The following is a 133,222-nucleotide window of genomic DNA, read 5'->3' as shown; positions in this document are numbered from 1 at the left end:
TATACATTTTTAATATATATGCACATTTACACAAACAAACACACAACTACTTATATTTACATGTTCATATATACATGTACATACACATACACATACACATACATACACACACGCACGCACACACTCACATATTTATACATGCATACATACATACATAGATATAGATATATACATATATATATACATATATATATATATATATATATATATATATATATATATATATACAGTGGACTCTGTCTAAACCGGATTCTGTGTAATCCGGATCTCTGCGTAAACCGGTCCATTTCTGAAGTCTGAAGTCTGAAGTCTGTAGTGTATTACAAGGTGTGTGATTGCTGTTAATTAGACTTGTTATACACAAAGAGTTTGCGGTAGTCTTCCACGATGTTGGTTCACCGGCCTCGGTGGTGTCGTGGTTAAGCCATGGGGCATAAGGCTGATAGGTACAGGGTTCGCAGCCCAGTACCGGCTCCCACCTAGAGCGGGTTTTAACGACGGTCACTCAATGGGTAAGACCACTACACCCTCTTCTGTGTCACTAACAACTAACCCACTGTCCTGGACAGACAGCCCAGATAGCTGAGGTGTGTGCCCAGGACAGCGTGCTTGAACCTTAATTGGATATAATAAAAAAAAACACAATTAAATTAAATTAAAATAAATAAATAAATATATATATATATATATATATATATATATATATATATATATATATATATATTTATATATATATCTGAAAAAGTTAACATCTCCACTTGTCTTAAAGATACATATATATTGAAGTTCCTTATTACTTGGTCTGGCCTTTTGAATGTTCACTGTAAATATATAGAGGCTATTTCATAGGGGTATGCGAATACGATTTTTATGTCAACGAGTGATGTGTGAAAATCATATTTTTTGCAAATCGTATTCGAAAACCCCTACCATGAAATGTTCTATTTATTATATACATCTTTCACTTTTTGTTAATATCTTTCGCTTATCCTATCGAAAACACGCCATGATATATTTCCTCAGATGGAACGTTTCCAGAAACATTACTTGACCATAGACTTTTTAAAAGAAATTTGAATAAAAATTATCTTTATTTAATTATTAAATTAACATTTATTTAATAATACTGCTGTGCAAACATACCTGACAAAGCGATCCTAAAACAACAACAACAACAACAACACAAAAACAAAACGAATCGAACGCCGTTAAATTTTAACTAATACTCAATGACAGGACATTGTGTCATCATTATTTAGCTTCATATTCAATTCGGTTTAGATATATTATTGTAATTGCACTTCATATCCCTTTTTTTTTTATAGGTACAGTTGTTTACATTACATTTTTTTCAAATACGATCAGATGCATTTATAATCATCAAACTTAAATACGAAGACACGACACAAAGGGAGATAATTTAATCATGAACTTTTACAAAAAGTAAATACGATTTCTATATTTTCACTGTAGCTAAAATATATAGAAAATACGACTTTAAACCGGATATCACTTTTATGGTTTCTATAGATTTATATATTTCATTGCTATGTATATAATAAAGCATTTTACTATATGATTAGCCAATTATTAAATCTATATTTATTATTTGTAACTCCAAATATTTTATCTAAATGAAATATGTTTACCTTTGGCTTGTATCCAATGTTCAATCGTTTTCCAGACTTCAGCAACTTTTTTGCAATTATTAATCAAATGTTTCATTGTGTCTGGTTGGAAATAACAGAAAGTTACAAATATCAGAATCGATGTCTTTTATTTTGTGTAAAAATGCACATTCGTTTTTAGAATTATGAAAAATGCATTTTAAGACGAGTATCCAGTCTTCCATTGTATGTAATCAGACGCATCAATAATAAACATGGTATCAGAAGTAATGGAAGTTATCCTGGGTATTGTAGACAATAATGATGCCATGCAACGTAACAAACTAAACAATAAGTGAACATTTCGCAACAAACATTGTACAACAAGCGCATCAATATTAAAATGCCTTGCAAAATGTTATGGGGAAAAGGTGGGAGGTTTTCAAAGTTAGTTACGTTTTCAAGACCATAATATTATGTCATTTGCATTTGTACCCTTGGACACAAACAGAAATGTTTCTAATACTACAGATTTTTTGGAGTATTTTAATACTCCAAGATACAAACAAAAGATAAACAGAAGTCGAATGATCAATTACAACATGATGAGGTCTGAAAATGTTTCTGGGAACCCGACCTTACCTTAAAAACAAGGACCGACCGTAAAATTTTTAAATGTATTTTTATTATTAATATATAGGTGAAAAGATACGTATTATCTGGACCCATAGCGGTGAACGTAGTAAAATAAATAAATAATATATAAATAAGTAAATAATTACAATAAATAAATACACATCCTCGTCATTTGCCTGAGACCCTGTTTCCTAGGCAAGTATACAAACACTATCGTAAACGGTTCACGAGATGAACAAACAAGCCAGGACTATTTTCACCCGTAACCTTTTTATCCACCTGACCTTCTCGGTGTTTCAAACACCCACTCTGTAACCAGTGAGACAAACATTACACAGCTCAATCTGTGGTTCTGAGAAAGTTTGAAAATAATTTTAGATATTGATACAAAGGCGCGCTGTGTGATATCATATAATACCAGACAGAAGACAGAACAGCCTGTGACCGCCCGAAAACGGAACGGTCTCGTATAAAACTGAATAAATGACCAGTATTGACAACACATCGTCTGTTAAATATTGTACATGAAGTACAGTTCAAATACTATTCAGCTGTTATGTTTCTACTCATATTTACGGGAGTACATGTATTTGTTTCTCTCCAAAAGTCGTTTCTCAAACTATATGCTCGTCTGCGACTGTTTTCACATGGCCATTGGTAGCCGCTTCTGACGACGGTGCGGCTTCTGTAGCAGCACTTGTTGTTTCAGTACCTGCTGTGCTTACTGGTTTATTTGCTGAAACATAAATATAGTAAAATATACTGAACAACAACAACAAAATCCGCGAATATTAATTTAGTGGGGTTTTTTAATTTATTTTAAATTATTTAGTTTGAATTATATTAATTTTTGTGTCTATTAAAATCATCAATGTTTTGGTTTTGAGTTTCCTTTGTTTTTCTATATATAGCCATCACCAGTTTGTTAGCTTAACGCAACTTAAAATTAATATTTATCAGAACCTCATAAATACATATACTTACATTGTTTTTAAATGGTGACTTAATATCAAATGCTTTTTCTTATTCCTACCCGTGCACCACATCTAGTCAAAGGTCGTGGTATGTACTATCCTGTCTGTGGGAAAGTACATACAAAAGATCCCTCGCTGCATTGGGAAAAAATGTAGCGGGTTATCTCTGATGACTACGTGTCAGAATCACCAAATGTTTGACATCCAATAGCTGATGATTAATTAATCAATGTGCCTTAGTGGTGTCATTCAACAGAAAACAAAACAAACTTTTAGCACAAACTATTTTAAAAAGGAAAATAATAAATATGAGAATAAATTATATGAATCAAAACTATAATAGTGGGATATACGTTAATTTGTAGACCTATATGAGATAATGTACACCAAAAATAATTGTTAGAAAATACAAATATTATTCTTCCTAAAATATATATACAAAGTAATTGCAGTTAAATAATATTTAGTTTCCTATATGAATTGTTGAACAACGGGTTCTTCAAATGTCACCTTTTGTTGTCTGTAAATGGGCTATGGCCTAAAAACGGAATAAAGAAATGAATTTAATTTAATTTTAAAAAGTATGCCCTGAATCCGAGAACGAACAAATGTTCAAAACATTAGCTGTTTGCAGACACGAAAGAAGACTTGCAATCCCAACTGCAATATCAGCCTCTACCGTAATCGACTAATCCAATAAGTGCTGCAAATTCAATGTCGCCTCAACAGCTATTGTTATCGTCTTAAGCACATATACGATACGGTGCACAAGTACCTTGTAACAGCCCAATATGTGCCAGCGCCATAACAAAGGCCACTCACTAGCAGCAAATTCCCATATACAGCATAGCTCATGCTATAGCCTTCAATGTGGCAGTTTTGTAGCACTGGTTGAAATAGAAAAACTCAGTGATCCATCCAGGTATTTGAACCTACGACATATCGCACCTCATGCGAATGCTCTACTATCTTACGTCATGTTTAGCAGGGGCGAGACATAGCCCAGCGGAAAAGCGCTCTCCTGATGCGCGGTCGGTTTAGGATCGATCAGTGTCTGTGGACAATTTCTCGTTCCATCCAGTGCTCCACAACTGGTGTATATCCTGTCTGTGAGATATTGCATTTCAAATATCACTTGCGTGGCGGTAGCTGGTTTCCTTTCTCATTATCAGTGTGGTCTTCAGCCATATGTTCGACGCCATATAAACGCAATTAAAATGTGATGAGTTCGAAAATAAAGCATTCCTTCCTTGTCTACATTTATACGCGCAAGTTAGGCGATTTAAGCAAATATCACACAGTGGTTTTAACATCATTATATATAGCCATCAAAATTGTCATCATGTCTGTGGCACATTTTAGCTGTTAAACCTACCTGGAAAAAACATCAGAATTTTTAGTCAATATTTTTCTTTCTAGTAAAAGTATCACTTTTTCCAAATGAAGGTCCATATTTTCCTGAAATGGCACCTATTCTCAAAGCATTGGATATGGACCTTACAAGCGCCTAAGAGCCTGGGTATCATGTTTTTTTCGAAGGATGTCTAATGGAAATTGCGAAAATAGCTTTGATACATCGAGTTCAGTATGTAGTCGATGCGATATTTCGGCGAGGACATCGTAAGAGGCTAAATAACAAAGATCCTTACACGGCGATAATGAACTTGGATTAACACCAACTGATGGAGGGCTCCGTTTCTTCATCACCAGAAAGACAATTAGTGCAGTCACCCCGACTACTATGATAAAGGACACGACAACAGCAACTATGATCACTACCGGGCTTTCATCGGTAAAGGCTGCAAAAGAAGGAAAGGAATAGATACAGTCACAGACTTTAGTATTGTAATAATCTTTTCACATTCATTAGTTTTACCACTTCAGTAATTATAAATGATGTTTGTAAGATGAATACGCTACGTTTTGCAATATGGAAAGGCTTCTTCTTTGACATATAAAAACGTTCATTTGCCAAACTTACTTCGAGCATTAGAAATGATGCTTCTAAGATGATTAAACCAACATTTATGAAGGCGAAATATGTATGTACATGTAGAGATACAAAGACCTTTACACAAGCTGAATTTCCAAGATGGCCATCATGTAAACAGCTATTAATATTAATACCTCAGCACCCACATCTAGGCTCCCATTTTGGGGGTCTAACTTTACATTTGTCAGTGACGCCATACGAAGATGTCAATGTTTAACAACATGGCACGACATTTGCTCGATCTGTTGTGACGTGTTTAACTGAATGCTGTTACGTGACTCGATGTCGTCATACTTACGGCAGGTAACTGAAAAGTAAAACAAAATATGTTAGTGCGTTTATTCATCGTTGTAATTAATATTATTCTGAATGAACGTAATATAGATACACTTCACTTCATTGTATAGTGGTCTGAATGGTTACGTTCTACCGTGCAAGTTACAGACGATTATCTTATACGTTTCATTTTTATGAGGTGTATGTAGTCGATGCGATATTTCGGCGAGGACATCGTAAGAGGCTAAATAACAAAGATCCTTACATTTGCATAACGATTCTTAAATGATTGATTTAAAGTATTATTTGTTTTCTAGTTGGGCCTTCAGCGTGACTCTCAGAAATGCGTCTGGTACCGATTCTAGAGGATTGGTAAGAATAACGCGATGGTGTTTGTGAGTTGCTCTCGTACCTATAGGAATCATCTCGAATGACCTCCCAGGTGCACTGATGGATGTTGGGCTTTGACTCGCAGCACAGTCCACTTGTCGTGATGTCATAAATATCTTGTTATTCAGCATTTGTATGGCCTGAATAGAACAACACTTTTATTAGAAATCAAGCATCCATACATTAGTTCCTGCATATCCGTCCGTCCGTCCTTACGTGCGTGCGTGTGTGTGTGTGTGTGTGTGTGTGTTTGTGTGTGTGTGTGTGTGTGTGTGTGTGTGTGTGTGTGACCATACATATATATATGGTGAAGTGTACATTTGTCTGTATTAAAGTAGTAGATATCGTAATTAATTAATTATGTTAATGAAGCTGGTCGTAACTGAGGATTAGTAATTAAGCACCTAGTAAATAAGAGGTTCTTATGTTTATTATATCTATATGAAAAATGCATGAAATTAAGCCTGGCAAAATTATACAGATGTCGGCGGTAATGTAGGCTTATTAGGATCGATAGTAAAATAATGTACTTGCAAATTAAAGTATATACTCTTTACACGCAGCCTTAGAGACAAAGTAGATTGACGTTGGCATGCTGTTGAAATATTCTTTACACGAGGCCTTAGAGACAAAGTAGATTGACGTTGGCATGCTGTTGAAATATTCTTTACACGAGGCCTTAGAGACAAAGTAGATTGACGTTGGCATGCTGTTGAAATATTCTTTACACGAGGCCTTAGAGACAAAGTAGATTGACGTTGGCATGTTGTTGAAATATTCTTCACACGCGGCCTTTGAGACAAAGTAGACTGACGTTGGCATGCTGTTGAAATATTCTTTACACGAGGCCTTAGAGACAAAGTAGATTGACGTTGGCATGTTGTTGAAATATTCTTCACACGCGGCCTTTGAGACAAAGTAGACTGACGTTGGCATGCTGTTGAAATATTCTTCACACGAGGCCTTTGAGACAAAGTAGATTGACGTTGGCATGCTGTTGAAATATTCTTCACACGAGGCCTTAGAGACAAAGTAGATTGACGTTGGCATGCTGTTGAAATACTCTTCACACGCGGCCTTAGAGACAAAGTAGATTGACGTTGGCATGCTGTTGAAATAATCTTTACACGCGGCCTTAGAGTCAAAGTAGATTGACGTTGGAATATATAAAGGACAACAAAACTTCTGTTAACAAAATATCCCCAATGTCACTCAACGTTTGATTTTTGTTTACGTTAATATCAACATATATTAATCTTTCAAACTGATGATATAACTAGGATACAGTACATTTACAAAGGGTATCTTTTGTCCACTTACGAAGCACGTTGTCCTGTCTGTTGCTGTCGTATCTCGGATATACACGGACAGGTAAGTAATGTCTGCCTTGACGACGTGCCCAATGCAGTCCATTTCTCCCATAGCTGAAGATAACAATTATGAAGTCAATAGTATTATGCGTACTCATGTGTGTCCATTTATGTAAACGAAGTTTACCACTAATAATAAGTTTTAAAAAGAATTATATCTGCAAGCAGAAATTAAATCGTTTTTGTAAAAAGTAAAGGACGGTATGTAATAAATACAGAACTTCACATACGTTGTTTTCACTTCCTATTTATTGCATGAGTTTATTTTGCGCAAGAACATACCACTCGGTATATATATTCTTGCGCAAAATAAACTCGTGCAATAAATAGGAAGCAAAAACAACATATGTGAAGTTCTGTATATTTATCACCAATGGTATTATTAAACGTTAGGTGCACTTCGAACTGGTTGGGCCCATTATCTTCAGGACATCTTGTGCACATTATGTGTACACTATAAATAGTATTTGTTCGGGTTAAAAGTTCGAGGTGCACTCATCTTTAGATCTCAGTCCTGTCATTGGTGATAAATGTGACTGGTTTGTTGTCATACAATGTTTCATCTGGCCTTTAAATTCCTGTAATTTAATTCAAACTAGTGGCAATATACTGTTGACAATATTGTGCGGAAATCATGCGCGGAGTCCTAATAAAAATAGGACAATAGTATTCGTGCAGAACTAAAATAGTGAAACACTCTTACCGCTATGTCTGAAACGCTGAAACGAGCAGCTCCAATTTTATTTTGATTTACTTTAAGGGTGGGAGGTGGTAGTATTTATATGCAAGGTGTATATGTTGATGGAAACTGTGTGTATCAGTTTTAGCCACACATGCTACTATTGTCATCTATATGATTTGATATGCTGTGTGTATCAGTTTTAGCCACACATGCTACTATTGTCATCTATATGATTTGATTTACTTTAAGGGTGATTTACTTTAAGGGTGGGAGGTGGTAGTATTTATATGCAAGGTGTATATGTTGATGGAAACTGTGTGTATCAGTTTTAGCCACACATGCTACTATTGTCATCTATATGATTTGATTTACTTTAAGGGTGGGAGGTGGTAGTATTTATATGCAAGGTGTATATGTTGATGGAAACTGTGTGTATCAGTTTTAGCCACACATGCTACTATTGTCATCTATATGATTTGATTTACTTTAAGGGTGGGAGGTGGTAGTATTTATATGCAAGGTGTATATGTTGATGGAAACTGTGTGTATCAGTTTTAGCCACACATGCTACTATTGTCATCTATATGATTTGATTTACTTTAAGGGTGGGAGGTGGTAGTATTTATATGCATGGTGTATATGTTGATGGAAACTGTGTGTATCAGTTTTAGCCACACATGCTACTATTGTCATCTATATGATTTGATTTATGATTTGATTTAAACTGTGTGTATCCACACATGCTACTATTGTCATCTATATGATTTGATTTACAAGGGTGGGAGGTGGTAGTATTTATATGCAAGGTGTATATGTTGATGGAAACTGTGTGTACTGCTTAAGGGTGGGAGGTGGTAGTATTTATATGCAAGGTGTATATGTTGATGGAAACTGTGTGTATCAGTTTTAGCCACACATGCTACTATTGTCATCTATATGATTTGATTTACTTTAAGGGTGGGAGGTGGTAGTATTTATATGCATGGTGTATATGTTGATGGAAACTGTGTGTATCAGTTTTAGCCACACATGCTACTATTGTCATCTATATGATTTGATTTACTTTAAGGGTGGGAGGTGGTAGTATTTATATGCATGGTGTATATGTTGATGGAAACTGTGTGTATCAGTTTTAGCCACACATGCTACTATTGTCATCTATATGATTTGATTTACTTTAAGGGTGGGAGGTGGTAGTATTTATATGCAAGGTGTATATGTTGATGGAAACTGTGTGTATCAGTTTTAGCCACACATGCTACTATTGTCATCTATATGATTTGATTTACTTTAAGGGTGGGAGGTGGTAGTATTTATATGCAAGGTGTATATGTTGATGGAAACTGTGTGTATCAGTTTTAGCCACACATGCTACTATTGTCATCTATATGATTTGATTTACTTTAAGGGTGGGAGGTGGTAGTATTTATATGCATGGTGTATATGTTGATGGAAACTGTGTGTATCAGTTTTAGCCACACATGCTACTATTGTCATCTATATGATTTGATTTACTTTAAGGGTGGGAGGTGGTAGTATTTATATGCATGGTGTATATGTTGATGGAAACTGTGTGTATCAGTTTTAGCCACACATGCTACTATTGTCATCTATATGATTTGATTTACTTTAAGGGTGGGAGGTGGTAGTATTTATATGCAAGGTGTATATGTTGATGGAAACTGTGTGTATCAGTTTTAGCCACACATGCTACTATTGTCATCTATATGATTTGATTTACTTTAAGGGTGGGAGGTGGTAGTATTTATATGCATGGTGTATATGTTGATGGAAACTGTGTGTATCAGTTTTAGCCACACATGCTACTATTGTCATCTATATGATTTGATTTACTTTAAGGGTGGGAGGTGGTAGTATTTATATGCATGGTGTATATGTTGATGGAAACTGTGTGTATCAGTTTTAGCCACACATGCTACTATTGTCATCTATATGATTTGATTTACTTTAAGGGTGGGAGGTGGTAGTATTTATATGCAAGGTGTATATGTTGATGGAAACTGTGTGTATCAGTTTTAGCCACACATGCTACTATTGTCATCTATATGATTTGATTTACTTTAAGGGTGGGAGGTGGTAGTATTTATATGCAAGGTGTATATGTTGATGGAAACTGTGTGTATCAGTTTTAGCCACACATGCTACTATTGTCATCTATATGATTTGATTTACTTTAAGGGTGGGAGGTGGTAGTATTTATATGCAAGGTGTATATGTTGATGGAAACTGTGTGTATCAGTTTTAGCCACACATGCTACTATTGTCATCTATATGATTTGATTTACTTTAAGGGTGGGAGGTGGTATATGAGTTACTTTAAGGGTGGGAGGTGCAGTATTTTATGGTGTATATGTTGATGGAAACTGTGTGTATCAGTTTTAGTATCTATATGATTTGATTTACTAAGGGTGGGAGGTGGTAGTATTTATATGCAAGGTGTATATGTTGATGGAAACGTATAGGCTAATAACTTTAAGGGTGGGAGGTGGTAGTATTTATATGCTGAGAGGATAATACTGCAATATCATCCTCTCTAAAATGTTCATGCATTACATTTGTTGGGCCTAGTAGTATATATAGGGCACACGCGGGGATTTCCTGTAATGTCACCTGACATAGACGAGTTTTAATTCACGTCAGCTCCCCAACCTAACATATTAAATCAGGGTACATAAATAACTATATAATTATATAAAGCAATACATTTTAATAGTTTTTTGATTTGAGTAGTTTTTATGTTTGGTCTAACGCTTTTCCTGGAAACAGTGCTCATATTTGCCGTTAGAGTGTTTAGTCTCTTTAAAAAAAATAACACGGTTTTAAACTGTTTTATTTCTATTTTTCCAGGGCAGTCATTAATTTTAACGTCACATTACAGCGTTTTGTTGTTTTTATGTTTTAAAAATGAGTTAGGACTAAAATTAAAATTCTCTGAGACTGTGTTAGTGCTATCGAAGCACAGACATAATAATGGAAATATTTACTACCGTACTGTTTTAAGTTGCAAGGCCCTGACATTGACGATTTTTCTGTGTTCAGTTTATTTGTCTAATGCTAATCTCAGACTACCAACTGCCAGAACAAAGTTGGCCAACTATCTGCTCTCACGACTTCTACGACTAGTAACCGTTGACAGCCGGCACCTAGCATAATGTTCACCACTGAGCTTGTTTACAATCAAATCTGGCTACTAAACTCCACTTGAAGAATTTGGCGAGGAATTCACTTACTGGAATAGCCGACAATCTCGCTGCACATGGTGTAGTTGACGATGATACTCTTTCTGTCGATGCACACGTTCAGGAGGGAGTCGCCAGGACACAAGGTGCTGTCTACAGTGTAGTTGTACGATCCGAATAGCAACGATGGACACAAGATGGCTATATTTGTTGCACCTGTAAAACAGGATTGTTGGGTGTTACATGGATATTTTCTGTTATGCTTTTTAATGTATCATTATTCATATATACAGGTTATTTCATGTTATTTTAGAAATACGATTTTTATGTCAACAAGACTTAGTGATGTGTAAAAACAAAGCCATATTTTCACGAATTACGAATAGATGAGTGAAAATATGCATGTTCTCACACATCAGGAGTTGATATTAATGCGATTAGGAAAAACACCAAACAGCGACCAAGCCGACTGAAACCGACACTAATTCTTAATAAACGGGTGCATTCAATGTCGCCCATCGTTAAAAAGAATAGATCAGAAATCAAAATACACAATCAGTTATTAAATGATACGGTTCCCACCATCTGTTATTAATCAGTTTTAAAAACTGACAAGTGTCCACTTTCCTTATACGTCCCCGAATGTTACACTTATTTGAAAAGTTCGCTACTGTCACTACTGCAATATATATGTACAATGTCAGCCACTTTTTGAGAAACAAACTTTATTTTATTTGCTAATTTCACAGATATGTATATAATAATTGAAATAATTGAAAATTCCTTTCCGCTACCAATTCATTTGAAAGGAATATTCACCAGTTTGTTTACTCTCTATGGTTATAATTAACGTAGTACTATAATCGAACGTCTGTAAATGTGAACAGTTTATCCAAGATTTAAATAAAATGCAAATATTCTATTTTTTGGGAAATATTAGTTACCAGTATTCTGTCATTAACACGTAAGTATAATAAAACTATTATCCTATTAGAACTTATACCTGCAGTGTACATGACATCAAATAATGCGTGTGTGACTATGAACTGAAGAGGAATTGGCTTTCAAAAGTTTTACACTGGCGGATGAAATTGCTGTTATTACAGAAACGTTCGTTGCAATAAAATACAAAACGAAATTTTGAAAGGACCAACCTTTTTTGTTTTTCAATTGTTATTGTTTTCGTTTGATTTTGGTTTTTGTTGTTTTTTAAGCAAACCGCACTTTACGGAGGCATTCGCTATTATGTGGCTGCATGGAAGAATGAACTTTGATGTATATTTTTAGACGAAACCCTGATCAAGTGAAGTGCATTATGTATATTACTTATTAATATGAAAGAATGTGTTTCTAAATTAATTAAGTTTCTCTACTGTAAATGAAACCGTAGACATTATATATGTTGTTTTAAGTCTATCTAAAACAAATTTATTTGCATATAGCATTGTTAAGGATTCTTTCATATTTTAAACAAATTATATTTGATAAATTTAAGTTTACTGATTTCGTTATGCAATGCTGGCATCATATTTGTATAGAGAAATAAAACAATTTCTGAAAAAAATAGATTACGTATTGGATTGGTATTCTTTTCTTTTTTCAAGCATGGAAATGTAAGTATTTTATAGAAATATTGGTCAAATTATTTAGACAAAAGACTCTTTAATACAGTATAGTTACCTGATTTGACGAGAGTAGTGTGGGCCACTTGGTCTGTGGCTGCGTTACAAACAGTTTCTATGCTGTATGGTTCTGTTTGGCGTTGGTCTAGGATTTCTTGTCCTGAAACCACTAAAAACAAGCAGCATCGGTTAGCTCGTTTTATAAACACTATCTATGCTGTATGGTTCTGTTTGGCGTTGGTCTAGGATTTCTTGACTTGGAACCACTAAAAACAAGCAGCAGCATCGGTTAGCTCATTTTCCAGAAGAGAGTGATTATTATTATTGTTATTATTATTATTATTATATATTTATCATCCATTAAAGGCTTTTGTAGGAGATATTGCTGGCACTATAATTTGCGATATCTCCTGCGATATTCTCCTATAGTCTTGATTGGTCAAATTTTAATCACAAGACATTATTTTGTTACGTCAATGTGTATGTTTCAGCGCTAAACCTATCATTAGTGACGTCACGCCAACACTCTCCTCGTGTATTGTGATATCATAATTTATCAGCACTCGTTGATAAAAGTATAAAAATCTTCGGCAAGCCACGGATTTCATACTTTTATCAACTCGTGGTGATAAATTATGATATCACAAGACACTCGGGGAGTATCATATATATATATATATATATATATATATATACACACACACACACACACACACAGGCACAGACATATATACATAGATACGATGTTCGTCACGACCAAGTTTCTAGGGGCGATGCTGCTCCTGGAAATTGTTTTAAAAGTAGATATCCTAAATGCAATTTTCTGCAATCTGCAAGTACAAGTTGTCATGACAAATACATATACTGGATAAATGCAAAACTTTTTAAATACAGTGTTCATGATGTATCACTTTTGAATGATGTGCATAACTGAATATATAAGCACCACAATCAAATAATTGCTTACATGAAACAACTTGTCGATCCAATCAAATAAAAAGAAAATTATTGGAATCACAAATATGAATATTAATAACAAAAATATATTATTTTGCAATGTATTACATGTATATTTTTTAATTACTATGCAGTGGACTGTATTATTAAATCATTGTATAGCACATATGTTGCACGTTAAATTACCTGTGTATTACATTTTTATTTTGTGTTTCATTTTTTTTTTGGGGGGGGGGGGGGGAGTAAACAGATTTGGTCATAACCCAGGATACAGATTTGAATTAACTATGGCAATATTATCTTCCTTTTCAATATATTGTTATTATTATTTATTATTATTATTATTATTATTATTATTTATTGCCAATCATATTTTACTTTATTTAGAATGACTGAGTGCCTAAAACGGGACAATAAGGATGTTCAGAACAATTTGAGAAAGTTATTTATGTTGAAATAAACATTTGATTATTACAATTAATTCTAATTGTCTTAATGTCCAGTGTAAACGGAGCTTAATGGTTCTACCTGATCAATTAAAACATTTTTATTTTAGGATTTTAAATTGTTATTGTTCACTGAAAATAGTCACTTAGTGAAGACGTTTTCTGGCCATACTAGGGTTTGTATAAATAAGTGACAATTCGGTATTACAAATAAAATCTCTGACTACGATTATGGACACTGATGAGAAATTATATTAGCCAGATATCATAAGGATAAAATGCCCACATATTTCGGCTCAAAGATATGTGTGACAACTGGAGTTGAACATCTAGTAATAATACAAGTTGTCTGTACCGGTTTTCCTTGAGTCAAATTGAAAAAGGTTATTGATAGCACAGGATATAAAAAATACAGTCTGTTAATCCATCATTAAATATAATGAGCAGAAACATGCTTTGCTTTTGATGTAATAAATTAAATGCTTACAGGTTGATAATATTTCCAGTAACCGTGTCACAACCTGACCCGTAATGTTAATGTAAGACATTTAAACTATTAAAACAACAACAAAAATAACTGTTATGTAGACAATTATCAGTAATGTCAATGAGTGAACAAATGTTAAGAGTCTGTCCTACTATGACAGGTCAAAGTCAAAATAAAATTAGTTTAAAACCAAGATTAGCTATGAGTAGGCCTACCTGTTAGAATATGCAGAAAATAAACGTTGTCACTCTTCTCTTGTAAATCGAAGCATAAGAAAGCATACTGATCAAACGCGTTCAGGTTGAATGAATGTCTGAAAGTAAACAGTGAATACTATTAGGGTAGGAGGTTCAAATACTTTTAGCACTAGCTGCTTTTGTCACTAATAGTTCCATACTAACTAGCTGCTTTTGTCACTAATAGTTCCATACTAACTAGCTGCTTTTGTCACTAATAGTTCCAAACTAACTAGCTGCTTTTGTCACTAATAGTTCCAAACTAACTAGCTGCTTTTGTCACTAATAGTTCCATACTAACTAGCTGCTTTTGTCACTAATAGTTCCATACTAACTAGCTGCTTTTGTCACTAATAGTTCCATACTAACTAGCTGCTTTTGTCACTAATAGTTCCAAACTAACTAGCTGCTTTTGTCACTAATAGTTCCATACTAACTAGCTGCTTTTGTCACTAATAGTTCCAAACTAACTAGCTGCTTTTGTCACTAATAGTTCCATACTAACTAGCTGCTTTTGTCACTAATAGTTCCAAACTAACTAGCTGCTTTTGTCACTAATAGTTCCATACTAACTAGCTGCTTTTGTCACTAATAGTTCCATACTAACTAGCTGCTTTTGTCACTAATAGTTCCATACTAACTAGCTGCTTTTTTCTTTGTTTATATCAAGGTCATGCATTAAAAAACGTTGTTTAATTGTCGTGATTTAAATGAAATAAAGGATAGCTTACAAAGAGGAAATACGGACAATCGTCGGGTAAACACGGACATGAGATCGATACTAATTATTATTATTATCAATACCTTGGAACACTATAACGCACATTTGAATATTCTTACTTTAAACGATAGGTAACAATTTAAGCAAAAAAAATTAATATATATATATTAGTACAGTATAATCAAAGTGTGTTTGTATTTATATAAATAAAAAGAACATAATCACCATAGCAATTTCATAAATGATTTGACCACTTTTGCATTTAAACAAGGTGCAAAACAAAAACATCCGAATCTAACTAACCTAGGTCCTTTTGCAGAAGACACGGCCTTATGAAGAAAAGATATGACCTTGAAATCCACAGAAAAACACTTCCACAAATATACGAGGAGCAGTCAAAACGTTCGTAGAACTAGATACCAAAGTTTGAGTTTTTCTGAACATTTGTGCTTTAAAACAAAAATATGACTCATTTTCTTTATATATTTACATAGTATTGCTTAAAGGGACATTTCTGAGTTTGCTTCAATTTTAAAGATGTTATCGACTAACAGATTTTTTAACGACTGCAATTACATATCAAATAAAAAAAATTGCATAAAATATTAGCGGCTGTATATTAAACGTGTTTCTGATCCTTCTAATATTTGTATTAGGTTAAATTTCATTTTATTTCCTAAAATATATATGTTCGTACGTATAAAATTATTTGAAGACAAAATCCAGTTTGGGCTTCTAACAAATATTAAGATGACCAGAAACACATTGAATATACAGACACTGATATTCTAAACAAGAAAATATATTTTAATATGTAAGTTTAATCGCAAAAATATTTTATTAGTCGGAAACATCTTACAGTGCAGCAAACTCAGGAATGTCCCTTTAAGTATGTTGATAATTGTTTTACATCCTATAATACAAATATTAAGTATGCTGATAATTGCCTGACATTCTATAATACAAATATTACTATGCTGATAATTGGCTGACATTCTATAATACAACTATTACTATGCTGATAATTGGCTGACATTCTATAATACACCCATTAAAGTATGTTGATAATTGCCTGACATTCTATAATACAAACATTAAGTATGTTGGTAATTGGCTGACATTCTATAATACACACATTAAAGTATGTTGGTAATTGCCTGACATTCTATAATACAAACATTAAGTATGTTGGTAATTGGCTGACATTCTATAATACACACATTAAAGTATGCTGATAATTGCCTGACATTCTATAATACAAACATTAAGTATGTTGATAATTGGCTGACATTCTATAATACACACATTAAAGTATGTTGATAATTGCCTGACATTCTATAATACAAACATTAAGTATGTTGATAATTGGCTGACATTCTATAATACACACATTAAAGTATGTTGGTAATTGCCTGACATTCTATAATACAAACATTAAGTATGTTGATAATTGGCTGGCATTCTATAATACACACATTAAAGTATGCTGATAATTGCCTGACATTCTATAATACAAACATTAAGTATGTTGATAATTGGCTGACATTCTATAATACAAACATTAAGTATGTTGGTAATTGCCTGACATTCTATAATACAAACATTAAAGTATGTTGATAATTGGCTGACATTCTATAATACACACATTAAAGTATGCTGATAATTGCCTGACATTCTATAATACAAACATTAAGTATGTTGATAATTGGCTGACATTCTATAATACACACATTAAAGTATGTTGATAATTGCCTTATATTCTATAATACACACATTAAATATGTTGATAATTGAAGTATGTTGATAATTGCTTTACATTCTATAATACAAACATTAAGTATGTTGGTAATTGAGTATGTTGATAATTGCCTTACATTCTATAATACAAACATTAAGTATGTTGGTAATTGAGTATGTTGATAATTGCCTTACCGTATGACATACTTTGATCCGACGAACAGATCACAATCAAATGCGTCCATGTTTACCCCCGAAAAGGTAATACCCAGCCCAGTTACGGCTGACAGGCTGAAGATCAATGTTTTCTTGTCATTTCCTCTAACCCACGAGCCCAAGATTTCATTAGGAAACGTGCACGCTCCATCTATATACAAGGAGAGTAGTTTCTATCATATTAATAAAGATATATGCGAATATGAAAACAAGAAGAAATAAAAAGCCATCTTAAAATTCAAAATGACTACCTCAAACCTGAAAGTAAAAACCTTTTTCGTCTTTGAAAAGCGTTGTATTTGGGATGTTTCAAGCAAAATGTTCACATACCTTATTGTAATCGGTTATCGCTACTTATTACAACATGTGTTGCAAAAGCAGTACAGTCTTAACACATAAAACAAGAATTTATTTTGGGAAAATATTTCTTCTTTGACTTGTAAAATGTTAATTACAGTACTAGTGGGGCGGGTAACAAAAAAATTGTACTTTTGATTAAAAGTACGAAACTTGGCACGTAGATACCTTGACCGATTACAAACATTTTCAGATATGGACCCAAGTCAGCAGCGCCTCATGGTGGCCAGAGTGGATCTACAAATTTTAAGCCTTATTTTAACCGACGCAATGCACTTACAGAGCAGTTGTAACACGTGTTGTAATCGACTTTACCTATTAATTTTTTTAATCACAAAATGACTGAGATCGAGGGCGCAAAGCAAAGTTTCTAAAGGGTTCGGGGTATGCTCCCCCGTAAAATGTTAAAAACTAGAAGTCCTTAGATGCAATTTTCTGAATTCTACGAGTAAAATTCATTTCTGCCTTAAGATTTACTACCAATAATATTTTGTATTGATAATTATTGGGAGCTAGAGCCCTTCCATCACCTCTGCTCCGCCGTGCTTGTAATGTTAAAACAACCTAAATATGAATAATGTAAAGTGAAAGACCCTAGTTTTTAAATAGTCCGACGTATTTTTCACTGTTAGAGCCATTTTTAGTAAGTAAATTTAGACATTACTTAGATTTTATTGCTTAGATTATCCATTTCCAAACATCTGAAGTATTTCTGTTTCTAAATGCATGTTTCATATACATATTGAAAAACGGACGTACTTCAGAGAAATAACGGTTATAAAGACGAGTTCTGGTTTATTTTGGGGGGTATTTCACCATGCCGATGTTACAAACTCTTGTTTAATTCTATTGTAACTATCTAAATGTGTCACAGGTTTGTGTCCATTTTCACATTTCCACAGGCTGAAGCTAGAGTCTGCGCCTTTAACAGATTCTAGCTTGTAGATCTAGCTTACATGTACAATTATTATGTTCAAATAGAAGAGGAATATCTCAAGTGCAAAAAGTAAAATAGAAAGTGTAAAAGGGATGTTTACATACAGTTAAATTAAACTCAAGGAAATAACCGAAAGAACACATACAGAGAGAGAGAGAGAGAGAGAGAGAGAGAGAGAGAGAGAGAGAGAGAGAGAGAGAGAGAGAGAGAGAGAGAGAGAGAGAGAGAGATACATACATACATACATACATACATACATACATACATATATATATATATATATATATATATATATATATATATATATATATATATATATATATATATAATGTTTATATTACCTGAAAGACTTCCAAAAAAAGAACAAATTAAATAAAGAAATACACAAAATCTTGATAGGACAGTCGATCTCATGTTTTTTCGTTCATGGATGCAAGACCTTTACTTTCTCCGAGTTATTGCTCTCCCGTGTGTCTATTCTGCGCTATTTGAATTGTATGTCACCATGGTGATGTATACAACAATAGTTCATTTTTGTGTCGGCGTATTTTCTCTTTTGTATAGGCAAAAATATTCGTCAGAGGAAACATATTTTAAAGTGCCCTATCGAACATAAACACCTTGGGTTATTCACCTAACAATACTGACGTCAAATGTCAATGTGTGGACCAACTGGTCTGGGTTGGAAACATGATGGTGAATCGAGGCGTTCGCGTTTCATAAAGATAGGTACATTACCAAGCCGTGCTATTAATCACTTCAATAGTAAAGTTGACAACATATTTGTTGTTATTATGCATATTTCCTTTCTCCTTTAATGTGTTTAATGTTCTTTTTGCCTTCTTCGCTTATGAGTATGGAAAACACGAAGAGTCCATTAACTGCCACTAATCCAGCTATTGACAATGAAACGCCTGGCTCTGTGATGACCACCACAACGATACCGTGTACTAAGTAGCACACGACGGCTTATCGAAATGGTTCAAAATAAACTTCACAACACGTTATTGTTAACCTTCACAATAAATAGTGTTATAAGCTGAAGTCCGTCCCATCATTGTATAAAAATGTACTTCGTAAATAATTTCAGTTTGGTTTGACGTAAGAAGAAAAGTAAAAGTGTTTTAGAAATAACAAAAACCCCACTATTTTTGTGTTCAATTTACAAATCAGTCAACTCAAAAATAAATAACTTATAGTAAATTTTATAGTAGGGTCTATGAAAAAAGGCGTTTCCTGTGGGACGGACTATCAGTAACGTTACTGATTTATATGAACAGATTAAATAACTCCACTTGTCTTAAAGATACATGTACATCTATGTTTTAGCATATAGTAGCTAGCATATCCAGTATACTTAAAGTAGGCCTATGTGATATTTTTGAGATCACATACTTTGAGAATTTGATAACTTTGCAAATTAGATGTAAATTAAAGGGACATTTCTGAGTTTGCTGCATTGTAAGATGTTTCCGACTAATAGAATAGTTGTACGATTAAACTTGCATATTAAATATATTTTCTTGTTTAGAATCTCAGTGTCTGTATATTCAATGTGTTTTTGGTCGTCTTAATATTTGTAAGAAGCCCAAACTGGATTTTGCCTTCCAATAATTTCGTACGGACGAAAAAACTATATTTTAGGATATAAGATTAAATTTAATCTAATACAAATATTAGAACGATCAGAAACACGTTTAATATACAGCCACTAATATTTTATGCAGAAAAATATATTTGATATGTAATTACAATCGTTAAAAAGTCTCCGTTAGTCGATATCATGTTAAAAAGTGCAGCAAATTCAGGAATGTCCCTTTAATCGATGTCACGGCATTACGTTTATTGACATTTAAGCAAACGTACTACGGTAAACTTCCTGTGCATTCAGTCATCAAGCAGAAACATTGCAATAGCAATTTTACACTGAAAGCTGTCCAGCGTTCAGAAAACAAATAAACGCTAAGCACTAGTTTATTTTTATATAACGATATCCAGAATTACGTCATTCGAGTTTGACGATATACGTACGCTGTCATGGGCAACCAGGATTTACCACGATGACAAAATTCCGAGAACGGATCCATATACTAGGTGTTAACAACGCAAAGTAGTGATATTATTCCCTAAATAAAACGAATTACGAGGAATTACGGAGTGAATTAATGGTGTAAACCCGACGCGTAATTTCGAAGTACACAACTTTTATACTAAGTTACACTAGAATAATTCTTAATAAATAAAAGTATTTTTATTACTTTTACTGGATATCATACGTAGAGTGTACGGAAAATAGGGAAAACGCCGTAACAAAAATCGGTAAAAGCCCACTCCCGCTGTAACCGAGTAATCATACAATGTATGTGCGTGTGTGCGTGCGTACGCGCGTGTGTGTGTGACATTATGATAGGAAATTAATTGCATGTATGATAAATGCTGAGTCTGCGTATTAATGACAGTTTATAAGACAGAATAAAATAAATTAAATAAGAATGTCTTGCCTGCAATACACATGTACACTAAACATTAATTCCGTCTGTACAAGTATACACAAGGTAAGTATTGAAAAAAAAGGTAACGAATATAAAAATCCCCTTACCCCCCCCCCCCCCCCCCCGCTTCCTACGCCAGTGCGTTTTACAATGACTTTTAATTAAAATTTAGAATTTTAGAATATATATACATGTATATATATATGTGTGTGTGTGTGTGTGTGTGTGTGTGTGTGTGTGTGTGTGTGTGCCGCCCGCCCCTCCTTTTTGGCACCTTCCTACGCCCGTGAAGCGGTATGCAAAACTAGAAATATTCCAGGTATCGTAAGTAAAAGTAAAATTTTGAATAAAATTATAACACTAGTTCAGAATGGAATTGAAATGATTCCAGGCCCGTACGCAGGATTTTTAATGGGTGGGTGCGAATTGCTCATTGTGACGGTACATGCTCTTAATTTCTTTTCGCCTGTGGCGATATTAATTGTTTTAGAGGTCCGTGTGCAGTTCCAAATGCACTTAGCCTAGATGGGCAATTTGTTACGTAATACCTTCGCGCGACCGTGCATTCCAATATGCACTTAGTCCAGCTGTGGAGGCCATGTGGCCAGTAGTTACGTAATAACTCCGCTAGTGCTGTTTATGACCAGGGGATTGCTCGCGGAAGGGCGACAGCCAGTCTGACGATCAGAGAAAGATATGCCGGCGTGGTGGCTGTGGAAAATCCACATGATACGTGAGGTACCGCCTTGTACCCCCAGGCGATATTCGCTGTCTCTGAGAGTTTTGAATAAATAGCTAGGGTTTTAGAGATATCGGGGAGAAAGATTGGAAGTATCCAGGGGAACGGACGTCGTCCACTGAACGATCTATATTAGTTCAGACGGGACTTTGGTAAATATATATTTTCTGCTCTGTGTATAACCTTGATGTGATTGATGTGACTTTAAATATTTTAATACTGTATTATACCAATATTATTTAGACGGTGCTGCCGGTCATCTGACGCAGTAATCTGTAGGCTCACTGTCCTAAATAATTATAAAAAGCTTAACCAGTCATCCTAGAGGACCTAGGTAAACTGTAGGTTATTGTCTTTATTGTGATAGGTACCAGTATTAAGTCTGTATTACAAGGTTACTGAATGAGTAGTAAGGGTTAATTAAAAATTAACCAGTTAGGAATAGAGTTGTAATTCCTTTATTAATTAAGTTCCCCTGGAAGCGTTTCTCAATTATCACACGTTATTGAATGAGTAGTAAGGGTTAATTAAAAATTAACCAGTTAGGAATAGAGTTGTAATTCCTTTATTAAGTAAGTTCTCCGGAAGCGTTTCTCAATTATCACACGTGTGGGTGTTGTGTCACGGTGAAGTGATTAGCATATTGTGTAAACTAGACACCTAGAGATTAACTAATTAAGTGATCAGTTCTGGGTTGTTATTATTTGTTGTTGTTAATTAACTACTGCGGCAGTACATTTGTCAGCGTAGGTTAATACAGATTCCAAAGTGTATTGTGTTTTTGTTGTGTTTTCTAGTGAACTAAACGTGCTATATTATATATACTTTATATAAGATCTTATCTCTGATCATACCTAGAGACGAGCCACAGCGGGTATAACTGCCTGTTACAGAGCGATCTAATAGATATACAGTTAGGAGAGACATTTGGGACAATCGTGTTTCATTCAGTTACGGGTATTATAGGATCCCCGTAACACTCATGATGGGACCAATCAACATAAAAATAACCCCTCAAAACAACAACGATTACGTAACATTATTTAAATTTAATAGAGAAAGGTGGACCTTTAGTAATTTGGGCGGGTGCGTACACGCCCGTCGCACACCCCCCCCCCCCCCTCCCCCTGCGTACGGGCCTGGATTCTATCGTATTTTTCCTACAAAATATATATTTTTTTCGTTTGCTTAAAACTATTTAACTCAACAAAATGTGGCGAACCTTCAGTGTACACTGAAAGTACTCACTTTGATGTGGAGGATACTTCAGAATAACTGAAATAAGTACTAGTATGACGAATGCAAACACGACATCAGACAAGTTCATCTTTCTTGCACCGTTTATAGCAAGGACTGCCACTCTCACTGGCTTCACAGAATGAAGCTTGTTTGCGACGGCACAGTCTCAGTCAACTTGCCACGTCGAAACCATACGTGGGCTAATATGTTTAAAATTAGTAAATCCACACTGACATGGTGCAAATTCAAACAAGACTTGGCAGCAGAATCTGCGTTTCATGGCCTGTGTAGGGGGTCGAAATAATTGAGGCTGCTAGGGGGTCCGGTGGCATGCCCCACCCCCTAGCAGCCAAATGTTGTTTTCTAGAGTATTTTGGAGGGCAATTTAAAGATATATGAGATATGAGCAAAAATAATTGTCGATTTTGAACCCCCTGACCCTCTCCCCCCCCCCCCCCCCGACGACGCCCTTGGTGTGGTGCCAATATGGCTGAGCATCAAAACAAAACATTTCGTGCTATTTATAAATAACTGCATCTGTGCTATCTTTCTTCAAATGCACAAGTTGAAACACAATTTTAGGTTGTTAAATAAAGCAAGGTGGTAAAAGAAAATATGGATGCAATAGAATCCTTCATTTATTCCTGGGCCCTGTTTTACGAAACGATCTTAGCGCTAAGATTACTTTAAGCGCATAGCTAACTTATGGACTTAAAGTGATCTTAGGGCTGAGATTGCTTTGTAAAACGGGGCCCAGGACTTTATTATTTGCCCAAATTTAAGCAGTAAAAGATTATGCCAACTCGGGCAATCTCATCGAAATTATTGTTTGATGGAAAAATCGTAGCAGAAGCTATAGAATTCTTATTACGTGATCCATCTGTATAAACAGGAATCTAATCGGTCATACCTATTTCGTGTTGTATAACTGCATCTGTGCGATCTGTCTTCAAAGTTAGCTTGTTTTGTTTAAGAACACCACTAGAGCACAATTAATCATCGGCTGGCTGTCAAATATTTGGTAATGCTGACACGTAGTAATCAGAGGAAACCTGCTACATTTTTTCTAATGCAGCAAGGGATCTTTTATATGCACTTTCCCACAGACAAGAAGGCACATACCACGGTCTTTGATCAGTTGTGGCCCGCTGGTTGGAACGAGAAAACCCCAATCAGTTGAATGGATCCTCCGAGGTGGTTCAATCCTGTGACGCAAGCATCTCAAGCGAATCTTTCATCAAATGCATAAGTTTAAATACAATCTTAGGTTGTTAGATAAAGCAAGGAGGTAAAACATTATATGAAGCGTTTCCAAAATGTCGGTTAAATCATGTTGGAAACAGATTTAAAAAAACAAAAAAACAACAACTGCAAAACAAAACCATTAAACAACTTCATATATTTGTTATTAAACAAATTTTCCTTCGGTAACTTCCATTTTGAACTCTTTGAAGCGCTGGATGTCAGTTATTCTCCAAAATCCATAAGGATATAGAACAACTTTTCAGAAGAAATAAATAACTTGATGGACTACAAAGAGTTACATTTATTGAACTGAAATAACCGCCTGCAGAATAAAAATATCTGGAACACAACTGGTAAAATTAGTGAAGCAGATGGACGCCATAAATCAGTTCCAGTGGAAGTGGTTCTTCCAAATGGATCAGCAACTAATTTGCATTCAGACATTTTGGAAAGATGGAAAACTGTATATGAAAGTATGCTCAATGTCAACAATGGCTGTGATGAGAAGCTTATAACTCCTGGTCCCGCTCAGAATCAAGACCATAAACTGATAGTCAATGAACAAAATGGCTTTAGGAAAGGACGAAGTACTACTGACAACGTGTCTTCCTTAACTTCCATGTTTTCCCCCTGCGTGTGCTGTAACCTCAAAGTGGTGCAGGGGTGTAACATTCTCTCTGAGAATGGCCAATACAGCACAAAATTGAAGTTGTGAGTAAAATTCAGTATCCGTAAAATTCTGTGATATTTGTGTTTTTGCACAGTTCTTTACACTGTTTTTGTTTTAAGTCTTGAATTTTTATATTGATCTTGATCATCACTTTATTTATTTGCATTACCATAGTTTGACACCCAATAGCCGATGTATTTTTCGTGCTGGGGTGTCGTTAAACATTCATTCATTCATTCCTTAACTTCCATTATTTTATTTGTACATAATTGTATTATTTAACTGTAATGTCTCTCTTAATTCCATAAGGAATGGCTTATCTAGTTTTATTATTTTGTAAATATGTGATGTACATAAGATGAGACGTTAATACATTTTCTGTCTGTCTATCTGTCTATGTATGAATTTATAATTTAAAAAAATTAAGACTTCCAATTGTTCATCTTAAAATTAACATACTCGTATACCCACGAAATGTGGTAGTACACATGTAATTAAAATCTCCCATAAGAATATAGGGAGTAGGGAACTGTTCAATAAGATCTCGAAGGTCCTTAGGATGGAAATTAAAATAATGTCTATAATAATATCGTCAACACATCAAAGTTCATGCATTATTTTTATGTGGAAATTGAATCCATTAACATACCAGGTCCTTTCCGAACAAGTAGCATTTTAATTAGCGTTTTGCTGACAACCAGTAACTTCCGTGCATTTCTATCAGGCATATAAAGGAACACTTAATGTTACACACCACTATTAATTACGTCATGCAGTTCAATACAATTTACACACCACTATTAATTACTTCATGCAGTTCAATACAATTTACACACCACCATTAATTACTCCATGCAGTTCAATACAATTAACACACCACCATTAATTACTCCATGCACTTCAATACAATTTACACACCACCATTAATTACTTCATGCAGTTCAATACAATTTACACACCACCATTAATTACTCCATGCAGTTCAATACAATTAACACACCACCATTAATTACTCCATGCACTTCAATACAATTTACACACCACCATTAATTACTTCATGCAGTTCAATACAATTTACACACCACCATTAATTACTCCATGCAGTTCAATACAATTTGCACACCACCAGTAATTACTTTATGAAGTTCAATACAATTCACACACCACCATTAATTACTCCATGCAGTTCAATACAATTTACACACCACTAATTACTTTATGCATTTCAATACAATTTACACACCACCATTAATTACTCCATGCAATTCAATACAATTTACACACCACCATTAATTACTTCATGCAGTTCAATACAATTTACACATCACCATTAATTACTTCATGCAGTTCAATACAATTGACACGCCACCATTAATTACTTCATGCAGTTCAATACAATTTCTATGTCAGACTATATTCTGTGAAAAATACAACACTATCGACAGGGTCATGTGACTACTAATTTTAAGGAGTGCTCTCAACTGACAAGTACCCTGTAAAAAACCCACCAAAAAACAACAACAACAACAAACAAACATAGTCGACCAAGAAATTTTTCAGAACCACTTCGTGTTGCTGTTATACAGTGGCACTATACTACGTGCACATTTGTTATCAGTTAATACTACATATAACAAGTAACTTCAAACAAACAGGTTATTTAAATACTACACGGGTAAAAGAAAGATTTCAAAAACCGTATGATATCAGAATTGTTTATTTTTTTATTTATTTTTTATGAGGAACTCTTTTCTAAACTGGACAATATTAAGCTGCTACAACAAGTAACGACACCACAAATGGTGGTGTGATACCTTAAGACTCGCGTAGATTGGATACGGCGCATGCGTGATGTCCGACTATTGCGTCTATGGCTTGCATTTTGGGCATATTGACAACATATATATTTCACATGCACAGTCTGGGCTAGGACTTGGGATGTTATGACGTCGCTTCCCAAAAGTACCTCATTAAACTTGTTATTACACGTGTGCTTCGTATGATTTTTATTAACTCGGTTATATTGAACCATGTGGATAATAAGCACCATATATGATTATTTCATTGCTGATGATCGCATGTGTTTTGCAGTCGTATGTATTCTATTATATCGCACGCATCCAGTTTAGACGCTCTCGTTCAAACTAATTTTGTTTTTTAACCGGACCGCACGCACGCGCCGCGCCTTTAAGAGTCTTTAGGCTTACAATCGCGTCTGTATGTCTCTCCCCGTCTCTTTTTTTTTTTTTTTTTAATACAGTCGGTGGCCTGTTGGGCTATTTCTCGTTCCAGCCAGTGCTCCACAACTGGTTCAACAAAGGCCGTGGTATGTTCAATCCTGTCTGTGGGATGCTGCATATAAAATATCCCTTTAAGCTAATCGGAAAGAGTAGCTCATTGCATGACGACAGCGGGTTTCCTCTCTCATTATCTGGAGCGGGATTTAGTTCAGTCGGTTGAGTGATCGCCTGAGGTGCTTGCGTCGAAGGATCAAACCACCTCAGTGGATCCATTCAACTGACTAGGTTTTTTCTCGTTCCAACCAGTGCACCACAACTGGTCAAAGGCCGTAGTGTGTCCTTTTCTGTCTGTGGAAAAGTGCATATAAAAGATCGCTTGTTGCATTAGCAAAACTGTAGTGGGTTTCCTCTGATGACTACGAGTCAGAATTACCAAATGTTTGACATCCAATAGCCGATGATTAATTAATCACGGTGCTCCAGTGGTGTCGTTAAACAAAACAAACAAACAAAACTCATTATCTGTGTGGTCCTTAACCATATGTTCAATGATATATAACCGTAATTAAAATGTGTTGAGTGCATCGCTAAATAAAACATTCCTTCCTTAGTTCCTATCTTAATATAAATACTATGTATTTCCCCTGCGCGTGCTGTAACCTCACCGTGGTGCAGGGGTGTAACATTCTCTTTGAGAATGGCCAATACAGCACAAATTGAAATTTTGAGTAAAAGTCAGTATCTATCTGTGATATTTGTATTTTTGCACAGTTCTTTACACTGTTTTTAGTTAAATCTTGAATTTATATATTGATGTTGATCATCACCTTATTTGTTTACATTACCATAGTGTGACACCCAATAGCCGATGTATTTTTCGTGCTGTGGTGTCGTTAAACATTCATTCATTCATTCATTCATTCGATTGTTTTTAGAAACAACTTGATTTTTAATTTCTATTTAATAAGCCTATTTAATTATTTTATGTCACCATTATTCAATTTTAATTTGTATGTGTCATCACCTTTTATTGAAGGAAGGAAAGAAATGTTTTATTTAACTACGCACACTCAACACATTTTATTTACGGTTATATGGCGTTGGACAGATGGTTAAGGACCACACAGATAGTGAGAGAGGAAACCCACTGTCGCCACTACATGGGCTACTCTTTTCGATCAGCAGCAAGACATCTTTTATTTGCTCCATCCCACAGACAGGATAACACATACCACGGCCTTTAATATACTAGTCGTGGTGCACTAGCTGGAACGAGAAATAACCCAATAGGTTCACCGACGGGGATCCATCCCAGACCGACCGCGCAGCAAGCGAGAGCTGTACCACTGAGCTACGTCCCGCCCGTTTTACTCGTATTGAATACCACTCAACCATCGCCTTCTACACAAATAAAGATATAGGTCTTATAAACAATAATTAATATATTCAGGGCTATCTAAATTTCCAGAAAACTTGATGAATCTTGTATCGAATGTGCGAACTGCTTTACATTAAATACATCTTGGTATTAGTGCCACATGGTACTTACTGAACCCTAATAGAGAAATAATACCCGACTGTTGTCTGCGACAATAGATGTAGAAATGCGACATTCATAGGTCAGTGAAGTACGCCACTCGCGTCGCTACCGAGTCTTTGTGCTGCTCATAAAGTGTACGTATTTTGTGAATGGTACTAGGGATAAATGGACAATACACACGGACTGATAAATAATTTATAGTATAGTCCACACCATGCAGTGCATGCTAAACCAGTTAAAAGGCATTCGTTTCTTATAAATGTAGGCCTAATGAATTTTCTTCCATACAGGCGCCGATCCAGAATATTTTGCGGTGGTGGTGTGTGTGTGTGTGCATGTGGGGGTTTTGTGTGTGTGTGTGTGTGTGTGCGTGTGTGTGTATGTATGCGTACGTGCGTGTGTGTATGTGTGTGTGAGGGGGGTGTGGGTGAGTGGGTGTCTACTTAAATGGAAATTGTATATTAGCGGTGAATGCATTTTAAAATAAGTCAGTCTATAGTTTTGATTTTTGATAATGTTTAAGCAATGCAGACGATTATCAGAGTTGTATAATAATTTGTGTGTTTCTAGTTTCGAGGATATTGACTGTTTATCTTTAAAAATATGTGCAATGTGTGGGTTAAAAGAACACGGAACTAGGATATCTTGTTGCTCTAGCATCCTTTGAATATAGATGTCCCAGGTTGAATAGTAAGCTGCATGTCGTAATTTGCTACACTGATAGGCGTCATTAAGAAGCGAATGTTGTATTTTAAAATGGCATCATTAATATCAAATATAAGAGAGTATCTTCCTAACTTGGTTTTGCAAGCACAGTTTGAAGTGTGTTTGTTTACCCTTAAGTTAAGTTTACAAAATTTATAGTTTTTTATATGGTTCATTGTCGATTAGATCATGCTTGTGATTCATGTTATGATTAAATTTTGTTATTTGTTCAGCCCCCCACCCCCCAATTTCACATCCGTATAATTTGGGTTTGATTAATGTGTCAAATAGTTTTATTATATATACGTGTATAACCTATGCACCTTAAAGAGTTCTTTAATGGCTTTGTTATAAAGTGCTGTTTTTGGTAGGTGTGAAGTTCTCTTGATAATTCAGTGTACATCCAAGATATGTATGCTCAGTTGTGCTTTTCACCGGCCTCGGTGGCGTCGTGGCAGGCCATCGGTCTACAGGCTGGTAGGTACTGGGTTCGGATCCCAGTCGAGGCATGGAATTTTTAATCCAGATACCGACTCCAAACCCTGAGTGAGTGCTCCGCAAGGCTCAATGGGTAGGTGTAAACCACTTGCACCGACCAGTGATCCATAACTGGTTCAACAAAGGCCATGGTTTGTGCTATCCTGCCTGTGGGAAGCGCAAATAAAAAATCCCTTGCTGCCTGTCGTAAAAGAGTAGCCTATGTGGCGACAGCGGGTTTCGTCTAAAAAAATCTGTGTGGTCCTTAACCATATGTCTGACGCCATATAACCGTAAATAAAATGTGTTGAGTGCGTCGTTAAATAAAACACTTCTTTCTTTCTTTCTTTCAGTTGTGCTTTTTAATTCTTCAGAGTTTAATGTAAAATTAGGAATATTGCCCGGTGTACCTCTTTGGATGAACATTGTTTTAGATTTTTAAAATATTTATTTGGAGGTGCTAAGCCTTTGTTTGAGACCTGTCGGTGTTTCGAGATTACTACAAGGTCATCGGCCCAAAGTGTGATATTTTACTTACATTTATGGTAACGGGAGAGCACATGTCTGGTGGTTTGACCAAGTCGTTAAGGAAAATATAAAAAATTGTAGGACTTAAATGGTCTCCTTGTCCTATGTTAAATGGAAAGAAGCTTGTTCTGTTGTGGTTTATTTTTACACTGGTTTTATTATTTGTATATATTGATTTAATAATTGTATAGAACTTTCCAGAATCTGATCGTAATAGTTTTACGAACATGCCTGTGTGCCATATACTGTCAAATGCTTTTGAAAAATCTATAAAAGCCAAATATAGTTTTCTTTTTGATGAAATACGTATATCTGTTGATAATAGTTTTTAGATGATCTGTTGTTGTTGTTCCTTTTACTAAAGTCTGACTGATTGTCCCATATAATACTGGGGGGGGGGGGGGGGTTATAGAAAATTTACAAGTCTAGTGTTTAGGATTGTGGAGAATATTTTACCAAAACAACTTAGTATTGATATCCCTCTATAGTTTTGTGGATCTAGTTTAGAATCTTTTGTCTGGTTTCAGTGTTTGGCCGACAGAAAGGGTGGTTCCTGGCCGGTCTAAGAGGTACCAAACTGCTGACATGGTGGAACATAAAATGGAAAGCCCCAAAGCAAAGATATGCTTATACTTTGCTTGTATAGGAAATGTTTTATTTAACGCCGCACTCAACACATTTTATTTACGGTTATATGGCGTCAGACACATGGTTAAGGACCACACAGATATTTAGAGAGGAAACCCGCTGTCGCCACTTTATGGGCTACTCTTTTCGATTAGCAGCAGGGGATATTTTATATGCACCATCCCACAGACAGGGTAGTACATACCACGGCCTTTGATATGTCAGTCGTAGTGCACTGGCTGGAACGAAAAATAGTCCAATGGGCCCGTGGCCAGCGGATAAGAAGTTGGCTCGACTATATAGTCAATATATACTAATAGTCAACATATACTAATGGCCAACATATACTAATAGCCAACATATACTAATGGCCATATACTAATGGTCAACATATACTAACAGCCAACATATATACTACTCAAAAGAATTTAAGGGTCAAAAATTTATAACCAAATAAGTTTCAGAGTGTATTAGATTGATGTTGTAAACTACACCAAAAATTTAATTTATTGTTCCATATTTACAAAAAAAAAAAATATAGGTCACTGTATACTAGAAAGTCACATGACATGCTGTCAAAGTTGAAGGTTGTCAAACATGGATTTTACACATTAGAACATTCGTTTAATAGTGTGTGAATCCACCCCTGGCGCGAATACACTCGACACATCGTTGCCTCATGCTGTTGATCAGACGTCTGAAGAACTCTTGGGGAATGGCCTGCCACTCTGCCATAAGAAGTTGACCCAGATCATGAAGGTTGGCCGGAGGGGCATGGTTATCCCGAACTCTCCTGCCTAATTCGTCCCAGGCGTGCTCTATTGGGGCCAAGTCAGGCGAATATGCTGGCCAATCCATCCTGGCGATACCTTGTTGTCTGAGAAAGTCCGTTACCACCCTGGCGCGGTGGGGTCTGGCATTGTCATCCTGCAGAACTGCCCCGCCGCCAATCTGCTGAAGGCCTGGGAGAACCAACGACCGGATAATCTCATTCAGATAGCGGATTCCATTCAGATTGCCATCCACCACATAGAGGGGGGTCCTGTGGTGGATAGAGATGCCGCCCCACACCATGACGCTGCCACCACCGAATCGGTGACGTTGTCTAACGTTAACGTCAGCGAAGCGCTCCCCAGGACGTCTGTAGACACGAACCCGACCGTCGTTGAACTGGAGACTAAACCTAGACTCATCAGTGAACATCACTCGACCCCACTGAACACGTTGCCACCGCAGATGAAGCGTGCACCAGTGACATCTGGCCTTTCTGTGACGTGGTAGGAGTGGTGGTCGAACAGCTTGGCGACGGCAGCGTAGATTATTGGCTCTCAGACGATTGCGTATGGTTTGATCAGACACTCGAGTTTCAGTCGCAGTCCGCAGATTGTCACGTAATCGGCGTGCAGTGGTTGTGCGTTGACGTAGAGCCATATTGGTGATGTAGCGGTCCTCTCTATTTGTAGTGCTTCGGGGTCTTCCCGAACGTGGACGATTTCGAACAGAATTCGTTGCTTGGTACCGTTGCCACAGTCGGCCAACGACACTGACTGACACCAAGTCTCAGAGCAACATTTCTTTGCGTATTGCCATCCTGAAGCCAAGCAATAGCCCTTCCTCGATCTTCGATAGTCAGTTGACGTCGTACCATTATCGAATTTGGAGTGTGCACCGTACACGAACGCAAGCTCCAATTATACGGAAATTCAGCATTGGGAACATGGAATACACGTGCAAAGCGTGCAAATGAAGCGCTTTGTGAAAAAGCAAGTTATGGCACTTAGCAGACCTTTCGCTTTCGCCCTAATTTACGTGCAAATGTAAGCATGCTTTCGCCATTAGAACTAGTCGACAGTGTCAATGACAGTGGATTTTAATTCATTTATGGGTTGCTTAGACCCACTTTCGTCAAAATGGAACAATACCATGCGTGACATTATGGTCTAGCTAATATAATTGACATTCAGAAAATAATGTCGAAAATATCGTCTGACCCTTAAATTCTTTTGAGTAGTATACTAATGGCCAACATATAGGCCGTCGTCATGAAGTGTTTCTTACACGTTTAACAAAGCGTGTTTCTTTTAATCCATTACAGCGCATTCGACTTTTTTTTTTTTGAAATTATTTTTGAAAACCACAACATTCGCTTTTGTATTTGGCTTCATAAATTTCATTTATTTATGAAATGTTACTATTTTTGTCGAGTACAATTCCATTACTATTCCTATGGAAAATTATTGGTTTTGGTCAAATACTAGTATTGAGATTATTATTCTTTGGCCAGACCTTGACCATAAAATATTCAGAAGCTTATTAGATACAGTTACTGTACTAGACGAGCCACCACTTTTTACTTAAGTAGGCTTGTCAAACAAATCTTAATAAAACCATCTGCCTCTTGGATGCAAGTTAAGTGAATGTCGTCCCATTACGTTTATTTCTCGATTGCAATTGGTCTTAAAAAATAATAATAATAATAATAAGATGATCATAGCATTACCTATGTAATAATGAACATTTCGAGTACAACCTTTACTTGCGACGCTTGGGTACTTAATAAATGGATGTTTAAAATTACACGACCATGATTCGATTCGTTCGAGTCGGTTTAGTAATAATATTAAATAATATTTAATTGCATTAAACTGTTAAGCGAGGTATATTCCGTTACTATATTAACTCATATTAATATTAAACTCGGATAACATTAACATTAATCAAACATTCACATTAAAACTTTTAATTATTATTCACTAAAATATTCATTAAAATGTAATAGTTTCTAATAGTTTTATAAAATGTTATTCTGTTAATATATTAATGAAACGTGTAGTGGTCCAAACGGAGGTAAGTCAGGGGAGTAGCGATTCACTTGTTCATTTCTACAATTTATATTATTGTTCGACCAAAAGGCATTTTAAGGGGGGTAAAATTCAATTTGATTGACATATGCAATTATAGTCCGTCCCATAGAAAACGCTTTTTTTCATGTTATGGAATTTAGTATGAATTATTTATTGCCGAGTCGACTGATTTGCAAGTTGCACACAAAAATAGTATGGATTTGTTACTTGCAAAACACTTTTACTTTTTTCCTTATGTCAAACCAAACTGAAATTATTTACAAAAATGTTTTATAAAATAATGGGACGGACTATAGGTACATCTGTTGGTTCACAAATCTAAAAGATATATTAATGATTTAATAAGCTAATTGTCAGGTTAGTTAATTAAAAGTTAACTCGCTGTAGACAAGGTATTGACTGATGAGGTTTGTGATAAGATTCGGTGGTTTGGTTAAAAGGGAAACGGGTACCTACAATGTATTGAAACTCTTCAATTGTCATCATATTTCTGGTTGTTGGCGACTTTTTTTAATGACCATTTTACAAAATGTGAATGCTGTTATTTTTTTAAATATTAAAATTAAATTTAGACCAACAAATTGTTGTTATCACCAAAGTTCAAGGGCCATAACTCGAAAAAAACGAGTTAATTGCATTACTTGATATGCAACAGTACTTGAAACAGATATATGCCATAGCTTATCGTAGGTAATGTCAGATTTAAATTACACACATGGCTGCTTGTTATAGAGTTTCTTGCAATAGCTCCTCCTACTCAGCGTTCATTTGTCTATGCAAGTGGCGTGAACTTGTATAGCAGCTGAACTCTGTGCCCACCGTGTCAGATAGCTCTATGTATGCGTAAGCTTTGATGAAATGTGTTTTTCAAATTGCTTGTACTGAGATGCTTAAAGTACGGTAGAAAAATTGCTCCCTCTCTTTCATACCTTTTATAAAACAAATGAAAAACATATTAATTATGTATATATGTAATTTGTGGAATGGGATGCATTTATGTATTATTACGGGACTTTATTAAATTGACTAAATAATACATGTACTTTGCTAGAAGTTTTAGATGAAAGAACTTGTTAAAACAATTGCTGAAAAATGAATTGTTAATTTTTATTGATGTAGTTAGTATTCAAATGAAGGTTAGTTGAAGCAATAAATGCTTTGTGCCCGGATGTGTGTTGTGTTTTAAACAAAATTTCTGCTCAATATCTTGAGGCATTGATGCAAAAACATCCGGATAACTGAAGTGGGACAGACGGATGGATGGACAGACAGACTGGACAGAGATGAAACTTATTGTTCCCTCTGGTTGGACAGGTAGGGGACTTAAAAGTTGCTGGGATGACTACAATCAAACGACAAACACTTCTAAATGATTAGCAATAAGCAATAGATCAGGCAACATTTTAAAATATGATGCCAACTGTTATTTCTTAACGTTTTACCAAGTTTGAAGCAAATAAAAACTTGTATATTACATAAAAAATGATTTGCAAAAAACAAGATAACAGGTGATGGTTGCAGTAATTTTGGGAACAAATACTGTTATTCACATCCAGTTGTCTACATATATTCAAAATATCTGTCAATTTGCATCAACAAATAAATTGGCAGACAGAGGTGGCCATTTTGAAAAATGAATGCTGTTTGCCATGTCCACATTTCAAAATGTCACATATTTGTATTTCACACAATTCCTAACCATTTACCACATTTGAAGCATGGAACGTGTATTTTGTTTCTGATGAAACAATGAAGCAATATTGCATATTATAATAGCTACCATTGGGGTGGTGAGGACAAAAAACAAAAACATTGAACCTTTTAATTACTTGTTCATTAAGCCTAATTATGTGAAATGTTTGCAATGGGATGGATGAACAGTTTGTTTTGGACCAACCACCATCCCAAGTTGTTCCTACATGTGAGGTTTGATGGTCCTGTATGCATCTGTATGCAAGATATGATCTGGACAAGGATTTACTGTTATGTGCAGTAGACCATGAAAAGTAGGTCACAGTGATCTAGTAACAGAACGCGACACACCATCGTCCCAAGTTGTTCCTACATGTAATGTTTAATGGTCCTGTATGCATGTGTATGCAAGATATATCTGGACAAGGATGTAGTTATGTGCAGTAGACCATGAAAAGTAGGTCACAGTGATCTAGTAATAGAACGTGACACACCATCATCCCAAGTTGTTCCTACATGCGAGGTTTGATGGTCCTGTATACATCTGTATGCAAGATATGGTCCGGATAACGATTTAATGTTATGTGCAGTAGACCGTGAAAAGTAAGTTATAGTGACCTAGTAATAGTAGGCAACACACCAGCATCCCATGTTGTTCCTACATGTGAGGTTTGATGGTCCTGTATGCATCTGTATACAAGATATGGTCCGGACAAGGAATTACGGTCATGTGCAGTAGACTGTGAAAAGTAGGTCACAGTGACCTAGTAATAGAATGCGACACACTCAATCTGATTAAAATTAGCTCTACTGGTCTCACCAGTAGATCTAACTGCATTGCATGAACTCCCATGTCCAGGTGACATTTCATCTATAAATAACAATTTAAATATCGACCAATTACACTTCGCCTTTTATAGAGTTATTTGGGTGCATACAAAATCTAAAAATATCGGACGAGACTATTTAAGCAATAGGCGAACTTGCTGTCTATTTCAACAATGAAAAAATGGGGAAAAGTGCAGTAATAAACTCTGGATTGTATACTAGTATAAACATATTTTATGGCTATACCATCACAGGATTTTTTTTCGTCTAGAAACTAATTTTATATAAAATTTTATATTGAAATTAGTTTCTGGCATACTTTGTAATTCACCCGAATCATTTCATATACCCTTGGCATTATCCCAAATGTTTTCAAATTATTTTCAAATCACTGGCATGATTTTGCAAGTAAGGTTTTGATTGGTCGAATGAAAGGTCAACTGGACATGAGCTCCAACGGGCAGCTGTTAGATCCACATGTAATAGTGGAGCTAATTTTAATTAGATTGCGACACACCGCCATCCCAAGTTGTTCCTACATGTTAGATTTGATAGTCCTGTATGCATCTGTATGCAAGATATGGTCTGGACAAGGATTTACTGTTATGTGCAGTAAACCGTGAAAAGTAGGTCACAGTGACCTAGTAATAGTATGCGACACACCGCCATCCCAAGTTGTTCCTACATGTGAGGTTTGATAGTCCTGTATGCATCTGTATGCAAAATATGGTCCGGACAACAAAAAGTTAATAGACGGACATACGGACAAACAACGCCATACCATATGACCCATATATGGGCGTATTAAAATGTGCCATGCCAATATTTTTGGAAAGGTCACCTCAGCGAAGTGGTCAAACATTTTCCATAACCAACTATTATATATATTATACTACATTTTACTACAGTAAAAAATGATATGGTATTACTATTAGGTAACTTATTTACATGACTAGTGCTATCAAATACTGGAGTAAATTAATACAGCTTCCTCATTTCAGATTGCCCAGACAGAATCATGTCATGCTAAAATCTCTTGATGATGCAGGCCATACTACTTGGGCGACAGGCATTAAACAAATTCTTTTCAAACTTGGTTTTGGATTTGTATGGATACGCCAGGATGTGGGAGACATCAGTAGTTTTATTAACGTATTTAAGCAAAGACTATATGATATTCTACAACAAGAATGGGCATCCTCTATGAACAGTTCAGATTCTTGCTATTATTATAACCAGTATAAATCTCTATTAAATGTTGAATGTTATTTACACATGAATATCCCCTTGAGATTCCAAATTGCATTATCGAAATTTAGATGTAATAGTTTTGGTTTATGTGTAGATACTGGTAAATTTAATAATATTGTATATGAGAGAAGATTATGCACTTTTTGTCAAGATAATAACCAGTTTTTGTATCGAAGATCAGCTCCATGTATTATTTGTATGCAAAAAATATAGTTATTTGAGAAATATGTACATTTTACCTTTGTGAAAGTAAATGCTGGTCTACCATTAACAATTATCTTCATTAATCTGATGTCATCTCAAAACAAAAACATTTTACTAAATTTATCAAAATTCTTATACTAGTAATTTAGATTGAGAATGAATGGTGAAATTTTTTTCCACTGAATATTTATAAATGCACTGCCTTACTATTACTATAATATAAAATTAAATGGCAGACCGTTGTGCGACTAAATCGTGTAACGCATGCTCTTAAATTGTGTATATTGATTGTATTTTGGGCCAGAGACCTTTCACTAAATAAATGTTCTGTCTGTCTGTTTATACTACATTTTTGTATAAAAAGTTATTTGCTATTAAACTGAAGTAAAAAAAAAAAAAAAAAGGTCTTTATGTTGGATTGTATTGTTCCTGTTCTAGTCAAATTATATGATGTGGCCTGATTTCTTGTTCACTATTCATCTATGATCTGTGATTTAAGTAAAAACTGAGCATCTAGGTTTTCTTCACTTTATGCAAGTACTGTATAAACTGAACACAAAAATTAAGCACAAGTTTGATGGATGTAAGTTTTTGTTCACAATGCTTGGCTTTTCATGATTTTTCCGGTGACTGCAACAAATAATACCCAAATGAAACATATTTCTAATTACTTTTACCATATTTCTATGTTGCTAAACATCCTTACAGGTGCGTGCAGGTAATTGTCTGAACTACAACAAGCAAAGTTTTTAGGGAGGTGTCGGGTCATGTTCCCTCAGAAAATACATTGAAAAAAAGAATCTACTTGGTGCAGATAGGGTTTCGAGACTCAACCCATCTTTGTGCATGCACCTGTTTACTAACACCATTTTAATCTCGTGGGATTTCATCTCATGGGAATTAAATGAGTCTAACTAAACATCCAAATACATTGACATTTACTGACTGAAAAGTTGATCCTCTTGTATGTTTCATTTGTCCAGTGTTTAGTACAATCCATTCTGCTCAGCAATCTACATTTGTATTTTACTTTCTAGTTGGCTAAAATATCAGGTAACCTACTAATCGATTATGCTGACTTCAGTTTATTTCATGGGCTCTACAGGTATTTACATCTATGGACAGCCGGACATATAGGGCTTCCACGAGTCCAAAATATGGGACTCGAGTACTCAAAGATCAAACTCGACCCGGACCCAGAGTACCAGACACTGATAATGAGACAAAGAAATAAAGTAAACTAGCATTACGCATCTTAATTCCAGTACAGAACATGGATGTCAAATCATGCCCAGGGTTTCTGCCAGAAAGAAATTTTTGGTTATGGCACTGTGGAATTGAATATTTACAATGCGTGTGCTGCATGCATCTACTGTCCCCCAGAAAGAAAATGGGTTCAGTTTAGAGTTAGGGTTAAGAAAATCATACAGTAATGATAAGAATCATTAATTTTGTCAAAAGGTTAACTTAAAAAAATAATATCTATATAAATTTTGGATATGGCACCATACATGTTTTACCCTCTGGCAGAAACCCTAATGCCAATTTATTGCATTCCACACATTTAACTTTTTTTTCCCCTCCATTTCTCATATCCCTATAATGTAGCTGACAGCAAGCATATGGCAAAATGATGCAAAAACTAATATAATATAATATAATATACCCCGGTAATATAATATAATATAATATAATATAATATAATACAATACAGGCCCTAAATCTAGAAATGAAAAAGTTTGACTTCTCCTTTCCCAGAAGAAAGGGTAGAAGTTTGATAAAAATAGGCAAAGTGAACATTTATCAGTACATTTCGTAATGTTTTGCTAGTTTCCGCATTCAACTGGAAAAATTCCGAATTTTACACTCGGTTCTAATCGTAATATTTCTATATAAAATACTACTTCTGATAATAAAATTTAAACAGTGGTATCTTTCATTAAAAACGTGATATTATTAACAAGTTGATAATGTTCTGTGGTGTTCAAATTAATGTAATAATGAGTATTTTCTGGCATTACTGAAATGAATATGACAGAGGATTAACAATGCTCGACTGGTCGCAGCACATGGCTCGACACACGTCACTTTAAAAAACAATAGCCAGGTTTACGGATGTATGAAGAATGCCAACATCAGACTACAACATGTATTTAATCTCTTCACAACAGAAACTAGCATGAGGATTAACATTTGTTGGTTGATTTTTGATAAATAAATTAAACAGGGTAAAACATTATTCCATCAAATCAATTGTACATTACAGTTCACATGCTCCGAAACCATTTCCCGTTAATAGTCGGGTTCACAATTGCTCTATGATAGTCTGGTGCCAAGTAAAAACACTGTCTGACATACAGTGACAAGGTGCCAAGTGAGCTATGACAATAAACAAGTCTGGGTTTTAACATCTGTTGTGTGATTTTTTTTTTTTTTTTAAATTAGATTAGGTCCAGAATATTAGAGACTAATATGATATATGATATGATGTGATACGAAACAATATGATATAATATAATATTTATAGGATAAAACTCGCTACCATTTCATATCATGTGCATGTCCCTTGACTCAAGGCTTGAGCTTTGGCGAGTGACAATGAAAATTATTTCATGAGGGACATAAACATGATATGAAATGGTAGCAAGTTAATTAATTTATTTATTACCCATAATCAATCTTAACTTATATCACTCAACTCATTTGGATGACATTCCTGTAACGTTGTAAGGCGCCAATGGATTCTAGTGGGACATATCGCTTTGATATGTACCAAGATATTTTTAACCATATGGGCAACAAAATATAATATGCTCTTCCTTAAACGGGTACTCGAGTCTTCTTAGACTCGGCCCGTGCCCGAGTACTCATTGAGACCCTAGTTACTGTGTGTCAAGTATGGCACTAAAAACAAGCGACCAATTTTCTTGTTCCTCCATTGAATATCAACATAATTTGTGAATGTGCAAATTATGCAGCAACAGAATAGTTCTGTTTACTTGCTGATGTTACTCGAGACCTAATGCATAACAATATACAGTGAGTTCTGCAGAATTGTGCACTTCTCTGAAGAATTGAATGTTGATCAAATGTAACTTCAAAAATCACTGAAGAACCTAACAACATTTCACTGCAATTTATGACAATAAACATCGAGTGTCTTATTCTTAGACGTTTCTTTATATAGTCAAATATAGTTACAAGTACACATTTCACTGAAAATGATACATGTTTTTAATTAGTGTTATATGAAATGGATAAGTACACCTTCATGTCTGACAATCATGATGAATCACCTCTAATGAAGTCACTAACAATTTGACTATAGAGTAAACATGATCAAGATGAAGATAATACCAGTCAGCCAGCCTCCTCTCAAACGTCACAGAGTCATAACACGTGCACTAAAACAATCCATCAATCCACTTTGAACTGTGGTATAGGTTTCGAATCCTCATTCCAAGCAACATATATAAAGCCACCAAGAATTATATGCACCACCACAATTGACACAATCGCTGCATAAAAATAGCTGTTCGTATTGGACAGTCCAAAAATGCCTAAAATAAAATATAAAAAAATAAAATGTATAATAATATATTCAAAGTTATGATATAAAATATAATACAAATATTTTACAATGTAACATGCACACATAATGTATCATAAACACATGAGCAAAGGGGCGGGACATAGCCCACTAGTAAAAATGCTTGCCTAATACACAGTCTGTCTAGGATTAACCATGACTGGTATGTCAAAGGCTGTTGTATGTTCTATTCCCTGCTACAAATGGAAACATGTAGCAGGTTTCCTCTCGAAGACTGTATTTCAAAATTACCAAATGTCTGACCTCTAATAGCCGATGATTAACAACCCAGTGTCCTCTCGGGGCTTTAGATTGCATCAAAGTCGAGGCGATAAATGCTGTACCCAAAATAATCATGCCCAAATTACATACAAACATGCTGACCTCAAAATATTTCACTTCAAAACCACTGAAATATTATGTTTAATTAGCATAAAATAACTTGAAATGTGTTTCTGAATATTGACAATTCTACAGCAGCTGTTAATGACAGTATGGAACTAAAGTGACCTTCTTGCACTCAGAAAAGACAAAAATTCCTGCCATCTGTTGCTAATTCCTACTCCACTGATTTTTATGCAACAAATTAAACAGAATGACCACTGCTAAAACTAGTCAAAACAGTTTTGCACACGATTAGCAACAACCAGCTGGCTGAACATAGGCCAATTAACAGGATATGAAAATTCTAAATCGATTAGAATCTTTGATGCTTGGCAGTCAAATGACATCTACAAGGATCCCAGAAGCTAAATCATCTCTATTATGATTCCATTAGGCTGTCCCAGAAGGTTCACATCAGCAAAATAAACATTAACATTTGATAAATTACCTTCAAATATCCAGCTCTTGCTGAAGAAATATGAAAAGATGGGACATGTAACCATGGCCAGACTGAACCCAATCATGGTCTTCATCACACGGTTACTGCTACCAGTACCACCATCAAACTGCATTGTTGTCTGAAAGGAAAGGAATGCTCAGAATATTTTAAACTATTTGATGTCAAGTCTACCACACACGAGAGCCATCAGCCAAGTCAAGCCAAATGTTACTTGAGCAGGGCTTCTAGATCATGGTAGCCCCACTCTCATGGCTAGTGATAATCAATGTTGGGCTAGTAAATAACTACTATCGCCATGTCAGACGGCTAGTAAAACAAATACTGCATTTAAGTCTATTTGGTAACTTTGAATATCCTGCCCCCACCCCCAATCTTAGTGTTTTTAAGCTCTATCTTTCTCTTTAGGTGACATAATAAACTGATTATTACCATTAGTAAAATTGTATTAACTTAAAGTAGGGCTAGTGAATTTTTAATTGTGGCTAGTACATTTTGTAAATCACTGATCCCATGGCTAGTAGCTTTTGTAAAAATTCTAGAATCCCTGCTTGAGTAACACTTGCTTCAAAACAAACCACTAAACAGCTGTTCATGAGAGCCCCCATCAAGGGAGATAACTGGATGTTGTTCCCTATTAAGACAACTATCGTTATAGTTTACATTTAACTTTACTTTCTTGTCTCATCATAACCACATACATTTGGATTTAGTGGTACACCAAGACACCACACATTAAGTGAATATCTTTCTATGTTCGTTTCGGACTACTTCATTTTGTGTAGGACAAAATGACCACTAATCTTAAGTTGGTGACTGTCAAAGCTTAAAAAATGACAAATCTGTACCGGACAGTGGACATCCGTGACCTGCCACTTATTTCCTGGCTTGGGTTCAGTATCAGTATTGGTATTTTCGGGGCGATTTACCTCGGTATTGGTACGGTATTCGGTATTAATACAATACTAATATCGAGTGGTATTTTCGGTATACTCTGTTTTAAATGCATGCCCAAATTAAGTGTCACCCGCTAATCTCATCTAAATAAAATTAAATTACATACACAAGGCCCTCAACTCTCTGTTCTTTTCAGCTGTTTTGTGTTCGTCAGATATATTGTTAGTGCCTTACTAAATGACTGATAACATTTTTCAATACGAAACTATTTAGAAATTTGCTCAGTACTGTAAACCGGTATTGACATACCGATACCGAATAGTATATACGGAATATTGCCCAGCTCTAGTCATTACGTGTTATTATTAAAAAGCAAACCTGATGACGCAGGCCATAGGATTTCAAAGTTCATGGGAAAAACTTTTTCGGTTCCATGCCTTGTCATCATGGGAACACATCGGAAACTGTTTATACTATTTTTGTTGAATAGTCGTACTCATTATAATGATCATGGGAAACAAAATTTCGGTTCCGTGATTTTACCGACACTGTACCAGAAATGATCGTTACCATGAAAATCCAAAGGCCTGTGACGTCATATTAATTATGTCACATATTTTGAACACTTCCACCCCTTTTTGAAGATCATTCCAAAAAAAATAAAAAAAAGGACAGACAGCGAAAAATTGCATCCTTTTGAAAGATTTCCGTCTGTTACCCCCCATTATATTGAAACATACATGTATAAAGATGGGATTCACCCTAAAACCTAAAAATAACCCTAAATCTAACTCTAACCCTAACAACAGGGCAGAGATCCTATTTACCGAGAGCAACTGATAACTACCGAGCACAAGTGCAGAAACACCCAGATTTTATTTGTTCACGATTCAAGCACCACATAGGTATATGGGCTCCCATTTTTGTAGTGGGGCTGGCTAGAATCACTACGCATTTTTATATTGTTTACAGCTAAATTTGCAGATAGAATGATTGAAATAAATTGTAAAAAGATCTTAGGTTAGCACATTTTGCCCAAATATTTCTATAATTTTTTTGCGAATTTGGTGGTGGAGGGGCACTTTTCTCATACGCTAATGGCTTGAATGTTGCACAAATGTATTGATAACTCCTGCCGTCCACCCCAAGTTTGTACAACATCTAATGTAGCAGGCCTTTCCCCAGGATTTGTTAATGGCACCTACATTTTCAGCATCAGTTTAATTAACACAAATCAAGCCAAAATAAGTGGGGTTAGGGTAGTGGGTTGAAAACATTTTAGTGTTTGCCTTCAAACCAGCAAATCATGTTTTTATTTATTTAAGAAAAAAATTTTTATTATAATTTATATTATTTATTTTTATTATATTATATATTTTATATTTTTAAAATTATTTTTATTTACCATATGTTGCCGTGTAGTAGCCGACTTTTGAAGTCTAGAAACACTTTCCAAAAGAAGAGAGTCGGCTTATACACAGAGGCAACAAATTGGTGCATAAAATTGAGATCGTAAATACTCCCAACTATGAATCAATCCCTGTCAGTGGGCCCATGGAGTTATTTCTCGTTCCAGCCAGTGCACCACGACTGGTATATCAAAGGCCATGGTATGTACTACTCTGTCTTTGGGATGGTGCATATAAAAGATCCCTTGCTGCTAATTGAAAAGAGTAGCCCATGAAGTGGCGACAGCGGGTTTCCTCTCTCAATATCTGTGTGGTCCTTAACCATATGTCTGATGCCATATAACCATAAATAAAATGTGTTGAGTGCGTCATTAAATAAAACATTTCTTTATTTTTTTCCCAACCACGACTTATACATTTTGATCAGACCCGTAAAGCCTTTCACAGCTGATGTAACAATAATTTGTGCACAGTATTATAAATAAAACACCCCATCATGCAATATTATGCAATTGTTTTTATAAGCAATGATATCCCTAACAAAACAGAAAGTAAGAAAATAAATTTAACCAGTTACAACAAATTAAATTTAAAACTGATGACAAAAATCACAGACAGTGATGGACACAATATACAGAACGACTGTTCTGATCATGTGGTATATTTGGTGCCATACATGCGATGGATAGTTTTATACTTGCACTCAGTAGTTCTACACTTGTGCTTGGTAAATGTTCTCTTTAACTTGGTAGTTCTCGGTTGCTCTTGGTATTCTCAGTTGAGCTCGGTAAATAGTACAACCCCAAAAGGGTGGTAATGGGTAGGATTTTCCTTTGACACCGTCACGTATAAAGAACATTATAAATACTTTTAATAAATAGAGTTAGGGTTAGGGTTAGTGACAGTGCCAAAGGAAAGTCCTTCCCACAAGAAAAATACACAACACGAAAAGAGGTCCTTACATCATTAACAGATTAATTAATTAAAAAAAAGAAAAATGTTTTATTTAATGATGTACTCAACACATTTTATTTAAGGTTATATTGTGTCAGACATATGGCTAAGGACCACACAGATATTGAGAGAAGAAATCCGCTGTCGCCACTTCATGGGCTACTCTTTCAGGTATCAAAGTAAGTCGAGAACGGTCGTTCAGGTTACCGGGAGGATACCACATGTAAGAAAAGTCGAGAACAGTGTTTCATTCTCGACAAAGATTTCAACAACGGTAGTTTCGTTTCAAAATGTAAACCAGGCAATGCATTCCGGACTTCCGCGTTTCATTTTCTGGTAAGGAATTGCATCTATGTGCAATTGCAAGCAATAATAGTCATTCCGCATTTAAGCAGTGTCCACTAGATGAATTTACTTCCGCGTTTTGTTTTCTCGTACGAAATTGCACAGATGTTTGTGCGCACTTGTGCAATTGCAAAGCAATTTCGGCAATCCGCGTTTAAGCAGTGCCCACTAGATAAATTTACTTCAAGATTTCATTAGTCGTACTGATAACAGGAATTCAATTCTAACTTTCATATAGTTGTGGTAACCAGGTTATATTTTGTGGTAACCTGTATTGCCAATTATCGAAAACCGTACGAAATCGAAAACCGTATTATTTTACTTCCTGGTATTTTGTAATGTCTGCATGTTCGATTGTTAACACGACAACAACTTAAGGAAGTACACTTAAAACAAATTTCCTTAAAAATGCTAAAAAAAGGTAAGAATAAGTTTTATGCACAATGAAACTTATTATTAGTTAATTTGTGCCTTGGAATTTTACTGAATGCAATACGGAATCCACACAACCAAACACGACTACTAGCACTGCGACTGAGTAATGACTGGTCACTTCCAAACAGCTTCTTTCAGGTCACGTGACTGTTTTTGCAGGAAAAGCCAATTTTGTTTTGTTGCCATTATGTTGACAACGTCATAGTACGGTTTTTGATAATACTTTTAAAATGACGTTTTCTTACCACCTGGTGCAATTCTTGATGGAACAGAGATAACATGTATGTACTTACCTTTTTATACATTTTATTTCTAAATTGACAAGGTAAACATTAATGTCGTTAAATTGATAGCCTGACATGACTGAGCATGTGCACCAGCCATTTCCTCTTAGTCATACGGTTTTCGATTAAACGAGGGTAAATGGGTTACCAGACACAATGCTTATTTCGATGCCTGCTCTTTTCGATTAGCAGCAAGGGATCTTTTATATGCACCATCCCACAGACAGAATAGCACATACACGGCCTTTGTTATACCAGTTGTGGTGCACTGGCTGGAACGAGGAATGGGACCAACGACGGGGATTGATCCTAGACCGACCGCGCATTAAGCGAAAGCTTTACCACTGGGCTACGTCCCTCCCCCGATTCATTAATTTTGCATTCGGCAAACAAAAAGGGGAAAAACACTGTCAATCGTTCATTAACATAGTAGACAGTGTTAATATAATATCATTCACAACTTAAATTGTCTCAAACCTTTGTATTTTGTATTATAAATGACTCCTACATAAAATAATTCATAGAACAACGCACCATTTTATTCCAGGTTGAATCTAGCAAACAGCTCTAGCAGTCAATTATGCTAGCAGCCAGACATAAAGGGCGAATACCTAAATACCGGACTATTCGGTACCCGAGCAAGTAAGCTCGCCCCAACCATATTATATATACATCTATATACTACAGTGGCGTACGAAGGTACGAAAAAGGGCGGGGGTGGGGGGAGGGGGCACACTTTTATATTTACACACTTTTACACTATTATAAAGCAAATATAAAGCAAAATATCTGAAAAGTGGGGGGCACATGCCCCCCTTGCCCTCCTCTTCCTACGCCATCGTACACTAGTACTAATTGCTGATACTAGAAATTTCACCCTGTCTGCTGGTCGTTTTATAGAGTCTGCCGGACCCGGGGTGTGGTCTATATGGGTAGGTAGTTACCACAGGACACAAGGATATGTACATATTAATTAATACTTGTTACAGGCTGGCAGAGGGAAAAGATCAAATTCAGTTGGACGTTTTATAGTGTGACGGTGTGTGGCCCATATGAATATCTATATAGTCGGATGAACTATCTGGCCAAAGGATATATAGACAAAATTTTAAATGCTACATTATATTTATTGGAAAGAGCCTGTTAACAACTACTAGGCATACTGTCTGTTTTTATAGTCATTCCGATATTATATAAACATTTCACCATTATCTGAGACGGGATGGTTATGCAATCGGATATCAGAAGGGCATAAAAAATAAAAATCCTAAATAATAGTCTACTTAATTATTATAAAGTCACTAAGTGCCTGTTAAAATTAGTATTTTTGTAGTTAGACCGTCATTAGAAATTTCGTGTTGTGTACTTTTGCTTGCCGTTATATAATTATGAGCCATTAAATAATTACGCACGTGACGCAAAATTGGACATTTCTTATGCCCCCACCCCAATCATTTCTCCTAAGTGAAACTGTTACACCTAATAGAGTGGAATGTTCTTTCTCTCATTCTAGTTTCCATTTTGCTGGATGAATAATCTCTTTTGAAAATTTCTTGCGACCTATCAATTTTTTTTTTTTTTTTAAAGAAAAGTGGCATCAGAAATGTTAAAGTTTCAAGGCAAATGCCGTGGATAAATCAAAACATCTCGGCAATCTCTGGACACGGCATTGCCGATTGCCGTGATCAATTGACAGGGTTGTTATTATAATATTTATTTTAATAAGAGAAAACCTGCATTAAACAAAGAGGATTAAATAACATTAAAATGTTTTAAATGTAAAGACTTGACATAATGCATAGAAACCTGCTAATGATAAAGCGTGCAAAATATGAGTGTTGTGATAGGCCTGTGTCACATAACCTGTAGGGGTGTTTTTGTGTTGGTCCTCTTATCACATTGTATTCTGCATGAGATAAAACTAATTGCATGAAAATCAGCTATAACGTGTTTTTATAAAGTTCATATTTATAGCTAAAAACAAACGAGCATAATATTACATTTTTAACATATTAGCCTAATAGCGGCCATCTTGAAAAATGGCCGCATTTGCTAGTACCGGTACCGGTACACAATATTTTTAAAATGCTCCCTATAATATATATGCTATTATGTGTGTTAAGTTTTATCGTAATATTAAAATAAAAAAATTTAAAGTTTAGTTTAAAAATAATCACTATTCGGTTCTTTATGTTAAAAAAATCGATGGTCTTCAATTTCTGTAGGATAACTTTTTTTCGCAATAGAAATTGACTTGCAGACCAATCAATCCTTTATCCAAAATATCTAAGCTAAAATACCAAAATAAAGTATAGCAGAAGGTTTTGCGTTGAACATGATTTTGAATACTTTTTCACTTGCGAATCCATAAAAGCATATTGAATCCGGTGTTTAGCAGTGGCCACTTTGTCTGCTGGCGTAATTGTTTGTTAGAAGTGTGTGCTAGATTTAGCTAGGTGGGGCAGTGCCCTGTGCAACATGAAATGACTGTTTTTATTTACTTTTTATAAGAGCTGACGATGTTCTTTCAACAAATGATTTTACTTGGGAAGCGATAGATCCAGTTTATATATTTGCTAGTATTTTATAGTAACATATACAAAGTTTTAGAATGTCGATAATTCAAGTCATGGGTTCTGGAAGCAAAGCTTCGTCTGCATCGGAAAGAATGCCATTTGTGGGAGCTAGAGTGCCATTGGAAATCAAAGCCATTATAAAGCCACTATCAAAACTGGAAAAGGGAACATTTCAAAACCTACTAAAATGTATGTTTGATACCTTGCCACATATCCTAAGTATAATTCACTATATCGTATATGTAAAGTACCCTCCACACATCGAAAACCGTCCCTTTTAACAAGAAAAAGCTACTGTGCCTGTTTTTTTAGTCACCTGAAGGTAGTCCGAATGGACGTAGAAAGAAAGTGTGGTTCTTTCTATATCCGAAAATTGTTACATTACCCTATTATTATTATATGGTATCGGGTAGTTTCACCCTTATCCAAATTCACCCTGTGTCGTTTCGTCCCGGGTAGGTTTGTTCTCCAAACTGGTCGTTTTGCCCCAACAGTCTGATCGTTTCACCCCTTCTACCCTCATAGTAGTTTTTATTTATAAAAATAAAGCATTGTTTATAATTTGCAGTAAGTAACATCGACGTCCCAAACTGCTTTCAGCTAATGAGAAAAACATGAATAAGATATTTACGGAAGGAATAGTCTATATTTTTCAGCATTACATGAAATAAAATATATTCCAATCAGTTCATGAAAACAAATTGACAACATGGACGTAAAATGAATCCATTCTAGTAAAGAAATGTGTAACACCATCCAGAAAACATGAAAATGTGGTGGTTTATAACTGCATTCAGGGACATGCATTTGAAAAAAATAACATTTCTGCGCATGCACAGTTCGTCATTTTAATTTTTTAAAGCCACTACATGGTATTGGTAAAATATGTTTCTGAAATATGCACAGTGGTCATAAATACTTTAATATTTTTTTAAAAATGAAAAATTCAGTTTGTCAAGAATAGTCCGTTTTCTCCAATGATCGCTAACAACACTTGATGTCATTGCAGATAGGCATTACGTTCATACCAGTGAATAGTTTTAAGATATCAATTTTCTTATGGATTGATTTTGAATTAAAACAATTTATACACTCAGGATTATTTATGGTTGTTCTGAATGGACTATATGTACTATTCACTACAGTAGGGGCACACAAATGCAGCATATCGTTTGCCAATCAAATATAATGATTGAAAAACAAATTCTAACAACGAGTGTTCATGAAAATTATACAAATTAAATGATTTGGCCTATTTGGTCTGGCACATGTGAAGTCGTGTGATACGCACCAAATGTTAATTCATCTTTCTCCACTTTAACTCAATTTCTGTGAGTCAAGTGGATCTGATATTGGTAATTTTAAGGAATAAACAAAAACGACTTAGTGAAATTAATGTTGTAAATATCACCTAACTAAAAATGTGACATCACAGGTTATTCCTGTGGACCCTTCATTTGTTTTTGCAACTATTATTTTGGGTATCATTAAAATTTAGTTTTGGGGGCATTACTTTTCAATTGACTTTTGTGCATATATACTTATCCAGTTAGTCGAGTTCACAACCGGCCTCAGTGGTGCAGTGGTTAAGCCATCGGATTACAGACTGGTAGGTACAGGGTTCGCAGCCCGGTACCAGCTCCAATCCAGAGTGAGTTCTTAAGGGCTAAATGGGTAGGTGTATAAGGCTCTCGCTAACCAACTAACAACTAACCCATTGTCCTGGACAGACTGCCCAGATAGCTGAGGTGTGTGCCCGGGACAGCATGCTTGAACCGTAATTGGATATAAGCATGAGAATAAGTTGAAATGAATGAATGAGTTCACAGTACTTAACAGGCATACTTCAGTTAGTTGAAGTGCCGATTGAGGACCAGAATTTTTTAAGCCGCTTTACAGTGTTTGGGTGAAAGCAAAAGTAGGAGTAACACTTTTTATTTGTTATTGGATACAATGTACATGTATACTGTAAAATAAATTTAAAATGTATACATGTAGCTCATAGTTAATAATTTTATCATAAAGTTAACCTTTAAAACTTCCTCTAGATCTTGAGTACTAGACTAAGTATATTTGGGTGGCTTTTAGCCATTGTAGGAAATGTACTGGGTGTTATGTGCCTGTTTTTTTAGATCTGTTTTCGTTAGTTTTGAGAGCATATATCTAATTTTAGATTTTAATTACTTTTCAGTAATTGTTTCTGCACTGGAAGGGAAATGTGTTGGATACAAACAGTTAAAACAGCTAGAAACGAGCAGTCAGAATGAAGAGCTGCTCACCGTTGTATACACAGGCATCTACACACTACTGAAGTGTGCTTTGAAACAGCCACCTGTAAGCCTGAAAGTTGAGGTAAAATAATCATCTTTGGGTGAATAGAACATTTCACCATATTATCTAGTAAACTTCAAAAACAGAAAACACCCAAAGTTATTTTCCAACAAAATATCATTTGTTATGTGTATATGAATATATATATAATTTTTTTTAAATAAAATAATATTTTACAAATTGTCTTTTAAATTCTCAGGTGGTGAGTTGTAGAGCTAGCACTCTCTGTTCCATACATGTATATTGAAATCATATGATGAGCATATTGGTTGACAATCAGTTTTACAATGACTTTATCATAAGCTGTTATAAATGTCAAAACATTCACATTCAATGGATTATAAATGATGTATTTGAATTGTTTGAAGACTAGTTAGTCTTTATGTCAAACACTTACTTTTAAATGGCTGTTCTGTAACAGACAACAGTGATTTTTCGTAATTATTAATTTGAATTATAATTTTGATTTAATTTTGCTGTAATAGCATCTCATATTTTGAACTTTCAGCATTTCAAGGAGGATTTGCAGGATCTTCAGTAAGTACATGTATATGACATGTTTTAGCTTTTTCTATTAGTTTTTGAAGACCACTGTAGAGAATCATTATAGCTTACCAAGTTTCAAATGAAGCAGTCAAACCTTAAGAAGGATTTAACTGAAGTTTTCAAAGTAAATTTTTTAGTTTGATCAAGAGTATTACTGCTAGATTGTAAAACTATGGAGTATTAAATAAAGTCTTCAGGAGAAAATAGACTTGAAATGTTCAATGTTGAACTTTATTTAAAGTAAAAGTTAAAAACTTAGAACAATCCAGAAATTTATCATTTAAAACATCTCGCTATTAGTTTTTAGAAACCCACCCAGAAAATCCATATACCATGTTTCAGGACTACCGGTATATAATCTAAACTCTTAAAATCACATGCCACTTGCGCAAAATCTTGTTTTCTGTACTGGGAACACATTTTTTGATTGCACATTAAATTTAGGACATTTACATGGTTAATCCTATGTTCAATTCTCAGAGGCCTGAGGTACAGACTTTGAAATGTTTAATTTCAGTTTTAATTTGAGAGATGTGGGGGGAAATTAAAAAAACAAAAAACAATTATTTGTTAGTTTGTGGAGACCCTAGAATAAAAAAGACTGAACTTGTGACTAAAAGAAGGGTGAAAAAATTATATTAATCGTTTAGACTGCCCTAGAAAATCTCTGTACAAAGTTGGAAACTGTTTAATCAAATCTCTTGGAGCAGACTTTAAAATCTTCAATGTTAAACTTCCATTTTTATTTTAAATATTTATTTAGACTGTATACTTTACAAAAACTCATTTTCAGTATATAGCCAAACATGGTACATTGGTGAATAAAAATTATTTAGTTATCCTTCAAAAATTGCAGTTTCCAGGGAAAAGGTGTGTTTGACATTTTAGGAGACACCGGTGGAATCCGGGAGTTAAAGGAAGGGACAATTAAGGCATTTGGCCTGGTATGCATATTCAACGATATATAATGCACATTATTACTTGATATTAACAAGTATAATCATATAGTTAATTAATAAAACTGTTAAATGTGACTGTTAGTATATATAACTGGTGCAGCCATTTTGCACCATCCCAGTGAATACGTCCTCTGGCGAGCCGGTGGTGACGTAATACTTAATGTGTCACGTCAGGAATTAGTCTTAGAACTGAAGAAACAAAACATACCTGATTTTTGCAGATGCATCGCAATGTTCTGTAATAATATCCATCCCAGTAAGCCAGCAATAAGTATATATTATTTTTCAATACAAAACACAAAATAAACCATCATTGTCAAAGTGTCGAAATAACTGTATTATGTTTTGTCCCTGCATTAACCCACATACTGATAATCAGAGTTTTTTCTTAGTTGTTTGGTCTTTTCTCTCTCTGGCCTGTACCTGTGGTTCCTGATTGTATATTTTAGACTGTCAAATCAAGGTGTCTAGACACAAATAAAAATATGTGCACGTTTTATAAAGACCACAGGGTAGTGTGGGGTAGACGCGCAGCTACCCCTAAAATGATAATGAACATTACCAGCCGTCCTGCTTTATTACTGTAAATAATTCTGTGAAACCCTTGATTAAGTGACTTTCCCATCTAAAAAACACAAAAATCACAATTACGTAGTCCCAAAGGAAAGAAAATTATCACTTGTGTATCGTGAGTGGTCGTTTTTACTCCGGCGTACCCTATCAATAGGCCTAATAATATGTATTTTTTCTGTTGATTTTTGAAGAGAGAAAAATACTATAACCCCATTTCCTTCTATTAATGCAAATTGAAATATATTTAGTTAAATAGTTTATTATATTATCAAGTCATATATGTTGTTTTACAAGTCAGGTTGATAAAAGTGAAGTGTCTTGTCGTAAATGACTGCCTTTGTTTATACACTGTGCATACTGGAGTTGGTTGGAGCTGACGTCACTTCACCCCAAGCTAGAATTCCTGACGCACCGGAAACAAAAGAAAATGGCTGCCCCCAGTTAGCAGGAATAATCACGTTTTTTTTATTAACTCTAAAATTACACGTTTTTCATTTCTTAAAGTGTCAGTACGTGTTGGTCGTCCGGGTATGCATCTTTCCAACACATCAGGCTCATATTTGAGTTGTCCCTCCCTTTAATGACTTGACAGGTCTGTTTTTGAGAAGAATATTTTTATGCTAATCTTGTTTTATTAAATCTTGCTATTACTATTTCATGTATGTCATGTATTTTTACACTTCAGGATCCCAGAAGAATGTCATGCTGATATTGCAAGTGTTGTTTTTGGAAACCGGCAAGTAACTTCTGTTAATCTGTTTGCTTCTTTAATTGGAGGTATATAATTAAAAACATACTTTATTTTTTCACCGCAGTGAAGTTGTAAGGTGAAATAACAGATGTTACTTTACTGTTAGTTTTAAACTTTTAACTCCATCTTTCACAAAATGTCCTTTCTAAACCTAATCAGTAAACTTGTAATATACAGTTTGAATCTGTTTTGGCAAATTATATAAATAAATTGGGATGGGGGGGGGTAATTGTAATGCTGACCACCAAATCGTCCATCCTTAACCTTGCATCACCACAATTAAGCATGTGGTGAGCCTGCTCTTGTCAGTTGGTTGTTGTAAAAGTGAGAAAATGCAATTAGACAGTTTATTAAAAAAAAACCTCTTTAAGACTTGTTACATTGTTGATACTAAATTTTCTATTATTAACTGTAGTAATTATTGTTCTTTCACATCAGAGTACAATGGTCTAAAATCTAGGTCACCAGGCTTTGTTCATTTCTAGAAAGTGGGTGCATTCATGGTTGCAGGATACATAATTACATGACATTTTACCATATGCAATCATTGTAGTATAGAAATATATTTGGCAGATTATCATTTATTTGTACTATGTTTGATATCATATTAACTCTGATGTAATGCATCCCTCTCCCTCGTCCATTAAAAGAGAAAATTTCAGTTGTACACTATTTTGACAGCATTAACATTAAAGATGGGTTTTTTTATATATGCCTGTCTTTGACTGGTTGTATTATGGTATAGCCTTGTCCAGATGTAAACTTATTATTTCTGGAGCATATCTTTCTTATCAATTTATATAGGATCATCAAACCTTGCATGCATGGGAATGCGGTGTGTCACTGTGACCTACTTTTCACTGTACATTAAAGAAAATCCTTGTCCTTATCATTTCAAACAGGATCAAACCTTGCATTTATGTACAACTTGGGATAGTGCTGTGTCGCATACCATAACTAGGTCTCAGTGACCTACCTTTCATGCATTACCAGTGTTTCTGCCAGAAAGAATTTTATGGGTGTGGCACTATATAATTGAATGCAACCACAGTCAACAGGGTATGGGGGCCTTCCCCAGAAAGAAAATGGGTTACGTTTAGGGTTAGGGTTAAGAAAATAATACAGTAATGATAAGAGTAATTAATTTTGTCAAAAGGTTAACTTAAAAAAAGATAAATCTGCAAAAAATGTGGGTATGGCACCATACCCGTTTTACCCTCTGGCAGAAACCCCGGTTACTGTACATTAAAGGAAATTCATGTCTGGAACATGTCTTACTTATCAATTCATATAGGATCATCAAACCCTTGCATGTAAGTACAACATTGGATGGTAGAGTCTTGTGTGCCATAACTAGGTCACCATGACCTTATGAAAGGCTTATCAAGTACCTCACCTGTACTCTTGCTTTGTTTTGTTTTTATTGACTGGATACAAATGAGCCAGATACCAAAAGAAGATTAAAAATATTAAATCATACAGATAATCAATAAAACATATGTTATTCAACTTATGTTGTAACACAACTGCAATGTTTTATGTATCCTATTGTATTTACTCCAATAGACAAATTAGTTATGTCCCCAGGTGACTAGGGTAATTGCCAAATGAAATATACTCAGTCAGGGCATTAGATCAAATTAATTTGGTCACAACAGGCTTTTTTGGTCTCTAAGCACAACAAACCGGCCTCGGTGGCGTCGTGGCAGGCCATCGGTCTACAGGCTGGTAGGTACTGGGTTCGGATCCCAGTCGAGGCATGGGATTTTTAATCCAGATACCGACTCCAAACCCTGAGTGAGTGCTCCGCAAGGCTCAATGGGTAGGTGTAAACCACTTGCACCGACCAGTGATCCATAACTGGTTCAACAAAGTCCATGGTTTGTGCTATCCTGCCTGTGGGAAGTGCAAACAAAAGATCCCTTGCTGCCAATTGGAAGAGTAGCCCATGTAGTGGCGACAGCGGGTTTCCTCTCAAAATCTGTGTGGTCCTTAACCATATGTCTGACGCCATATAACCGTAAATAAAATGTGTTGAGTGCTTCGTTAAATAAAACACTTCTTTCTTTCTAAGCACAACAAGGGCTTTTTAGTATAGTAATGTTATTAATAGCTGCTGAAGATTTGTGAATAATCATAAATGCATTATTTTAATATAATCAAAGCTTCATATTTCAGTGGTTTTGAGATGGAATGTTTTGAGGTCAACATGTTTCTACTTAATTTGGGCATATGTATTTTTGGTATATGTATATTGGCCACGTTTATCACCTTGACTTCAGTGCAATCTAAAGCCCTGTTAGTCCTCTTGTTTCCTGCACCATTTTGTGTAAAGAGCTGGAACAAATTAACAGATAAATAAAGTAAAATTTAGAATAAAATTCTGAAGCTTTCAAACATTTTATTGCATGTACTAGTTCAGAATGGAATCCAAACGATTCCATCACATTTCTCCTACCAGATATATTTTTTTGGTTTACTTAAGATGATTGCACTCCACTGAGGTGGAGGATCCTTCTTGACAATGGCAGATATGAGGACGGCACATGGTGCTTTCAGCTTAATATTGTTTGACATGTCAATTTGGCTTTGAAAAAATAATATTCTAACACATGTACCTGTGTAGGGTGTTCATCATCTTTGTTAACCTTCCACAGCCACAAGATACAAACTCAATACACAGTGTTTCTGTCAGAAAGAAATTTTTGAGTATGGCGCTATTGAATTGAATGCAAAGTCAACAGAGGATGGGGGGGGGGGGGGGGGGGTGTTAAGTTTAGGGTTAGGGTTAAGAAAATCATACAGTAATGATCAGAGTAATTAATTTTGCCAAAGCTTAACTTTAAAAAAAAAACTGTTTTACTCTCTGGCAGAAACCCTGACACATGACATGACATAATCCATATTTATTGGTGCATTTTGGGAATTTCCTCATAATTTTTCCAGAATGAAGAGTTACTTGGACATTCCACTATATGTAAAACGTCATGAAATGACTGCATATGTCCAGGTGGTTTATTTAAGTTTTGTAATGAATATCAATCACATATTGTGTTTCAGGAGAGCCAAGATTGATAAATGTGTGCTTGCAAACCGTCCTCGTCTTCCATCACTTGACTTGCTTCGATGGAGAGTTGATGTGGCCATTTCAACAAGGTAACTTCTGCACAGACACTTAAATTCATTACTGTAGTCGCAAACAATGCCCACAATAACTGGAAATATTTTTCCTGTGCTAATATTTTGTAATTGGCAACTCAAACAAGTAATTTCATGGAAAATAAATTTTCACCGACACAAGCAGAGAAAAAAAAATCCTTTAATACAATTGTGATGCTCTAGTTATATCTTAGTCCAGGAATATAAACTGAACGTATGGTAGGCCTGCTTTCCATTAATGTGATTTCCGCACGCGTGTTCACACATGTACAGTACCTTTCCATACACAGGTTTGTACGCATTAAAATCAGCTGTGACACCGAGTATTTGTACAAATTCTATTAATATCTATTCCCAATAAATTAATATTTGCCATGTCTTTTATTTAGTACAGTCAAACCTATCTTAAGCGGTCACACAAGGGAGTAGATAAAATTGGCTGTTTGAGACAGGTGGCCGCTGATTACAGGTTGGCACATATAGAGTCTTTAAACAATTTGTTGTTTCTTGTTTTACCATACTGCCAATTAATGGACGTGTGCTTCACAATTGACTATAAATAAATTGTTCACATGCAACTGGAAAAATGCAACTGGAATGTATTACGGCAAATTAACCGTTCTCAATAAATTTGTTTTCTTTTTCCATTTAATTATTTAATTCCTACTTCATGTGGTGTATTGTCATAGTAAGTGAATTTACATACGTGAAGCGTAGCCTGCCCAGAGGCAGTTAGATGCATTCCAAGTCATACTTTCTTAATTGATACACAGTTGAGATGTTGGGACTGAATGGGTACTAGTATTCCTGAAGGTGTGAATATCAGTTATTTGCTGTACCTGTTGTTAAAATATCCCTTTTATAAAACAGTAAACATTTATATGGTCGCTTAATACAGGTATTTTAGCGATTTCGGATCCGATTTAGGTGGCCGCTGGCTGTGTTAGACAGGTGACAGCTTATTACAGGTGCATTTACATTATAAATCGTTTGGGAGGGAAAAAAGTGGCCGCTTAAGGCAGGTGACCACTGATTACAGGTGGCTGCTAGGACAGGTTTGACTGTACTTGTTATGCAGTGTACGCTAGAGGTTGAAACCAGTAAACAGTAAAATATGTATGTGTGTGCATGTTTTTTATTTGTCTGTTTCAACACAGCTTTCATACATTTGTATCTTGAAATACTAACAAAAATCTAGTTTAAAAAAACTAAAATAGCATTAAAAGTACATTTATGATAGTTAATAATAAAAAAGACATTAATTATTAATAGATCAAGAAACAAATATAATTGCATGTAAATGTTCGAAGGGTGAAATGTCTAGGATAAATAAATGTTTTATGAAATGTCATGGTTAAAAAACAGGTACCATGTAGGAAATTACCTGTCATAAATTGATTTTAATTTAAGTAAAAATGTGCGTACTGTATTAATTTAATTCTGTTATGTATGTAACAACAGTTAGTCTATTCTTTGATATTCCCTATGATTTGTTTTTCAGTGTGCTAAACCGTGTGTTAGAGCCTACAGTTCTCATGGAAATGACTCTTCATAATGGCAGAGTATTCACGTTTGAGGTGAAGTTATACAATCCTCTCAGTGATTTACAATTTCATTATTTATACATTCATTTGTAACACAAAGAGATGTGGCTCAGTGATAGAGCTATCACTGGACGTGTGATTAGTTGCAGGATAGATCGACCTTGATGGACTGTCTTTCCCTGTCACAAACTACATAAAATACTCTTTGCTGCATTGTTAGTAGGAACAGCCTGTATGGTGGCAGTAGGAATGTTAGACACAAATAATCATAGTGTTTTAATATTTTAAAATGCGCCGAGGTGCTGTTAACCAAATATTCCTTTCTTTTCAGTCAGTCGCAGGTTATAAATTCACTATTCACTATATAAATGTAATATTGGGAAAAGATACCACTTGGATATTCTTGCATTAAGTGTTCATGAATGTACAATGAAAAATTCAACCCATTGATTGGCTATGGGGTTGTTCAGACCAATCCAACGAAGAGGGGAAAATGCAAATAGGTTGAGAGGTCAGGTTAACTATTCATGAAAAGAGAAAATAGTTAAGTTTCCTTCATCCCCACACTTGACTATATATCACAATTACCATGTGTGTATGATGTAATGGCCACTAATAAAATATGTAATGTTCATCAGCAGAATTTTTCTGATATTAATTTTCCCATGGTTATAAATTTTTCTGTTAACGCGGATCTTCGTATGAACTTTTGATTGGATTATGAAACTTGGTACAAGCATTCTCCACAAACTAATGAAGTAGGGGTTAAGCTGTTCAATTTGGCAAATATATTTCACTATTAAATCATGCCAGCATATTAAAATTATGATAGTCTTCAGTTAATGTTGTATTACATGTATTTGTGGGATTAATTTGAATTTTTTTTTTCAAAGTGTCAGAATAGTTAAATATGACACTAACCACTTTAACATTGTTATTTGCAATGCCCAACTCTTTTAGAACTACCTAATTTAGGAGCTTTGATAGGGCAGTGATTTTGTCATGCATATATTTAATAAGTATTCTTTGATACCATTTTAGGTCTCAGTACACAAGTTTCATGAACTGAGATACAGTGTTGCATATGTTTTAAAAGAAATGGAAGAGCTAGAAAAGAGAAGTATACTCAAAATACAAGACTAAGTCATCAGTTTGACACATCGGATCAAATTCATGCCTTGTGGATATGGAGAGATTACTGTGATTGGTGCTTGAGGTCATCAGTATACTTAATCAACACATATGGAAACATTTATTGATTTTGCATATAAAGTTGTATTACCAAGGAAAAGTTATATATGACAAATCGTTCTTCAAGTATATAATTCACAATTTGACGATTATTCTGCATGAATCAGTGAAGTTAACAAGACATTTCTTTATATATTTATTTTAACCTGATCTTGACTCATATTTTTGTAACAGTTAAATTTAATTATGATAAATGGATGGTACTTTTGTTTTTAATATGAGAATGAAGAACTGTAGAAGACAGAATTCTTTAGCATTTTCAATCTGAAAAACAGAGGATTACTTATTATCATTGACCTTTTAACAACATTTTCAACGGATGAAAAAACCCAAACATTCATCAACCAAAAACTTGTTTTAAGTGATGATTTAAAAAAAGAAGAAGAATTTAAATGTCTTGTTCTGTTTGTATGAGAATCAGTTATGTACTATGCATTCCATGGTCTTGCACGTTGGATGAGAGAGAGATGTGTCAATAGATAAGAGAATTACAGAGGTCCTTCCCCACATTTCATGTGGCATTTTTCCAACTGAGGGGAACATTATAAGACTTCATCAATATGCAGCCGTATTTAACACCAGTGAGTGATATTTTCTCAGTAAAAACTGTTTTGAATGATCACTTTAATAAAAAAAATTATTACGTCATGTATATTCTACATAACTTCTGTTTGGTTAATGTTATATCACGTGGCATTCCGTTTGAGATCATATTACACTTCTCTATGATTTTGAGAACCCTTAAATCATGATGTTGCAATATTTCCAGTGTAAAACGGGGAATCCCCTCAGCATTGACCAATGAGTGTCGGTTTGATCGACAAAATTTGGAAGTTGTAGCATCTTTCAGATGATATCCTGCATAACACTTGTGCTTGCTCGATTGCTTGAATATATATATACTGAACAAAAAAAGAAACTTCCGATTTGAACATATAGTATTTGTTGTGTTAAAGAATTCATTGTGTAATGAAATTATATAGGTAGTATTAGCCTTGAGCTGTATTATCAGGATTCATGAATTTTATCGATTCTTTTTGCACTGTTAATCGTCGACAACGTGAAATTCAATTTGCACGTGCATGCATGGTTCGACATGTCCCATGTAGTATTCGGTCAATTTGTTTTACTTGTCTTACTGACATTGTTGTCAAGTGAACGAAAACGCTTCAAAATTTGTAAAAAAAAGAGAAAGTTTTTTACATTGTAGCATTTTTAGTATGCCAAGAATACCCAATAATTTACATGAACGGGTCATTGGCATGCTTGATGCTGGCATTTTGACAGAAGACGTTGCAAGGTATGTTGGGAGTTCTAGTCGAGCAATACGAAATCTTTGCGTAAGATTTCGAACGACAGGAAGCACCAACGACTTGCCACGTCATGGACGACTGCTATATCATGAACACGCATTTGCGCAATCGATTCTAAACTGCCACTGCTACTGCTGCTAACACACCTGGGCTTCATAATAACTGAATCAGTGGGCAAACTGTTCGTAATCGTCTGCGGGAGAACGGTTTACATGCACGACATCCTTACGTCGGATGCGTTTTAACGCAACATCATCATCTAAATCGTCTTAATTGGGCACGTGTACACACACGTTGGATACGGCGACGCTGGAATACCGTTCTTTTTTCGGATGAATCCAGATTTTCTTTGAGTGGTGATGGCAGGGTGCGCATCTACTGTAATGAATGCTATGCTGACTGTTGTGTTCTTGAACGAGATCGTTTCGTGGGTGGGGGTTGTGTCATGGTCTGGGCAGCCATTGCCCATGGTTATCGTTCACCACTAGTCGTCATTGATGGCAATTTAAATGCTCAACGTTACCGCGATGACATTCTCGCTCATCACATCATTCCTCTGTTCCATAACAATGCCAACATCTCGATTTTTCAGCATGATAATGCCACCTCTCATACAGCTAGAGACACTGTAAATTTTCTTAGGACAAATCACATTGATTTCATTGATGACTGGCCCGCTAAATGTCCTGATCTCAACCCCATCGAGCATGTCTGGGATAGTCTGGACAGACGATTGAGGCGGCGTCCCAACCCACCCACTAATGTCAACGAACACTTTAGTCAATTCTATGCGCCTGCGATGCACTGCAGTGGTCAATTCAAGAGGTGGTCATACCTGTTATTAAGTGGGGTTTTTTTTTTTTTTAACCCTTACCACACTTGGTCAAAATGTCTCCCAGTTTCTGTTAACCTATGGCCATGATTTTTGCACCAAACGATGCATCATGGAACTCTCTTTAAACGCATATATAACAATTATTCCCCTGGTTTGTTTTCATCAAGTTATGTTCAAGCAAAGTTAGCAGAAGTTTCTTATTTTGTTCAGTATATATTGTGTAATTATTTTTTATTATAATGATTTAAGTAATAAAACAATTATGGCACTATGATGAATCAACATGATGACGTTTTATGGAGCGTATAAAACAACTATTAACCTCCATGTTGCAGGGTTTGAACATAACAACGGCAATGACGGCAATTGCCGTTGACGAGATAAAATCTGTCGGCAGTAGGGGGCATTACCGATGGCACTTTTGTGCCGCTGCATAAAAAATCTGCCATTGCTAAAACTCCCCAATGACGGCAAAATGCATAAACCTGTATGAACATTATCAGCCAGTATTTAACATTATATGGACAATGACGCCTTCTGTTCTGTGTCGGTGATTGACTGTTATAAATTTGCGCCTGTACGAAACTCATGAAGCAGTGTTTTGATTGGTCAGATGAAAGGTTATACAATAAAAAGATTATGAAGCAGTGTTTTGATTGGTCAGATGAAAGGTTATACAATAAAAAGATTTAATTCTGGCATGTCTGCAATGACATTTAGATGCAGTTTTCTTGATGACGTCGCTGAGAAATGCCCCATTGTTTGTATCCACTTTTCTGACAAATATCATACATCATGACACACTAAAAGAACTACGATTCCTTTGAAAATCTGTCTTTTAAATCTACATTGTATTTTGCTTAATGGCACAGAGATATCAGATGGAATTTTGCAGCCACACGACATTCCAATTATGAATAATACCAACGTTGTATTCCAGCACAATGCAAGACCACATACAACTAGACTGACAACAGCATACCTACACCACAACATTCAGGATCTGCCCTGGCCTGCTGGATCTCCAGATTTGAACCCCATAGAATATTTATGGGATGAGTTGGATAGACGACCGAGACAGCATAAATCATAGCCACATAATCTTCCACACTTGGCATTGGCACTATATGCAGAGTGGGCCACCATTCCGCAAGGTGCAATTCATAACTATTGTTTTCATGGGAAGGTGATGTTCTGGACTCACAAGATATTGACAGCATAACATTATGACCTTGAAGTTTCAACTTTTTAAATGTCATGTCATCAACTGAATATGAGAGTAATGTGAACATTCTGCTGTTTTCCATTCATCCATTAAATTATTAATACACCTTTCTGGTGTACACAAAATCTACTTCAGCATTTCCTTTTTGGGAGTGTATTTGGAATTACAAATCCTGTTTTGTGAAAAAAAGAGACTGAAAAATTCTGGTAATGACATTCTTTATTCAACAAGTGACAAATTACTTGATGAACAACACCCAACATGTGATTACATTCATAATATATATATATATATCTTTTGTTCTTGCTAAATATATCAACCCCTTACTTCAAATATCATACCTCACTATATAATCCATACTTTTAACTAATATAACATATTAGTTGAAATCTGATATCTTAACATTTTTAACAAAAGGTCTTAAATATGTGCCCAATGAAATAGTTTGCAATAGTCTTCAATTTTACATTTTTATATGCCAGTCTTTGACACATCTTATGACATTGTTACCATGACCTACTTTTAACGTATTACTGCACATTACAAGATTTGTCTGGGCCATGGCTTCCTTATCAGTTGATATAGAATCATCAAACCTTGCATGCAAGTACAACTTGGGATGGCAATGTGTTGCATACCATAACTAGGGTCACCATTACCTACTTTTGACAGGTATACCATGTACCTCACTGGTACTGGTTAAACACAGATTTGTTCAAATTTTGCAGGCTTGCCACTTGGTGTATGAAATAACTGGATGGATGTGTATTGTCAGGTCCACTGGAAAGATATGTGGAGTGTAGGGGCACATGCTAAACGATTTCTTTTTTTCTGGAGGTGTGGCGGGAGGTTAGGATAAAACAAAAAGTTAATATGTAGGGGCCAGCCCCTAAACTAGTGGTTTTTGGTCCTATTATATACTCAGACCTGTCAACCCTCCCGGATTCCGCGGGAGTCTCCCGGTATTTGATCAAATCTCCTTTCCCTTGTGCGGGAGACAGTTTCTCCTGTTAAATGACATTTTTGTAAGCATAAAAAAAACAATCGATCCTCTTTTGTCAAAATAACAGAAGGGGAGTAACTCTGCCTTTTTTTTCTCATTCGGAAAATGTCGACTACTTTCAGTTTCCGAGAATGTAACAGGCCGAATTGTCCCGACTGTTTAACCTTTGCCGAAGTGAGATAGCCTATTTATATTGTTAAAAAAGCACATGGAGTTTATAAAATGACGTGTTATTATAATGTTTGTTGTCATCGTAATGGCTACGAAGCGTGTGTCGCTAATTCAACAGGCTGTGTATTGACATTCAGTGTTGCCATATAAAAAAAAAACTATCCAATTTAGTTCTAATAACACCTCTGAATTGTAAAATGTCTTCCCACTGGATTACATAATGATAATGCAACTATGACGAATCTGAACTGCCAGACTCCCGAGTTGACAGCGATACACATGCATGTTAAAATCACATGTCACAGCAAGACAACGAAAAGACCAATTAGCTGTATAAACATACTTGTGTCAGTTAATTTTGTATGTTTGTGCGGTAAAATGTTGGTTATAAGGGTACACTTCAAGAAATTATTTTTGTACAATTAAAAAATGTTGTGTTTGACTGACATAAAGTTACTCACGGAAATGGGTATAATTCCGGTATATTTCACACGATGTCTGTAATGAGGTTTTACTTATGATTAATGAAAATACAATGTTTATTACATCATTATAATGATTTTAAATTAGTACCACGCCACCGTTCCTCATTATAGTAAAAACTGAATATTAATTTATAAGATTTATATAAATTTGTCTTTGGTACTTGGGTACACTGTAACACAACCTGTAAGGCTGTAACTTGTAAGTGTAATACCGTAAATGTACTAATTAAATTTTTTATTTCTTGTTCATGTTCTTAACATTTTTGGATAAAATATATATATATTTTTAAATATGTATTAAATCATAATAATATTTAAACTTAAAAAAAAAAACCCCAAAAAAACAACAACAAATTTTAATAATGTTTTTTTTTTTTAATGCAAAGATCTAAGGTTAAGAAGTATATATGACATTATAAAGTATTCATATAACTTATTGTAATAATGTTTTTTTTTAATCTTGCGATTTTGGGTTAAATTGTGTGAATTTAAAAAATCTCCTGCATTTTCAACACACACCTCCTGCTTTCTCTTGACTAAAGGTTGACAGGTCTGTATATACTCAACAATGAAAGTTTAGCAAATATCTTTTATGACCTCTAAATTTGCCATGGTTGAATAAACTTAAAAGAAAACCAGGCCCTCCTGTTGTGTTAAGGCAAAGGTTGACGAGTTTATGTTGTTTGTAAATGGTAAACATTTCAGATGTGTATACTAATTAATGAAAATAGGTTAATTTATAAATGTTATGCCATTTTTTTAACATTAGCTAAACTTTCGTTGTTGAGTATATATATATATATATATATATATATATAAAAAAATCCCCAACCAAACAAAAGCTTTAAAAGAATCAAAAACTGATGTAAAACACTGCTTCTGTGTTCTTCAGATGCTAGGAAATCACATTTGATGCCATCCAAATATAAAACTTTAAGTTGAGCCTGCTCACACACACTAAATAACTTTAAATCTACTTCAAATATCATTCTTACAGGCCAAATGATTCGTAATTCAGCATAATTATACCAAATGTACTATTGTTGGCATTATTCTTCCAATGGTATTTTGTCTGGCCGAGTGAAAGATCATGGTATTATTGGGTTTATGTCAGATTCGGGCAAAATATGCTAACTTGAGACCTTTTTACTATCTATTTCATCATTCTACATGCATAATTAGTTGTAATCCATGGGAAAATGCATAGTGATTTGTTTGAAACCCTATATAGCTGTTTGGGAGTAATGCTTATATAAATAAATGCTATCCAGATTTTGAGATTTTCATTGAATTTGGGCGAAAACCAGCCTGCTCTTTACAAAAATGGAAGCCCATAAGCCTATGTATTTGAGTAGACTGAATGAGTTACACTATCAAACAATAAGTGAATGAATATATGATGACACCGCAGTATATAAAACAGCTGCTGGGTGTCCAGCTAAGGTAAGTATATGAAAAAACAACCAAGACTGTTAGTTGTAATCACTATAAATTGGAGTAGAGTTTCATTGCAGCCACATAATTTGGGAAGTTTGGTTGAAACTCTAAATTTGGGATGCCTATAAAAATGGGAGCCAGTGTACCTGTGGGGGAATCACAAAATAAGATGATGTAAAGGTGGCAAAATATGTGGATATATTTAGAATCTTCAATACATTGTGAGTTTATGGCCATTTATATTGCCAATTCCTAATCGAAGCCTATAATGTAGTATTTACTGCATTCTTTCACACACATCAGAATATCTTGCTGTCTGTTATTTCCCTGAAGCAACTTCATCTAACGAAAGTGTCTGATCATCTCTTCAGTGCTTTAATAAATGCATCTCTTGGAATTTCTACATTTCCAATTTTTCTCATTTTCTTCTTGCCTTCAGCTTGCCTTTTCAGCAATTTCATTTTACGAGTCACATCACCACCATACTGCAAAGACAAAAGTTTTCTTTCTCATGTTCTAAAGTTCTCAAGCAAGTTATTAATGTCTACTTTGTAACTTAAAAACAATTGATTCAAAGCAGAATAAATCAAATCTAAGGAATACACAAGTCACCATTTTCATCTGGTGTGTATATACATGGTTAAAATTGATATTGTGACATCTGTGTGGGGGAATACTATTTTGTTTTTCAATATATGTGTTTGTGCTTTGTCCAACACAAGGCTTGAAATTATCTGCAAATGACAATTCTGTTGCTAACCAAATATATTTTTTAAGTTAACCATGCATTTGTACTAAGGTACAAGTAATACACTAATATATTTGGATAGATAAAGATAGCATTTAAAAATGAAAAAACCCCACTGATGACCAAAATACTAACACATTTGGCAAGCACATCTTTCCGTAATGGCCGGATATCTTCCCTAGATAATATCTTGGATCCTACAGCGCCTTGCAGTGTAATGAGGAAAAGTTGCCGTGGTATGATATCCTTCAGCTTGGCACATACATGTTTCGCTAAACTCCTTGCTTTGCTGGTGTGGCAGATAAGACTCAGTTCATCAACGGGGCTTCCATTCAGTAGGAAGTTCACCTGCATACAAAACAAACATTAATACAATTATTGTACTACAAATTATTATACTATTTATTTTGTTAAGTTAATCAAATTAACCAATCATAAATTAAAACAACTCACTTTAAATCATGAAATTTTGCATTACGGGTTCGATCAGATGGTCACATTTTTGTCTTCACAGTTACTTTGCACCAGATAAGGGGTACTACATGTATGCAGTGTTCTTCAATGTTTTTAGAACCAACATGGCATATCCACTGAACAGTATGCATAAAAAAATGCCACTGATGCTTAGTCCACTGACGGGGTGGGGTGGGGGATGAGAGAGGAGACTCATTCATGGAACTCCTCGTGGGCATTTGTGAAATGGTTTACTTATACATGTATATCCAATTTCCTGGCATCTGGGACACAAATTGGGTGTAATGTATGTGACAAAATTCTGGATTTAAAGGTATAGTGTTATGTTCGTTTGGAATTAGTTTCCAAGTCCTTGCAACATTTATAAACACAATAAAATTGGAAGAATTTATTGGTTGTAATTTTTATCATTGCATCCACCATTACAGGCCTGGGGTGAGAACCCCAGATGTACTTCGTATGACATAAGCAAATAATGTTATAAAAGGAAAATACTAGATTGTGTGAGCATGATAGTACAGCATTTGACAGGACAGTTGCTATTTTAAAAATTCTAAAGATTGCGCTAAGTAATTCCACCAAGGAAGAGCACGAACCTAGGTTATGAAGTTTGAGAACACTGATGTAAGTAATAGTTTGAGGTACATATGTGGAGTAAAAGCAACAGTTACTGATATTGTTAGTAATATTTGGTGGTACTTATTTCTGTGAAAACTATTAATGTATGTGTCTAATAAATGTAATGTACATTTATTTTAAGTAGGGTACACTGGAGGCTGAAACCAGTATAGGGGTAAAATAAAATAAGAGGACTCTCGGCTTGGACTAGCTATTGGCTATTTTGAAGTAAATTTAAACATCTCTTTTCTTTTACTTTTACAATAACTGTATACTACCAAGTTACAGAAATGACCAATGTTAGGAGAGAACAGACTGAAATTTTGAGAGTTACACTAAAATAATAAAACTTCAGAAGTTAAAAAAATAATACTAATAAAAAGAGATTTAAACTATGACCCAAGTGTTACTTATATTAACTGAGTTGTATAGGACATCTAGTTTGTGAGAAAATGGAACTCTGTGGTGTGTTAAAATAATAGGAATAAATGCAAAACTTGATACTATAATCACCACTGGAAAACTAACAGCTACATCACAAAATGTTTAACATCCAATAGTCAATGATTAAATAATCAATGTGCAATAGGTGTATCATTAAACAAAATCGACTAACTTTGCCATTAAATACAAGTGAGACCAAAAGATGTTCTATACTTTACCTTAATGAGACTGGAAGATTCAAAACCTAGATCTTCATAATCAAAGCTGAAACAATTTGAATAACATTTACAATTAAATAAAATGAAAACATAAATTGTGGTCTGAATTTACGAAGCCTGTTTTTCTTAAATGCAGGTGTTTAAGCACTGTAAATGCATGTAAGGCCAACATGCTTTGTAATTTCGGCCCTTTGTATATCAAACATTATAATAATTATAGTTGAGCAGATTTGTGCAGAATAAGAGAATACTTTTTCAATGAATAAAACTTTGCACACGTTATAATTTACTTAATCAATATTGGTATAGAAGCACTTTGAGCGAGACCTACTTCCAGTTTTCAAGATGGCCAACTATATGTATAAATTCTCACCTTGCATAACCAGAGGTCATAGACTTGAGTTCATCAAAGAAGTCAATAAGAATTTCACTGAGTGGAAACTTGGCCTTTACCATGATTCTTTTGTCATCAATATATGTCTGGTCATAAAGAAGTCCTCTTCTGTCCTGAATAACAACATTGTTATGTTAGTATCTCAATTCATATACATTCTGACTGTCTAAATACCATAGCCACTTATACATCTATTATATGTTACTATGCACATACTGACCTGAAACCAAATATTACATTACGTAACTTTTTGTACATCACTCGCATCATGCAACTAATTATAGCCCAAGGTCATTTGGATAGCCTTAAAAATATATAAACAGTGACACCTCTTATAGTCTCTTTAAAATGTAAACATTATCACAATGCCATTGATAAGAACAGATCAGGCCCTTTTAAGGGCACCTATGGGCAACCTAGGGAGACACCTCAACACCAACTAGGTCCATTTAACAAGCTACTCTCAGTATACTAAATTCCAAAACTATATGTAGCTCCCTTTTACCTTTGATGGACAGTTCAAAATTATGCCTAACTTCGTTCATAAAAATGTGCACCATTTCTCTTTAACTATAATCCTACGGAACATGTCACCAAACCACCCTCCGCCTGTTACTGGTCCTGGTTGGATTGCTGGTGTTCCTTTGCACCTTCCAGTGCAGGCAGTCCACCCTCCTTCCCACCCCACCTTTCCTGTCCCAGACGGAGGAGGCGGCACATGTTCCTAGAACAGGCATGCACTACAACAACTTGCTCTGAATGTGCACGTTAAACACTCTGACCTGACAATGGCATTGTTCTACAGACATTTGGATGATTAATTTAGAATAATGGCAAACACTTTGTAATCAAAAACAAAACTGAAAACAGTTTTAAAATAAACCCGTTTTGCAACATTATCTACATGTATACAAACTCAAAACTGACAATCACATAAATGCTTCAACATGCTAGACACAGATTACGTATCTGCAAAATCATTATAATATTCTAAAAAATGTTTTAAAGCTAACAAATAAACAAGTCTTACCAAAATTAGATTGGTGACATTTCCAAGATAATCATCTGGCATAATTATGGTTCCCATAACAACAGGTTCTTGGAAATCTGCAATTATGCTCTTATCTGGAAGCTATTAATGTTGTATAATTAGTATGAAGTAAAACAATTAAATATTAACAAAAATGTACGGTACTTGTTAATTTAACATAAAATCACATGACCTGCCAAAAAACAAGTATCTGTATTTAACAAGATCACAAAAACCAATTCATTAGAAGAAAAAAAAAAATCATACTAGGACTTTATAATTATACAAGACTAATTTGATATGTGTATTATTTGATACAGCACAAAAGAGGTGCAGTAGTCAGTATACAAGCATTACAATGGGAGACGTGTACCACAACAAGGGTGAAAACCCTTCAAATATAGATAGCTAGGTTAGTATAATTCTTCCTCTCTCCTTGTATTTCTTTAAATCCAAGGGAAGGGGAAATTCTTTTCTTTAGGCAATTTGATTTTTTGTCTACATTTAAGGACTTGGGGTAATAGGGACAACCTAAATAGTAAATTAAGTAACAACAATCATACAGCATGCCATCACCATCACACAGGTGGCATTGCCTAATGATAACAATGCACCCGAACTACCTTTAATGGCCCAGCACCATCATCCGAGCTATGCCTTCGATGACGAAAGACATGTCGCTCTGCTCTCTCGAGTTGCCCCCCCACCTGGGGGGACTTATTGCAAGCTACGGCTCTTTGTTAGAGTACCGCATCGCTTACATTGGCTCACGGGCAACTGTGACTGGTGTATGGTGACGTGGTAACAAACACGATGAAGAGGAAGGGAAGAGGAAGGAGGAAGAGGAAACCTGCACCAGGGACGGTTCAGGGGGGACCTAAACTGGCGGCTCAACTGCCAGTGGCGGTCTTGTCTGCGTCGCCGCCCCCACCCCTAGGACCCGACCAACCAGTGCCAGCCGATGCAGATAACTCTGAACAGACTGAGCCAGTGGACCAGTCGACGCTGCAGTTGGACACAGCGGTCTGCGATATTCCACGGCGTGCGTCTCCCGTTCCAACCCCTTCGAGGCGGTCGGCGTTGAGTCCCCCACCCCCGGGGGGCTCCGCCAAGACCCCTATGGATGGCGCTGCTGAGATGATCTCTACAGACAGGGAATACTCTTCGAAGACATGGACAACTACACCATCCACAGAGTACTGAAGATCATCGCCGGCACCCATTACATCGAGCTAGCTAAGACCTTGCTAGCCCACCGTTGGAGGAAACTGGTGCCACAGTTCAACGCCAAGCACTTCATCTCATCCCCGTAGTCGCCAACCGTTCCAAGGGCTTAGTTGGACTTTATTTATTTTTATTTTTATTATTATTATTTATTTTTTTGTAAACAGTCCGACGCACTTTATTTTGGCAGCCCATTGAAATTGCTCAAATCACCTTAAAACCCTTTCGGTCGAGCAGTCTAATTTTGTTCTTTGGACTTAAATTTTTGTCCAGACATGAGTTATATGAATGAGCTCATTTTGACTTTAGGTCTTTGACCTAACTACTAAATTCATATTCCAAATTCCGCCCACCTTAAACTCCAATGCCCTCCCCCCCCCCCCCCCCGGTCCGGCCCATTTAGATTGGACTTTAAACTTTTAGACCTCCGTTCAAAATTATATGTCGAAATTATTCTCTTTTTTTTAATATTATTAAATAGTCCTATCCTCTCTTCTTTCTCTTATTTATTTTTGGACTGTCCATCTAAAATGCTCCAAATTATATAAATATTCGGCCGAGCAGTCAATTCTTTTTATTTTTGGCTTGTAACTTTTTATTTAATTTTTTTTTTAAATTCTATTAACTTTTTTTACTAATAGCTATCTTCAAAATTCTGCCCATTTTCAACTCTATCCTCCCCTCATCTCGAGTCAGGCCACCGATCTTATCGGAGGTCGGACTCTGGATGGGCGTGTTCGAAACCCTAGTGGTATATGGACATGTTAAATTGTTATCTATCTATCTATCCCAGCACCATTGCACTATGATCCATGGGAAGCCAGGCAAAAGAAAACTGGCTCCAGCAAAGGATGTTTTATATGCACTTTCCCACAGACAGGAAAGCACATACCACGGCTTCTGACCAGTTGTGGTGCACTGGTTGTAATGAGAAAAAACCCAATCAGTTGAATGACACAAGCACCTGAAGTGAGCAATTGATCGACTGAGCTAAATCCCGCCCTTGGTGGCTACCATTTATATCATACATGGAAAAAGTCAAAATGTGAAAAATCAAGTCTTTAAAAGTTTTAATCTGTGTTCCCAAATACATGTGTACTTACATTGCAAGGGTTCAATACCATAATTTCTTCTGCACCATATTTCTTTATATTTTTTGCACCATGTATTTTTACTAGAAAAGAAAATACAGATACAAATATAAATTATTTATAAGGAAAAAATAACATTCATTTGAAGTTTTATTCATTTATTTATTTAACGATGCACTCAACACATTTTATTTACGGTTATATGACATCGGATCATTTGATGTTTGCAATGTAGTAACGTCATAATTGTTTCAAAATAAATATAGAAATGTATGTTGATTTTATGGTAATCTACTCAAAATATATTCCACAGATTTTCTTGTAATCAGCAACAGGTGACGTGAATTATTAAGTATTCACATGTCATATATTAAGGCTATCAGTTTGAGGTGTAACCCCTTTCTTGAACAGAACTCTCTGGTGAAGTCAGAGCTTGTGCCCATATCAGGCATGTTTGAACAGTTTTCTGATGGAAGTATGCCAAAAATGTCCCATACAATACCTATACCAGGATTTTCGTGCTTATATTACCCATACCAGGATTAACCCAGGCTGTGCGTACTGCTAGGCCTCGTTTCATTTCATGCTTACATTACCCATACCAGGATTAACCCAGGCTGTGCGTACTGCTAGGCCTCGTTTCATTTCATGCTTACATTACCCATACCAGGATTAACCCAGGCTGTGCGTACTGCTAGGCCTCGTTTCATTTCATGCTTACATTACCCATATCAGGATTAACCCAGTCTGTGCGTACTGCTAGGCCTTGTTTCATTTCATGCTTACACTACCCATATCAGGATTAACCCAGTCTGTGCGTACTGCTAGGCCTTGTTTCATTTCATGCTTACATTACCCATACCAGGATTAACCCAGGCTGTGCATACTGCTAGGCCTTGTTTCATTTCATGCTTACATTACCCATATCAGGATTAACCCAGTCTGTGCGTACTGCTAGGCCTCGTTTCATTTCATGCTTTGTTTCATTTCATGCTTATATTACCCATACCAGGATTAACCCAGTCTGTGTGTACTGCTAGACTTACTGAGGTGTAAGCTGTACACACTGATTAGTTGTGCTTGATGCGCAGTCGGTGTGGGATCAATCTCTGTCGGTGTGCACATTGGGCTATTTCTCGTTCCAGCCAGTGCACGACTGGTACACATCAAAGGCTGTGGTATGTACTACCCTGTATCTGGGATGGTGCATACATTAATTTTTCAAACCATTCCCATAACCAAATCTTAAATCTTCCTTGCTACCTAGAAGCTATTTCTGTAGAGAGATGTCCAATTATTATTTTTTTTCTTCAATTTCTTCATATTAAATTCATATAATATTAAAATGTAAAACTGGTTCTTCACTGTGACAAAAAATACCGTATTTGACCAGAAATAAGCCCAGGGGTCCAAGAGATTAGCATAGGGTGGGCTTATTCCCGGACAAGGGGTCAGTTTTGTTAAAAATAAAATAAAATAAAATAAATAAATAATAATAATTAAATGAACAAATAAGAAAACAAAAAGTTCAGTACCACATCTATTAATTACAGAGTTACATTTGTTATTAATAAATAATAATAATAATAATAATAATTTTTTTTTTTTTTTTTTTTTTTTTTTTTACTAGGATCCAATTATCAGAAACACACCTTCTGCGTTACAATTACTTACCAGTGGTTTATTTACATCCAAAATTTAATAATGCTGAAAAGTCTTACAACAGCAATTAACAACAAACTGGCACTGTTTTCAACACAGACAGCTTACACTCTCTTCAGCTAGCTATAGTTGTCAATCTAGGTCATTGCACCTGTTCACAGACCATGGAATAAGTAATTTGCCTAATTAGCATTAACAGTGCCAGTGGCCCCAGTGTGGTTTCAGAAATAGACATTGGGTAGATCAAAGAAACACTGCAGACATGAAATTGAAAACAGTGTGTACTGTAACACTGTTAGACTACTAAATCTCACTGGTGGTAATAAGATGGTGTTACATTTGTGGTTAATTGTTTGTTACAGTGTTCTTTTTAAACATTTTTGTTTTGTTTACTGTGATAAGGGGACTAAGTAGGGGTAGGCTTATTTACTAATAAGGACCTAATTTCTTAAATGCTGTCAAAAAGGATGGGCTCATTTGTGGTCAAATACGGTAATAAATGTTTCTAACAACATAAAGCAATGAGAAAACATGTACACTGATGTAGTGACATCAAGGAAACTTGAAAGTATGAGAGGGTGAAATCAAACCAAAATGGTTTGAATGAATGAGTGAATGTCTAACGACACAGCAGTACAAAAATACACATTGGCCATTGGGTTTAACCCTTGTTTGTCACCTAATAGCTGATGTGTATTTTTGGGTTTGGGAGTTGTTAAACATTCATTCATTCAAATCATTTTGGACTGGTGATGGGTCACACTGTTTACTTTGCAAACGAAGGTGAACCAACTGCAAATAGTATTCATTAGCTGAACTTAACAGTGGCTTTCACAAAAAACTGACCCTGATTTCTGGTTACCACGAACATCAAGTTGCACAGTACAACAGTATTGTATTGAATTAGTGACATACACGTATCATATGCATTATTTAGATTCTAGCTGAGTTTGCTTTTAAACTTACCGGCGTCGTGGTTAGGCCATCGGTCAACAGGCTGGTAGGTACTGGGTTCAGATCCCAGTCGAGGCATGGGATTTTTAATCCAGGTACCGACTCCAAACCCTGAGTGAGTGCTCCGCAAGGCTCAATGGGTAGGTGTAAACCACTTGCACTGACCAGTGATCCATAACTGGTTCAACAAAGGCCATGGTTTGTGCTATTCTGCCTGTGGGAAGCGCAAATAAAAGATCCCTTGCTGCTAATCGTTCCTCTGTGTGGTCCTTAACCATATGTCTGACGCCATATAACCGTAAATAAAATGTGATGAGTGCGTCGTTAAATAAAACATTTCTTTCTTTCTTTTTGCTTTTAAACTTGTATTTTATAAAGCGGGTGAAGGCGATGACCTAATTACAGTAACTGTTGGTTTAAGCAAATTGTCAGTTATGAATATTAGATTTACTTCCTAATTATCAACTCAAGAAAAATATTTAACCATGGTCTCCATTAAACAAATTATAGGCTGTAGATGACTTGAATTAGGCTGTAGATGACTTACCCTTATAAGGGACATTCGGAGATGTAACAATAACAGATGCATTGTGTTCCTGTTCAAGCCTTTGGTTAAATACCTCCATGTGTAAGAGACCAAGAAATCCAAGTCGCCATCCCTGACCAAGAGCTGGGCTGTACAAAACCAATAATTAACAAGTTATTTTTTAAACCCAGCATTCTAACACAAGTGTAAAACACCTTCACTCAGTATCACACCATTCAACATGAAACTCATCTTTAAATAGTTTTCAAAAATAATACTAAAATTACAATTCTAAAACATGTAATAATAATAACATTGTCCATAATTTAATCTTCATTTAAAAACTGACTGCATTAAGTTAATGTTTGTGTGATACCATCATCAGCTACTGCATGTCGAATCATTGGATAATTCTGAAATAGCCTTTTGTGGAAGTGGAAGTAAATCTGCCACATTTTTCCTTTGGCAGCAAGGGGTATGTTATATGCACTTTCCCACAGACAGAACAGTGCATACCAAGGCCTTTGATATACCAGTCATGGGGAACTGGTTGGGATGGGGACGGTACTAAAGACTAACATTGCAATAAGGAAAATAACTTTTCAAAGGCTTATGATACTCTGCTAACAACTTTTCTCATGTTCACTAGTCTAGTACAAAATTAATTTGAATATTCTGACAGTAACAAAAACAATTTCAGGTAAAAACAAGAACCATACAATCATATAAACAGTTATATGTTCAGCATCTGTTATTAAAATTTAATAATAATGTTAAAATGAGAAAATATTTGAGAAATTAATGAAGCACAACCTAGTTTTGAGCATGTGACTCATATTTCGAAAGTTATTTATGACCATTTCATGGATACAAAACATCAAATTAATGTCCTGTGTATACAGATATTAAAAAAGATTGACAGCAAGTGAAACTGTCATTACATCAATATTTAATGTATTCTAGGGAAAAAGACAGAAACTGTAAATATGCATGACCATGTATGGTAATTAACTATGGAGCTGGAATCACACTGGTATATAGAAAAGATCCATTGCTATTAATATAAAAATGTAGTGACTAAATGTAAAAATTACCAAATGTTTGGCATACAATAGCTGATGATTAATAAAGTCAATGTGCTCTAGTGGTGTTGTTAAAACAAACTTTCATTATTTTAACTGTAAATACCTAGTAGATACAGAATAAAATGTAAAACTCTCAATATCTGGTTTAAACTATATTTGCACAAACTACTTCAATACAATTCTGGTGATGCTTAATTAATTTCCAAGTGTATATTAATCTTAAGTAACGCATGATTTATTTTATTCAGGTTTAAATTGTTTTAAGGAATTAGCTTTAACCTGCTGTCGCTATGTATGGAGACACTGGCATCAGTCAAGGTGAGCTTCTGAATGGCACTGCGTAGTGAATTGTACTCAGACTGATCTGAAGGGAAGATGCCAGCAAACACCTATAACAGACAAGAATTCCATGGAATTAAAGGTCTCGGTTATCTTAAACTGATTTGGTGTTGTTTAATGAAACCACAGATGTTCATCTCAATAAGTATTGTTAGAAAACAATTACAAAAGAAATAATTTGTGATATACAATGCAGTGCTTTAAACAAAACAAAACAAGGTTTTAGATCTCACTAATTTGGACACAACGAAGACTTTTGTCTTTTCTGAGCACAGGAAGGTTGTTTTAGTTCAGTACTGTCATTATCAGCTGCTGCAGAGTTGTCAATATTTAGAAATGTATTTCTAGTTATTTTAATATAATTACAAACTTTCCGAATTTATACGATTTACTGTATTCTGATTGGCTGACGTCACTAAAAAACCAAGCGTTATCCTTCCATAAACCTCATAAAAATACGTCATCACGGAAGACCAAGATCGATTGGAACTATTTTTAGCTGGATGGGCGAGAAGCCCAATGACCCAGTTCAGTGATCGTTTTAAAAATAGAACAAGGAAGTGAACTGTTTTCTCGATTAAAAAACATAAGGGAAACTGGATGAGATATTCATGTTATAAATAAAACAAAATTACAATATATTTTTTATTTGTTTTTATTCTGTTAACCCCCCCCCCCCCCCCCCCCCCCAAAACATCCAATAGTATGTATACATGTATTCCTACGCTTATTTACAGAACATGGCTGACGGTAAGAACGAAAGAAATTATTTTTGAGTGTTTTAAGGTACACTTCTTTTACTGTTTGTAATTATAAGAATTGTTTCTCATTTTTTTGGAATTTATCGATGTATAAAAGTCACAAATGTAGTCTTGTGACTTTTATACATCGATAAATTCCTAAAAAATGAGAAACAATTCTTATGTAATTAAACTTAACATTTTAGTGGTTTTGAGGTGAAATGTTTTGAGGTCAGCATGTTTGTACTTAATTTGGGTGTGTTTATTTTGGGCATATGTATTTTGGGCACATTTATCGCCTGGACTTTGATTCAATTTAAATTCATGATTATTCTAGTAATTAAACAAAATTAATACAAAGTTTAATTTAATAATAAAATTTAATGCACAAAATTAAACCACTTTATTTTTGCTACAGTGAAAATAATGCTGATTGCCAATATATGGTTTAATGGATTTAAAAAAGTTAGCAAGATTTCTTTTATTTTAAATGTGTTTGGATGACATTACACTTCAGCTATGACATAAAACTTTACTGCCATTTGATTTTGTTACAAAACACTTATTTGATTAATAAAAGATTCAGAAATAATTTGTGATGTAAAATTCATGATTACCGTAATGTAATTCTTAAAATAATAATATTCATTTAAATTAATACAAAGTTTAATGCAATAATGTATTTAGGTTTTTTAGTGGGGTTTTCTCTCTCACCCACCCCCCAAAGTCCCTTAATACAAAGTTATATGCACGATATACAATACAATACAAAATACTGTTCTAGTTTTAACATCAATTTTGTTTATTACAAATACCAAATGTAAAACTACTATAGGGGCTTTTTAAAGTATATTAAGTGCAGTCTCTGTGTCTCTTTCTGTGGGCGGGATGTAGTACTTGCTCGATTGGTCTGGGATCGATCAAAGGTTGTGGCATGTGCTATTCTGTCTGTGGGATGGTGTTTATAAAATATTCCTAGCTACTAATGGAAAAATGTAGCAGATTACCTCTTTAAGACTACATGTCAAATTACCAAATGTTTGACATCCAATAACTGATGATTGGTTAATCAATGTGCTCTAAACAAACTTTAACTATCTCCATCTCTCCCTCCCTCCCCCTTCCTCCCTCCCTCCCTCTCTGTCTCTCTGTCTCTCTCTCTCTCTCTCTCTCTCTCTCTCTCTCTCTCTCTCTCTCTCTCTCTCTCTCTCTCTCTGTGATGTATCAATGTATCAATGACCTGTGCAATATACCCAAAAGGATATTTATAGTGCTTTAATAAACTACATGGACAATCGGAAACATAAAGATAAAAACAAGGAGTCATGCTATATGGTTTCAAAGTGAGAACAACACATTCACCACTTCGTGAAGAATATGTTTAAGAGTATTTTTTTACTAAAATGTATGTTTTCTCTTTTGTATCTTTGTTTAACTTCCTTCTTAAATAGGGGTAATATTTAATTCAACCCTTTGCACTATGCATTTATAAAAAAAAAAATTGGGGCTAAAAGTATTAAGAAATCAAAAATATATAAGACAATATCGAGGGAGAGTTTTAGATTATATACGAGTACAATACTTTAGTAACCAGTTTAAAAAACTATTCCAAAAATACTGAACCTCATTAATATTCCCAAAATAATAATATCAACAAAAAATAGAAAGTTTAATTTTTTTAGTTCTTATAGTTTATGAGAACTGGAGCTGAATACAAAAGCTTTACATGAAGCTAAACTCAGCTATATTAATGTAACAATTTAAGGTTATAAATGAATAGCTTGTACCATTGGCTTTGCAGACTTAAATTCAGGCAGTGCTTCCACAGGGATGTTTTCATGGTAGAATGTGTCTCCTACCTGCGCCTCGTTAGTGTTTCGCATGTTAGTTATCACATAGCCAACTTGACCTGCATATCTAAAACAAGACTTTATTTCAGTTATATGGGTCTACTAAAACAATGGTCGCCTGGCACATTATATTTTTGTATCATAATTCTTCCACGATATAATGTATCTACTTTCTTACTTCATCAAGACTTTTTTTTCCTTCCCAACATTTCAATATTCCCTTTGCAATTCTTCTACTGTGAATAGAGTCCTATATTGAACAGTTGTTAGAATTCAAAGAAACCACATTATTCATTTCATTTAGAGGCATTTACCCCATACAATCTAAAAAACCCTGATATCTGAATATTTGAAAATACAACATTTGTGTATTTGAATATTTCAAATAGCAAATAATGAATAATTGGACCACACTATTCTTAATTACTCAGATGATGTAATGTGTCGGACTAGACTGCTGAAATGTCTACTTTTCTCACTGGCATAATAACAAATAGACAAGACAATATTTTACTTTGTTTTCAACAGTCCACTTTTTACAGGTTGAATGATCATGAATTTAATGTTTGCATGCAAATATTCATCCAGTTTCCAGAATAGAAAGGTTCCAGTTTATTCACCTGTATTGCATAGGAAAAAAACAGGGACTGAGAAATATGGCCAGTTTAACAGGAATTCAGTTTAGGCAGGTTCCACTAATTTGTAAAATTCCTCCAGGGTGAATTAAAGTGGCAGACCCTAGTTTTAGTTGATGAAATACTAGCATACATACCTGTAACAAATCTGTATTTAAAGTTACAATAAAGTGCAACAAGCCTCTGTGATGTTGAAATGGGGAAATACCCTCTAAAAGTAGACAAGCTCGTGTCCATAACCGTTACTTCTTAGATGTATATGCTTTTTTTTTTTAAATAATAAAAAAAACCATTTCTTGGTACATGTATTAGAAACATCAGAATGACCAGAAACACGTTGGATGTACAGAAATTGATAATTTAAACAATAAAATCTAATAGCTCTAAAAGAGAAAAATAAGCCATAGTGTTTAAAAACTAGGGTCTGTCACAAGCTTTTTTTCAAATTTTAACAAACTATTCTCTGACCACTTTTACTAAACTAAGTGCAGATGTGGTTGAAATTAACAAAACATCTACAGTCGAATTTACACAGCCTGTTTTTCTTAAATGCTGGTGTTTAAGCATGTAAATGTATGTAGTTATAGGCATGTTAGACATAAACAGGCTTTGTAAATTTGGCCCCTATTATGGGAAGAAGGAGTTTGGAGACGGCTGCTCCAACAGAAAGAAAATGAGACACACAAAGTAACGGATAGGATGGACAGGTAGAAAGGAATGTCTTCCACACCATTTGGTGGCAGTAGCATTATAAACCGCAACTAAGATACCTACAGTGTGTTAGTAGAGACCTCCAGAGGATGCATCACCCCAACATCATGAACTTCATACACTTTGTGGCTGGAGGCTGAGGCAATCTTGTCACCTGTTAATATATCCTGGCATCATGAGTTCTCCACACAATAAATAAAAAAGTAAAGTTTAATAAAGACAATATTTTGTACATACAATAATACTTTACCTTTCTCAAAGTCACATTAATTTATTGTGAAAAACAGTGATAATTGCCCATGAATGCCAAGTTTTTCTCCAGAAAACAAGCTGCTAAGTTGTACAGGTGTTTCCACTATATTTTGACAAATATATATGTTTTCAATAGTTTAACTGGCTGCCTATTTTTGTCCTTGTTCTAGTAGAGTAGGGTTTATACTCTGTGCAATAATTTACATCAAATTCTTCAGAGGTGTGTGAGTTTTTAAAAATAGGAGAAAAAAAAAGCATTTAATACTAGTTATTGGAATTCCCCATAACAGGAACTCTACCAAGCATACTTGGTATCGCTGTCCAAAACAGATTGATCCATACTGATTTGCATTGAGTGGTGGTGTGCCAATGGCGATTCCAAATGCGGATTAATACACATTGGACAGAACCATATTTGGTGTGTCAATGGTATTAGTGATGTTTATAACCTAAAAGAACAAATTAAATTATGAAGATGCAAACTGTTCTAGCAATAATGTGGTCGGTTAATTTATGAAGTATATTTCATCCACAGATAATACATCCACTGCACACCGCTTCCACAGATTCATCCTTTTATTCCCTTAGCTCATACATTATTATTATCATAGGTATCAGTTTGTCATTTGTATCAAGTAGTTTAGTTGAAATATTCGTACCAAATATAAAAGCCATTCTTTAAAAGAATCACAAGTTGAAAAGCAATTGGTTATGGTATTGGGGCAGGACGTAACCCAGTGATAAAGTGCTCTCTTGATGCATGGTTGGTCTAGGATGGATCCCATCAGTAGGCCCATTTGGCTATTTCTCGTTCTAAACAGTGCACCACGACTGGTATGTGCTATCCTGTCTGTCTATAATGGAAATATATAGTGGGTTTCCTTTCTAAGACTATGTATCAAAATTACCAAATGTTTGACATCCAATAGCTGATGATTATAAATCAATGTGCTCTAGTGGTATTGTTAAACAAAACAAACTGTCTCTGTCTGGTTATGGTACTAAGGGTGTGTATCATGACTCATGAAATATGATAGCTGCATGTTCTTTAAAAAGGCATAAAAGCAATTTCTGAAACTTTAACCAATTACATTCATGTGTGTGTGTGTGCACTTGAAAGGCTGATGAATACGCTGATACAAATATGAAAACCACCCATTATGGATTCACGAGTTAAAGGCAGCCTCCCTACACCTAAAGAGAATTGACTTGCATTACGTGTTCATGGAAGACAAAACATTACTCGCATCGGGTGTCTTTGTGTAAAACAATGCAACGGAAACCTGTGTTTTCCACCTTCACAAACCTTTTTTGAGCAATCCATCAATCACAACCATGTGAATTATGACTCCTTTATACTGGTCAAACCATGAGTCAAACAGTAGAGCTTTCAGTGGCTTAGACACATCAGATGTCGGCCTGTTATATAAGAACATATTATGATCAATAACATGTCTAAAGGTACTCAACAACAACTATAATGTATGCAGTTTTACGGATTGTGTTCAACCTATATTAAACTAAAATTGCATTAAAAGTTGTATTATGTGAAATGTTTAATTTTTAGCAAACAATACATTTTTAAAGAGACTGTCCCGAGTGTCTATAAATTCAGTCTTTTCACCCATCATTTTAACATTTGTGCTATCACAAACTGGGTTTTGCCTCACAGTAAATTTTTACGTACAAATAAACAAACAAAACAAAATATTGTACAAAGAAATACAATGATGTTTGAGCAGCTGCCAATGAGAAATGCGTTGGGAATACAGACACCAGTGATCTGGATAATGTAAAGGTATGTCTAAGTACCCCTGAGTAATCTAGGCTTGACATACATGTGTAGCTTCGTCAACTGTGAAAATACAATTCATGAAGTAGCAATTACAAGAAACTAGAAAACCTGACGAGAAAATAAATTGTAAATGTTCAAATTAATACTTTTCAGTTCCATTTCGATATTTCGTAGGAAGGCAATATATGAAAGGTTGATACACAGTACACTGTAGAGGACACATCAGTAAATTAATTTAATTTTCATTTCGTTTATTATTTCTGTGCTTCTATCGAATTAAAGTTCAAACATGCTGTCCTGGGAACACAGCCGTTATATGGGCTGTCCAGGTTAGTGGTTAGTGAGAGAGAAGAGTGTGTAGTGGCCTTACACCTATCCACTGACTTGTTAAACTCACTCTGAGTGAGAGCCAGTACTGTGATGTAAATCCCCGTACCTACCAGCCTTATGTCCAATGGCTTAACCACTACACCACAAACGTCAGTCATAAAATAAATTAATTCTGTTTTTTAAAATACATTTTTATTGCTAAGATCAATGGGTTAATATTTATAATTTAACAATTTAACATAAATTTTTGTAGTATGCTTTACTTACGGGGGAATTTTGTCAATGACCGCCTTCAGAATGTCTTCTACACCTGTTCCATGTTTTGCTGATATCTGTAAACATGAATGAATTCCTCCCAAACATCAACATAAAAACTTGGAGTATGAATACAACCTAGAATGGTAAAGCCATCATGGCTTGCATGGTATTTTCTAGATATTAAACAGGTAAATGATCATCCTAAGCATGAAGCAGGGTTTTTTAAAGATAGCATCAAGAGTATTAATCTCAACTATCACCACACTCCCTAAAACATTCTGTATTACATTTCCTTTAGAGCATAATTCAAAGTTAGTAAAGAATGATGCCTTACATTGATTGGAATGTTACAGAATACTTTTGAAGTTAGAAAGCATTTAAAATGACTCGATCTCTGCAAAGCATTCTACCAGTAGTGATCCATTTCAAAGATTCTTTTACAGTTTTTGGCTCACTGGGCAAGATAATTTTTTGTATTGCAAAAGGTGATAGTTTTCATAAGGCTACATGTATGTCATCCGAAGACTAGCCTGACTGAGAAGAAACAACTCTTGATTTCTTCCAATTCAATGCAATCATGGACTTAAAAATCATATTTAAATTCATTTGAATTATCAACCAAGCCAAAACCATCACCAAGTTCCACAAGTGGACACTACAGTCCACAGGCAAGCATGGCTAATACACTTGGGCAATAAATATACAATAAATCACCCAAATGACCCAAACACTCTCCCAAGAGCAACAAACACAAATGGTACAATGTTCTTACATTAATTACAATTTAAAGCCATTCCACTGGTCCAGAACAAATGTATTCATTTAAAAAAAAAAAAGTTTTTTTAAGTGAATAATAGTTTTTGAAGTTTGTTTTTGTTTAACAACACCACTAGAGCACATTGATTAATTAATCATCAGCTACTGAATATCAAACATTTACTAATTCAACATAAACAGTTATTTTATTAATCTGAAATAAAGAAAATAGCTGAAAAGATCTCTTTTGTTTTCTAAGCATCGCCAAAGTAGTGCAAAACTGAGATTCATGCAGTTATGTACATCAGTTTTTTAAGTCGCATGATATTATTTGGTCCAAACCAAACATTTATAACAAAAGCTTATTTATAGATTGGAATTAAACCCTGATGAATCTAAACAAAATAATAGACAATCCTTCACAAAACAAAGATGATGTGATCTTGAGTTTGGCATGACTTATTGATTGATCAGATCAGGCCTCCCTGACCATCAATGGTGTGTTGTCAGAAAAAGAAAGAAGTGTTTTATTTAACGACGCACTCAACACATTTTATTTACGGTTATACGGCGTCAGACATATGGTTAAGGACCACACAGATTTTCTTTTAGAGGAAACCCGCTGTCGCCACATAGGCTACTCTTTTTTATGACAGGCAGCAAGGGATCTTTTATTTGCGCTTCCCACAGGCAGGATAGCACAAACCATGGCCTTTGTTGAACCAGTTATGGATCACTGGTCGGTGCAAGTGGTTTTTACACCTACCCATTGAGCCTTGCGGAGCACTCACTCAGGGTTTGGAGTCGGTATCTGGATTAAAAATTCCATGCCTCGACTGGGATCCGAACCCAGTACCTACCAGCCTGTAGACCTATGGCCTGCCACGACGCCACCGAGGCCGGTGTGCATTGTCAGAAATCATACCCACAAGTATGCCTCAACTCAACCATCAGGATCCCTTCATCCATGGTTACACAATGCACCTCATGATCTACAAGGTACTCATGAAGGAAGGAATGCTGTATTAGCCACTAATAAGAAAACCAGTTCCAGATGTCATTTGCCATATGAATACAGATCCTGAAATAACACTATGAAATACACCAATAAACTAATTACATTTTGCATAATGATTATTGGGCCCATTTAGGATAATTTCAGCACAACGCCCCACAAAAATATATTGGTGAAAAAACAAAACTGACTTGTGAACCGATAGAGAAAAAGCACCATGCCACATCTTGTACATCTATGTCTTGGGTCTGTAAAACTATCATTTGAGAGTAAATTGGTCAGGAATTGCAGAAGTAGTGTTTAAAGAACTAGTGTATTAGCTCCATGTCTTTGCTTCAGGATCTTTGTCTGTGTGCTAAATACAGAAATACAATGTGTACAGCAGTTCTTCTAGAACTTCTGATTAAAGAATGTTAATCATTCCACAATATTTATAAACAAAGAGCCCACCTTGAGGACTTCTTGAGGTGAAATATCAAAGACATTCTTCATCTGCACCAAGACTTCATCAGGTTTTGCAAGCTTCAGGTCAATCTTGTTGAGGACAGGAATCACTGTAAGTTCAGACTCAAATGCTAGGTAGAAGTTTGCCACCGTCTGTGCCTGCACTCCCTTTTAATCAGAACAAATCGCATGTTGACATGTTTACAGTGTTAAACAATTTAAACTAAAGATAAAGCTTCAGATATCAGAAATATGATGTAGAAGGTGTTAAATTACAATACATGTATGTTCTTCAAATAAGAGATGAAAATGTGACTATGTATAAATGTTATTCTGTAAATACTGTTCATTTAGAACAAAATCAATATAATTTCAGTGATATTTACATATATCTAAACTTAAATACATTTTATAGTTATTATTTAAATAATATTAGCTTCATAAATTTTTATGCATTACAATACTGTATTTAATCTCCACTGATAACCAAATTGCTACTTTTGTAATTTTGCTAATAACTCTGCAAATAAATTGCAGTTTTCCACTGCAAAATCTATTTGATTTTATTTATTATTATTAAACAAAAGAAATCTGCAGTTTATTAAATTACAAGTTTTTTAGACTTTCACAAAATTAAAAATAGTGTTTGAAATAATTGGCTAGAGATCATCATGGAGAGACTCACAGGCCCCATTTGAAAAACCAAATCGAATTTCACTAAAGGCAACTGGAACCAGTTTAAGAAGCTATGTAATAATAAAATGTTAAGATTAGAAGTAAGAATGTGATACTTTTAATGCTCTAAAACCATTCTAAAATCTAATACTGGAGATAAACACAGATCAGACTCCTAGTGGAACAAAGAAATAGCCACTCAAATTAAATTAACAAACAAATATAGAATGACTATGAAAAAAATAAAAAAGAGATACCTATTTAAAAAAGCAAAATACATGTAAACATTTTCTCATTTAGTTGTTTTAAGCACAAAAAGAATCATGGGGAACTTTTCACTCCACCACAACCAGATCAATGAATGGGAAAGAATTGTGGTTGAAAATAAAACATATCCAGGAAAAAAATAAATACCCATACATTTTTTGGTTAAAATACACAATACAAACCCCATAAAGATAAGGCAAATATATCTACCAAAATACTTCCATTATTAACAGTACATAAACAAATTTTAATTTAAAAAATTGAAAAACAAAACAAAGCAAAAAACAACAAAAAGCCTTACCAGAGTAAATTCAAAAAAATATTCCCACATTTTCAACATACATGTACAAAATGACAAGGGGACAAAACATCTAGGAGTAGGCTGTAAGAGCGTAAGACATCCAGGGATGAACATGATTGGGTTCGAAACATTCTGCAACCAGTTTCATATCCTTGATAGCTGGCTACCATTTACTAATGCCATCAATCAAAACATGTTATGCTACAATGTGAAAAACCTATCTATTTTTACTGAAGTATTAGACTGAACATAAATGTTAATACGAGTGCAATGGGATACCTGATTTGCATCCACCAGGAGAATAACACCTTGGCAAGCTGAAAGTGACCGAGCTACTTCATAATTGAAGTCAACATGACCCTGGAAGAAGCAATTAAAAATGTTACTAAAAACATACAATGTTCCAACTTATATACAAACAGTAGACACACATGAAGGAACCCTTATACTTTACACAGCTTTTATTTTTATATCCATAATATTAATATTACACCATTATATTATTAGTCTGAAAATTGCAGTGGACAATTACCTTATGGCTCATACCTGACAGGTAAGTATTGTTAGTAAACCTCAAACAATGGCATATTCCCCTAGGGATAGTAGTCTGGTCCGAACATCCCAACAGCCAATGGGATGGCTAAAATATTCCAATGAGTCCTCTGCTTCCTGTTACGTGACTGAAGCTTCCTTCTTTCCCCTAAGTGCATCAAATGAAGGATTGGTAGCGGGGAGGCTGGGTGGTTACAAACAGTTGAGGTCAGGTTAAGTATACTTAAAAGAGAAAACAGTCCAAGTTTTCTCCATTTCTTTTCAACTTAACCTGACCTCAAACAATGGCAGCATTCAACAGCAGGAGGCGGATTCCATGATCTGAAGATGCCATCATCTTCTCCCCATAGACCGGAATGGTTCTCACAAAGTACAAGATTAAGCTAAGGGTAGCCCACTCCACTAAGAATGCCCCGAACAGACCTGCGTAGCTGGAACAAGAGTAATTTGGTGTTGTCACGCCGTGAGATGAAATGACAACTTGCCCCAGTTGGGCCCTGGCAGTGGATCTGGGTCCACGAGATGAATCAGATCTGGATACCATACACGATTCGGCCACATTGGAGCTACAAGTAACAGTCAACAGTGGAACTGTTGGAATCTCTGAAGCACATTGGGAAGCAGTACTGGTGGAGGGAACGCGTAAGCATCCAGACCTTCCCAACTTATGTCCAGTGCATCTAGGTCCATTGCTTCTGGATCTGGGACTGGTGAGACGTAAATCCGTGGCTTGTGGAGCGGATGGCCTGGACAATGTGTCTGCTAACACATTCAAGACCCTGCAATGTGTCTTGCTCGAAGATTCAGTGGAATGGTGCCAACCATCTCGAACAGACAATAGGTAAGCTCCAGTAGACTGCTGGAATGAATCCTGCCATGACGGTTTATGTAAGCCACTGCCATCACGTTGTCCGCCGCCACCATGAGACCTGCATCGATAGTTGTTGGTGACAGTGTTGAACCGCATTAAAGACCGTCAGAAGGTCTAATATGTTAATGTGGAGACTGCTTTCTTCTGACAACCACCGTCCCGAAGTTGTCCGATTGTCCAGATGTGCTCCCCCATCTTCCAAAGACACATCGACGTAAAGATGGTGAGTTGTTTGAAATGGCCTCAAGAGACTCCATCTAAGACGTTCGACAGGATCTGCCACCACTGGGCCGAAAGTTGTGTGGAAGACCGATTATCAAATCGGGGTTGTCAACGTGGTGTAAGGATTCAGGAAGACTTGAATTCAATGTAACTGTAATCGGACACTGAGTATCATGTCTTGAGCTGATGTCAGAAGGCCTAACAGATTTTGCCAATAGTGGAATGTCACAGGCCCATTCAAAACGCTGAAGATTGCTATCTGGATCTTCTCTCATCTGTGGGAAGAAACCTGTACTAGGCCCAGAGCACCAATGAAGACTCTGCATTTGTAGCAACTGAATGCAGGAATCAGTGACATAGGTTCAAATCCCAACAGCATGAGACCTGAAAGGATTTTATCCCTTGAGCGAGTGTGCCAATATCAAACACAACAACCATTCAACTGTAACAATGTAATAGGTTCGATAGAGGTCAATATTTATAAGTGTGGTTAGAGGTGTAGCAGGCTGGGACCAGAAAAAGCAGATCACGCGAGGAGAAGACGACAGTGGGAAGAGAAAAAGACAACTGACAGGGAAGAACAGAAAAGCGAGTGAAGTGGGTTTTAGTGGAATTAAGAAATGTGTATTAGACCCAATGAAGGTTATATATTAGTGAGTTATTAGAAGTTTACACAATATACAGATATTCATACATCTAAACACATACAGTGAAACCTTTCTAAACCAAATCACCTTGGGATTTAAAATTGGAGTGAGGGATTCCAATATGCATCAATCTGTTAGTATATGTTTGCCAGTTATGCTTTTGTGGTCAAATTTCATTATGTTTTATTAATTTTATTAATAATGTAATTTTAAAAAGTAATGACTCTTACAGGTGTGTCTATGAGGTTTAGTAAATATGTTTGACCATGATGTTCATAAAACAAAGACACTGTCTGGGCCTTGACAGTGATTCCACGCTCTCGCTCCACTTGCAGGCGATCCAGAACCTGCTGATTGTCATTCGTCTTTGGAATTACACCTGCAAGAAGAAACAATCAGAAAATGTATTAGGGTTTAAAGATATGTCAAAGTTGCAATAATGTGGGTTCATGTTAAAAATATTTAATTTTTGCTTTGAAACAAAGTTTATACCTTCAGCTAATTCAGGGCTTCTGCCAGAGGGTAAAACGGGTATGGCGCCATACCCAAATTCTTTTACAGATTTATTTTTATTTTTAAGTTGACCTTTTGACAAAATTAATTACTCTTATCATTACTGTATGATTTTCTTAACCCTAATCCTAAACCTAACCCATTTTCTTTCTGGGGGAGCCCATCCCACCCCCACCCATATCAACTGTGGTTTTCTTCAGCACACACATTGTAAATATTTAATTTCATGGCGCCACTCTGGCTATATGCCTATAAAAAATTCCATTTACTAGCAGAAAAAAACATTATTTTAGGGGAAAGAAAGAAAGAAATGTTTTATTTAACTACGCACTCAACACATTTTATTTACAGTTATATGGCATCAGATTTTGAGAGGAAACCTGCTGTCGCCACTTCATGGGCTACTCTTTCCGATTAGCAGCAAGGGATCTTTTATTTGCACTTCCCACAGGCAGGATAGCACAAACCATGGCCTTTGTTGAACCAGTTATGGATCACTGGTCGGTGCAAGTGGTTTACACATACCCATTGAGCCTTGCGGAGCACTCACTCAGGGTTTGGAGTCGGTATCTGGATTAAAAATCCCATGCCTCGACTGGGATCTGAAACCCAGTACCTACCAGCCTGTTGACCGATGGCCTAACCACGACGCCACCGAGGATGGTCATCTTGAGAGTATGTCACACACATTAACTAGTGATGTTACTGTTTTATGTGTACACATTCAGCACACTATGTTTTTTCCATAATTCTTTGCAGACAAATTATTCAGAAAACCCCTCTTGTCGACCAATGCAAGACTTTTAAACATTATTATTCTTGAGTTAATTATGGAAAGATTATGTGTGGGATCGATTAATTTGCAGTTATTTATTACCAAACATTTTTTGAAATTAACTAAATATTGTAGTTTTAACTTTGACATAGGATTTTTAAGCTAGACCCATATATTTACTTGCAATCTGGCCAGTTTGGTCAAAACATTATTAGCAAATTCAAGCTGTAATTAGCTAGACAAACAAAAAGGTGATTTGTCAAGTTGACAGCTAAAACCCTGTTGTATCCCACCATCAGTATTTGTAATGGCAGAATATTTCATCAACAGCTGGATATACCCTTTTACTGAATTTTGCAGTAAATGCAACATAATGGTAATGTACAAGTTATTTTATTTCTGACACAAGAACAACGTTCTATAAATCCACATCCAAAAGAAACTATATTAAATATTTAATAGTCTCCTGATAAAAAGCTAAACAAATAACATGTTCATTTGAGATACATTTTAGAAAACCGTTGTATATTCATTTAAGAATTGAATGTGATGATGTTTTATGTTCATGGAAGTATGAACCACAGAACTACTTTACACAGCGTATGAATGATGACACATTTTAATAAGCATGTAGTCAATGGGTTGCTATGATTTTATTATATTTTAAATGAAAAATGCCGTGACTTGTTTATACCAACCTGTTAGTTCAAGAAGGCGGTCAGCCAGAGTGCTCTTTCCATGGTCAACATGGGCAATTATGCTGAAGTTACGGATTTTCTCCACAGGAAACTCAGACAAATCATATGGCAGCTAGAATTACAAAATAAAATCCAAATTCACAATCCGAGAATACTGTTAATTATTTCAGTCACAAGTCAGAATAATTAAAATAAAAATTTAAGCAAGTCATCTTGTATACAGGTAACTGTAAATTATGGGAAGCTGATTACACTGGGATTCTAAAGAAAAAAATGTCTTTAATATGTCATTTTAGTCATCAAAAAGGCTTTGTTATTAAAAATAGTTAATAGTTAATAATAGTTAAACAAGAGTATGGGTGAGGTAAATGATATGCCCATCAGGAGTTTGATGTTGATGGGTGTCTGATGGGAAAACCTATCTATATTAATGAACATGTTATGGGTATGATTCAAGTCTAATTATGTGAATTTTTTGCAATGGGATGGATGACAAGTTTGCTCTGGACCAACCACCATCCCAAGTTGTTCAAAACATGTGGTTTGATGGTCTTGTATGTAAGATATGATCTGGACAAGTAGGTCACAGTGACCTAGTAATAGTATGTAATACACCGCCACACCAAGTTATTCTTACATGTGAGGTTTGATGGTCCTGTATGTAAGATATGATCTGGACAAGTATGTCACAGTGACCTAGTAATAGTATGTGATACACCGCCACACTAAGTTGTTCTTACATGTGAGGTTTGATGGTTCTGTATGCATCTGTATACAAGATATGGTCCGGACACGGATTTAGTGTTATGTGCAGTATACCGTGAAAAGTTGGTGACAGTGACCTAGTAATAGAACGTGACACACCACCATCCCAAGTTGTTCCTACATGTGAGGTTTGATGGTCCTGTATGTATCTGTATGCAAGATATGGTCTGGACAAGGATTTACCATTATGTGCAGTAGACCATGAAAGGTAGGTCACAGTGACCTAGTAATAGTACGCAACACACCGCCATCCCAAGGTGTTCCTACGTGTGAGGTTTCACAGTCCTGTATGCATCCATATGCAAGATATTCATTAATATTAACAAATTAAGTAAACACGTGACCCAGAAACTTGAACCAGGATCCGAATGATTTTGTTTTGCATTTATAAATGATTTTATAATGACCAGACTGTAGTTATTATACCATATATACCGTTCAGTATGATCAGTATCATGTCAGTACCTATTTACTATACTGAGCAAATCTCAAAATACAAAAATTTTTGTATTGAAAAATGTTTTACGCCATTTTGTAAAGCACTAACAATATATCTGATGAACACAAAATAGATGAAAACAAGCCTTGTGTATGGAATTTAATTCTATTTAGATGAAATTAGCAGGTGAGAATTTAACTCAGGCTTGCATTTAAAGCCGAGAATACCGCTCGATATCTGTATCAGTATCGTATCAATACTAAATACCATACCAATACCAAGGTAAATCACCCCAAAAATACTGATACCGAACCTGAAATTATAATACCATCCAGCTCTAGTAGTTATAAAACAAAGACCGACGTGAACCGGCTATGACCATTTCCAGTGAACTTTAATTCTGTGAGGTTAACAAAAACAGTCCATTTTGTCCGAGATCAAGCACTCATTAGTGAACCCTATTATTCAAACCCCATACCAATTCTAACAATTGGTTAAACAACATTGTCAGGTTGGATTGTCCTAATCATTCGTCTTTCATTCGTTCTTTTTTCTCGACACTCAAATGCACTATGTGACTTTGTTTTCCTCGGCTAAAATCACAGGTCTGTTTATAATGGGCAAATAAGCTATGCTATGTTTTACCGATCATTTTTAACAAAAATTTAGTTTTAATAAAAATCAATATAGTTTGTCAGCTTGCGAAAGTAACTTACATACAATGAATAAATATAAGCAAACCCATGCCAATCATTTGTGGTACATTGTATTCTATAATTGTAAACATGCTACAGTGGTACAAAACTCAGGCAATCCCTTAAAAGAAAAAAGTAAAGTTTGTTTTATTTAACGACACCACTAGAGCACATTGATTTTTTATCTTATCATCGGCTATTGGACGTCAAACATATATGGTCATTCTGACACTGTTTTTTAGAGGACACTCGCTGTCGCCACATAGGCTACTCTTTTACAACAGGCAGCAAGGGATCTTTTATTTGTGCTGCCCACAGGCAGGATAGCACAAACCATGGCCTTTGTTGAACCAGTTATGGATCACTGGTCGGTGCAAGTGGTTTTTACACCTACCCATTGAGCCTTGCGGAGCACTCACTCAGGGTTTGGAGTCGGTATCTGGATTAAAAATCCCATGCCTCGACTGGGATCTGAACCCAGTGCCTACCAGCCTGTAGACCGATGGCCTAACCACGATGCCACCGAGGTCTGTTCTTAATAGAAAAATAAATAAAATTAATCTGCATTTGACAGAATACAATTTTTTTAAACATAACATACACAAAACAAAATTGACCAGTTTGATTTCCAGAATAAGACGAGTCTAAATGCTAGCAAATGTGTTGCTTTCTTTCTCAGGTAATTCTCACAGCAGTTAACTACATGGATATCAAATGTGGAGACATGCTTGCACCAGAACTTGTATCTATCATTTTACTTTATCCTCAGTGAGTCACGTTAGGGGCACATCAAAATGTTTACATATGTACAAATGTAACAAGTTTGCTAAATTATGCATTTTTTTAAAGGGATATTATTCATGTGCATATAAACAAAATTATGGTTTCATAAGACGCTCTTCAGAACAAAAATAAAATGGGTTCGAATTTAATACAGTTCATTACATTTAATGGACAGAAATATATATATATATATATATATATATATATATATATATATATATATATATATATATATATATATATATATATATATATATATGAACTGTGAATAGGTTTGTGTAGAATGATACTTGCATACAATGTATTATGACTTCTAGTCTTCAGCAGATCTGCCACATCAGCCCCAGGTTTATAGAATGAATCAATCCCAAATTAAATTTGCAAACTTTACAAAAGAATGGACTACCTGTACATACTAGTATATATGAAAAACCTTTTTGGTGTATATTTTGACGGGAGGGTGAGGGTGGTTGGCTTACATGCTCATGTAAAATCATTATTCTTTCAATCACCGAGAGAAATAAATATATATACAGTCGAACCTGGTCTAACAGTCATCTGCCTATAACGGCCACTATAAATCCCCCCCCCCCCCCAATGCATTTCCTTCCTTATTTGACCTGTACATAACAGTCACCTGTCCATAACGGCCAGCGGTCACTATTTTTCACCCAAAATCACAGGTTGAACCTGCTATAACAGTCACAAGATGATCATCGTAAAGATGTTTTTTGGTTTATTTTTTTACCCTGGTTATGTCTTTACTTTTTCAATAAATTTTAAAATTGTAAATTAAATGTGTTTATATGGCCATGTCTGTAGCTTTGGGTTTATTTTCTGTCAAAGTAAAGTTCCACTGTAATTCTCTGATCGTAATTGAAAAACAAACGGGCACTCAATAACTTCCGTGACACGCAGTTACTGGTGGTGTAATTCAATTGGTTCTCAGCATCCTCACTGAATAGTAGACGACTTCCCATTGGCTGTACATAATGTAATCTGTATGTATGGTCACTCTATTGAGTCTCGAGAAACCAAACAAATGAGGTATTATGTTAGGTGTTTCCTTGTTTCTAGCCAGACATGATTGGTAAATAAACATGAATAGCTGAAGGCGGCGGTCAATGCAGATGTCCCGTGTTCGGATTTTTAAAGCACCTCCTGATCTTATTCAGCTGTAATCAACGGTCATACTCCACTGAAGGATTAGCGGTGACATGAAACAAACAAATGAGTTAAACATGCCACATGGGTAATAACCTTAAATTACACAAAATATCTTCTGCAAGTCAATGTTAGCGTTTGCGAAATATATTAACGAATACATTTGTATGCAAAATGCCACCGAAAAATAGTACTGCTTTAACGTTAGAACAGAGAATCGACGTTATTAACAAATCTGAGAAAGTGCGCCGATCATTTTGGTGTAGGACGTTTTCAGATTAATTCTATTTTAAAAAGGAAAGATGATGTTCTGGCTGATTTTGACAATAATGTTTCAGTCAAAAGAAAAAGGCAGAAGAAAGCAACAGGCAATGATGACATAAACAAACTAGTGTGGGAATGGTTTAAAAATGCGACATCTTTTTTTATGACAGTTGTGATATTCTTTAATATATGGGTTCTAATTTTGAACTTGTATATAAGGGTCACCTCTCTATAACGGCCACTTTTGTCAGGTCACTTGGGTGGCCATTATATACAGGTTTGACTGTACATATATTTACCTTAAAAATATAAATATATATTTACCTTTGTCTGTGATCTGTTCTGTATATTTCGATGCAGAATGTTACTGCTAAAAAAAAGGGGAAAAAAAAAGAGGGAAGGAAATAAAATGTTACCTACGTATTTAACCTGAACATTATTGAAAGACTTCTGAACGTTCCAGCATGCATGCTAATACTATCACTAACCCTAACCCTAAACCTAAGACTGAATAAACTGAATGCTGCAAGGTTCACAAGTCTTGCCACATATTATTATTATTTTTTTTTTTTTTAAATAGTTTATTGCCCCAGAAATATGTTATGGTAGTGTCAGGGTGGGGCCCTGATTTCACTACCTTACAAAGTACATAGCAAACAATATACTAATATATAAGAAAGGAGCAGTAACAAAAGAGGAAATTAAAAGAAGATTGAAAAGAGAAAACTTAAAATGAAGTTATTGATATACTTCCAAACTAGCGTCATACTTAAAATTATACACATAACAAAAGTATTAAGTGTCTCAGTTGTGGCCTTCTAGAACTTTTAACCATGGTCCCCAATTGTCGTCGAATTCTGTATGTAAAAAGTTTTTATAATATATGTATTTTTCTATTTGTAACTTATCTTTATTAAAATTGTTGATACCAGTTTCATTTAGTGTACTCTTTTGTAATTTTGATTTGTATATGTAATATTTTACGTTAACAATTAACCAGTTTACAAATGTATGTTTACTATTTATAATTCCAAATAAAACTGTGTTCCTACTCAACTGGGTATAGAACATATTAACCACTAATACACACACTGTTAAGTTCAACAACAGTCACTTTTCACACCTTTGTTTTGGCCTATCCAACAATAAAAAAAATTATACAATATATTTCACAAAAGGTACTTTTTATTTCTTTCATCTTTTAAAAGTTAAACTTAATATTTTGTTTGGAATTATGAAAAATATAAATATACCAACCTCTAAACAGCGTTGTTTGTTTGTTTTATTTAGGGTGTATACTACCAAATCAAATCCCATAGACAACGATAGTAACATATGTGGCTAAAACTCTTACCCGCAGTGTATCAATCGACATAAAAGCCACGGATATCACCCTTAAAGTGAATCAGAAAAAAAAATGGGGTCAAGCTGCTCATTTTTGAGATAACGGGTAGCGTCTATGACTACCCTAGTTCAGCACAAAATTTTAGTACTTTTTTTCACAGGTACCCCATATATGTTTCAAGCACAAGGCTACTTGACACAGTGGTACTAGATGAAATAAAATTGCATATTTTTTTTACCCAGATGAAACTATTTTTTTTTACAACCAAGACACTCACATTTATCACCAATCACAGGACTTGTGGTGCTCACTTCTTTATCAAAAGTTTGGTGCACCTTGAACTTTGACCCAGCCGGAAGTTATTTGGTTTAGTAATACCATTTATCGACACCACTAGAACACACCGATTTATTAATCATCGGCTGTTGGATGTCAGACGTGGTAATTTTGACATATAGTCTTTGAGGGAAAACCTGCTTTATTTTTCCATTAATAGAAAGGGATCTTTAATATGTACTATCCCACAGACAGGATAGCACATACCATGGCCTTTGATATACCAGTCATGGTGCACTGGCTGGAACGAGAAATAGCTCAATGGGCCCACGGACAGGGATCAATTCCAATAGCGTTGTCTGAAAAATATCCGCCCGTTCCCCCCCCCCCCCCCCCCCCCCCCCACCACAATAACCCTAACTAAAAATAAGTAACTTTGAAAGTTGCGTCAATGCTTCGGTTCGACTTACACAACATAATTCACTCGTTTGAAGAAGCTGTTTGCAATATGTGGTGGCAACAGACCTCGACATCGGGGGCAAGTGAATATAATTTTTTGGAACATATTAAACATATTTTAAAAATCAGGAAAAAAGACTACTTTAGTAAATTGAAATAATCATAATCATGATGTCAGTCTTCTTCATGGTTAAATTTCAACCTTTTTGTTGTTGCGCACCAATTTCCGTTCAGTATAATGGGCATACGAGGTTTAGTTTAATGAACTGTACAATGAGGTCGAGGTGCATATAGGGAATAGGTCAACTCACCCCTACCAAATCGCCCAACACTGTTTAGTCAACTCGCCCCCAAAATGTTACACACTCGACCCAATGATTGGTCAACTTAACCCCACGTTTGGTCAACTCGCCTCAGTTGCACTTTAGTATGTATGTTTACATAATCATTTAAATCCGAGATTGCCACAGAAGTGGTCGGAAAGACTACAAAGTGACCATATACTACATTTTATTTTATTCCAGACAATAATTTTTACTTCAAATGCAGGGTGTTAGTGTGCAAGAAATTCAATTATTGCATTCACGTTCTAATACAGATACAAATTATCATTGCTTGAATCTAAGATGGCTACCAAAATAGCTCACTGGCGTAGGAAGCGGGGGGGGAGAGAGACAAGGGGCATATCCCCCCCCCCCCACACTTTTCAAATATTTTGCTTTATATTTGCTTTATAATAGTGTAAAAGTGTGTAAATATAAAAGTGTGTTCCCCCACTTTTTGGCACCTTCCTACGCCACTGTAGCTGCATAAACATGTTATACACATAACTGTTTGGTGTTTGCCCAATATGTCCTATAAAATTAGCAAGCCGGCGAAAGACATTCAAAGAAGAAAACATTATAAAAAATTGGAATATTTTATGGGAAGCCGCAAGGCAAATTGGAATATGGTCGCTTAATGAAGACGAACTCATAGATATTTAGTGGATATTGTAGTCCGGTAGATCATAAGCTTTGAATTGATATGTAATACATATGCCACGGACGCACGTGTATTTTGATGCACAAAAATTACAGGGTACAGATTATGACCCACGTCAACAAAAAACATTATATTTGTAGGGCAGTGTCCCTCTAACACTGGTGACAAATGAGTAGTGGATATAAATTTGTTCACTGTGACCAGTTAGTTTCAAGTTCAGGACATATTAGGGCTTCTACAAAATATAATGTAGTAAAGTTTGTGTGTGTGTGTGTGTGTGTGTGTGTGTGTGTGTGTGTGTGTGTGTATGTGTGTGATGGGGTACACGAGGGCCCTATGTAGTCCATGTCCTACTACAACATGTACAAATGTTAATAGAAGGGTTGTTGCCCCAAAAGGTATTCGATTTAGAATTTTCATTTAATTATTTAAATCCTACTTCATGCAGGAATGATTCATAGTAAGTGAATCTACAAATGTCAAGCTTAGCCTACCCAGAGGCAATTAGAATTATTCCAGAGTCTTATTTTCCTAATTGATTCTCAGTAGAGATGTGGGGATTGAATGGGTACAGCAGGCCTACTAGTATTCCTGAAGGTGTGAAGATCGGTTATTTGCAGAAATATTTTGCTCTTGTTAAAATATCCCTTTTATATAATAGTAAACATTTACTGTAGTCGCTTAATACAGGTATTTTAGCGATTTGAGATCCGATTTAGGTGGCCGCTAGCCACTGGCCGCGTTGGACAGGTGGCCGCTTATTACATGGGTATCGTTTGGGCAGGTGACCGCTGATTACAGGTGGCCCTGTGTGTGTGTGTGTGTGTGTGTGTGTGTGTGTGTATATATGTGTGTGTGTGTGTGTTTGTGTGTGCGCGCGCGCGCGTGTGTGCACACATACATATCTACACACATACATATATACTCTTCAAAAAAAGAAACTTGACACTGATTTTCAAAGTTTAATTAAAAAACAACTGGTAGACATGATACAAGCAAACAAAGATCAAGACGTCATGGGAAGGGGATTACTCTGTACATGTCCCTGGGAATCCACCTGAAACATGTACACAGGCATATGTGTAACATAGGGGTGGGCAAAATGTCAGTATCGGTTATGACAACCACGAGCCCCGATGACAGCTTGACAACGGCGACGCATGGAAGCAATCAAACGTTGCACAACACGTTGTGGAATGTTCTGCCACTCATGCTGCAGCGCCGTAAGAAGTTGCGGAAGTGTCTGGGGTGGTGGATTCCTCCGTCGCACACGCTAATCCAGTGCATCCCATAGATGTTCTATTGTGTTTAAATCCGGCGAACGGGCAGGCCAATGTAATGTCTGGACGTTGTGGCGCTGCAGAAACTCCTGACTAACACGTGCAACATGTGATCTGGCATTGGCTCCGCTAAGTGACGTGGGGTCAAAACGTTATGTCGCATTGGTCTCCTAGGGAAACTTCCTGCCTCCCTCAGCCGATTACGAACTGTCTGATCAAAAATTCTGCATAGTCCAGGGATTTGTGTCGCTGTGGTTGTTGCTGTTGTGGTTCGATTTTGAAGATGACACACCCGTATGTATCGATCCTGAGCGGCGGTTTTTACTCTGGGACGACCTGACCTTGGCCTGTCATTAACACTTTGAGTGGTGTTGTACCGTGCCCATAAAGCAGAGATGGTCTGTCTGAAGACGCCAGAGTCTTGGTACAGCTTGTTGAGTTGCCCCTGCTTGCAATCTTGCATTACTGCGTCGAGCTGACGTCAATATTGGCATTATTGCGTTACCTACAGTGTCTTTATGCAGTCTGTTTGAATCACTGCTGGTGTGGCCTTTTATGGCCCACCAACGGAGGGTTCGGCGTGCAAAGTTACAGAACTTCATGATGCAGGTGCTTCTCTGAGCGTTGCGCTTTTACGTTTCAGTAAAAACGTTGACCATGGCTGATTGTCTTTACGATGTCTTTACGACAAAGGGGTCAGTATTCTACGTCGAAAAGTGACCGGGAGTCAGTTTTCTACGGGAGTCAAAATACCACGTTACACCGTTCAGAATAGGAAATGGTTGGAGTGGGTGGGAGAGGGGACCGCCCGCGCTGGCAAGTGCAAGAGAGCACTAGCAGCTTGATCGAGGTCGGTAGTGGGCAGAGGCAATTTTGGTGCTATTGAATTTTGAATGTTCCGAAGTAGAAGTCAAAAAGGAAACAAATTGGTTAATTTCTTGAAGGAATTATGGCGCATTTTTGAACGGTTCATCGAAAGATAAACGGGGATCTACATGTTATATTTGAACTTAGTATGCTAAGAGTAGCTCGTTATTGGAACCTAGCCTATTGGTGGCCATCGTTGTAGGCCTCCCGTGGTTGCCCCGAGCTTTTAGCCCTCAAAAGGGCTTGATCTGTTGGCACCATGTCGGTTCTGTCCTTAAAAGGACATGACCGCGAATGACAGGGCAACTCAAGGGAGACTCGTGTTTAGCCCTTATAAGGTCTGCTACATTGTTCACAGGGATCTTTTATATGCACCATCCCACAGACTTTTATATGCACCATCCCACAGACAGGATAGGACATATCATGGAATTTGATATACCAGTCGTGGTGCACTGAAAGGAGAAATAAATGGTCCCAAAGTCGGGAATAATTGATCCCAGACCGTCCGCGCATCAAGCGAGCGCTTTACCACTGAGCTACGTCCAAATGAGTTATTTAAACCTCGCCTCCTTGGATGCGAACTCGGTATACATAATAGACACTATGATTATATTTTCTGTTTGGTTTGTTACTAGATATAATAAGATAGTAAACCCTAAAACGAGTCGTTTAAAACTCGCTCTAGATACCCGAGGGAGCCGGTACCGGGATGCGAACTCAGTACCCCACCCCCTGTATATATATACAGTCAAACCTGTCCTAGCGGCCACCTGTATTCAGCGGCCACCTACCTTAAGCGGCCACTTTTTTCCTCCCAAACGATTTATAATGTAAATGCACCTGTAATAAGCGATCACCTGTCTAACGCGGCCAGCGGCCACCCGAATCGGATCCCAAATCGCTATAATATCTGTATTACTAAAGTTTTACTATTATTTAAAAGGGATATTTTAACAACAGCGATAAGGTGCAGCACATAACCGATCATCACACCTTCAGGAATACTAGTACCCATTCCGTCCAGGTATCTCCACTGTGTATCAATTAAAAAAGTATGACTCTGGAATGCATCCAATTGCCTCTGGGCAGGATACGCTTGACACTTGTAGATTCACTTATTATGGCAATACACCGCATAAAGTAGGAATTAAATAATTAAATGAAAAAAGAAAACAAACTTGTTGAGAACGGTTAATTTAATACATTTCATCTGCATTTGTTTTTCTGAAGATGACATGTCAAAAGTTGATTTATAGTCAACTGTGAAGTATACATCCGTTGATTAGCAGTACAGACGGTAAAACAAGAAACAACCAGAAATGTTTTAAAGACTATATATGTGGCAACCTGTACTCAGCGGCCACCTGTCTTTAGCGGCCACTTTTATCTACTCCCTTGTGTAACCGCTTACGCCAGGTTTGACTGTATGTATATATATATATATATATATATATATTAAAAAGTCCTGAGGTTGTGCAAAAGTATATTTACTCGTATGCAAATTTACTTCATATGTAATTTCGTCATGCGAACCCTTAGCAAAACTACATACGTGAGTATATTACAATTCACTTGAGATTCTGCTAATGAGGAAACATGATTCAGGGAAACAGGTCACAGTTGAAATGAAGCTAAAGAACTCCAAAAATGAAAGAAGGAAACAGAAGAGGCAGGGAAAATTGCAAATGGTGTGCGTCTGTGTGTCTGTGTGTGTGTGTGTGTGTGTTTGGAAGTGTCTTCAATTTGCAAACCTAATGGCATATACTTAACAAAAACCACTTGCTTCGACTGTTCAGGTTCTTCATAAACCATGTGATTTATATAATATATAGATTGTAGACAAGAGGGCATCCTTCTCGGAATGTCTCAAAACATTGGCATCACATGTACATACACACCCGTAAAAGCCAATGTTGATGTTCTAGAACGTGTATTTTGTATGATCGCACTCATACGTATGCACACACTTAATATCACTCTCGGAGAGTACGAGCCTTTCTTATGCAAACAATCTTCATGGAAGTCTCGTGATTCAGTTTATCATTCTTAGGATCACCAATATATTCGTAAATATGATATAAATTATAGCTTCACTGCCATGGCCACTCATTTAAGTAGCAAATGACCCAATTCTTCATTGGTTTAAGAATAAACACACAACTTAACACAAACTGACTCAAAAACATTCCTTTTGCCGACACATTTTTTTCCTGGGTTAGTCCAACTGCAGCATCAGAGACAAAGCTAGGATTTATTTTTTGGAGGGAGAGGGGCACCTAAATTCTTGGAACGCATAAGCGTGGAAGGCACACGGAACCAACAGGCACGAGTGCAGAAACTTTTGCAGTATGTCTAGACTAGCGGGCCAAGTTTGAAACATTTGTTAAGTACATATACGTAAAATTCGTCATGATAAATGGTTGTAAATGTAACTTTTTAAATACATTTTTCACGCCATATATAAGTTTTGTGTTTTGCTGAATATGTACAAATGTACCAAATTGTTTGATCAAATAAAAAACCCAAAAAACCTTACTAACAACTATACAATCCAATAAAATAATTCGTTACAATTACAAAAGAAAGAAATGTTTTATTTAACGACGCACTCAACACATTTTAATTACGGTTATATGGCGTCAGACATAGGGTTAAGGACCACACAGATATTGAGAGGAAACCCGCTTTCGCCACTTCATGGGCTACTCTTTCCGATTAGCAGCAAGGGATCTTTTATATGCACCATTCCACAGACAGGATAGCACATACCACGGCCTTTGATATACCAGTCGTGGTGCACTGGCTGTGGCGAGAAATAGCCCAATGGGCCCACCGACGGAGATCGATCCCAGACCGACCGCGCGCTGTACCACTGAGCTACGTCTCGACCCTTACAATTACAATGACACCTAAAGTCCTGCTGCAGAAGCCTCCAAAAGTGAGGTATAACATTTGTCACCATGGCTGAAATTAATCTCTAGGGTGTAGAGTTCATAAAAATATAAGACCTTTTCTCAAGGTGGTGCAAACTATAGCACTTAGAAATGTGATCTGTCAAAATGTTTATGTAGTCAACAAGTTCATCAAAACTGTTTGTAATACTGTCAAACAGTTAAAATGGCTGACTAAAATGGCGGTGTTTTTAGTATGAACATTTAATCATTTGTGTTGCAAGACAAATTTTTATATTAAATATTAAATTTTGATGGTTGATAAGTTTAATTAATATTTTTTGATGAATTCTAAAATAAACTTCAACCGTAAATTTTAAACATAACATAAAACAAGATCAAATCGGAGCTTATTGAGTAAGCATTGTTGAATTATACAGCTATTAGCACTCACATGTTACCATAATTACAATACCAAACCAAAATGAATGAATGAATGAATGAATGAATGAATGATTAACAAATCCATGGCACAAAAACCCTGTGGGCAATATATAAATCGAGTACATCAGGCCTCTGAGAATTGAAAAATTGCGTAATCCATTTATGGGTTACGCAAAAACAAATTTAGGTAACCCAATTCGTTTTTACGTAACCCATCATGATTATGTAAATGATGTCATAAATTCAATGCGCGAACGAAAAATGGCTTATACAAACTATACGTTTACGCGAGCGAAACTATCGCTCTCACAATAAAATTGTGGTAACATTGTGCTATACATACTACCGTCCTCATATTTATGGGCGTACGGGATCCCATTTTTGTAAGGGGGCAGACCGATTTTGTCCGAATTAAACAGAAGTGCCCGAATCGGGGGGGGGGGCTTGGGGGGGGGGGCTTGCCCCGTCACGTACGCTATTATTTTAATGTCAGTTTCTCATACGTAATTCCGTATGGAGTGCCTCGTGTACTTTTATTCCTGTATTTTAATGTTTTTAAATCGGTGTACATATGGTGAGACTTAAATAATACGTCTGTCTCTCTGTACGCTTATGCTCATATTCAAATACTAGTCATCATCTGGTACACTGTTGACTTCCTCTCACTATCATCTTCACACACAAAGAAAGTTTGGTTTGTTTAACGACACCACTAGAGCACATTGATTTATTAATCATTGGCTATTGGGTATCAAACATTTGGTAATTTTGACAGTCTTAAAGGGGAAACCCGCTACATTTTTTTCCGCAAGTAGCAAGGGATATTTTGTATGCATCATCCCACAGATAGGATAGCACATACCACAGTCTTTGATATACCAGTCATGGTGTACTGGCTGGAACGAGAAATATCACACACAACATTCATTTCTTGACTAGTGTTGTGGATGGTTAACCATTGACAAAGTATAATAATACCAAAATTGCCATCCTTTTAGTCAGCCATTTTGAAAGTTTGTCAACCCAATTAGTGTTAATGCACTCGTTGAGCCCATAGACATCAGTTCCGACACAAAGATCACATTCTATAGTTTTAATGATGAACTAGCAGTCATTTTGAAAAACTGCCGCATTCTTGTTCGCACGAAGTTTAGAATAATTTCTGGCACGAGTCCTTTTGTAGATGGTTTTTCTGAAGGGGTCAAGAAAATCAATACCAAATGTATCAATTCATTTGCGTCCATTAGGTAGGAATAGACTGGTAGTAGCACTGGTAGTTTACCGACAGGTGCTGGACACCCATTTCATAAATCTCTCAAATCTGTGCCGTGTTAAACATCTTGACATTCCACTCGCAATAACACAATAGTTTTTGAAAATGTCCATAAAAATGCGTGTAAAAATAATAATATGCTTTCAGTTACAAGTGCCGATCCAAGGGAATTAAGGGTCAATTAGGAGTGCCCGAAAAACAATGCATTTATAAGTTTTAAGTGAGGAACACAATTTTTTGGTTAATTGATTTTCTGTGGAAGATAGCGATGTAACCAATGTATTAGTCCATGTAATAATTAGCCGATACCCCAAATTTTACCAATTGATACCATCCGAGGTCACCAAACTTAATTATACTTGTTGGATAGGTGTATGCATCTGGATCTCAAAACAGCATGATGGACTTTTCTGCAGAGTAGCTTAAGCTCAGAAAATTAGTTTTCGTAGAGTGGGTATTTTTCTAAAATGTTAACATTTCTCTGTATTAATCGGTTTATCAATTATATAGATACTTTTAATCACACAAACTGAAATGCACTTGTCAACATTCACCAGGAATTCATTTTGAACTATTCCCAGCTAATTAAGGCATTGCAACATTATTGCAATCCAAGATGGCCGCCAATATATAATCGTAAATTATAACAAGGAAATCGTAACTTATCGCATTTTACATCAACTGGGAAGCTATTTTTATATTATTGAATGAATTTTATGGACCCAGGAATTCATTTATAACAACCTCTTGCTAACCGACATATTGCATTATAATTTCAATCAAGATGGTCATGAAAATGGCCGCCAAGAGTAAGAAGTGGCCACATGTTACATTCTATCATTTATACTTCAAATAAAGGGGTGGGTTTTTTTCATATCTAAAGCATTTCAATTGTAGTCATGACTTTGTAATAGCCTACAGATAGTTTAGCACAGCACAGAATGAATCCAAGATTCCAAAATGGTTGCAAAAACAAATAATTGACCACTATTTGTTAAGTGTCACCTAAAACAATCGATTTTGAAACCAACTGCTATATTTTAAGCGTAAACCAATACAATCTACATACAATCTACAATGCCAAAAAATGCTGTGAAAAATGGGCATATGCACGCAAGTTACCAAAGGGTGATCGAAAAGTTCTGGTGTTAATTGTGAATGCTGCATTGTACACTCATAACATTTTGCATGTATTAAATACAATGTTTTGTTGCATTTGAACCAAATACATAACAGGACCGTAGCTAGGATTTTTGCTGTGTGTGTGTATAGTGGTGGTGGGGGGGGGGGGGGGGGGGGGGGGGGGCACAACTGAGTAGTTAATAAGTCTTAAACTCCTTAAACGTTAAGGAGAATTTTCTTTTAAGTTTCTATAATTTTTTGCAAATTAGTCCCTGCCGTAAGACAGAGGTCAGCATAAGAATGATTATTTTAGATGACATTTTAGATAACTTTACTTGGATCTTTAATGGATTGAATACCCTCAAAACGTAGCAATTTGATTCAAAAAGATTGTTTCTACAACGCATTTCTTTGTTTTTGCAGCCATTTTGTTAACCATCTTGAATTCTGGAAACAATAAAATTTCTCAGTAGAAAGTTAATGCAAGAATTAAATTTCCTACCCCATATAACACCCTGTATTTGAAGTATAAATTATTGTTAGGGGTAAAATAGAATGTAAGATATAGCCACTTCTTACTCCCAACGACCATTTTCAGGGCCATCTTGGATTTGAATGATGATGTAATATCTCAGTTAGCATATGTTGTAAACGCATTTCTTTGTTTTTGCAGCCATTTTGTTAACCATCTTGAATTCTGGAAACAATAAAATTTCTCAGTAGAAAGTTAATGCAAGAATTAAATTTCCTACCCCATATAACACCCTGTATTTGAAGTATAAATTATTGTTAGGGGTAAAATAGAATGTAAGATATAGCCACTTCTTACTCCCAACGACCATTTTCAGGGCCATCTTGGATTTGAATGATGATGCAATATCTCAGTTAGCATATGTTGTAAATGTATTCCTTGGTTACTAAAAAACCCTCAGTTCCTAACTTCACAATCTTGCTATAGTTGATGTAAAATGAAATTTTCAGTTTTCTTGTTCAGATTACTATAGTGGTGGCCATCTTGGATATAAATAATGTTGCAATGTCTTTATTAGCTGGGAGTAGTTCAATACGAATCCTGTGACACCTAAAACACCAACAGTTTCGTCATTACTGACAAAGTATTGAAGAGGTTTCCAGTTCTGATTTTGACAGCCATCTTGAATACTTTAAAATGCTCCAAGGATACCAAATTACACCTCTTGGATCCTTAATAACCACTTACGATAGATACAAAAGTCACAAAGAACATTGTGGGTACCGATCTACAAGGTTTATAAGTGTTTTAGTAAACACTAACACCAGATTTCTCAATCACCTGTATGATAAATGTTAAAAAGTGTGACAACTAGGTAAAGCTATCCTATTGAAAAGTCCATCATGCATTTTTGTTTTGTCCTAGGGTGTACTAAAACAATTATAAGTTTTGTTTGGTGCACTCAGACGGTACCAATTTTTGGTGTGGCTCATGGACTATATATTGAAGGACAGCTGTAGCATCGTCTATTGTCACCCCAAAAGTCTTATGTCACCAAGAACAATATTAGATGTTTGGGGTGATATTAGAGGTAGCTACAATGCATTAACAGGAATATCCAAAACAAAATTTTATTTACAGGTTTTGAGAAATGGAGTTAAATGTAAAACATAACATAGGGCTAAACCAAAAGTTGATTCTTTTTACCATCATTGGAAAAGTAACACCTACAGGTATATCTGCTTTTTACTTCATGAAGCCAATATAAAAGGGACAAAATATAATAAAAACTGGTAATGTCCGTTTATTCACTTATTTTAATTCTTTCTCAGTACATTCAAGCAATGATCTCATAAGGTATGGGCTCCACCACCACTGGCTTGTTATACCGTGTGCTTACAAAGTGTCCTTTTCTGGGGCCTTTAGGCTGAAAATAAAATTAAGACATAATTTGTAAGTCAAAAAGGCAGTAAATCCTTTCTCTAAGTAGGGCAAATGATAAATACATGACCAAATTAAAATGTAAATTGACAGCCTTTCAAATACAGTAGATCCATTACGTATTGTTATCAAAAATAGATTTGAATTGTAATATTTATTTGTTTTTGTTCAACTACCACATTATCAAAACTGTAACAAAAACAAACATTCAGAGCACTGGATAATGACATTCTGTATGACAAGTAAAAAATGTCTGGTGTCCTACATTTAATCATTTCAAACCTCCCAAGTGCATATGTATGTGAATGTAGCCTCGACTTAATGCACAGCAAGTTAGTCTGTATTATTGATACTTTATAGAAGAGGGTTGATATATTTTACACATACATACTGTATACTGTACTGAAACAATTTAAAACAAAAAATTTGTGGATAAAATGGATTATCAGTAACATCAAACATAAATGACCTGTCTCTTGCATGAAGTCCAAACACCCTTTTCTTTCGCTTCTTTCTTCTTTGCTTCATTTTCATGGACACGTTGTAGGAATTCCTTACGACACTTCGACTGTTTCACATGTTCAATCCGGACATTGATCCTCTTGGGAATGACTCGGTTACTAAAGAAACACAAAACAAAGAAATTATATAAAACATTTGTGTGTGTGTGTGTCTGTTAAAGGACAGGACGATGACAGCACTTGTAGTTTCAACATCACAGGAATTATTCAGGGCCAGATGACAACACAGATTATTTGCAATTGACAGTGCTGCACTGATTCATACCAGACAGTGTCATGTCCAACCGGTTTTCTCTCTCGGCATATCATTGTTTTCACCATTTGCGTTGAGCAAGGAGACATGTGAAATTCACTAATCCATAATAGAATATTTAGTGTTGTGCTCAGTGACAGGATGATCAGGTCTTTAGATTGTACCAAAGCTGAGACGGTACAGTATGTATGCCCAAAATAAACAAACCAAAATTAAATACAAATATGCTAACCTCAAAACATATCATCTCAAAATCAATGGAATGTTAAGCAATAATTAGATTAAAATTTGACATGAAAACTGATTTTACTCGAAACATAGCGATGTTAATGCAGACTGAAAGACTTAAAGACTTTTTACGGTGTCCCAGTTGCAGTTAAGTATATTTTGTAATATGAATATCCTGCCCCCAACCAATGTTTGTGTGTTTAAACTCTCTCTTTTTAGGTGACATATCTAATTATTATTATTATTTAGTTAAATTGTATTAACTTAAAGTATAGTAATACTAGTGAATTTTTAACCGTGGCTAGTAAATGTTTTAAATCACTGATCCCATGGCTAGTGGATTTTATAAAAATTATAGAAGCCCTGTTTATGCAAATGACGATCAATGGGGATAAAAAAAAAAAGGGATGAGACAGAAGATGTCATTCTGCTGACTTACTATGTTGCATGCAAGCCAAAAATACACTGCTATACTAGTAGTTAATAGACATACTAACAAAACAAAATCAATGTGTTAACAACACGTACCCAACTTGTTTGTTGACAATTACACCAACTGCATGTTGTGTAACATTGTACACTCGACCAGTTTTGCCATGGTAAACCTTGTGAGGCATACCTTTTTGTACAGCTCCATGTCCCTGAAAAATGTAAGATGTAATGTACAGCATGACAAACCAAGCATATGTTACAGGAGCTCATGCTTTTAAACAATGCAAACTTAATACACAGTATATTGCATATTATACAACAAGAAAGCAAAATTAAGTGAAATATGTATACATACATTTTGTTCAGTATCTCCCTGCAATTTGGGACACAATTTGAACACATTAAAAATTAGTTGCTAACCAATTTAAAAAAAAAAAAAAACCAAAAGGTTCCCTGATACATGGACAAGCTACAGAACAACTTGCGTGGGGGGAAATGCACTGTTTTGAGGACAGGTAATATTGAAAAGAAATGAGTGGACACACCATCATCAAGTTACATGTACATTTCATCCCACATTTAATGGTATAATACACATTTGGCACATTAAAACTAAATCATTAATATACAGGAAAATACTTTATTTAAAAAACCCCAGAGAAGTAGAATATATGTTAAAACTGGTCAATGGACACTATCATTTTCTAATGCAAACAAAAACACTCGACAAATTACATATATCAAAAACCTACACACATCTCTTCCATTTTTAATAGTTCACAAGAGCCGTAAATTAATTTATCACCCACCTGGTGAACGTATAGCGGTGTCGTACAAATACGATACGCACCACGAGGGTCGTACCGGATGTACGTCTTTTCATTGGTTGACAATGAAGCAAGGCTATTATGATTGGTTGGACAGTAAGTCTATCGGGACTTTTTTTTTCATTCATGAAAAATTACGTTGTCAACATTCCACAAGTTTTACTATACATTTCATTCATTCATCGATGTCGCGAGACATTTAAATTAAAAATAATAATAAAATATATAAAATAAATAAAATTGAATATTGTATATATGTATTATTTCTATAAATAAAGCTATATACACCTTGAAAAATAAAATATCGTAAACATGTATCGTCTGCTACCGATTTTGTTTATTTGGCAACTCGAAAGGTAGTTATTTATTTTTTTAAACTTAAAACTTAATATTTTTTGTAGAATTATGAAAAAGTAAAATATACCGACCTGTAAACAGCGTTGTTTGCTTGTTGTAGAAATTTAATAGGGGTCAAGGTTAGTAGACCAGTTTTTATTTTAATGTGGCGATGCATTGTAATAATATAGCTAATTTTGAACTTGAATGACGTCAGAATTCCAATGATGTCACTTTGCACAGGTCTCCTTACAATAACCACAAACTGGGTACATGATGTTTCCGTTTTAAGAATGCTGGAAAAAATCCAATGCAAAATTCCTATTGATTTTTTTTTTTTTTTCGAACATTACTGAAGCACCTGAATGTGTTTGAAGAAAATTCTGTGATTGAAAAATTGTACCTTTTACAAAATTTGGATTTCAAGTGAAATTACGGTAAGATATGCTATATTTATTGTGTACAAAGAAAGCCAAAACAAGGGCGCGAAAAGTGACCGTCGTCAACCTTAAAGTTATAACTTTAGTTTTCCCGTGAACTCAGCTGCTTTTGCAAGCTACACATTTTTAACTGCAAAAACACTTGTTATTCTCTTATTGGTTGGATTTTTGGTCAACAAATTGTTATTGTCAGTTGTGATTTGTGAATTCATCATTATTAGCATAACCAGCATAATCAACATCCGGTCTTGAAATAGGCTACAAAATTGATTGATTTATTTTTCATAATTTGCGTGTGATTTAAAGGAGGGTAATAAATAAAATACCACACTCGTTTTCGCTAGATATCATTTTTACGAAACTCGTGAACTTCCCAAACGTATCTGACCGAACGAAAGTGAGGTCGGATACGTTTGGGAAGTTCACGAGTTTCGTAAAAATGATATCTAGCGAAAACTCGTATAGTATTCTATATTTCAACACCAACAGGCAGTATAATTTTTCTTTTTTTATAAATTTAAATATCAACTAGAATGGCAAAGCCATGATGGCTCACGTCGGCCTATTACATGTTATTACACAGGCCTCTTGATTTCATGAAAATTATTCTTTCCAGTAGCAGGGGAAGCATAAAATTTCAACTAATTATCTATTAACCTTAACAAAAAGCAGAATCCAAGTTATTTTCCAAATAAATATCATTGATTACATGAACTTATAGGTATTTCACCAAATTACAATTAAAATTCAAAAATAGTTTTAATTTTACAATGGTTGAATTTAACGAATGGCAGAGCTATCCCCGAGTACAATAACTTCTTTTACCAATTATTATTTAACATAATCCACCATTACCATAATTAACAAGAGTACCGGTGACATACATTATATGCCTGTCAGGAGTTTGATGCAAAACCATAGATATTAATAAATATGTTACGGGTATGATTCAATTCTAATTATGTGAAATATTTGCATTGGGATGTATAACAGTGAAAAGTAGGTCACAGCGAGGTTTGATGATCCTGTATACAAGATATGGTCCGGACAAAAATTTACCATTATGTGCAGTAGACCGTGAAAAGTAGGTAACAATGACCTGGTAAATAGTATACGACATACCGCCATCCCATGTTGTTCCTATGTCGGGTTTGATGGTCCTGTATGCATCTGCATGCAAAATATGGTCCAGACAAGAAAAAGTTAACAGACGGACATACGGACTGACAGACCAAGCCATACTATAACACAACCCATCATAGATGGATGATTATAAAAAAAATTTTTTTTTACACAACTCATTTGGCACCTTGTCAGTAAAGTGTTTTTTACTTTGGCACCAAACTGTATATCGACACATGTCATGCCGTTTGCAGTGACAAGTCAAACATGGTTAATTTTCAGCCACATGATAGTCCGAGTGTTAAAACAGTTGGTTTTAATAAGGTATCCATTGGTGATATTCTTCACTCATGAATAATTATTATTCTGGACCCATATTCGCCTTGTTGCAGCTCTAGTGCATACATATCATCGACTTGCACAAAACTATAATGTGTGGGATGTTTAAACAATTATACATTACTAGATATGGTGGAAAATCACAAATTGGTGCATTTGTAACACATCAAATCACCGTCAGATAAAAAACAAACATCCTGAAAAATGCTATACAAAATTTGTGGTTTGCTTTTCAAGTGTCATTTTGCATAGCAAAAATTGCTATACAATTTTTATAACTTATTTCAAGCCCTGTAGGGTGTCATTAAACATTAATTCAATCTTCTCTTGAAATACCTTAGTCTATGATAGCACATTTGATACAAATCCACGGATATATACATGAACCCCCCCCCCCCCCCACACACACATTTAAGACATCATCACAAAAGACATTTTGAAAAACTGAGCTCACCTTAATATCAACGATGTCACCTCTCTTGTATATTTTCATGTATGTGGACAAAGGTATAACGCCATGTTTTCGAAATGGCCGTGAAAACATGTACCGTGTACCACGGCGATAACCTTTTGTATTTGTCATTTTCTAGCCTGAAAGTAAATTAAAATAAAGTTTATTTTATTTAACGACGTCACTAGAGCACATTGATTTTTTTATCTTATCATTGGCTATTGGACGTCAAACATGATCATTCTGACACCGTTTTTAGAGGAAACCCGCTGTCACCACATAGGCTAACCTTTTTCGACAGGCAGCAAGAGATCTTTTATTTGCACTTCTCCTAGCCTGAGACACAAACCATGAACAATTGTAGGTAGAGCTGTGAGGTATACCTGGTTATACATACAGGTATGTACATTTTCACTTCTCGTCAAGTATTACTCAATTATCAATAGCAGCTTATGAAAAACATTAGTTCAAAAATTTTGGGGGAGAACTTATTCAGAAAACGATCAATCAGTTTCAAGTTCACATACAACATAACAAGGTGAATCAATCATATGATTTATTAAGAATAAATTTGGCGAAAAGGAGGACTGATGCCCATGGTACAAACTCCAGTGTACCATATGCCTATGGTTCCATTATAACAAAATTCCTAACTCACACATCCACAGGCATCGGAGGAATATGTAGCCAAATACATTCAACAACACAGACTAGTAGAGGGTAAACATCTATGTCATGTGAAATATGGTAACAATAATATATACATAAAACAAAGTATGATAAAAGTAGAATCTAAGGCCCAACAGATGGGGTAGCATTATGCGTGAACACAGGATTGTACAGTGCGTGAGCACTAATGGTCTTACAGCACTACCCCACTTACTGGGTAAGGTTCCCTGGGCTAGCACGAGTTGTGCATGTGCACAGGATTGTATGAGCACTGGTAGTACTTGCAGTGCTTCGTGAGATAATAGGTACATATATACGCTGTCACAATAATAGATAACATAATAAATTCTTAATGTACATATTAAGTACATGTGTAGGACAGGCGTGCGCTACATTAGCTTGCTCTGAATGTGCACGTAGACCTATGACCTGACCTGACCTAACAGTAGTACTGACCAGCTGGGTTACCAGAGCCTGTACCATTTACTGTGCAGAGTTTATTTCTGTAGCCTAGTCTAAAAATAGTCCTGACCCCAGCAGCAGGGTTACTATTCACATCATCAGAGACTGAGCAACAAATTGTATGTCAGTATGTAAACATAAACCATATTTGAAAGCTTCCAAATATAATATTACATCTTGTTTTGTTTTGTTGCCAGAAAATATAGCATTCCAATAGTGCTCAAAAAGTATAATAGACATTTATCCTCATTTAACTTCATGAAATAAGCTTGTAGAAAAGCAGAAAATTGGATGCCAGGACATCTACTTTCACAATTTTCTAGGGGATTATGCCCTCAACCCCAAGTATGATTGAAAACATATTACCAAGAAACAATAATAACCAGGGTGGTTAGAAGTAGTCCAAAGAGTATCCCCCCCCCCCCCCCCCCCCCCCATAGGGAAGGGACAATTCATTTTGTCCCCGATTTTGGTTCAGTTTGATTTATTCATGATATTTTTCACAAGTACAGAGCTATCACACACACACATTTCAATAAATTATTTTAATTAAATCTGCAAGAAATGTCAATTTAAATGGTCATTTGTAAAAATAATTATAAATATAAAACTATACCTAGACTAGAAAACATACAATTTTTATTAATATTATGTCATGATAGCATGTTGGTTATGGGATATCCTGGCAATGTTTTCCATGGGATACAAGTTCAGAGGGTTGGCAAAACAATTTAACGTGAATTAAGAACCAACTCAGGGGGGTATTAATTATCCCCATAATTATTTTTTGAAATTGTTTTGCCTTTAGATGCATTCTGGAGTACATAATATATGGGGATCATGTACACTTATTATAGAAGTCTAAAAGAAATATATTTCAGTAATGTTTATTATTTAAATAATGTGAAATTTTTTATTAACAATAATTTGAACAAGAGTACCGGTGAGGTACATGATGGAAAACCATAATGGATATGTTACAGGTATGATTCAATTCTAACTATGTGAATTTTTTGCAATGGGATGGATGAACAGTTTATTTTGGACCAACCATCATCCCAAGTTGTTCATAAATGTGAGGTTTGATGGTCCTGTATTCATCAGTATGCAAGATATGGTCCGGACAGGGATTTACTGTTATGTGCAGTAGACCATGAAAAGTAGGTCACAGTGACCTAGTAATGGTATGTGACACGCGCCATCCCAAGTTTTTCTTACATGTGAGGTTTGATGGTCATGTATGCATCTGTATGCAAGGTATGGTCAGGACAAGAAAAAGTTAACAGACGGACATACGGACAGATAGACAACGCCATACAGTAATATGACCCATAGATGGGTGTATAAAAAGTTGTATGGAATAACTAGATTAAAGGCGCAGACCCTAGTTTCAAGTCGTAAAAATTCACACACTTGGATAAAGTTACAACGGAGTGAAACACGAGTCTGGCGTTAAAACTGGAAAATATATCTTTTGCGTCCTTTTCATACAAGTGATGAATTGTTTATTTCCTATGCATATCTGCATCCCACAATTCCTCGTGTACTGGCGACCATTCCATTCCTGCTGGTTCTAAGTTCCGTCCTGTGTGTCTTCGGAATTGGGGAATCCACAAGCCCGCAAGAGCTCTGTGCTCCGCCTCTTTTATACGTGTGGAAGTGTACCACGTGACCGACTGACTACGTGTCCGCTGGTACATGACGTCATTCTCTGTGTATCTTCATCATACCCAGTCCACCATAATGAACCCGGAAATAGGTTGCAAATATTCGCTATTTCATAATTATTATTTGTAGAACAGCCAATTAAGAATACTTTCTAGTTTCTTAATAATTATTTCTTCACTTCCAGAATATTATAATTATATAAATTCATTCTGAAACCTGACAATAATTGCAGCATATTATAAATTAGCGAAGTAACTATTTCTGCTGTGTTAATTTGTAAATAAAACATTTACAATTCAACTGCGTTTTGTATTTTATCAAAGTACGGGCATAGTCCGTTTCAATATATTATATATATCATAAATAATATCTTACATTTTCAGTGTAATCAAAGTGGTTACAGAATTACATTTTGGTAACAGAATTACCGTGACAACTGTGTGCTATTTTATAATCAAAGCCAAAGTAAAAAAAAAAAATCACATTACAGGTTAAGACAATGTTTAAAACAATGTTTCAATTAATTTAATGTAGATATATGTATGTGTAGCTCAATTATAATCCAGATTTTAGTAAATAATATTTTTAAAATTAGCTTTTCATGTAACATACACTTGGGATGCAGTTGATTCGTCCACTGGACAATTCATCCACTGAGGAACTCGAGACGATTCATCCACTACAAAAAATCAGTTCCGGACGATTCGTCCACTGGGTTTTTATTTCCCCAGTACATTTCGTATTATTAGATATATTTTACCCCGTATTTTTCTTCTGTTTGCTTTACCAATTAAGTGTACAGGTGTCCTCTATTGTGATTTGTGAAGTAATTAGCAATGCAGGCTCATTACTGCTTAAGCTTGTTTCACCAAGTTGGATCCAGTAGCATCTAAAACAACACGCCTTATTTCAAAGCTGCACTGCTAACTACCTGTATGTTACATGTCGTAGGATGTTTTTAGTACAACATGCCAATAAAGATAATCTTTAGCCCTTCCCTTTCAACTTGTCTGGTTTCTGTTTGCTTTACCAATTAAGTGTACAAAGTAATTATGACAAATGTTTCACCAAGTTGAATCAAGTCGCGTCTAAAACAACATGCCTTGTTTTCTCCACTCCATACCGCGAGTAGAAGACAACATAAAACTCCAATTCTTGTCTGATGTTGTTCATTTTGGTTTCCATTCGATTCTTGTATGTTTCATTATTCAGCCAAACCAACCGGTCGTGGTAAGAGTGCGCTGTGCAATTACACCACCCCCACCTGGGGGGATTAATTGCGACTTATGGGACGCCAATTGAATATCGCGTCTCGTACACCGGGTCACGGGCAACCGTGACCTTGGTGTACGGAGACAGGATTACGAAGGGAAGGTGGAGGAAGAGATATGTGTCAGCTGCGGCGCAGGGGGAGCCAAACCCGGTGGCTAAACCACCGGCAGCGGCTCCTATTAGACCGCCCAACGCCGCTCACCCGAGCAAGAAGATGAAGACGGAAGTGGCTTGGGCCTCAACTGTTGCGGCTTCTTCAACGGAACAGTACGAGTTGAACATGTTTTACACAGCCATCTGTGACTCACCGTACAACAGACCACCTGCACAGGCCCCTACTTCAGCGTTTCCGGCTGTGTCGCCGATTATACAGGTGACACCCGTAGAGACGCAGGCCCGGAAGACGGCTATTGTCAAGAGAAAGGCGACCACTCCTCCGAGAGTCAAGCCATGTCGCCCTTCTCAACCGCCGAAACCAGATTTACAACTAGTGGAGCAGTGGTCACCGCAGGCCGGCCGACTCCAACAGCGTTTCCACCAACTGGTTAAGACCAACCTTGAGGACGTACGACAGCTCATCAGCACGCCCAAACATCAGGCATACCACCTGTTGCCAGCCAGCCGTGATGAAGGGGACTTCGCCGTCCATCGAGTCAAGATGCAGGAGGGACAAAACGCAGTTTGCGTTACCATCTGCCGGACCGGAAGATACCACCAAGGGCTGCTACTCTCTGAGATGGACAACCCGACACTACATCGCGTCCTGAAAACCGTCACAGGAGTTTAGCGGCCTCCGCTTACCGGCAGTACAGCCCACAGCTAGACACCACCGACTTCATCGGATCACCATAGACGCCAACCTTTGCTAGGACAGGTATCAACCTCCTTTTTGGGCTAGTTGGACTTTAAATATTTTGCGACCTGAGTTCAAAATTCTTATGTTTATATTTTTATAAATAGTCCGACGCATTTTACTTTGGCGCCCGATCAATTGCTCAAAATCACCGTAATACCTTTTCGGCCGAGCAGTTTTAACTTTAGAGTCCAGACATGTTTTGGATGCAGTTATTCTCTGTAGACTTAGGTTTTTTGACAGGTTTAACCAAGGAAACGAACTTCAGCCAATGACAGCTTGGCCTCACTTGGTTTCTACTAGTCTTTGGTCGCGCTCGCGCTGGACTTCACTAAATGGCTTTTTTCCAAATTCTGCCCACTTCAAACTCAATCCCCCCCCCCCCACCCCTCCCTGCTCCGGAATTAGTCACTGGCGAAGTCATAGGCCAAGTCCGAGGTGGGTGTGCCTGAACCTTTGTGGATATGGGCACATAAAAAAAAAGAGTTCCCATTCCCCATTCCCATTTTGGTTTCTTTTCCCTATACAATGAGCAATATCTGTATTTCGTGCAAAAAGTGTGTTCGGCCCCGCCAGGAAGGATTGCCGTGTGATGGGTGCTTTAGGTGGCAGCATCGAGTTTGCGATTCCAGTGAGTTGATATTTATTTCGTTATTATCGTCATAAAAATATACATGTGGTGTTTATTTTTGAAATTAAAATAAAGATGTTAGTAAACGGGTGATTTGTGACCTTTATTGGAAGAGACTATAAAAATTTAATCGACATGAAGGGCTTGAGAAATCTTACAACGAAAGGGGCAGCGTACACAAATTTCTTAAACAGATCCTGTGCCTCCCATACCTGCCAGCGGATGACATAGAAAGTCAGTTCGAAAGACTATGCAGTATAAACAACATACCACCAAAAGTGTTGAACGCCATGGCGTATGTTCGAAGAACATGGCTTCGAAGCACCATGTGGAAGGTGGACAACTGGTCCATATTTGGAATGCCAGTATGTATTGAATTTTGAAATGACAGTAACAGCATAAAAATTTCTCATCGACATGAAAATGTTGGTAAACGTACGTTTTAGTATATTGTATAGAAAACATGACCACACCACCTAAAACTTGTAAAGCCTGTTAACTGTTTTTTTGCTTATAATTTTTTTATTCTGTTTTATGCTGTATTTACATTCTTTCTTATTTATTTATTTTTTGTTATTCCCTTTCAGATTAGAACAAACACCACCACCGAAGGTTGGCATCGGCGAATTAACACCAGAGCAACACTAGACGGGATACAATTTTACCTGCTGGTGCCTCTGCTTCTCCGAGAAGCCAAGCTGGTGAATATGACGATGGAATGAGCGAGCGATGGAAGAGTTGGATGGATGCAACGGCTGAAGCATAGGACCCGGCAGGGAGGAGTCTTTGCCATTTGGAGACGCTACACCAATGACGAAATTACTGCCAAAGAATTGATTCGTGCTGTTGCTAGATTATTCATTAGTCGGCTGACTGTTGGACGTTTCTCTTCCAGTGATATTTGAATGGATAATCTCCTACAGTGATTTGTGCAGTTAACGACGACGAAATACCATTCATCAATTCTACACTGATTTAATTGACCAAAAACATTCGCTTGTTCATTTCTACTAATGTCAAATATGTTAACTTTTGAATGACATTTGTTGTTTTGTTGAATTGTTTTTTTAATGTACATTTAATTAAATTGGAATTGAAGACGAGTTTTTATTTTATTTCGAGGTTATTAGGCATATGGGGATAACATGTGACGAGGGAGGGTACAGTGGATATTTACGCCATTGAAGGAGAACATGACATTGGGGGGAGGCTTGCATTACCTATTTACCACATCGTGACATGTGAGATAATGTACGAGCGAGTGGACAAATCATCCGCATGATAATGAATACAAACAGTTAATATTTTACTTTTTGGGTTATAGTATACCACAAAATAATGTTAAGAAATTATTACAATGTCAAAGAAATAACTTATTGTATTTGAAAAAAATGCAGTCAGTCATCGAGTGGACGAATTGTCCAGTGGACGAATCGTCTGGAAAGCATACACTTATATATACAATGTATAAAAGTGACAAGGAGGAAAGGATAATTTAAGGCAGGAGTACTATTCCTATTTCTAGAAGATTCCTTGCTTTTGCTGAACAACCAAAAGACTGGCTTCATATGCAGTGATGTCAGGTAAAGAAGGTATCTCTACATGTAATTTAAATGATTTTGCAAAAGATGATGTCCAGAAATGCCAAGACATTGTAATAAGGCACTGTGACGGTACATGCTCTTAATTTCTTTTCGCCTGTGGCGATATTAATTGTTTTAGAAGGCTGTGTGCAGTTCCAAATGCACTTAGCCCAGGTGGGCAACTTGTTACGTGATACCTTTGCGCGACGGTCGTCAAGCTGTACTTCTAATACACACCCAGCCCAGATGCGGAGCCATGTGGCCAGTAGTTACGTAATACCTCCGCGAGTGCGGTTTTTACAACCGTGATTTGGCGACTTGGCGTCATTGAGTCTGGCGATCCAAGAGAAAGATATGCCGTCTTGGTCGCTGTGGAAATTCAGATGATATGTGAGGTACCGCCTTGTGCCCCCAGGCGATATTCGCTGTCTCTGAGAGTTTTGAATAAATAGCTAGGGTTTTAGAGATATCGGGGAGAAACATAGGAAGGCTTCCAGGGATCGCTGTCCGTCCGGACTGGTAAATAATTTTATTTCTGCTCTGTGTATAACCTTGATGTGATTGATGTAACTTTAAATATTTTAATACTGTATTATACCAATATTATTTAGATGGTGCTGCCGGTCATCTGATGCAGTAATCTGTAGGCTCACTGTCCTAAATAATTATAAAAAGCTTAACCAGTCATCCTAGAGGACCTAAATAAACTGTAGGTTATTGTCTTTATTGTGATAGGTACCAGTATTAAGTCTGTATTACAAGGTTACTGAATGAGTAGTAAGGGTTAATTAAGAATTAACCAGTTAGGAATAGAGTTGTAATTCCTTTATTAATTAAGTTCCCCTGGAAGCGTTTCTCAATTATCACACGTTATTGAACGAGTAGTAAGGGTTAATTAAAAGTAAGTTCTCCTGGAAGCGTTTCTCAATTATCACACGTGTGGGTGTTGTGTCACAGTGAAGTGATTAGCATATTGTGTAAACTAGACACCTAGAGATTAACTAATTAAGTGATCAGTTCTGGGTTGTTATTATTTGTTGTTGTTAATTAACTACTGCGGCAGTACATTTGTCAGCGTAGGTTAATACAGATTCCAAAGTGTATTGTGTTTTTGTTGTGTTTTCTAGTGAACTAAACGTGCTATAATAATATATACTTTATATAAGATCTTATCTCTGATCATACTTAGACGAGCCACATTAGGGTATAACTATAACCGCCCGTTACAGAGAGATCTAATAGATATACAGTTAGGAGAGATATTTGGACAATCGTGTTTCATTCAGTTACGGGTATTATAGAATCCCTGTGACAGGCACATAAGCTAATCAAAAATTCCAAAGCTATATGATAACTAGAGTGAAATAAATCCTATTCCCAACATAAAGATAGTGCACAGAGTTGGTGGTTGTACCATTTGTGACTGATGTGCAAAACCATTCAAAGTCATCTGCTACAAGGCATTATTTCAAGATAACTGCTACTAAGATTGGTATAAACATCTTACTCTTTATAATACCAAATATGAACACAACCATACAGATGTATAAAATCATGTCTTGAAATGGGTGGTTGTCCAATACCCTTGCCATAAAAATATCAAGAAATTTGTCGGCCAAATTACTCGCAAAGTGACAGAGTCACAATCAAATTCTTAAAAAAAAAACCCTTTAATTTGGAAAATTTGTGTGGCTGCAAATTATAATAAAGATTGTCTAGAATTCTCCAATATCATCAAGATACTGCCTGATTGGCAAGAGTACTTTATTCCCCCACCCACCCCATTATAAAAAAATATACAACATTAGGGTTAGGGTTGATGAATATAACAAATATTAATAAGGTGGAAAAATTCGGAACTCTTTCCGATGCAAATATGATTTACATTTTCAGATCACGTGGAGTTTTACTTTCGTAAGAATCCGGAATAAACAGATTTATTATGACCGTCAACAATGCTTAATTCTCAGTCAGGTGTGCCATGTCGCAGGTTCTTCATACCTGAATGGTAAAGTCTTTTTCGGGTGTATTCAAAGAGCAATTCAGTAATTGTTTAAAAGTAATAAATAATTGGAAGTTGGGGGCGAACTGGTACATGGGGCGAACTCGCCCGAGTACTATGACTGTAAGAGAGCTAGACAGACATTTGGACATAAATACGCTCTCATTACAGTCAGAGACCAAGCTATGTATTTTTTTGGCAATTCCCGACAACCAAAAAGTTGGCAAAGATTTCCGCTCTAATACCACAACAATCCTATGTTTGACGTCAAAATACCTTTACATCGATCATTTTCGAGTTAACTGATTAAAAAAAATCCACATATTAATCACTAATACACACAGTACAGAAAGAAATCCGACACCACCCACATTCAACTACACTTCGTGACACTCCGTCGCAAGAATTACAAAGCTCGGTGACCTATTTCGTGATGTAGATCACGTGATCGACCACTGGGCGATTCCGCCTAGTAGACGGAATGGTTGAGTGGGCGATCATGTGATGCAACGTCACGATATAGGTCGGCGAACTTAGAATTCTGCTGTCCGGAGTTTGCCGAAGCTTAGCTGATTGTGGGTGCTGTTGGGTTTCTTTCTGTAGTGTGTGTATTAGTGATTAATATGTGGATTTTTTTTTAATCAGTTAACTCGAAAATGATCGATGTAAAAGTATTTAACTTCAAACATAGGATTGTTGTAATATTAGAGCGGAAATCTTTGCCAACTTTTTGGTTGTCGGGAATTGCCAAAAAAATACATAGCTTGGTCTCTGACTGTAATGAGAGCGTATTTATGTCCAAATGTCCAGCTAGCTCTCTTACAGTCAGAGTACTCGGGCTAGGGGCGAACAGGTCATGGATTCATTTATATATACTCTTCAAAAGAAGAAATGCAAAACCACATTGTCGTAACATTTGGAGAATTGATTTAATTATTGAATGGTGAGTCCGATAATTACCAAATGTTGCAGGATTGTTCACAATTCACTCTAGTCCATTGTGAGTAAGTGATAGGACACACCACCAAGGTCAAGGTCATCTGGAGTCAATACCGGGTGTGGCCTCTGCGTGTGTTGACAACTGCCTGGCACCGCCTGCCCATTGAAGCAACCAGAGTACGGATGACGTCCCGGGGGATGGTGGCCCACTCGGCCTGCAAGGCTGCTGCCAGCTCGGGCAGGGTCTGGGGCTGTGGTTGTCGCTGTCGGTCCAACTCGTCCCATAGATGCTCAATTGGGTTCAAATCCGGTGATATCGATGGCCAAGGAAGGACATTAATGTTGTTGTTCTGTAGGAAAGCCGTTGTGAGACGTGCTGTGTGAGGCCTGGCGTTGTCATGTTGGAACACTGCGTTGGCGTTGGCCATAACTGGAACGATGTGTGGCCGGAGGATCTGGTCAATGTAGCCCTGTGCATTCAGGTTGCCCTGCACGTGGACCAGGTCAGTTCTGCCAGTGTGTGAGATGGCTGCCCACACCATGACACTACCCCCGCCGAATCTGTCCACTTCCTGCACGCAGTTTGCCGCATAACGTTCACCACGACGTCTATACACGCGACATCTTCCATCATGACGTCGGAGCAGAAATCGGGACTCGTCACTGAACCACACCTGTCTCCATCGCAGTTGAGGCCATTGTCGATGAATCTGGCACCACTGAAGTCGGAGTCGACGGTGTTGTGGTGTTAAGATGACACCTCGAACTGGACGTCTGGCACGAATTCCTACCTCACGTAGGCGGTTCGGTACGGTCTGGTCGTACGGTCTGGTCGGATATCCTGCGCAAACCTGGCATTGCTGCGGCTGTGGAGGTGGCAGTAGTCAATCGTTCCCAAAGGTGGCGTACCCGGATGTAGCAGTCCTGCCCGGGGGTAGTGACCCGTGGTCGACCGGATCTAGGGAGGTCACGTGTTGATCCATGTTGCTGGTAACGGTCCCACAGTCTGGAGATGGTGCTTGGGGACACATGGAATGCCCTGGCAACGGCCGTTCTGGATTCGTCTAGTCGGCCGATGGCATTGTTTCTCTGCGGTTCACCAAGACGTGGCATGTCGGCCAGATACAGAGGCCAGGCAAGCGAACACCCTGCACTTTTATACTGTCGGTGTTCATGTTGCACGTGCAGACAACACACGTGCAGTGGTGACATGGTTTGCACGTGGCTGCGTTTTTGCGAATATTCACATTTTGGAACTTTATTGTACAGAAGCTGCGTTTTATCGAATGTAACCGTGGGAATGTGTTTGGGACATGCAATGACCTTATATTCACAAAGCATGAACCGGTAGGAAACATAAAATCGGAGTTATAACCCATTTGTACCATTTTGCATTTCTTTTTTTGAAGAGTATATATCAAAAACAAAATAGGACCGAGGACAGAACCTTGAGGGACAGTCTTGATATCAGAAAACTGGTTATACAATACTACCGGCTGTTCCCAATGGAATAGATAACTTTTAAACCATTACCATGCTTTCTAACCATGGTTCTACTTAGTCCTTAGTCAATTATATTTGATCATCTTTTGCTTCAATATTCAACGTTTTTGCCATGATGATTGAACAGAGTTTGCCGTATTTTATTCTGAATCTCGAAACAACTTTGCTAGAAACTGCCCACTAAATGTTCGCATTTTAGATATTACCGATTTTATACCATCACGGAAACCGGTCAGGCAAAAATATAAATTAACACACGTGGGCAACAAATTAGTTACACAAATTTAAAGGGAAAAAATGTCAGCGAACTCCCACCAAATTAAAAACGTAAACAACTCTACCCGCAAAGTTATGAGGTTATTTTGACTAATTATAAATTGTGACGAACATTAAACGGATAATCTACATAAAGTTATTTTACACACCTTGCTGCAAGATGGCTGGTGAAGGAAAAAGAACGATTTGATCCGAAGATGTTCGGTCATTATCGGAGGCAATCGCTGTGTGTCACGTGGAATAAAAGTCAAAGCGTACCCAAAACGAAACGGACCCAAACAAAACGTACCCAATCAAAACGTACCCATTTGTGTCAAAATATTATCCAAGCCAAAACATACCCTTACTTTGTTAAAGCGTACCCATGTTTATAAATTTGTAATTATTATCAAAATATGCAAAATGTAACAATTATAGCATGTATTATGTACCTGCTTTAAATTTACAGAACATTACGATGCATGCCTGTTTCATCATCACTCAAAAATCAGGTACGTTTGTTTCTTCAGTTCTAAGACTAATTCCTGACGTGACGCGTGCAGTATCACATAATCACCGGCTCGCCAAAGGGTGTATTCAGTGCGATGGAACAAAATGGCTGCGCCCGTTATATATAATAGCCCTAACATTTAACCGTTTTATTAATAAAATATAATAATATACTTGTTGATATTAAGCAATAATGTGCATTATCGTTGAATATGTATACCAGTTCAAAAGTTTTGCGCGAGCATTCCTTTAAGCCGTCATAGGCGTACGGCTCTTATGTTTGGGGAGGGGGGCAGACTGATTTTTGCCCGAATCAAACGTAAATTATTGAATCTAGATAACATTTTTTATTTTTTATTTAAACAATATTTATTTCTGTTTATATATTAACAGATGGAATAGGTCAACGGGCATAGCCTAGGCTATGGCATGTTGAGAAAAATACAAGATACATGTGCATTTAGTGTTGGAAAAGTAAAACTATTGTATTTTTAACCTGTAAAAATATAAATATTTGTATATCAATTAGAACCAGAGAAGGTGAACTGTATTATCAGTCAAAACGTTTGATTTCAGCAATGAAATGTTGGATTCCTTTAAAAATTAGACCATTTTGTTATAGTGTTATGTTGGGATCGCCATATATTAATGTGTTGATATTTAAATTTATATGATTTAACCTAGATAAGTAGGTTAGGGGCTCTCTATTGTATAGGGGGCAAACTATCAAGAAATGTTCCGAATCTCCAACGTAATGACTACAGATACTATATGGATTTTCTCCAAAGAATCGTGTACATTTGTGGCCTAATCGAAATCTGTAGTTCAGTATTTTTGGCTTTCTTTCGCCCTAATAAAAATGTGCAGGGACTGCCAAGTCTTTTTCTTTAATTTTTTTTCATGAAAGAACTTATAGATGCAATCTGATTAAAATTAGCTCTACTGGTGTAATAGTAATTAACCAGTGGAGCTAATTTTAATTAGATTGTTACAGAAGTGGAATTTTTAATATTCATTAATACATTGTTCTATAAATTAATACTATATGGGAAGAAAGATTCAGAATATATTTTTGAACAATATCGATACGATTGAAATTGTCTGTATTCCGCAAAGAATATCTGTTTATTTGACTGACATTTCGAGGTAGTTGGATGGACAAATGTTTAGGGGAGAGTCCACTACATAGTCTGTACATCGTACATAGTTTGTGTCTTCTCAGAAATCCCGTTTCGTTGTACAGATACTGGTGAGATGTCCCACGATGGTGCGTAGAGTATCAAGCTGGATATTTTCTTACTGCTCTATCCCAAATTATTTCAGCGTAATCAAAGGCTGGAAGAATAAATGAACAATATATTTTTTCTACCGACTTTCTAGAGAGCCAATATTTTAACAACGGCGAACATTGGTAATTTTGCTTGTTTTTGTCTATGTACAATGTTTTGGATATGAAGATACCAGTCGCAACTTTACCCCCCCCCCCCCCCCCCCAAAAAAAACCCCAACCCCGTTAGTCCTAAATGTTTGTGATGGTCAGTTACGTTCACGGTAACATTAATTGTCTAGGTACAATTTAGGTTTTATAAATGGGATATTTTTTTTCTAGTAAATGTCAGTTTCAGGTTTTAGGAAACTGAATTTGAAGAGCCAATGTTTTGCCCAGTCATTTATACGTTTCAGATCGGAGTTCACAATCTTACTACATTCTTCAGCATTTTCTACAGTAATGTATAGTGAGGTATCATTGGCAAATAATCATATATTAGAATTTATCCCATGGACAGACCGGCCTCGGTGGTGTCGTGGCAGGCCATCGGTCTACAGGCTAGTAGGTACTGGGTTCGGATCCCAGTCGAGGCATGGGATTTTTAATCCAGATACCGACTCCAAACCCTGAATGAGTGCTCCGTAAGGCTCAATGGGTAGGTGTAAACCACTTGCACCGACCAGTGATCCATAACTGGTTCAACAAAGGCCATGGTTTGTGCTATCCTGCCTGTGGGAAGCGCAAATAAAAGATCCCTTGCTGCTAATCGGAAGAGTAGCCCAAGTAGTGGCGACAGCGGGTTTCCTCTCAAAATCTGTGTGGTCCTTAACCATATGTCTGACGCCATATAACCGTAAATAAAAATGTGTTGAGTGCGTCGTTAAATAAAACATTTCTTTCTTCTTTTATCTCATGGACAATATCATTAATATATATTAAGAATAAAAGAGGTCCTAAGACAGAGCCATTTGAATAGCTATGTCACGGGGATTCTATAATTCCCGTAACTGAATAAAACACGATTATCAAAATATCTCTCCTAACTGTATATCTATTAGATCTCTCTGTAACAGGCTGTTAAACCCTAGTATGGCTCGTCTCTAGGTATGATCAGAGATACGATCTTATATAAAGTATATATTATTATAGCACGTTAGTTCTCTAGAAAACACAACAAAAACACAATACACTTTGGAATCTGTATTAATCTACGCTGACAAATGTACAGCCGTAGTAGTTAATTAGTAACAGCAATAATAACAACCCAGAACTGATCACTTAATTAGTTAATCTCTAGGTGTCTAGTTACACAATATGCGATTCACTTCACCGTTACACCACACCCACACGTGTGATAATTGAGAAACGCTTCCCGGAGAAGTTAATTAATAAAGGAATTACAACACCATTCCTAACTGGTTAATTTTTAATTAACCCTTACTACTCGTTCAGTAACGTGTGATAATTTAGGAACGCTTCCAGGGGAACTTAATTAATAAAGAAATTTCAGCTCTATTCCTAACGGGTTAATTTTTAATTAACCCTAACTACTCATTCAGTAACCTTGTGACACAGAATTAATATTGGTACCTATCACAATAAAGACAATAACCTACAGTGTACCTAGGTCGTCTAGGATGACTGGCTAAGCTTTATATTACCAAATACTCATATAATGTTAGAACAAAAAGTCTACGATTTACTTCGTCAGATGACCGAAGACACTGTCTAAAGAATATTGGTATAATACAGTATCAAATATTTAAAGTCACATCAATCACATCAAGGTTATACACAGAGCAGAAATGATATTTACCCAAGTCCAAACGGACTAACGTTCCCGCGAAGCTTCCTTTTCGTTCTCTTCGATATCTCTAAAACACTAGCTATTTATTATAAATCAGGATTTTGCCTGGGGGTACAAGGCGGTACCTCACGTATCATCTCATAGTCTACCTCTACTAGAGTCGGTATATTTCTCTCTGATCGTCAGTCTGGCTGTCGCCAACCGCGAGCAATCTCCTGGCCATAAACAGCACTACCGGAGATATTACGTAACTACTCGCCACATGGCCTCCACAGCTGGACTAAGTGCATATTGGAATGCCCGATCGCGCGAAGTATTACGTAACAAGTTGCCCAGCTAGCTAAGTGCAATTAAACTGCACACGGCCCTCTAACACTATTAAAATCGCCACAGGCGAACAAATTTAAGAGCATGTACCGTGACAAGCTATATAGGGCTGCAAACGTGTCACTATGCATTTTTACATGGATTGCAATTAAAATTGTGGGTAGAATAATGGAAATACATGGTAAAAAGGTTTTAGGTAGGCTCATTTTGCCCGACATGTCTCCATCTTTTTTGCCCAAAATGAGGGGGCGCAGTTGCTCCACTGCCCCGTCTCGTACACGTATATCATGCAAGGCTTTGTCGGAACATAACTCTCGACAGACTGGGGTTTTGTTGTTGTTTTTTGTTGGGGTTTTTTTGTTTTTTTGTTTGTTTGTTCTTTTGTTTGGTTGTCTTTTTTGTTTGGTTGTCTTTTTTGTTTGTTTATTTGTTTGCTTGGTTTCTCTGTTGGTCGCCTGGATAATGCATTGAAAAACATTGCTTGAGCGAGAAGGGGGGGGGGGGGGATACGGGGGGGGGATACTGCAGAACATTGACTTTATAATTACCTCGTTTTATTGCTGAAATTAATCCATAGATGACACGTGACACAGATCAATATTATTGTAAATGTATGATTGTGTTAATTGTAATCACTTCATGCGTTTTCGAATAGTTATAATTTTCTGATGCTTAATTACTAATTACTGGAACTAACCTCATTCATCAACACCACTAGTAAAGAAAGGGCATAGTAATACCACCAATAAAAATAATGAGGCCGCATCATCCATGTGGTTCAAAGCACTCTATGACCATACAATATCATAATAGTGTTATCATCAAAGCATCAACCTATAATTTGTTTTAGTTCCACGACTAACCTTTAAAACCAGCTTAATTAAATCTCTGAAATTTGTGGTGTCAATATATTTTTTAAATTTTATAATTAAAGGGACAGACCCTAGTTTCAACCCGTGAACATTAACACTAAATTTAATTAATCTACAAACCTGTAACACATTTGGATAAAGTTACAATTGAGTGAAACACGAGTCTGTGATTTGAATTGGTGAAATACCCTCTAAAATTAGACTAAAACTCGACTCCATAACTGTTACTTCTCAGACGTACGTGCGTTTTAAAAAATATGAGAAATGCATTTTGTGATATTAAAAACACCAGGATGATCATAAACACATCGAATGTACGGAAATTGATAATCTAAACCATAAAATCCACGTAAAGTATGATTTTAGTTATGAAAAACGGCTATAATAGTAAAATAAATATGCCTTAGTGTTTAAAAACTAGGGTATGTCCCTTTAATGCTTGGCACACACACACCTACCAGTCGCGTTGGCGTTAATCGGTAGATGTGCAGGGCAAAGACGCGACAGGGGAAGGATGCAACAGGTTTGGCCCTGTTAGACTGTCGCGTCGGCTAGTGTGTGTGCAGGTGCACATTTTAAAGACTACTGTTGAGTTGGCGATAATCGGTAGGTGTGCTCCAAGCATTACACACTATATCCAAGCCCGTAGCCAGGGGGGTTCGTAGGGTTCGTAATGTGTGTGCTGAAAGCAGTGTGTTGAACCGTAATTGTATAAAAGCATGAAAGAAAAAAGAAGAAGAAGAAGAAAAAAGAAGAAATGAAAGGAAAATGCTTGGCACACATAGATGTACCGATTAACGCAGACTCGACAGTCACGTCGACGTTTTTAAATCGGTGTAAAAAAAACAAACTTCTTACACCTGTTGGTGAAAACATCATGTGCAGGGTTGAAAATTAGTAGTCGCCCGGTTGCCCGTGGGGACATTTATTGGCTATGGGCGACTAAGAATTTTACAAAGGTAGTTAGTTGGGCAACCATCGCTTTTAAAGCGGCATTATCCGGAATATTTTTATTATTTAATGATATAGAACAGAAAATCCAATTACGTTTGGTGCATATATGACGCCGCACTCCGCATTGGTTTCACTACGCTGGCTTATCCAGGTCAAAAACAAAGCCAGTATTTTGAAAGTGGGACACTTTTGACGGGCTCGTACCGATCTCGGTTTTCATTGGCTTATGGCAGGCAACACAACCACTAATTTATTTCACCTAATGCAAGCTGATATGAATAGACTTAACAAATGGGCCCTGGACTGGGGCATTAAACTATCAGAAACTAAAACTGTCTATATGCTTTTTAATAAAATCAATAAATCAGATAATCACCAACTTAAATCAGGTGATAAAATAATTCCAAGAGTCAAAAAATTTAAATTTCTAAGTGTAACTTTTGACTCAAAACTAACCTTTAGTGACCATATCAATGACATAGTCAGGAACTCAAAAAATACTCTAAACTTGTTAAGAGCCATCTCGGGTACCAGTTGGGGAGCGCAAACAGAGGCAATGCTTATGGCTTACAAAGCATGCATACTCTCCAGAATCGATTATGGAGCCCAAGCCTATAGTTGCGCCGCCCCCAAACTGTTACATAAATTAGATGTTATTCAAAACCAAGCTCTTAGAATCATAGCTAAAGTTCCATCAAATACCAGCGGACAGAGCTTAGAAGTTGAGTTTAACATTATGCCACTGATATATCGTCGCAATCTTCAACATCTTAATTATTATCTAAAAATCCACTCTCTTAAACTAGATCACCCAGTTCAGGAACTCACTCCTATCATAGCTAAACCAGGACTAGTATTCAAAACCAATCAAAATCTTAATGATTCTTTCGCCACTAAAGCTAGTAAAATAGAAATAGAAGTAGGTATAGATAACACGCCAGTGGCACTATACCATATCAATCAGCCAGTCGAGTGCCACACACCATATCTAATTAAACAAGCTACGGATTCAACTCCATTTCCACCATTTAAGAAAATCCTGTTCGAAGCCGCAGCCAACGAAAATTACCCTGAGCACATCCATCTACACGGATGGTTAAAAAAATCCAGATAACGGTAGGGTTGGCTTCGCAGTAGTTGAATTTTTTTTATCTAAACACTCTAAATTAGTTAAATACGCCAGGCTGTCAGATAACCTATCAGTCTATACAGCAGAACTGACAGCCATCTATGAAGCCCTAATCTGGATTAAAACTAAACAATACTCGAAAAGCGTTATTTTTTCAGATAGTCTTAGCTCTATCCCATCACTTCAAACTAATAAATCTACCAGGCCAGATATCCTCGCAGCCATCCACAATAAACTTCATGAACTAAACCAGCTTAATTTAATAGTAGTATTTGAATGGGTCCCAGCTCACGTAGGTATAATTGGCAATGAAACAGCTGACTCTGGAGCCAAAACTGCACTTTCAATCACTAGCAAAATGACAGCACTACCTTTAGGAATATCAGAAC

At 36.0% G+C, this 133,222-nt stretch overlaps 3 protein-coding genes across 4 annotated transcripts; 1 reads left to right on the top strand and 2 right to left on the bottom strand.

Moving 5' to 3' along the window:
- The first annotated feature begins 49,374 nt into the window (after nucleotides 1–49,374).
- Nucleotides 49,375–61,277, top strand: LOC121374036 (COMM domain-containing protein 5-like). The gene is made up of 7 exons (XM_041500912.1): nucleotides 49,375–49,704; nucleotides 51,707–51,867; nucleotides 52,355–52,383; nucleotides 54,610–54,660; nucleotides 57,736–57,831; nucleotides 59,336–59,411; nucleotides 60,420–61,277. The coding sequence occupies exons 1-7, from the start codon at nucleotides 49,551–49,553 to the stop codon at nucleotides 60,519–60,521; spliced, it is 669 nt and encodes a 222-aa protein (XP_041356846.1). The 5' UTR covers nucleotides 49,375–49,550; the 3' UTR covers nucleotides 60,522–61,277.
- A 5,095-nt stretch (nucleotides 61,278–66,372) lies between these two features.
- LOC121376037 (translation factor Guf1, mitochondrial-like) lies at nucleotides 66,373–98,589 on the bottom strand. 2 transcript variants are annotated; one of them, XM_041503801.1, is made up of 18 exons: nucleotides 98,414–98,549; nucleotides 96,647–96,692; nucleotides 92,213–92,324; nucleotides 90,457–90,605; nucleotides 88,214–88,294; nucleotides 86,698–86,859; nucleotides 84,486–84,550; nucleotides 83,400–83,512; nucleotides 81,905–81,995; nucleotides 80,433–80,562; nucleotides 77,846–77,955; nucleotides 76,503–76,630; nucleotides 73,352–73,422; nucleotides 71,025–71,126; nucleotides 69,974–70,107; nucleotides 69,601–69,646; nucleotides 67,982–68,194; nucleotides 66,373–67,583 (listed from the first exon to the last, which is right to left on the bottom strand). In XM_041503801.1, exons 1-18 carry the CDS (start codon nucleotides 98,515–98,517, stop codon nucleotides 67,458–67,460), a joined length of 1,983 nt encoding a protein of 660 aa, XP_041359735.1. In that variant the 5' UTR covers nucleotides 98,518–98,549; the 3' UTR covers nucleotides 66,373–67,457. The 2 variants fall into 2 exon arrangements, with proteins under 2 accessions (XP_041359735.1, XP_041359737.1); XM_041503803.1 differs by lacking the exon at nucleotides 96,647–96,692 and having other exon boundaries at nucleotides 98,414–98,589.
- A 10,436-nt stretch (nucleotides 98,590–109,025) lies between these two features.
- Nucleotides 109,026–126,226, bottom strand: LOC121375667 (60S ribosomal protein L21-like). Its single transcript, XM_041503231.1, has 5 exons — nucleotides 126,135–126,226; nucleotides 114,131–114,267; nucleotides 110,709–110,821; nucleotides 109,648–109,798; nucleotides 109,026–109,164 (listed from the first exon to the last, which is right to left on the bottom strand). Exons 2-5 carry the CDS (start codon nucleotides 114,257–114,259, stop codon nucleotides 109,075–109,077), a joined length of 483 nt encoding a protein of 160 aa, XP_041359165.1. The 5' UTR covers nucleotides 114,260–114,267; nucleotides 126,135–126,226; the 3' UTR covers nucleotides 109,026–109,074.
- Between the last annotated feature and the right edge of the window lie 6,996 nt (nucleotides 126,227–133,222).

This window comes from Gigantopelta aegis, chromosome 6 (assembly GCF_016097555.1).
Source record: "Gigantopelta aegis isolate Gae_Host chromosome 6, Gae_host_genome, whole genome shotgun sequence".
NCBI lineage: Eukaryota > Metazoa > Mollusca > Gastropoda > Neomphalida > Peltospiridae > Gigantopelta > Gigantopelta aegis.
This window is presented reverse-complemented; position numbering and strand designations above follow the sequence as displayed.

What these genes read in the sequence shown, in the direction of transcription:
- LOC121374036 (XM_041500912.1), top strand. Translation starts at nt 49,551, where the DNA reads ATGTCGATAATTCAAGTCATGGGTTCTGGAAGCAAAGCTTCGTCTGCA. An exon ending in CTGTAAGCCTGAAAGTTGAG is followed by an intron (nt 51,868 to 52,354) that starts GTAAAATAATCA and finishes TTGAACTTTCAG; the next exon opens with CATTTCAAGGAGGATTTGCA. An exon ending in GCAGAGTATTCACGTTTGAG is followed by an intron (nt 59,412 to 60,419) that starts GTGAAGTTATAC and finishes ATACCATTTTAG; the next exon opens with GTCTCAGTACACAAGTTTCA.
- LOC121376037 (XM_041503801.1), bottom strand. Translation starts at nt 98,517, where the DNA reads ATGTTTAATATGTTCCAAAAAATTATATTCACTTGCCCCCGATGTCGA. An exon ending in TCCTGGTGGATGCAAATCAG is followed by an intron (nt 86,860 to 88,213) that starts GTATCCCATTGC and finishes TCTGATTAAAAG; the next exon opens with GGAGTGCAGGCACAGACGGT. An exon ending in GAGGTCTCTACTAACACACT is followed by an intron (nt 80,563 to 81,904) that starts GTAGGTATCTTA and finishes GTCTTGTTTTAG; the next exon opens with ATATGCAGGTCAAGTTGGCT.
- LOC121375667 (XM_041503231.1), bottom strand. Translation starts at nt 114,259, where the DNA reads ATGACAAATACAAAAGGTTATCGCCGTGGTACACGGTACATGTTTTCA. An exon ending in ATTGTCAACAAACAAGTTGG is followed by an intron (nt 109,799 to 110,708) that starts GTACGTGTTGTT and finishes GTGTTTCTTTAG; the next exon opens with TAACCGAGTCATTCCCAAGA. An exon ending in GGACTTCATGCAAGAGACAG is followed by an intron (nt 109,165 to 109,647) that starts GTCATTTATGTT and finishes TTTTATTTTCAG; the next exon opens with CCTAAAGGCCCCAGAAAAGG.